This window comes from Gobius niger (assembly GCF_951799975.1).
Source record: "Gobius niger genome assembly, chromosome: 16".
Classification (NCBI taxonomy): domain Eukaryota; kingdom Metazoa; phylum Chordata; class Actinopteri; order Gobiiformes; family Gobiidae; genus Gobius; species Gobius niger.
Window position 1 is genome coordinate 13936587 of NC_136867.1, and position 144179 is coordinate 14080765.

General features: G+C 42.8%; 1 protein-coding gene across 2 annotated transcripts; it reads right to left on the minus strand.

The window, feature by feature from the left end:
* Window positions 1-36991: 36991 nt before the first annotated feature.
* Window positions 36992-97425, minus strand: lrfn5a (leucine rich repeat and fibronectin type III domain containing 5a; the record flags this gene model as incomplete). 2 transcript variants are annotated; one of them, XM_079573024.1, is made up of 9 exons in its annotated part: window positions 97323-97425; window positions 57587-57810; window positions 55606-55734; window positions 54946-55126; window positions 54338-54493; window positions 54006-54265; window positions 51579-52043; window positions 39825-40098; window positions 36992-38298 (listed from the first exon to the last, which is right to left on the minus strand). In XM_079573024.1, the coding sequence occupies exons 2-9, from the start codon at window positions 57781-57783 to the stop codon at window positions 37405-37407; spliced, it is 2556 nt and encodes an 851-aa protein (XP_079429150.1). In that variant the 5' UTR covers window positions 57784-57810; window positions 97323-97425. The 2 variants fall into 2 exon arrangements, with proteins under 2 accessions (XP_079429150.1, XP_079429151.1); XM_079573025.1 differs by lacking the exons at window positions 36992-38298; window positions 39825-40098 and having other exon boundaries at window positions 51575-52043.
* Between the last annotated feature and the right edge of the window lie 46754 nt (window positions 97426-144179).

The following is a 144179-nucleotide window of genomic DNA, read 5'->3' on the forward strand; positions in this document are numbered from 1 at the left end:
GATTAATCGATTAGTCGTTCCAGCCCTACAATGCACCATGTCCTGCTGTAAAGAATACCTCTGTATCACTGGCTGCTATGGGCATAAAAGGAGATAAACTCATGATGTGGACCCCCTCCTCCCCTGACCTCAGCCCTATTGAGAACCTTTGGAGCCTCAACAAAAAAAACGTTTATGAGAGTGGGAGGCAGTTTTCATCCAAACGGCAGCTCTGGGAGGCTATTCTAATATCCTGCAAAGAATCCAAGCAGAAACTGTCCAAAAAAGTGTAATGGATTTAAGAATTTTGAAGCTGCTATCACACAAGGGCTCCTATGTTGAAATATAACTAGACCTGTTAAGATTGTTTTTGATTGAAATAGCTTCTGATTTCATTTGACCATTTTCAGTTAATTACAAGCTTTAAAATGTATTGAAACGATGAGTTGCATAATAACTTGGAACAGTGGATTTTGAGGTTTTTACTATATTTATTTTTGGAAAAAAAATACTGTTATCACTAGGAAATGTTTTCCACCACATTTAAATGATCCTCTACCAGTTAAAGACTTGAAAATTATGCTGACTCTCATTTGAGTTGACAGTTTAGAAAATCTTAGAAAAATGTAATTTGCATAATAATTTGGAACGCAGTGTATTTAAGTACGGTTAGGTGAGTGAAGAGCTTGGTCGCTTCTAACCTCACCCATAGAGGAGAGGAGGAGAGGCTAGTTGCTAACATTATCATTGGTCTTTCTGCATGACTGAGCGCACGCACAAGGTACACATCAACTCGTTTAACCTCAGCCTAAAGCTAACCCTTTAAACTGTGAGTTTTGTCCAGACTAACTTCCTGCGTTCCGAATGCATTTCCAACTTTTCAAAAGAATGAGTCTATAAGCGCTTTTCACAACCTTCAGGTTCACCTTTTGGACAGTCTTTGTTCACAAACCATTGCATATTCAAGAAGGACAAAACAAATATCATTTTACAACTGGTAAAAAACAAAACAGATACAGGGCCTCTGATGAATAATAATCTAAGATAAGATATGATGGGACTTTATTGATCTCACAATGGAGAAATTCACTTGTTTTATCAGCTCTCAAGAAACACTTGGGGTGCAAATAGACAGGAAATGTGCAATCAAGTAATTGTAAGGTATCTTTTATACAATGAATATAAAATCAATATAAAACTTTTTTTAAATTATCAATATGTAAGTAGTCCTCTACGGCTTAAAGAGGAACATTGTTGATCTCCTGGATGTTGTAACCCATTATCCTAGTCTCCAAATGACACACATTCACACACAGAGGGTCCTTAATTGATCAGTTGAACATTTCATAAAATCCTAGATCCTTTTGGTATCCTTGAGATTCAAAGAACCTCTCTCCACCGCCCTTCCTTGTTTGTTTCTGAAGTGACCGTAAGCCGGCTGTTCAAAGCTCTGAGGACATTGTGAAGCCTCTCAAACTCCATATTTATGTCTCTCTCTGTTGTATATGTATTTCCATCATGTAGTGGTCCGGCAGCTGCTGTGCCTGGGCTTGTCACAGAAGCACCTCAAGGCCTTCTCCTCCGGACATGAATATTTAAAGACTCCTGAGAAGAGAAGGGGTGATCCACAACACCGGGCTGTTTATTCTGCCGTCAACTGTGAACTGAGACTGTTTTTATTATGCCCCTGGTGTTTTCATGCAACATAGAGACGGTAATTCAACAAGGCACAATGTTATGTTTGAACAATGAGATATAATTAAAATCTTACAAAAGTCGAATATTTGTGCATCAGTTCCCTCATTCCCTCTGTATATTATAAGCCCTATCTCACAATGGTAGGAATCCAAACCAGTATCATTTCAGAGTTGCCATCAGATTTCATCCTTGCAGACCAATAAAGAAATTCCTACTTTGGCATTATCTTGCAATTGGGATACTTGTTAGGTCTGTGGCCTTATCCTACTTTCTCCTGTACTAAATACTTGCTTATTATTTCCTCCACTGGCTCCCATCTGGCATAGAGCGTTGTACCATTACCCAGTGGTATTTATTTCATTATATCCTTCCTGCAGCGTTTGGACTCTAATAGAAGACTTTCTACTGTAATGACATGACCGCCTGTGTTCCTCTGGACCGGTGTCACCAGATTTCCATTTAAATGGCTCAGATAAAGGCGGAAAAGGCCCGGCACTACACGGACAGCGGGTCAAACGGGTTAGCTGTTGAGGTGATCATTAGAATTTTGTGCTCGCTATCACTTTACTTTCAATCTACGAATGAAAAATGGGAGCACGGTTTCCTTTCCTGATCAGTTTGAGTGCACTCTGGCTGGCTCAGACACAGCAGGCTGCCACATTCAGAGCAGAATTGAAAGGTGAGTCTGTGATTAGAATATAGAAGTAAATTCATGAGGGGAAGATTTACCGGGAAGTGTTGTATTCAGCTTTGGATTCCTTCAGAATTCAAAGGACGGCATTATGGAAACACGTAGGAATGTACAATATATGTATACTAGAGATGCGCAGGTCGGATTTTTTTCTGACCCGCACCAACCCGACCCGCTGTAATTTAAACCTGACCCACCCGACCCGGAGAAAAGCCTTTCAGTTTGCTGACCCGACCCGACATGCGCACATTAAAAAACTGCTGCGTAAGTCACGCTGCAGCTGCTGTCACTCAAACGGGAGCGCGTCACGTGAGTTTACAGGAGAATTAGCACTTGATGCTTTGTTTTGCTACTTACTGCAGCACTGAGGAACCTTTGAAATCACAAATGGACTTATCAGGAAACAAGGAGCAGAAACTATCATGAGGCTTTACTTCAACCACATCATGGCGAGTCTTTCTGTCAAGTAAACGGAGTTTGGACGAAAGTGGAGCAGCTTTACCTACGAAGCTGCTCTCCTCAGGTTAGTAAGACAGAGGCTGTGTCTTTGATTGTAGTTTCACCTTGCTTCTTGTTGATGTATTACTTTCATCGCGTGTCATTATATGCTTGGGCACAGCTATTGTGCTGCATTTGTAGCAGTGATCAAAGTCATACAGAAGCGATAGGCCATACGTTTACCCCATAAAACTAAACATTCAACAAAACACAGTCGACTTTGTGTGGCACTTATGGATAAGAATGCACTGTATGTTGTCATCCAATAATATAAGGCGCTTTGTAACCCGACCCACCCGCACCCGAAGTTTGCCGTAATTTTGAGGTACCCGACCTGACCGAATCCGCGGGTCCCGTAGGTTAACCGCGGGTTTCGGGTCGACCCGCGCATCACTAATGTATATCTCAAGGCTGGATGATATAATGAGAGAAATTGAATCGCCATATGGTCCCTATGACCATCTGCTGTTTTGATGCTATTGGCATAGGATTCATTGCTGTAATGCTTTTCAAAACCTGACACTTTTCCCCAGGAGGACTTAACAAGCAGCGGATAGTTAACGTATAGTTAGTTTACAGCAAAACCCTTATCAGACCTACAAATTTCTTCTTCTGAGACACTGAAGAGGCACCAAGAGCCCTCCCACACCTGCAGCACAGTGGAGGCGTCACAAGAGGCGCTACAGGAAACCAAAAAGGGACAAACAAGGAGTTGTCCGGGCGAGACTCACGTCTAAGCCACACATGCCTTCTATTGTTCTGGCTAATGGGCGTTCACTGGAGAATAAAACAGATGAACTGCTGAACTCTTCCCATAAGATGGTGAAAGACTGTTGTGGAGCGGAGGTCAGTGGAGGTCAGCGGAGGCAGCTGCGCAGAAGGAAGAGGAAGGTGGAGGTGGAGGAGATGACCAGTGCAGAACACCACGCTCTGAAACAGGGACCAACCCAGGAGGCACTGTTTCTGAGGATCAGAGGAGACTGAAGGCAGCCAGCCAGGTTTCCTCTACGTTTTCCTCTACCTCCATGCTGCAAGAACACTATTTCGTTGTACGCTTGTAAAATGAGAAATAAAACACTTACTTACTTACGTACTATTGTACTAGGTATGTGAAACACTGTGATGCTAATGCTGCATGCTCCACTACAACAACCAGCATTGCCACTACATGCATCAGTATAACATACAATACAATTAGAATATTTTAACCAGTAGTTCTACATATGCGTTTAAATACAGTACTGCCATATGCTACTACTTTGCTTGAACCTTCAACCCAATGGCATCATCTCTCTCGCCATCTCACCCTCTCTGAAGTTTATTTAAAGGGAGATCTCACGATATCCATAAACTCTCAGTATCTTAATGTCCTGGCTAGCGTTCACGTTGTCCCTATCTGTCAGAGTCTTGTACATAATTCAAACCCTGGGCCATGAGCTGTACACGGCTGTGATGGAGAGGGTCATCTGCTGCAGGAAGAGGAAATCCATGTCCCCACGTGCTGAAGGGTATAGGTCCACACTCACATGGGACGTCCTGGCACTGAGAGGGGAATGTTAATGGTCACATATGAGGTGCGGGTTCACACAGCGGGCACCGAGCACCAAACTATTGCACCACTTATCACAGTGACTGTTGGATAGATGGTACATGTTTTAAACCAGTATGAGAGGTTGATAGTAGCAAAAGACTTTTACATAAGTAATATCTAAGGCAAACACGCTTGTTATATGGCGAAGAAGGTTGCACATGCACTAGTTTCATAACCTGGCTATGTTTTGCGGTAATACAGCTACTCCAACTAGTGCTGCTTCTGAAATACGCAAAAAACAACTCTCACAAAATGGATCTCCTTGCATCAAAATTGTCCATATTGATAAAACAGCACTTAAGAAACAAGTTTGTTTCCAATCTTTATGTTCTATGTTAGTGCTAATGGGGAGTTTATCTTCGCACATTTGTCCAATTAGCGTCTAGGCATGCTTTTCACAGCTTACTTTGTGTAATAAACACATTATTACAACACGTCAACTGTAGACGTCCATAGATGTTCTAAATATACCCTCAATGCATTTGCGATAATGGGCAAATACGTAAACATGAGATGAGATTTTCTTCAGTTTCGAGGTTAACACGCTCACTGGCTTGCTTTGCAGAAACCTGTAACGCCAACTTATTTTTGGTTGCTGACAGCTATTCATTTTCATCTTGGCACCACTGTTTCCGAGACATCAGCAGTGCGATCTTGAGAACTGCGATGGTTTTTAAGGGAGTCTTGTAATCACAGGCAGTGGCTTGTTGGATGAGCGCAATCTCGGTATCTGACAAAAATGAAACGGCAGTGGCTCCGGGCCAGCGAACACTTGACTGACACGAGACGGCGCTGCGTCAGTCAACAAACTCCACAGCAGAAGGGGAAAATGGAAAGAGAGAGTGTGCCAGATGAAACAAAACACTTCTGGCTCACATCCAAGCAGTAAAATAAGAGCTTTAGCAATGCTATTCCAGCTGAAAATGCTGCTATCGCAATGAGAACACCTGGTCATACAACGAAGGAGATTGTACTTGTTACAATGGGCTGAACCTAATAAAACTGTAACAAATTGTGTCCTGCACTTTTACGTTTAGGTACAAAGTAAATAAGCACAATTACGTGGGCAGAAAGGGTCTCCGAATCGCTCAACTAAAAGTGCTACTTGGTAACTGCAAAGAGAAGTTAATAGAGTGCCTTTACCTTTACTGCACCATTTCAAGAATCAACAGGGCGAGAGACGGGAAACGAGTAAAAACGCAAAACAATATGGCTGTAACTTGGATCCGCGAAGGAAGGAAGGAAGCGTGAAGGGCAGTACCTCCTGGTGAATATTCATTTAATTAATGCTAAATTATGATGACTCTCATTTGCACCCATGGAGAATGGCGCCAGTGTCTTCCGCCCCTCTCCACTGCTCTGCTATGTGTCAACAGCGCCTTGTTTTCTGAAGATACTGATTTTGCTCAGAGGAATAATTACAGCAGATCCCCACATCTATTTCCACCAATAAATTATTCAGATGTGACCGAGGCTCATTGTGTATGCAAATGTCTCCCTGATTTCAAGTAGACCCTGTGTAATATGTTTGGTGATCAGCAACAATAGTGGGATAGCGTCAGTGGTTGGATTTGCCTTTGAGCCCTAGCACCATGTGTTTACCTTCCAGGAGTACAGTAGTTAGTACAGATGATGTTTTGTTGGAGACGCAACAGAACAGCTGTGGGATTTGTTCGTATGTAATGAATAACAAATGTTCGTACAACCAATTCAAACAAAGAAAGTGATACATATGTAGGAGGAGTGCCTTGTTTTTTTAAATTCAATTCTCACACAAGGTTTTGCTCCTTAAACACCAAAGAGCATCTTCATCATTGACCATAATGTCGGGGTTGAATTTTGGGTTAATTCTCCAGCAAGTTGATTCTGACCATGAGCTTAAGATCTCACTATGTCCTGTCATCTTAACCGTAATCTATAATTTGGAACAGTTTCAAATTTAAAATATAGCCATGTGAATAGAGTAGGGGTGTAACAATGCAGCGGACGAAGAAGAGACGATGAAGAGAAGTTACGCCTCTGACAGCAAAAGCGAAAGAAAATAAGGAGAAAGAAGAGGAAGAGGAAGACAGCAGTGAGTGTAATAAGTCACTGTTGCTTCATTTAGCGATGGGACTTATGGCTCTTTGAAGAGAGCCATTCATTCAGGAGCCGTTCACTTGAAAGAGCCGTCAAAAAACTTTTTTTGAACGATTGTTTTTTTGTTTAAAGAAAGTAAATACCCTTCAAACTGACTTTGTTTTAAGAAAAATGTCACTATTTCACACAATAAATCATCAATATTTCCTTCTATGGAGTTTGTTATAACAAAAAACAAGCACAAAGCCGGATTAAGCTTCTTTTGCTCTCATTCACTTAACTTTTTCTCTGCCCCTCTCTCCCTCGCGCAGGAGGGGAGAAAAAAACGTATGAAAGTGAAAGAGAATTGTCTAGCTTCAACGCAATCTCCTCTGTAACCGGAGTTTATGGCTCGTCTGCCCCAAATAGTTGTTTATTATTTCATTAGGACTTTTATTTCTCAAACTCGTTGCTTTGTGCGTGCTCACTTTGAGCTCCTCGTGGAGCTGCAGTATACTGTCAATGGGCTGCAGCAGAGGCGGAGATGATCAGGGCAGACTGAGGAGGAGGCAGTGGGTGGTGATGTCACTGCGGTTCGGAGACGGCCAAGAAGAGCGGAGTAGAGCCACAGTACAGGTGGAACTCCCCCACTCCAGCAGTGAGTTTTGTTTAGCAAAATAAGCATGTACCAGGTCCCTCCCGAGAAGAAATTAAAAAAATAATATTGAAAATAAAAAATGAGCCGACGTCCTCTGTGAACCCGTTCATATCGTTGGGGGGACGGTGCAAGTTTTTGTCTATATTTCTTAATATGTAAGGTCCGGGCGTGTGTCATGTGTGTGTGTGTGCGTGCACCCAAACAGGATGTGTGTCATCATCACTTACTGCTAAACTAAAGGCTGTAGACACTCCAGACCTGCAAAGTTACATCCTCCAAAAACACAAACACACAATCTGCGTGCCTTTAAAATGATTTCTTATGCTGATGATCAGGCTGTGGTAAATGATGCACTGCACAATATCAGAGGTGCAGACAAATGCGTCAGATCCAATCTTGGTCATTGTTTCCAAAAAACTACGAGCGTAATGTTGTCCAGGAACAGCTCAAACACGAGCCTCAAATCAAACATGCTGCTCTGTGTGTGTTTTAGGGGCCGTCTAAAGCCAAACCAAACCACTTAAAAAGCACTTGGCCTACACTGCGCTGCTGCTTCTTTTTTTTCTTTCTATTTTTTAACTTTAAAACACTGCTGTTTTCTTTTTTTTACTGAAAATTTTGAATTGTCCATTGTTCTACTGGGGGACTTCAACGCCCACGTGGGTAATGACAGTGAGACCTGGATGGAGGTGATTGGGAAGAACGGCCTCCCCGATCTGAACCCGAGTGGTGTTCTGTTATTGGACTTCTGTGCTAGTCACGGTTTGTCCATAACGAACACCATGTTCGAGCACAAGGGTGTCCATAAGTGCATGTGGCACCAGGACACCGTCGGCAGGAGGTTGATGATTGACTTTGTAGTTGTGTCATTTGATCTCCGGCCGCGTGTCTCGGACACTCGAGAGGGGCTGAGCTGCAACTGATCACCACCTGGTGGTGAGCTGGATCCGCTGGCAGGGGAGGAAGCCGGTCAGACCTGGCAGGCCCAAGCGTGTTGTGAGGGTCTGCTGGGAACGTCTGGCGGATCCCTCTGTCAGTGGGGTCTTCAACTCAACCTCCGGAAGAGCTTCACCCAGATTCCGAGGGAGGCTGGGGACATGGAGACCGAGCGGACCATGTTCTCCTCCTCCATTGTCGATGCGGCTGCTCGTAGTTGTGGCCGTAAGGTCTCTGGTGCCTGTCACGGTGGCAATCCCCGAATCCGGTGGTGGCGCCCGGAAGTAAGGAATGCCGTCAAGCTGAAGAAGGAGTCCTACCTGGCCTTGTTGGCTTGTGGGACTCCGGAGGCAGCTGAGAGGTACCGGCAGGCTAAGCGTGCTGCAGCTCGTGTGGTCACAGAGGCAAAAAACTCGGGTCTGGGAGGAGTTTGGAGAAGTCATGGAGGAGGACTATCGGTCGGCCACGAAGAGATTCTGGCAAACCATCCGGCGCCTCAGGAGGGGGAAGCGGTGCTTCACCAACACTGTTGGTGGATGAGATTCGTGCTAAGTTCCATAAGTCTCTGGATGTTGTAAATGGTAAATGGTAAATGGTCTCAACTTATATAGCGCTTTTCCACCTACATTAGGCACTCAAAGCGCTTTACAGCAAGGATCCACTCACCCATTCATACTCTCATTCATACACCAATGTACACAGACACTGGGGGCAATGTGGGTGAAGTGTCTTGCCCAAGGACACAACGACAATGTGCACTTTCAGGAGGTGGGATTCGAACCCCCGACCTTCCGATCATGAGACGACCCTCTCTACCATCTGTGCCACTGTCGCACAGAGGAGGACAGTGTCGCCCCCACTGTCCTCCTCTGTAGGACTGTCTTGGTTGACATGTCTCAACATCGCGTTTAGTCTGGGCATCTCTGCTGAGGCTGCTGCCTCTGCGACCCGGCCCCGGAAAAAGCGGATGAAAATGGATGGATGGAAAAATTGCCAAATTTTATTCTATTAGACTATAAACACTGCCTAATGATGAACATTTAGGATATTTTATTTCAAAACCAACTCATTATTTTTATATTGCACCGTATTTCATTTTAAAGCATTCTCACATCCTGTTTTTTTCTTTACACTTTGCAGACCAAACTAGTATTGATTTGTATGACTGAACCTTTATTTTTTAAAAGAGAAAATAAAAAAGTTTTATAATCATCCTTGAGACAATTTCAAAGCGCTCCAAGGCTAAAGATTTTGCTGACGGACTTTCACTTGATACAACACATCACAAAGCTTTAACACCTCAGAGATTGTTGAAAGTGTGTCCTATATTATCACTTCAGGTAACTCTTTGTGACAGTTTGCACAGTTCACTGCACTCCTGGGACCATTAAACTGTTTGTGAGTTAGACAGACCAACTTTGAGTAAAACTAAAGTTAAAAATTTACAGCGGACTTCTAGGACTGACCATCTGTCAGTTGGACATATACTTTTGGGACAATTTAATATATTTGCTTTGCTTTCTAGAATTTTAAGCAGGTGGTGAAACTTGCCGTCTTGTTGTCACACAAGTTGGGAAGTCTCCATGCAAAATTAAAACATTTTCTTCAAAGGATTTGTTCCAGTGTTGATGATATGAATCCAAATTTGAATGAGATGATGCTTATGTGCAAATTCAACCTGGAATACCTACCAGCAAGGTAGAAGATGGCAAATAATTTCTGTCCTCTTACCTTTTCGCTGTGTTTTCAATCATTTAGAGCTGGTTGTTGTTGTTAGCAGTAGCTAACTAAACTGCAGTAGCAGGGTCGGCTGCTACTGCAGTTTGTCACACAATCCCAAACTCCTCTGTCGAGTGGGATGCAAAGTAATGCAGCAATTTTCCAATAGTTAATTAAAAAAGTTCTTCCAATATAAAAATAAAGATTAAAACTTATCCATGGAGCGTTCAAACATGCTCCCAGTGCGTGCCATGGTTTGCCAGTGTTGTACCTGCAGACTGGAGCGGCTGCACATTTGCGACAACAGATACACGACCTGTTCTCCCGGTGAGCATTAAGCACTTTTTACTTGTTTTAATTTGTGGTAAATGAACAAATTAAGCATGAATAAAGTGCAATAAACATGATCGTTTTTAATCCTATATCAAGAGCATAAACTACAATAATACACGGTGTATTTGAAAAGTATTTAAAGTATTCAGAATACAGTACACACTGATTATAACTGTAAAAGCGTTCACGGGCTACGTTTTTATGTAGAGACTGGGTTGCTTTGTAACTAGATTAAGACGTAGGTCAATGGACAGTTTTTTGTTGTACTTTTGTGAGATACAGTTTCTAAACCATTTTCATTTAAAACCTTTGACATGTGACTGCCTTCATGTGGTATCAAAATGATGATGCATACAACTTGCCCAGTTGAAAATGGTCCTCTCCTCTGACAAGTTATTTGAATTAGGCATGTTTATATTTTATCACTATGTTTTTTCTCTGATTTTACATAGAAATGCCGAAGCTTCCTTATGTCACTGCTTTCCATGGTTAATTGTGCTGCAACCACATAAGCAGTTTTAGACCATGTGCTCTTTATTCCCAATTCAGAACTGGAATGTTCATTTTTACCATGGCACAAGAAGGCAGCGCATCCAGCCTATATAACAGGGTCCAAAGCTCAAACATCGACTCTAGCCAACCTTGAGCTTCTTCTTAGACGCAGTCCAACAGGTGTTCTCGTACACACAACATTTCCACCCACTCATCATCAGGAAAGCGTTCGAGAGCTGCTGTTTGTGAAAAAGACAAGTGGGCACTTAGCACCGCGTCTTTACTCAAAGTCTTTGCGGTGGCGCTCGCTAACCTATGAATCATCCAATACTTTAGATACAATCAGTCAGTCCCCAGGATTTGTGCAGCTCTCGGGCTGATGGAGAGAGCGGGTTAGCGGGTGGGGAGGAGTGGGAGGCCAGGTGTCGAGGCTCTGCTGCTGAGCACTAACAGACGGCACACGAGAGGGCAGCACATTGTAATGCCTATACCTATACTGACTCAATCCACCGCGCACGCAAGACAATACCGGCCATGTTTGAAGTGACAAAAGTGCAAGACGGGGTTAGAATTGTGTACAAGTTCAATTAAAGTGACACGTTCGTACAGACGAATATCACTTTAGTGTCTGCCCTGAGAAAGGCTCTTAGTGCTCGCACAATCCAGCCCCCCCATGCGTATCTGATAGGGCCATCGCAGGGTATGACCTGAGCATGGTGGGATTACATCCATGTGTCCAGACAGCTCTCATGAAGCTCTCTTTTAAAGCAAGTTAGAGCAAGAAACAAGTGTGAATGAACACGCGCTCAAGGTTGTTTACACACTGCTGTAGTCATTAAAATAACTTCAAGATTTGAGTGGGTACATTCATGTGTACTATTAAGTCAAATAACGTTACAATAAAAAAAAAAATCATAGTTTGGTATGCTTTGGGGTCATCAAAGCTGCTCTACTTGGGTGGCCGCCACCCCCAGTAAAGGTCTTGCCACCTCCTTGACGTCAGCCAGGTTTTGCCCTTGTCTGGAACTGTCTAAATTCTAGTGCAGTCATCAACCTGGCACTTTATAAATGCATTGTTTCAAGGACTCGTTGCAATCCAGATCTTAAAAGCCTGATTCATTATTAATTATTCATTATTATTCATAGTTTTTTGGTCTGTGTAAACAATGTCTCACATCTGCTCTAGAAGATACTTGGGTGCTTACAGAGGCTCACTCTCTACTACTACTTTTTACAGGAAAAAGAAAAAATATAGCTAAATAAGGAGCCAGGTGCCAACTCCTGTGGCTCCCAAGATGTATTTTTTTTTTACAAAAGTTCACATTTTACCTGAGTTTGAAACCCCATTCTTATATTATGGACAATGCTGTATACTCCTGCTATAAACGTTCACCATTGTGTTGCCACCCCAGAAATGATCCCTGACCCTGCTTGCCACGGCGTGATTTTTTTTCTAGATCCACCCCTGGATGTGCTGGAGAAGGCTTTGTGCAGTGGTCACACTCTCCCATCATGAAGATCTTGCAACTCTGGATATTTTGACAGTTTATTGAAACAATGAAACAGGTGGTCCAACCAAACTTTAGAGCATGTGACCTTTTTTTGTGGAGGCTTTTGTTTCCTGGTCAGGCAGTGTATTTACCCCTGACCCATCAGAAAATGGAGACGTTCCACAGCTTTTTTCTCTCTATTTTTGAAATATTTTTTGTAGATCCCGCTACCTGCATCAGGAATTTCCATAGCATTAAATTCATAACATCCTGCCTCAAACTTTTTAGTTGTTGTTGCTGTTTTTTGTCTTCTATACCAAAAATAAATAGATGAAACGAACAAATGAAAGTATTTATATTGTTCTAGACTTGCAAGACAGGATCAATACCTTCCCTGAGGCTTCGTCTAGGTTCTGTGTAGATCTTTCTTTCATGTTTCCTTGCTGGTTCATATTCTTCGGAGTCTTGGTTGCCTGTTTTGTCCTTTCAGCCCATTTCAGCATTTCTCCGCCCTAACTGAGGAGTGAGTTGTCAGGGCTGCAGGACTGGCCAGCCGGTGTGTGACTCTTTGATTAGTTGATTAGAGCGTTTGAGCGTGAATCAATGCCAGACGTGACATCGATAGAATAGGAGGCCAGCACGTGCGCACGCCCTCTGCCTTTCTCTGGGCTCCCTCAGTGACTCCTTTAATTACTGCCTCTAATGAACCTACATGGGGGGGGGGGGGGGGGGGGGGCTGCACTTTAATATGAGGAGACGAGAGCTCACTGATTCACACGTGGCAATCTTAGGGAATCTCATTTTGATGGAAACAATTATTTTTAATTTGTTGTTTTAAATTGTACAATAGCTACTTCTGTAAAAAAAAAAAAAGAAAAGGAAAAAAAAAAGAAAAGAAACTTAAACAGCGGATTTCATTTAATGTGAATAATTGTTGCTCAGTCGTTTATAAAACACTGTATCACATCTCATTGCTTGCATTTGTTGCTGCACTAACACGTTCCAAATCCGTTCATTTAACCTATTCTCAGAGTTATTGGACTGTACATAATGTTATTAGCCAAATGCACATTCCCACCCCTGCCATTTGCTCAGTGAGATGTGTGCATTATAGTCCACTGAGACTGAAACGCCATCATCTGTGAACTTTGCTGTAGGTTGCATTTAGAGTCACTTAGCTTTCTAACATATTCAGAGCATAGTTAGAACTGGCTCTCTGTGCTGTTCATTTCTTTCTCATTAGGAATCATCGCTAACCAAGACTTTCCAAGTAACGACAAGCTTTAGGCGGACTGCTAGAATACTGTATGTCTCAACAGGACAATGCTCCCTCTTAAATGACTTCATAGAATATTTACCAATTCTCTAAACCCTTGCATGTTTTTGGTAAAGTTGGACGGCACAGTAAGAAACGAACCATTACATAGAGGATTAAACCTTTATTTACAACTGCGTCACTGTAGCACAGTATGTAATTTTTCAGGGGTTAAAGACAGCTGCTTAGTTGGACAATCTTTATGGTCATATACTGTATTTTTTCAATATATGCACCACACTGTGAACAGCAGAAGCACCTTGGTAACAGCTTGTCTCTAATAACTCCCCGTCTTACGTTCTTACAATCTTCAGAATTTGATACTGAGTAACCATTATTCTCCCCCATATACTTAAGTCGCAAATTATGTGCTCCTTTGTTCAAATATGAGGTTCCCTACATCTATACATGGACTGTAATCATCACACGGCTCTCTCTGGCTGCGTTTTGCTTTGTCACTGTCACGGCCCTGGTTAAGATTCTGCTCAGGTGCGCGATGGAAGGGAAAAGGCACTAAACGAACAGACAGACTGTTAATGCCCCTCTTCTGGCACGGCCTGCAAGTCGGATTCTGCCGAGGACAGAACGTTATTCTCTGACTTTTACTAGCTTCTTCATCGCATATTTCTTTTCCACACCATTTAACGTATCTCGGGCAAAATTGTCGGTTTGTTTTGCCGACCGGCTTTGGTGTTCATTTCTTTAGTTTTAAAATGTATGACTGCACTTGAAAATGACACAATCAGACACGTCATCGCATCTAATTCTAATGCACGGGATAAATACTACACCGGCTCATACATTTGAAAATAAAAAAAATAAAAATAACATAGCTGCTGAACATCACCTTCATCTGTCATTTTCTCTGGGTGTGAGAAAACCGGGCTGAACTCGGAGGATGTAGAGAAAGCACATTCGTGGTGACCATCTGCCACATTCACAAGTGAGAGCGAGGCCTGTACTCCCAGAGAGCTTCACCCAGGTCACAGCCGTGATGAGAGAGAACAGATATCGTCGGACAGACATATTGTCCATCATCACGGGGAATTTTCAAGACGATATGTTGTCGGTGATGGTGGCCTCTTTGCGGTAATACTACAAATAAGTATAATAGTTATAAGTGTAGACTAATAGTGTTTCCATCATCTGGAAGAGGACTGTGAAGTCTCTGAGCAGGTCCAGTAGATGATCTTTGGCGTTTTGGAGTGATTCATTAATGTTTCGTTGTATTCATATGCTATGCTGTGTAATGTGGGGCAAACAAGAAGCTGTGTGTGCTCTTACATCATGTTCATTGTAAATAACCCTTCCTGACAGTGTGTCAAAATAAACAATAACAATGCCATTTTTTTTTCACTTCTGTTGCAATGCTTTTGTTATCCTGTAACAGAACGGATTCATCAACTGCACTTGGACCCGTGAACAGCTAATTATTAACAGTTTCAGCATGCTCTGTGCTATTGCAAGGAAAGGATATAATGCTTGAACTAAATATAAGACTGTACGGATTTAGAAGCAGCTCTTGGGATACTTCTTGCTAGTTGTCATTCACCGCAGCCGCTTATTATATTTCTGACATTTTACATTTTTATCTTCGGTTCATACACTTCCACCAACTTCCTGTACAGCATTAGCATGTCACCCAGACGCTGTTATCTGCTTGAGACAGCTGAAGTGAGGCCGCGCGTTATCACAGGTGACCAATGAGCGCAACTCCAAATGTCACAGCCCTCCTTCAGTCAGTTACATCCGCATCGCCGTGCCGACAACCCGCCACTTTCTTTAATTCTTCACCTCGGGACATTTTGATTTGTCTCTTAATGTCTCCGTATTGGTGGGGTGTCTGAAGCTTTTAGATGTGAAGAGGAAACTCAAGCCTAATTATGCTCTAACTGTTGTTTTATGTGCCCAAATCCCCCCCACCCCTTCCAGAGCACTCCCAAATGTTTTCCCACCTTTTCGGTTATTAAAAGTCATCCCGCTGCGCAGGTTAGAGTGGCCAGTCTGTTTAGAGTGTTCATTTAGTCTAATTATACAGCATGAAAACAGCTAAAAGTGATTGGCACTGTATCCAATTTGGTTTTAACTGGTCACTTAGGCTTCAGTATTTGGACATGTTCTGCAGTCTATTCGGATGATAACCTGCTCTAGTCCAAATTTGAAACAGATATCTAATAGATAGATATGGGACATTGTGCAACAAACATTGGCAACAATGTTGTTCCTTCATCAAAAAAGTGCTTTACATGTATGTTGCAAACAAAGGTTAAAGCAAAACTGGGCTTTTTGTACCAAAATCATTCAACCTTCACATCCTAAACATGTTATTGAAGATATTGTTCATCCTGTTTGACAATATGGGCCAGCTTGTGAAGGAACTGGACACACTTCATTCTGAAATTCGTTCTGTTACAAATGCAGGACTAGGGCTTGGCAATTAATCCAATTTTTATCTATTCGCAATTTTAATAAAGGTCGATCACGATAATCGTGTGGTGTGTTTTTTTCGAGGAGAATTGGCCAGTCCTGTCACATTCTGGAAAAAATCCCAGGGAGACACTCGGCCCAAACAAACAGGAAGCACGGATGATACATGCGCCAGCGTGAGGAGAGGACTAGGGTTGGGCGATGTTCCCTTAATTGGTCGTTGACGATGTTTACAGTGAAATCCCTGCAAAGTTTGTAGGTTTACAAGGCCCACAGAAGACCAGTGCGTGTTTCTGACAGGAGGGGGCGTGGCATCACGATGGTGGCTCTCCATCGTGATGTTGCTCATCCATCACGATGGACGATGTTATCGTCCATCGGCACAGCCCTAGAGAGGACCTATTTTAAGCGTAAAATCAGCTACATAGCCAAAGCTAACTCATGAAATGGGCAAAACAGAAACCCACGAGGAGCCGTCAGAGGGACAGCAGGACACGCGATCACGGATGAAAAGAAGGGGAAAACTACTGAACTACTGGACTATTTTTGATGCTGCAGCCGTGGACTCAGTGAATTGTAAGTTTGATCTTCTTTTATAAATGCGCTGTTTACGACGAGTATTCCTTTATGTACATAGTCAGTTGTTTGCGCTCCGTAAGTCTTGGCCTTGTGATATTCTGAAGCCAAGCCATGCGCCAACTCTCGCTTCTGACATTCTTCAAACATTTATACTTCGTCTCCTTTGCAGATGTTTGTGTGTGTTGCGCGGGCACTGGGCAGGTGAGGGAATGTTGTACTGTGAGGCTAAAAGTGTGGAGCTTGTTTTTGCTGATGAGTTAGCTGCAGTTTTCAGTTTGGCCACTGCCTCTGTTTACTTGTATGTCCAGGAAAGAACACATTTATTGTTTGTTTTTCTTTAAGACAAAAATAATCGAATCGAAAATCGAGATTGATCAATATTTATTTAATTATTTTTCAAAATTGCCCAGCCCTATGCAGGACACATCACTGTTCACTTTACTCTCAGGGATCTGGCCATCACAGAGAGATCGTCACAGCTTATAAAGTTTCCAAAACCAAGTCTTTCTTTGGCCTCATGTCCTTCCGCTCTGCTGCTGCTAATGATTGGATTTCTGGCCCACACAAAAGCTGGAATGACTGATCTTACTCTCTGCTTTTGAACACAGGCTAAAGCACATTTTTTAACAAGTCATGAACATGTTTTACTAATAAATGATTTGAATTCCCTGCATTTACTGTATTTGTTGTAATATGTGTGTTCCCCTCCACCTTCCCTGTCCCTTTTAAGTGCACTTCAAGCAACATTGTAATTAAGAATGTGTTCTTCATGTTTCGCTTGATGGGAAATAAATGAGTAATATAGGTAAGCAAAGTTGTGTTTTGAGCCATTTGCACATGTTGGGTAATCTTGATGGGTAATTTTTGAATCTTCCTTTGCTACCACCGCACCCCCCTCCCATAATACACACAATGTCCAAACCCCGGCAACAAACATGGACTCCCACTGCGTCTAACTGTTTACTCAGCCTGGAGAGCCCTTCAGCTTTCCTCCTTGCGCTTTATGTTTCGAACGCAATTTCAAAGTGGGACTAACAGGTGCAGAGTAAACCAATCAGAGGAATGTGTGTGGTGCCTTTCTCCTTCTAAATCTAGTAGCGTGGGAAATGAATGTCTTTCTAATGTAATTAAACAACCTTCTGAGTGCTGTTGTTTTAAAAGTACATCCTTCAGAACAAAAGCACAGTGGTAGAAACACTTTGAAATCCTAGCATCCTGCACTGGCACCGATGCCTAAATCACTGCCGGAGATTGCGATGAGCATGTTTGTCCGTTTTCCCAACAATGCCTTCCCAGTTCCTATATTTATCGCTAGTGGTTTTTTCTCGTAAGTCGGGCAGCTCAGGATTCTCCCAGATAGGCCAATTATGCTGTGTTAAATCGCAGCTTGTCACCGCCCCTCTTGGATTAGTGACCTGTCAATCACCTTTGGCACTAATCCAGATAAGAGTCACATGGGACTGGCAGATAGACTGACGGGGCTCGATGGGTCCCTTGAAGCAACACATGACTTGACCCTATCTCCAAGCTCTCCATTCGATTTCATACTATTTAGGTTAATCTCAATCTCGGCAGCTTCGAATTTCTAAACAATTGCCATGAATCCATCTTTTTTTTGGCTTGTCTTTAATGAATGTATTTATTGTGGTTGTCCTTAGACCTACCAGGGCTTTCAAGAGCATCTTTAAGTGGTGTTAGTGCTTGTGTGGGCACTTGGTAGTAGCTAGTTTATATCATCATTTTCCATTCCTTTGAAACGCCTACACATTTTAAAACACGGATATAGTAGCTATTTACCGTATTAAGAACCAGTTTACAAATGTGCAAACTCTATGCACACTCAGAAAATGCAGTAAGCAAACACATTATAGATCCCTGTGGAAGAGCATGGTCGCTTCCAACTTCATCCCCATTTGGAGCTACAGGAATATGCTGGGAGAGGCCAAATGCTAACAACATCTTTGGTCTATTTGCGTGACTGAGCGGATGCACAAAGACCAGACAGGTACGCATCAACTCGTCTAAGCTCAGGTAAGAACATATCTCAGTATGTAAAAACGGTGGCCTGTTCCTTCAAAGTATCATATAGACTTTTATTGCCACTTTGATGTTGAGGTAGTCTTTGTAGGATGCACTCGTTAAGAATAACAGTTATTATTGAACTTGAGTTGACTTACATGTGGACACGAGCACCGGTTTCACTTCATAGACAGTGTTTGCAAGTCCACCCTATAGTAGAAAGGCGTATTTCTATGGTGCTTACATCGCTTAAACTCAAACTCAGACTCAAACTCAGTCAAAATAATATTGGTTTGTTGTTGAATGTTGGAGATTGGAGTCTTTAAAAATGTATATGTGTGAGTTTGTGAATTCTTCTTGCAGCCCAAGGTTACATCTCCTCCCCCCCGTGACAGGATTAGCCCTTGGACTGCTCATCTAAAGCCCCTGGTTCACCTATAAGCATTAGCACTGCCGTTTTGATTCAGCTGGTTGATACAAATGAGACTTTTGGTGATTTTTAATAACGGGGTTTGGATAAAGGTGAATCAAAGAGAAGAACAGCAACTTAGATAAGCAGAGCAGATAGGTCAGTGCCTTCTGAATCCCATGTGAATCCATGCCGGATATAAATCAAAGGTGTATTGATCTACAAAGGTAAACATCACAACAAACTGTGATTCATGATACCAGCAGTACTGCAATAACAAAGGTGTTTCAGTTTGGAAGAGCAATTAAATCAATTATTGAAAATATTTTGTAGTGTGGATTCGGTCCGAAAAACAGTAACAATTCCACCTCAGTCACATTGATACACATCCCTGTAGATAAAGATTACTGCAACAAAGAACTTTATTGAGTTTGCCTAAACCGCCTCGGAAAATGTAGAAGAGACTTTTCTTTGACAGTGGAGCCATATTAATTTATTTTGTAGTGTAAAGTGTCCAATTTCTCAAAATAAATTATTGGCTGAATGGGAGAGTTAATGGTGATTTTAAAAGCCATAAGATCTGTGCCAATAATTGCCTTTCTATTACTTCAAAGCGCAGTGGCCGTTGAGTTTAAAGTCTTTAGGGTTAGAAATCCATTACAGACCATTTTGCATAGTGTGCGCTGCCTCAGCACTGTCGAACTAATGTAATGAGTGTGTTTGATGACAGCCAATGGAGTGGAATAGTAGATCCACCTTTGTCTCCCCCTTTCTCGTCTTCACCATTTCTGCCCTAAAGATTCACTGCTCAGGTGACAAGCAGCAGCTTCAAAGGGATGTGTTAGACGTTGTTGTGTTTGCTTTGTTTTCTCACATACCGGGTGGATGCATGTTGTCCGTGATTTGGGCTTGAAAGTAGCATCTTTGACTGTTTTCAGGAAGCTATTGGGGTATTTCTCAAGGAGTACTGAGGTTTAGGTGTCGTGGTCCTAAATGAAAAACGTGGTTGTGTTTGGTGCAATCAATCCAAAATGTATGTTCTACCCCTTTTCTGATTGACTTTAATTTTTATGATAATCCTGCCCAATAACAGCAACAACATTACAAGATAAATGGTATTATTGAAAGAGAGACTTTTGAATGTGCTGCCACTCCAAACTAAAGCTCACAGGAGCACGTGATGAAGAACCTTCCTCTCTGTGTCAGGTCAGGTCAGTGGAGACATGGTCAGATCAGTGGAGACGTGGGTCAAACAGATGAACTGTGAATAACAAAAATGCACCGCTAAAGTCGACTCATACGACTGCAAACGTGGGTGAAGACCAAAGAGTGAAACAGTTGGTGTTGATGTCTCACTGAACAGCAAAAGAACAGACCTTGAAAATGACACATTTACATATATATTTACACTGGCCTTTGTAGCTATTCCAAAGCGCAGCAAAACCCTCATTACGGACAACCTAACATTTGCCAAGTCACTTTCCACAAGATTCACTGGAAGAAATCATGATTGATACTTAAAGGGCCAACATGTGTGTATATGTATGGAGTGCACTTTACATATGATTATTGTATATATATATATATTTTTTTTTTTTCATTTTCCCATTCACTTGTGTAAGTGCAAACACCTCACCAGAGCTCAGCTCTCGCGAACCTCATTCAGCAGTTCATCTTCGTCTTAAAGCCTTAACCTCTCTTTCTTTTTTCTCAACATGGTGGTCTCAGATTTCATTTTTCTCCAGTGCACTGTAGCCTCCGTTACCCCACACTATGGTATGAGTGATCAGGCTAAATGGGGTCATACTGAAACTACTGCCAGCATTCATTAGTGCTGCAGATGCAGCCTCTTGGATGAGAGACGAAATGTCCAACACAGAGTAGTAACAGTAATCTTGCACCGCTGGCACATTCTTGACATGTTAGTATATTCTTATGATTAGAGTTTATAGAGTGTGTTTTGTGTTTTTTCAGCTATATTCCAAATACAGTATGAACCTCATGCATAGTTGCACTCTTGTTGAGAGCTCAGAGTTCTTCTGATGCTGATCAGTTACCACTTTGAGAGTTTATGGTACATTTTGTTCCCTCTGTTTGGGAAATGAGTCCACCTAACTGTTTTTCAACATCTAGAACTATTTTCGTGGTCAAGAGCCCCTAACTGAATATTAGACTATTAGACATTACAGCAATGTGTAGTGCAACACGTTTTAGAGTGTCCAGTGACACAAACGGGACTTCTTGCTGAAAATGCAAACCCCAAAAAAGGTGACCGACAACAAGAAATAATGTGAAATGAGCCAAAGACGCGGCTCTGAGAGACTCTGAAATAAAGCTGCATCTGATTTGTTATTGCCGCCTCGCCAGGGTCACTGCTCGCGTTTGATTGGCTGCCAATGTTGTAATTTAGAGGAAGTGGAATGTTGCCATGCCGACGCCCGCCAAGGCCACAGACAGGGGGAGAGTGATGTGTGACCGCTATTGATTCTGTGTGTTTCTCCTTTGGACAGTCGGAGCTTTGTGATGAAGGTGATGAGGCACTTACTGTAGAACTTAACACCGACGCTGCAGCTAATTCAAGTGCATACGTAAATCCAAGAGCCACACACGTCTGGTTAAAGGTGAATGATGCCAGAATGCAGGGAACCTTAACATATCCAGATTGAATAAACCTGGGCTATATCTGCTCTGCTCCAGGCTCATTTGCACTGCATAACCAGGTTTCATGGGCTCGTATGTATTTACTGCCCCGGGCTGCTCTCATCCGTGGGGCCAGACCTGAATACTCCACAAGGTCATAAACATATTCTTATGCAGTAGAAAGCCACAAAAAGCCCATTGGAACATGTGTGGCTCCAGAGTCTGAATGATAATGTGGTTGAATTTATTCTGCAAGTGCTTTTGTGGCTGTTAACTTAACCTTAACCATACGTTATATCCTCTTCTCACAAACAAAACCCAGAATATAATCAGTGAATACATAATAATCATGTTAATAATGAATGATCAAATTAATAATCATGATCCTTTTGTGATGGCTCTTTTCTTTGGCCTCTGTTCGTCAGCAGGTAAAAAAAAAGTTCTACCTGATCATTATTGTTTATCAAGCTACAAAATGCTAATTACAAATAGGTGACAGATCATTTTTGTCTCATTCTTTCCTAGGGGGCATATGAAAATATCAACCTTGTGTCTTTTTAATGAATTTAACTGGCAGCGATGGCTTCATTTAATTCAAAGTGCAGTTTTGGGAATAGTCACTCTTTGGCACAGCCGCTAATGTATTTAAACTGACACAGTATACTCTGGCATTTATTTGGGAAACTGAGTAGTATAATTTAATTTCTGTTTTCTTGCTTATTAACAAACCAATCAAACACAACAGGAATATACGTATATGAAAAAAAGAAATAGTAAGCTATCACTCAATTATTTATTTTTGTTGTTTCTTATTATAAAGCAATGCTTTTTAAGAAATAATCTGCAGCGTAATAATCATATTTACGGTAATCCTTCATTTTTAGCAGGGTAATCCGAGCTCACGCTGGCCTCTCATTCTGACTTAAGCTGGCAATGAGCAGACTGCAAACATACAAGACAAACACTTTATTTATACCACACACAGCAAATACACAGGGCAATAAGGAATGTTGTTTACGCTTAGATATGCCTGCACGATGAGACAAAGAGGAGCACCTGTGAATGTTTACAGAACTCGTGCCCGTCAATGCTCTGCCCATTCCAGCTTTATGAAATCTGTACATCTGTATGTCCTCCATCTCCTCTCCTGCCCAGACAATGTCCCCATGCAAGATAAGTGTTCTGACCAGAGCCACCGGATGGACTGACTGTACAAAATGTGGTGTGAAAAGAGAGTGCTGCAGAGGTCAAAGTTCTCTGGTGCTGGTGTTTTATTCACTGCACATGGCTCCCCTCATCCAGGCCACCACTGCAGGATGTCTCACCCCAGGGCATACATACTCAATCTAATGCTCACTTCCATTCTACAGGAAAACCTCTGCACACTGTGTACTGTGAGTCTCTTATTTACTGTGGTCGAGGAGGATGTGATGGAAGAATGAAACAGAGTTGTACTGTTTCTTTTCTCTTTGTTTTGTGTTTCTTTTTTTTCTGTTGAATTTTTATTTTTTCTATTTAGCTGGACAGCATAAGAGTAAAAGAGGGTGAAGAGCTGGGATATACGATGCTGAGCACAGAACAGTGTTCCACCATAAGTGCAGCTTTGGGGAAAACAAGTCCTCCAAATCCATACGACACAAGTGGTCGTTTGTCTTATCCCTGAATTACGACCATATAAGAGGGTATGTACATTACATTTAACCCAATTCAGAAACGACTTTATTTTACGTAGTGTTTATGACCAACTTTGACGACGATTCCAAAAGTCAAACGCAAATAAATAAATCACAAACTTGCAAAATTAGCTAGTTAGGACAAATAGCCGTCTTCAGCCGTGCCACACCTGTGGAGGAACTGAACGTCCAGAGGTGCCAAAGGCCCTCCGAGCGCGCTCTGCGCCATTACGCATCACACCTCCCCAACCGCTGGAGCGGCTACAATTTACCGCTCTCATTATATTACATTATATGAGTAAGCTAAGTTATCGCCATTTTACTCACAACAACAGCAATACCAAAGCATTACTTACCAGTGATGTCTTCGTGAGTCCTTCTTCTCCTCCATATGCGTCACTGCCAACTCCATAAGCTCTCCTGTCACTTCCATCTCTGTCGTCAAACGTCCTCGTGTTGTCAGACTCCGTGTCACCCGTACGTCCGGTTGTCCGGTGACCGCTGCGAGCCTCGGATCCGCGCCGGGTTCCAGTGCATATGATGCGCTTAAACTCCTCTCGTCATCCCGGCAAAGTCCGCTTGCAGATTTACTCAGTAAAAGAACTACACACTCAAGAGTACAGATGCTTCAAAATAATATCACTACTCATCTCGAGTAACAGTAAAATTACAAATCCCAGGAAGAATAATTATTGCTGCGGTGAATACATACATAAATAAATAAAAAATAGATAATAAAGCATTTATAATTGAATAAATAGAATCAAATACATAAACCTTTTTCTTTTTTCCTTTTTTGTCTTTCCATCACTAAACTCTACCATATACCTTTCGCTATATTTTATTATTTTTTCCTACAAGAATTCTGCTTTAGTCTATAAATCACAGGCATCAGAAGAAATGCTCTACTGCAGTTTATTTCAGATTGTTTATAATATAATCATGATAATTATTAAGACATACAGTACTACTGGATATGACATTATGATGTAGCTGACCCTTCAGCCAATCAGAGCGCAGGCTCACCTGCCCAAACGCCCTCTGTCTGATTCACGTGTTTTGATTGGACGGAGCGAGTTTCCGTCAAATCTAGTTAAAAAACCCGCGAGCTAAACACAGCTGTAATGTTTTATATATTGACGAAACTGCGGAGAAATGAACGACATCTGTTTCATCACGGACATTTGGCAGCATGTTCTTAAGAGGAACTCTGAAAGAGACGCAGGACTTTGTGGAGATTGCAGCGGAGCCGAGGCTCGACTTTGCGCGCTTGGAGAGCCTTTGGCACAGCTGGACGTTCAGTTCCTCACAGGTGTGGCACGGCTGAACATCTGGGACTGCTTTTTGCACTAACATATATTGCAATTGGGGCTAATTTAGCAAGTTTGTGATTCATTTCACACTATGTAAAATAAAGTTGTTTCTGAATTGGGTTAAATGTAATGTACATACCTCAATGGGAGCTTGGGGGCGCTGTTTTAGTAGACGTCTTATATGGTCGTAATTCAGGGATAAGACAAACGACCACTTGTGTCGTTTTCTATCGGAGGACAGTCTCATATTACTCTGTATATAGAATGTGGATGTATTTTCTACCCAATAAAGATACAGAGTCATGGAGAAGGACTGAGTTGTTTAACAGCCCAAATTTGTCCATACAACAGGGAATGCTGACCATAGTAATGTTAGCCGATTTGAAGTTATTGTTCTGATTCTGTGACAAGGATATTGTTAAATTTAGCCACACATTTGCATGCACCATACCTTTAACTTTTTAACAGCCACGCTGAGATTTCAGAATCTCTTTTTTTTAGGGGTCTTGGTCCCAGTAGATACAAAATTGTACATGGTTTAGTGGTGGGGCAAAGTGGAGGAAACCTACACACACACACACACACACACACACATGGAGAACACACAAACTCCACACATATAGCATCAAACCTGAGACCTTTCTTTACTGTTGATCCATTGTCCAAAATTCCACTGTGAATTCTTCCTTTCAATGGCTGTTTATGGCTTGAACACATGGAAGGGGAAATAATGTAACACAATCTGACCAGAGCTTCATTAACGGTCCAAACACGATGTTAATTCTGTTTGCTTTACTTTTGCCAAGACATAGCTACCTTATTCACCCCCCTCTCTCTCTCTTTGTTCATTTAGTGCAACCATCCTTTTACTGTGAGCTCACCCTCCTCTGTTCATTTGCCAAAGCTTGTTATTAATGCCCCTCTCTACTTGCTCACATCCAGGCTATTAAAACAGCACAAATATGCAAAACAAAAAGGTGGGTTGATTTCAAATTGCTCACCAACTGGCGCAAGGCTATTTGAGGATACATCAACTTCTCCCACAGTCTACCACTCCTATGGCCGGGGATTACAGAGCTACCACTTCCCCTTCACATCTTATCAGGTGTGGGATGATGTATAGGGGGAGATGCTGGTAGTGTGATATTAAAGTCACGATGAGGAGGGAAGTTCAGGATTCGGTAGCATTTACAACTCGGAGATTCAGTTATCTGGTCAGCCTTGATGGATTACGTTTGTCATGAGTCGGAACTGAGCGTCCTTGAGTTGTTTGTGCGAGAAATAATAGAGGCACATACGCAAAGGAAATGTGTGATGCTGTCCTCAAAATTACGAACACACATTTTACGGGGATTGGGAAAGGGATGTTTGAGGTTTTTGTTTTCAGCACAACTGAAAGTCAGACAGAAGGGCAACTGCAAGGTGAAAGGAAAAGGCAGGAAGAAGAATGTTCCATGCACTGTATGATGAGTATGGTAAGGTATGGGTCCCGTACTTTCAATGCATTCAAAACCCGTGTGGTGATCTAAACGGTGTTCTTATTTTTGGTTGCACTCACTTTTGACAAGCAAGGCAAGGCAACATTATTTATACCGCGCATTTCGTACACAAGGAAACTCAGTGCGCCGTTCAAAAGAAGATATGGAAATCCACAGTATACGAGGTCACGTACGGAATGTTTTCTTTGTGACAGGGAGGTGTTGAGGCAGATGTTGAACGAGGGGGGCGTGGTTAGGGAGGGGTATGTGTGTGCAGTTGTTTACAATCCTGAAAATCTGTGTTATGCAAAATATGAGACGAAAGAGCTCAGTCCGTATCTGGTTCAGCCACGTGGCTTGGCCTTGAAGGGAAAGTGTTGACGGCGTAGGAGAGATAAGGTCCAGCTGCTTCAAATCTCCTCTCACAGTAATAGTTCCTACATTTATAATTGATCAGCTTTTACTTGGTCTCAGCATTAGTGCAGTAATCCAGAGCAGGTAGTTCCAGCACAGTAAAATCATTGTAATATAAAATTATGGAAAGTATGTGGAAACAAGGCACACATTTTATTAATTTAATTGTATAAAGTATTTCTTCATTTGATTGATTTGACTTTTTGATTTGCATTTTCTCAATTTAGTGTGTTTTTGACAATTGAGTGTTGTTTCTTTGGAAGTGTTAATCCTCTTACTTCAAAGATGAGTCCAATATTTATGTGTAAAGATGTTTCCTTTGGCCTCATGTTGGCCCTAATGCCTCAAAGCTATCATTACAGACACAAACATAACACAAATCGCTTCTTTGATCCTGAGTTTCCTCCACACTCCCTTTCGGAAATATCGGATTCGGAATGATAAAAGTAAACAGCCGAAAGAAGACACTTTGATCTTTGGAGACCCCTTTTTCCTGTTTTTTTATTTATTTATTTATTTATTTTTCAAAATTCTGCGCTTTTCCTTCCTGCTCTGCTCTCTCTGCTCTCTCCCTATATTGTCTGCATAATCCGTCTTCCCGTCAGCTTTCTTATTCTGGTACCATCTCTGCCTTTTGTGCCCTCATGTGTACTAACCCACTCACTCCTCTCAACCCAGTATTAGAACAATGCACCTCTGCTTGCTTATGTAGGACTGTGAAAATCTGTACGAGTCTTATCATTTAAGTTGCCGCCACAAGCCCATCCACATAATAAAGAGATGAATCGCCAGGCTCTGCACAGTGGGAGGTTGGGATTGTGATTTGCCTCCCAGAATCAATGGGATTAACGGCTGCACTGAGAGCAGCAGGTGGCACCGCGGATCTTCTACATCTTTAAAGTCAGAATCACATCTAATGAGTGATATACAGTGTGAATGGGAATGCAACATATAGGAAATTCCTTACTGGTCTGAAAAAGCTGCTGCCCATAGATGTGCACCAATAGAAGACACTTAGTTAGACAGAAGTTATATAGTTCCAAATGCAGTGTAGTTCGTATCAGTAATCTATTTCATGTAATTTGACAAACACTGGAATATTACTGATTTAATGACCCAGTTTTTAATTTATCTTTTCACCGCTTCTCGGAGTAATTACAAGCCTCATTTCCTTTTAATATATCGATGGCTTATTTGGCAGTGTATCAGCATATCAACGTCGAACTAACTACCAAAGCAATAAGACAACATCAAACGCAGTTATCCATTTGCATAATTCCTTTAGATGTTAGATCTAAATTCCAGTCAGTGTTTTTGGGACTGAAACTATAAATATTTCCATTTCTATACCATGTCTCGGCAGCTTCTCATGTCTGCCGCACCCTCTGCGGAGCTGTCAGCCGTGTAGGTACAAATGCTGCCACTTCACAAAGACACAAAACACAAATGTCTTTCTTGCTTTTCATATCCTTTCAACCTCCCACACCTCCCTTGACAGACCCACCTCACCGAGAATTCGCGCAACAAGTCGAATCAAAAAGCGTCGTCCCATCGCCCTTTCAAACACGCCCACCAGCTCAACAACGCTTAAGAAAATATATACATTCCCAAATGATTTTTCCTCTGCAGTGATTTGGTCCACCCAGGCTTCCGTCTCTCTGTCTCAATAACACCAGTGATTGCGGTCCACACAGAAGGACTGGATGTGTGGTCTTGATTTGCTGTTGAGAAAATTGCCAATCTTCACAACCAAGGTGTTCATTTGGGTCTACAGTCGCTATTCAAATAGATTTTATTTGGAATAAAGTATATCCTTTGTTGCAGGCTTGTTTTGTAAACATTATTATCATGGAATGAGTTTGAACCTCAGCTTAACTTGCTCCCCTTTTACGAAACTGTTGAAATGAAGGTTTGGGCCTTTCAGTGCAGATTTCATTATGGATTCCTTCATGTTGTTTGGCTTCTTGATATTCCTAAACACAAGCTCTTACAAACTAATAGCTGAAAGAGGTGTATGGGGAAGAGTGAGTTGCACGGTTCCCTCCCATCGAGGAAATCATATGTTTGATCTGAGCTTAATACTGTATCCCACAGTTGAGGGGGAAAAAAAATATTGACCACATGGATCCTCCAGTCAACATGCCTAAGAGATGTTGCAAATGCATCTATTTTCACAACATTTTTTATGAGGAAACAGTGTTTATAGATCTAGTTTTGAGAGCACTGTTGTTATGAAGTCAAGCCTGTTGTTGGCTGTCGTAGCATCTCTTTTGGTTCTCAGCTGTGAATCAGATGAGCTGCAAGAGGAATTGGCCTCTTTCACACTTTGCGCAAGCTGAATATATTTGGATGTGAACTTGTTTACGGGAGATGCGGCTTTAATGTGCTCCAGGTTTCCAGCTATTAATGTCAGCCAAGTCAGTCTTATTACTTTTAACAGTGAAATCCATCTCGTTCCATCTAGTCTTGTCCTTGGAAAAGAAAACAATTTCTCTTTGGATTGAAGAAATATAACCACGAGAGCCGTCCAGATGAAAATGCTGGAGTCTGTGATCAAGGGCTGAACATGATCAGAGGGAAACTGTTTATATAGTCGGCATATACAGTAATGTTGCATATCATTAAAGCAATAGGCTGCTTTTACATTTGTCACAACAAGTACAACTTTACTGCTTACTAGTTTTGGCAGTCTGGAAAATACTTTGTGAGCCTGGCTTTTTCCCAATACAACACAGCAAGTTCAAGTTATCTTTATTGTCTATCTCACCACATATAAAATACATAGAGTAGATTGAAATAACGTTACTCTCAAGCCTTTGGTGCAAACAGCATATATCGAAAAGTAATTCAACGTGGATAGACTCAAACTGACAAAAGCAGCGAATAGGAAGATTTATTAAGAGGTGGAGATGGGGCGGAGGTGGGTTGAAGTGCAGCTGGGAAGCAAACGGTCCATGATTGGTGGAGGCTTAAAAGTGGGACCGAGGTCATTGATTGGCTGCTATGGAGGTACGGCTCTTTTTGCTGATGGCTGAGGTGGAGGTGTCACCCTCACGGAAGCGATCATTGGCTGTAGGTAGGTGATCCTGAAATTAGTCTCCCAGGTTGAATTAACGCCTAGGCTTCATTATCCAAAGATATGTACAAAGTATATTTTTGTGGTGGTGGGGGGTGGACTTAAGTTCAGAGAAAGGAAGGCAGCCCCCCAACAGCCTGATGGATGAAGCTTGCTCTAGTAATCCAAACATTAGAACTAAACGACAGTTTAGTCTAGGCGACAGTGGCGCAGATGGCAGAGCGGGTCGTCTCATGATCGGAAGGTCGGGGGTTCGAATCCCACCTCCTGAAAGTGCACATTGTCGTTGTGTCCTTGGGCAAGACACTTCACCCACACTGTCCCCAGTGTCTGCGTACATTGGTGTATGAATGAGAGAATGAATGGGTGAGTGGATCCTTGCTGTAAAGCGCTTTGAGTGCCTAATGTAGGTGGAAAAGTGCTATATAAGTTGAGACCATTTACCATTTACCAAACTATTTCTGTCCAAATGATATATTTAGAATACACACCTGAACTGCACTGTATCACAACATTTCAAGTGATTGTCAACCAATCAGTCTGTCTGGACAATGGACTTGATCACATGTGTCAAGGCCCTTAATGTGGCCCTTTGTAGAGCATGGATTTCTGAGAATGTAAGAAAAAGAAAAAGTAAGTCTCTTGCCCATTCCTGTACAGAGTTATGGGTTTTTAAAGAAATAACCAGAATGCTCACTCCAGCCAATAAGGGGCAGCTTGAATACAAAAAAAAAGAAAGAATTACATGTGTGTCCAGCAGAGGACACTGACATAATCAGAGATCAGGATATAAACAGCACATTATAGCCACGTGGTAAATGGTTAGTCTGTTGCGCGGGCTCTGTGGCTACAATAGTAATGTACTGCCATAGACAGTGAATTAATAATGACTTTATGTAGCACTTTGAGAAACGTGTGACACAGGCTGATAAAGCACAATAAGTGTAAGCCGTCCTTCACAATATGCGGCCCGCGACCCGCCTTTGGGGCAACCCTGGTGTAGATCATCAATGCAAGTCTTACACTCCATTCACAATAATACTATGTAAGTACATGTCCACAATGAGAAAACCAACAACCTTGATTCAGAGAAGAACCTTAATAATAAATGCATTTCCAAACATTTTAAAATAGACAAGGAAACAAAAACTAGCCGTGTACAATATCCACATAGCGAATATTTGATATCCATAAATGCTGACCTTGCAGTGTTTGAATCTACTGAAAACAGGCTCGTCTTCATGACCAACTATTTACTCCATTCTTTGATAGGCATTCGCTGTATATTCTATTTCCTCTGCACTTTGCATAATTTTGTCTTTGATAAAAATGAACTCTTGTGTGACTGCTAACATGCACGCACACACAAATTGTTTGAAAAACCTTGAGAATAAAATGCTGTTGAACCCATTTACCTGGGTGTTTATGTAAGCTCATATCAAGGACTCACATTGATAAGGATTATGTTGTCACTGCTACTACTGAACATTTCCAAAACATGTGTCCACAATCGCAGGAAGTTTTTTTTGCAAATGAACTTCATCTGACTACAGCTAAGTTTCTCAACAGCTTTACCCTCTAACATATTGTCGAGACAAAATGTATAGGGCTCATTTGTCCACCACACGCTCCATTTCCCTAATACGAAACAACAGCGCCGACTTGACTCTCATGACTTTGCACTTATTTAATGGGATGCCGTTCATAACATAAAGCAGGCTATTTTGTTTTGTGTTTTTGTTGTTTTTTTGGTGCAGGTTTAATGCTGAGGCGGTTTGTTTTGTCCGCCCATAGCACACAGCCGGGTGGAAACAGTTGTTGCGTTTTGTGCTGTGCTGACGACGGCTTTCTGCACAGTTGGTAGGCACACACTGACACGCTCATTAAGCATTCCTTCTGGCTCCACGAGCAAACAGACACGCACACTCACTTTTCAGTTATTCTAGCCCACAGAACAATCCCTTTGCCATCCGATCCTATACAAGTAAAAGACATCCAATACAGTAGAATAATTAGATATATGTGCATGATCCAGCACAGCCACCCCCAAAGGCTTGGGCAGCTTACAAAGCAGTCCCACTGGATATTGTCTGAGTGCACAATGCCCACACCTCCCCAGACTCTCAGATGAACATATGGGTGGTATTCAAGTGGGAGGTGGGGGGGTAAGTGATACTGTGGTCCAGAATATCCCACATCCAATTTCAAGACAGCTTTTAAAGCCATGAGAAAATATTGATGTGTTTTCTAATGGATGAAATGCGTATGGCTGCATCATACTCGCAACAACATGCAAATGATTTGCCTTAATTGATTGCTATAATTTGAGTGACGACGTTTAATTGCAAGTTGTTCTCTAATCCACAGTTGATGTAACTGAGGCAACCTGTCAGGACGATGTCAGGAGGGCTTTTGCTTCAGGGCAAGTGTAGCCCACCTTACAGGATTAGTCTTGAGCATGCTCTAGACGTCTAGGCACCTGAGAGAGAAAACACTGTAACAACACAGAATTGTGGCCATTTTTTTTTTTTTACTTCCCTGAACTACCTTGGCCTCCAGGGAGCTGTGTGACTACATTCTGAATTTTAGACGTACAGATGATGGAAGCTGGTTTTTGAAGCATTTCTACACACTTCCATAGCAGACACATTTTATTGCATGCATGTAGACAATCGTCTTTTGCTTTTGACATTTGGGGTTGTTGTTGTGAGGCCAATTTTCACAAAAAAAGACTGATAGCACGGGTGAGATTTGCAGAAACCCAACATGACTTTTCTCCGATTGGCCATGATCTAGCCATGTGAGAGTCTAACCTAGCCTGGCCTTAGCCATCCATAAACTCAATTATAATTATAATTTCCCTTCATGTACGTCTGGGTGTGATCTCAGTGGCTGCGTTCCATCGGTTGAATTTCAACCTACCATTCAGCGAGCAGGGGAGGTGCGTGTTGTAGGCGACGTCAAGCATTTGCTGGTTGTAGTCTGGTCATGGCGGCGGATACGAAAGTAATGGAAGCTCTTCAATCCGTTCTGGCTCGGCTCCCAAATATCCAGAAATTAAAATTAAAGCCGTGCAATGTGCAAGGAATGCTCCCAAGAGTAATGGTAGCTGCTTATACGTCAAAACCAAACAAGACCAAACGCTAGCGAAAATCAGATCCAATCGTTTCGAAGGAGTTCACCCCTCCCACCTGATAACGGAGCTCAATTGTGAAGGTCCAGACCCTTGTACGAAACGCAATGAGTACGAGGGTATGGTAAGACCAGGCTAGTCTAACCTGACCTGTCTAATAAAACCTATGAACCAAAAGACCTAAAACCTAAAAAAGTGATGCTTCACGCGATGATAACTTCCCTGGAAGGATTCTGCTCACTCCAAGTCACATTCACACTGCAAATGTATTTTTAAAAAGTGTGATTAAGGTGCTTCTGGGCTGCAGCCTCCGTCTGATCACACAGTTTGTGCAACCAAATGGCGTTTTTTTTAGTCATGTGTAATAATTTTGACACGTCGACTATCATCTGACTTGTTCATCATGATCAGTTGAAAAGCATGTCCGGACGTGGCGCCTTCCTCTCTGTCTGTTGTGTCTGTGCTGCGCTGAAACTCCAGCCAAACTCTGACAAACTGCCGGAGCAACAGATGGAGCCTTCACCTGGTCACGCGGAGCAGCCAATAGCAGATGGACACATCATTTCCGAGTACCAAGCGCTGTCACACTTCATTCACTCTCATAATTGGGCATTATAGTCTTGAACCCTGTTTCAGATCTCTAGACTAACACTGTGATTGACATTTTAGTCACAATTATTGGCACTTTATTGAAAATGTTTTTGGTCCATAATGAGACATGGTTGTGATTGATATTATCTCTTTTTGTCTCCCAGGTTCTGCCACTACTTAGCTCCACCAGATGACGCCATGATCTCCACTGGGCCCAGTCAGATGGCCCGTCTGCAAGTGAGTTGCCAGGTACCACTCATTCCCGATGCATCGTCTGAGTCTTCACTAACGCTTTCGTAATTAGTTTTGCATCTAATTTGGGAAGTGTTGTGTTGAGGCTTTCTTCTCGCCTCTTTGTAATTTTTAAGCGGCTGCACATTTTCACGGAACTTCAACATCCCATCAGCGCCCCAAAGAGAACTGATAACTCTGCCCAGTATATGATGCGGATGAAAAGGCAGCTGTTAAATGGTGGGAGGGAGACAGAGAAAGGAGTTGGGCCTCGAGGGAGTGAAAACCAGGATATGCAGAGCGGGATATTCTACTCCAAAGCTGCTTAACATTAAGCATTTACAGCTTAAGGTTGGGGAGGCAGGATGAACCAAAGTTGTCCTGGCACACTTTTCCTGTTTCAAAAGAGTTGACACAATAAATAAAAGGAAGGGTACTGGATGGCGGGAGCACATCTCAAAGAAAATGTTGAAAAGCCTGCACTGAAAGGTTTGGAACAGCTCTGTTTGTTGGAATAATAATGATAATGTAAAAAAATAACATATTAGTTAAAATATATACTGGCATTATCAATCGCTATCTTTTGTGTCTGTCACATGCTCGGATCCTATACCTGAATAAACCTGATTAGAGGCACCCAGGCATAGCGAGCAGCCTCACTCCCTTGACTCTTGTCACACAGCAAAAATTTGTCTATTTTTTAATCAATTCGCCAGGTTTTGTGCCGATGTCAAGTGGCCATTGGGCTGGAAACTGTGAGCTCCATCTGGCAACACCGGACATGTCAAACACAAGGCCCAGAATGATTTATAATTTATATAAACCCTTTTTTTCTTTTTTTGGCGACATCTGTGTAGTGAGATTCTGCTAGCTTTTCACTCAAATGAAACCAGGAGTACTGTGGTAAAGTAATTTGGTTTCATCTTGTGTGGCTCTCCGGTATCCGTCGTTCCTGTTTAAACATTCACCTGATGTCTGCTGGCGTCATGTATTGAAACTCTACACCCACCCCTGAACCACCGTAATGAGGCTTTGCTGTGCTGGCTAATTCTCGCTTTAATTCCCAAAGTGAGCCGCCACACGCCTTCTATCTACACACTGTATTTTTAATTAAATAAGTTACGTTTGCGGGGGAGGCCATTACTTTTACAGTAAAAATGTGAATAGACGTGTATGGGTCTCTGATCGGCCTAGTCCACTTAGTTCATGAAAGCACCAGTGTGTGATAATTGAAGAGAGAACATTCATCCATCCGTAGGCTGTCAGAAATGTTTCATGTCAAACTGTTTTCAGTAATTCAATTGCAAAATGAATCAATTCCCTACGTTGATGCTAACTGAGAGTGACTGAAGCAGCACTGACAGTGGCTCCGGGTCACCTCTCGATACTATTATCGTGTATGGGACTTAATATAAAGCAAGTGCTTACAGTATGGGCTGGGGAAAAGATATACACTCAATGGGCAAATAATGGGGATTTCAATGCAAACAATTCAAGAATCTAGGACTGAATAATAAATAGTCGCTTAACAATTATGTGCATTATTCATTCACACCATACTTAAAGGGTCCATTTAGATATGTCCAATCTATTTTGGGATTGTGGATTGTGACACATTCATAATCATAGAGATTTTACATAAAGCAAGTGTACGCTATAGTGTGTTAGCTGTATTTACCTGTAGCAACCCATCCTGCCTATTTTTTCTTTATTATATTTAGTTAATAGTCTGTTAGCAATGTGCTGAAATGTCACATAATCTTGTGCAAAAGCTAAATGATTGTACATTAATTGTTGGTGAATGAACATTGTTATATAAACTGTGCCTCGCCCAGAGGCGCTAATGTGTGAACATGAAAGGGGTGTTTAAGATGCATACTGCTTTCAGATTGCATCTCCGCAGTTCAAAGCATTTGGGGCTATGTGCCACCGCGAGTAACAACACCTGGTGGCTCAAGTCACTAAAAACAAGCTCACAACGATCCGAGCATGCCTAGCCCTGCCAGGCAGACCACACATATTTCCTATTCTTTACAAAGTTATCTGTGAGTTCTGACAGGCGTTATTGACCGACGGATCAACCAGAGACATGCTGGTTTACCTGTACCAAGTAGGGATGGGACGATAATGAAATTTGGGGTCACGATTATGGCCACTTGGCCAAAGTAATTGCAATTAACGATATTATCACGATATTCACCTATGGTTTAAAAAAAACACTGAAACTGCAGAAATGATGGGCATAGGGCAATTATTAGCGATTATCTTCTAGCACAATAATCAAAAAATGTGACGATCGATAAATTGCCGCATTTTTTGTCGTGATTAACAATATTATTGTTTATCGTCCCATCCCTATTACCAAGACATTAAAAATTACAATAAAAGCTGCTCAAAAGACTAAGAAACAGTGCCATCTTCCGCCAAATGAACAGCTCACACCTTTTAATTAGAGATGTTTGTTCTGAAAAATATGAGATTTGAGTAAATCTTTGTGACATTTGTGATATGTTACAAATCTGCATCTGTGATGAATTAATGAGTTCCAGATGCTCCTACTTTTCCAACAGAAAGTAGGGAGTGGCTGGCTGGCCAAGTTAGAACATACTTATTGTGGATCTTGACTTTACACTCTTTATGTTCACTACGTCCTACTCCAGCAGTCCACTCTGTTATAATCATTATGACTTACAATCCATCCATCCATCCAGCCCCCACTTTCCGTTTCTGGATCATGGGGGCAGCTGTTGGAGCTGCCCATATCACATTGCATCAGCCCCTATGGCTGCTCCTGCAGGTGGTGGGTCCACAGAAGGATGGCCTCAAGGTTCTAACTGGGCCTGTTGGTCTCTCATAAGGACTTCTGAACCGCTCCTGGTCTGACCCGTCATCTAGAGACCCTACCAGGGGCACGAAGCCCCAGACAACAGAGCTCCAGGATCATCCGGGTGCTCAAACCCCTCCACCATGTTAAGGTGGCGGTTCTAGGGGGGGGGGACTTACAATTCTCTTCTATAAAATACGGAAGGGCCTGATGTTAATCACAATCACTACACAATGCATAGAAACACACACATTTTGTTTTTATCCATTTTTATTTTACACAACATAACAACACAGTACATGTTGTCTTTTCTGTACAGAGGCTTCTCCAGAGCTTGTGACCAACACAGGCTGTAGTAAACCCAGTCAGGAAGCAGCCCATAAGGTTTTTTTTGTTGTTTTTTTTCACTTCCCTTTAAAAAATATCAATTTCATAAGAGTTTTTTTTTTTTTTTAGTCCATTTTCACCATCGTTTGCACATTGAAATGTCCGTGTTCCTTTGTAAGTAAAAAGGCTATGTGTGAAATCTTGACTCCTTTCTTTGTCCCCTCTGTTCTAACCCCTCACATATGGAGCTGCGAAGTCTACAAAATCCAGTTCTCTAGTCTATCAGAGGGAGTTATTAGTGCAAAAGAAGGCACCGACTGCTATCCTCTTGCCGTTGTACAACACTCTTCTGTGGCGATTGAACAGTGTGCTTGTCAGTCCCATGTCGATTTATTTAACTTTTATTTTGTTCCTTCCTGTAATAGTAAATCGCTGTTCGGAAAAAAGGTGGTTGTGTATGACGTGGCAAGCCCATTGTCTTGTTTTTCATTTGTGCTATAAAGTGGTACCAACGAGACAAGGCAGAGTATGGACTCACTATAAGACCGATTTCAAACTAAAAACAGTGATAAATGTAAACTGAATACAAAGAGTTGTGGACACAAAAGTTCGGAAAAGCATTTAAAAAAAAAGAATGTTCTCAGGACACGCACACTTTTTTTTTTTAGCACACACCCATTCCCTCACACGTCTAAAATCATAAACACTCTAAACGGCAAGAAACCACTTGGACACCTGAAAACCAAAACACACGTCATACAAAAAAAAAAGGGCGTTAACCAGTTGGTGGTCGCCATTTTGTTGCTTGTAGTTCAAACTGTGCTCTCTAAGATCCAGTCTGAATCGCAGCGGCCTTTTTCAGAGTCCTCGGCCTCTTTAGCGAGTAGCATTGCACTCATTGATTGGCTCCTCTTGTTCCGCATGATACGTCCTAGCTTCGGAGCGCTTACCGCCCCCTGCTGGAGCGTGTTAGTCTTTGAGCCCCCTTCACTGAGGGAGTACCTCCTGCGGGCCCGGCTGCGCCCCCCGTCCTCCACTGGCAGAGTCTGATACTTGGCGGAGCATGAGGAGGCGACGCGAGGGGCCCGGCGCAGGATGGGAGTGTCTCTGAAGCGCGGGCTGGGACTGGACAGTGTGACCGGGCTGAAGGCTGCTGGAGGCGACTGGTTGAGCGAGGTGGAGTTGTTCCGGTTGGTGTTGAGGTTTTCCAGAGGGGTGGAAGGCAGCAGGAGGGCGGAGGAGGCGCTGGAGGAGGCGCTTGAGGAGGGGCGAGGCAGAACTTCAGTCAAGATGGTGGAGGAGGTGGTGTTGGAACAGGAGGAGCCCGGTTTGCTGGGCGCTGGTTTACGTTTTGGTTTAGGCAGTGACCCAGTGGGAGACGAAGAGGAGAGCTGAGCACCAGTCAAAGAGGTCTTCTCATCTATAGCTACTGTTGTTGTGGTGGGGCTCTTGGCGGTCCAGGTCTGTCCCATCCCTGACGTGGAGCAGTCCGGCAGTGGGGAGTCCGAGGACTGAATCACGGTGTCTTTGGCTCCTCCGCGAGCCCTGTTCTTGGAGTCCCCTGAGAGCTCGTCCAGTCCGATGGAGCCGTGTTTGGAGGAGCTGGGGGTGACAGTGCAGCCCTGAGACTGCTGCCCGTTGGTCTGGGAGTGGACGTTGGTCATTGACAGAGAAACTCCTTTGGCTCCGTCGCTAGGGTGACACACCTAAGACAGGCACAAGGCAGAGCATGAACACACACATTCTACACAATTCTATCTACAAAACCTTAAAAAATACTTGAAAACAAGAGAGAGGTGTCAGGTATGTTTTATGTATACCTGTCAGCATGTAATGAGGTTTTATTATACTGAAAATTTTTAATTTATTCATTTTGGCCTTTTATTACTTAATGCAGTGTTATTACAAAATGTAGCTCTACAGTCCTGTTGACTCTAAAGCGAACACTACTATACGTCCCCCATGATTAAAATGTCAACACACAAAAGGCTTTCTTAGAATTTGTTACGGCTCTCATTCATCCAGGGAGTATTCATTGGAGAGACGCTTGAATCGTAAACTGGACTGAGTTTAATTGCCTGAGTCGTGTATAAGACCGCTCGGGATTTTGGGTTTAGTTGTCACAGTTTCTATCCACAAGAGCTAAGAGGAAGCGTCCCTGAATAAAAACCAAATGTCCTAAACTTAACTAAACTCAGTCCAGTCGCCGATTTAAGCTTTACTCTGATTAGGGATGCACCGATACCGCTACCAGTATCGGGCCAATACCACATGCTTGTACTCATACTCTTACTCATTCATCAGGTCCCGATACCAGAAACCGATACCACTTGACGTGTGGTATCGGCGCTCCTACGGGTCGCACCTCTCTGCTGAGGAGAGAAAATAGCAACAAACTGGAGAATTCTTTAGTGGAAATAAAATATTCCACATAGAGCTGACTTTACTGCAGATTACACTCCCTAAATCAGAGTCTGTGCTGGATTTAACCAGAGCTAAATGTAGTTAAAGCTGCAGCTTGGAGTCTGCAGTGTTTACAAGATACAGTCTTATGTTGCTAAACTAGCCGCTAACACGCGGCTAACAGTTCTGGCAGTTCCTATGCCGTTTTATGCCCAGTGGCTTATTCATCTGAAAATCTAACCCAGCGACTAAAAGGTACTCAAGAAATCCAAAATAAAGACCATATTGGTCATTATAATGTCCATATTGAGCGAAAATGAGCTGCAGCAAAGCAATCAAAATGCTGTAGCTACTGGCTAAGTTGCTATAAACACACGAGAAAGAGACCATTTAGCTTCAGTAATAAGTAACCATCTCAATACTATTGTTAAATAAAAATAGATAAATGAATAAAGCACAGGCATTGAGGAGCTTTTGGACATGAGCTGTTCTGTCTATGATGGACAGTGCAATAAAAATAATCAATAAAAATAATATTGAATAAAGAATAAAATAAAATGGCATTCGTTCATTTCTGATATAACGTTTCTTAAAAGTGTAGCCTACTTTACACAAGGAAATGTACATGAGTAAATTAAGTAATTAAGAACCAATCTGCTGTGAAAAAGTCAGTCTATAAACCGTCAATTTACTTCAAAAAGTATGTTGAAGAAAATGCCTTGTACTTGTATCGGTTTTAGAAAAAGTGGTATCGGTGCATCCCTAGCTCCCTAACTCTAATGTCGAATTTATGCTGCAGTGATGGTATAGGTGAGCGAGCGAGCCCCACCTTGTATCGTATCATGAGGATGATGATGAAGACCAGCACAGAGGCCACAATGATCCCTCCGATGATAATGATCATCGTGCCGCCGAGGAACTGCGACTGCATGAACTGACACCTCATGTACTCGGACTCTGTGGTGAACTGCACACAGCCCACCACCCGCGTTGCCGTCAGGGAGGTGATGATGTCATCATAAATGGCCAGAACGCACAGGTCATACTGTGTACCCGCTGCCAGGTTGTTCACAAGGAAGTTCTTGCTTGATGGTGGGATCATCCTGTGAAGGCAATGACAAAGACAAAGACGGTTAACAAAGTATTACTGTGGAAAGCAGCTGCAGTCTTTCGAATATACCAGAAGATTAAACCTGCCTAATGGAATATACATTTTAGAACATAACTATGATGCTTGCATGTTGGAGAAGAGAGTATTGTACAGCCTGTTTGACAACACAGGACGTGATATCGTTTTTCCAAGGTTCTAGCCACAAAACCGACTAAAGAAAGAAAGAAAGTGGGAAGGAAGTTGCACTGACGAATCTCCAGACTCAGCTCCACTGTGTATAAGTGCTGCTGAATCCTCCAAAACAACAACCCAAAAGTCATCAGTAGGACAGCACTCTAATCAAATGATTTATTATTGTGCAAATCTTGGTAGCAGATGCCCTCCCTGAGTTTAATTGTCCTGATCTCGCAGTGGAGCTCACTTTGGGGAGCATTCTGGGGCACTGTAAAACAGGCCAGGTCTGATTTGAGTCTTGTCGACGGTAGTCTGAGCCTAAGCCACTCGTCTCTCTCTTCTCCAGATCCTTGTCATATTTGTGGCAGGGTGTGCGCATTTGTCCTCCAGTTTCGGCTGTCAGCTTTTCCCGGATTGGCTCATTAAAATGCTAATGTAATTCCTCATTAAAACCCCCCCCAAAAAAAGGCTGGCGAGTTCACAGGATCCTCGCCCCGGGTGCACTGAGGTAGAGCCAAGGTGCATTTGGCCAGGTTAAAGCATTGAGTTTTTCCGTTAAATTAAGGTTAAGGGAAGAGCTTAAGCTGGTATTAGCAACTGGAGAGTGAATATACAGCTATTCATGAGATCACTCCTAGACATTTAAATGTAATTTTGAGGATTTTTGGCCATTCCTCAAGGAAAAAAAAAAAAAAAAAAAATCATATTGGTACCGCAATATTCAAAAATAGTCATCTTGTGCAGCTGTTGGCAATCCCTCCATCTGACTGTGGGAGGGCATCCTATGTACCTTTTGATGATTCCATACATGCTCTGGGAAACCTTGGCCACCTAAACACCCTTACCCCAGCTAACACGGTCATTAATTCTGCAAGAAGACAGAAAGTCACACTGTGGGGTTTGCAGATTAATTAGAGGAGCAAATGTCATAAGCACCTACAAGTTTGGAAACAGGTCAATTTGCATACACAGATACAAGAGACAGATTCATATGGCTATTATTGTCTCTGGCCTTTCGCCTCGACAAAATTATGCATAGGGAAGATCATGTCTGTCTATCTGCGAAGAATTCTACACTTTTTACTGTTCGTCACTTTGATGCAGAGTATAACAATGTCACAAGCAAAAATAGAAAGCATTGTTTACCAGGTTATAAATAATGCATGGCTCAGAGAAATACATTTAGATGTGCTTTGTACAGAGTAGGCAACAACCAATAACCTATATGTCCAGAGCTTGGAATAAACATGCATAAGAGTCCTCTACTTTCCACAAATGTGTGAAATGAATTTTGTGAATATTTACTTTGTTTTGATTCTGTATGTCAGCCACTAAGTGGAAACTGTTTTAAAAGCTTTAAGGAACTCCAAGTAAAAGCATTTGTGTGTTTTAAACATATTAGTACTGCTGACAAATGAAAAATATATTGAATATATCCCAATCAAGAATAGGTATTCTAGATGATTCTAGATGATAGATAGGATTACAGGCATATTCAGACATTGATTGACAGTGTGCTGCGGTGTAGTGAACTATATGCTCTGCCACATACTGAGTCCGCTAAATGCATTCTAATGCAAATCAGATGAGCTTTTTGTCCTGCATATAATTATTTCCTATGTATTGGACCTGTCACCATTGTGAAGCCATCCAAACGGAGTCATTCATTGTGGTTCATTTTGTTGTGCACGGCGGGATCTTGCTGCCAGTGTTTCAAGGCCTACAGTGGGCAGATGATTGCCTTGGCAGAGACTATTACACTAATCTATCTGCTGAGTAGTGCCAAGCCCTCAGCCCTGGACGGCTGTGTGTGGACACATGTGGAAATGTTTCATATCTCATTCAATGTACTGTATACTATGAGAGACCTCGACTACAGTCATCTCCACAGGCATTGATGACTGTGCCTGAACACAGGCAATACACTGACTCAAAAAAACAAAACAAAACAAAACAAAACAAATATATATATATATACACTACCATTCCAAAATTTTGGGGTCGCCCAGGCCGGTTCTATAGCTTCTCTAATCAGCAGTTTTCAGCAGTGCTAGCATAATTGCACGTGGGTTTTCGAATAATCAATTACCATCTAACGAATAGCTAACACAACGTACCATTAGAACGCAGGAGCGATGTTTTTTTTTTACCTGGATCATTAAACCAGACTGAAACCCAAAGATAAACCTGCCCAAGAGCTCATATTTATGATCGCAACAGCACCAACCTCAATTTAGTCTGAACAAAGGCACCAATCGTTTCTCCAATGGCTTCCAGCTTTTGTTGTTACACAAATGCAAGCTTCATGATCAGCAATGTACTACGACACCAGACCACTATTTCAGCCCATTTCATTTGATTACATATCAAAGAACGCCTTCAGACCACAAGCATGTAATTCAGGCAAAATAAAGTGCCTGGGATTCCGAATGGTAGAGCTTGGCAGGTCAAGCTGGACCAGTGTGATAAGGGGCTCCAACAATATCTACTTTGTGACGGCATGTTTGTCATGCCTAAATCATAAAAAGATCTCCAGTTGTTCGGATTAATCTTTACATGAGATAATTCAACTATAGATTATATATAAAATAAGATTATATTATTATATCAAGGAGGAAGAGGAAGGAGGAGGTTGAGGAGCAGACCAGTGCAGGACACCACGCTATGAAACAGGATAAACACAGGAGGCAAGAGGAGCACTGAAGGCCGTCAGCCAGGTTTCCTCTGGGTGATATGGTTTTTCTACCTCCAAACACATGCTGGTCAGATTGGCCCACAGTGGTGGCGCGGCTCAGTCGCAGCGACTCAGGACTAACACCTGAACACTATTTCCTTGTACGGACAAAGAAAGCACTTATTTACTTACTTACTTACTTACTTACTTACTTACTTACTATATATATATATATATATATATATATATATATATATATATACTATATATATATATATATATATATATATATATATATATATATATATATATATATATACATATATATACATTTTTTTGGAGACTACAATAGATTTGAATATATATATATATATATATATATATATATATATATATATATATATATATATATATATATATATATTCAAATCTATTGTAGTCTCCAAAAAAATGTGGGTCACAGATTTAGAAAAAGTAGGTTGTCCAATTATTTTTGAAAATGATATTCAGTGCTGCTGGCAATCGCTAACTCTGCTTCTGCTGTGCTTGCGTCAAAGTTAAATAGCCCTAACTACATAATACTTTTTAGATGTGCAAAAACAAAGTTGTGTGATTTTTTAAAAAAACACACACAATTTACCATGTCTGCTTCTTTTTATATTACATCAAATATTATTTTTTATTGTTATAGCCTTCAGCCAAATCTGTAGCCAAAATTGCTGCCGAACTACGTCAGGGTTTGGGATCAGCAGTTTGTCCCAAACAGTATCTTCTCACTTATAGACAACTTGCAGTTTGACACTCGCTCTCACCAGTTGCGTTTGCCGGTTTGGAAGTTGAAAATGAAGAGGATTAATGGCAGTTCAGCTTCTGCCCCATTACCACTGACCCCAGAGCTAATGTCACTTACGCAGCAGATGGCACTGTGCCATGCTAATAGGCTAATAGTACTCCTGTATGACTCTCCCAGGCAGGCCCAAAACATTGCACTGTGAGCTTCTTATCTCCGCAGGGGTCACTATGCCAAAATGCTCCTGATGCCACAGCCCACCGGATAACAGGCACCCATACACCTGCAAGTCGAACAGAGATCTGTGTCGTTACTGCCAGGTGGGCTGTAACATCAATTTTAAATCATTAAAACGTTCTGGAATAGTAAATAATAGTTTGCCAATTAGCCGATTAGCCTGGCAGTAACATAGCAGAGACACACACGGGGAGGAATTCGCTCCTCAATTAAAGCTATAATTATAATTTAGTTCCTTATGAAACAAGTATCCTTAGAGAGCAGCAGCGTCAAGTAAAAACTATAATTATCTCATTCCTTTGATTCAGCCTCCTCATCAGGCCCGTGCTGTATGCTCTTCTAGTCTACCTCCAAAAACCTCCAGCGTTCCCTTTCAGAAGAGCTGTAATGAAAACTGATCTGAGAACAGTTGTTTTCTCCCAGGATCCAAACCGGAGGCGGCGTGAGGTTAATGAGTAAACATAAGGCCCGCATTTGGAGTGCTGAGTGAGACAGTGGACGTCATAGAGGCTCCACAGAAGCAGCTGGACAGGAAACAGGAAGCTCTCCATCCCAGTGTGGACCTCCTCTGCTTACCTCAGCTCTGCTTCTTTTCTGCTGAATCACCTGCTCCGAACGCTGCAGGGGGTCAGGCAGGGCCTTTGTTTGTTTGTGAACTCGATATATACCTGCTTGTGCTCGCATCAAAGCAGCAATGTTCTCTCGCAATCTTGATGAAAATGGTGATAACGCTGTATTGTGGTTTTTGCAGACTTTCTGACCCCGAGACTAAAATTACTTCTGCAGCTCTCACACAGTGGTTCTGGGAGATTTTGGGGCCACTGCAATAACACACTACCCACGACATATTTATATATGATGAAACATTTATCTTATCTGATTTACTTCTTATTTATTTACATGCGTAGCTTACAATGCCAAGGTCTTTTGTATTTTTCTAAAGTTGTATAAACTGTGTTCAATCTCATTACGTCCTTTGCGAGCCAGGTTTAGCCTTGGACTCATGTTTAAAAACCCCATAGACCACTTAGAACAAAAGTACGTTGCATTAGGTTTGTGTTTGTAGGGCCATAAAAAGTGAATTGGATCATTAGACTTGGGTAAGAAATGTTTTTCGCTCTTTGCGCTGCCTTCATGTGCTCTGGTAAAGATGATCCTTTCCAGTTGTGAAGTGGACATTACGAGTGCATTGTGTTCAAGTGCTTTAGTGTCTTAACAAAGTGACACACAATACACACCAATACACTATAAACAAATGAATTCACGTGAGCAAGTCGTCCACAAACCGCTGAACTACTGCTTTGTATCGACTTGATACAATGTAAGTTTGGCTTTTTTTCCAAGTGTGGAAAAAGAGATGATATTAAAATTGAGTGGCTATTGAGCTATTTACCATAATTACGAGACCACATGAAGGCAGCATTACTAAGGCGTTAGGCCTTGGCACAAGAGGGACTGCTGGGATGGAAAGACCTTTCCTGCATGTGAGGGAAAGAAATGTATCCATTGTTACAGGTTGAACTAACTGGTTATGCCAAAGTACAATCAACTACTCCAAACACACAGAACACCAATATAGAAAACAACGACATGGCTGAACTATCAACCATTTATACATGCGTTTCCAATGACATCACTCATAGTTCTGACGGCCATTTTGAATAACAATATCTCTACTCAGGATGAAAAAGAAAGACAACTGATTGACAGTGGCATTTTTATTTACTCGTAATCATCACTCGTAGAAGATAGGAGTAAAATCACGGCCCCAGAGTTTATGTGATATACCCAGCAAATAGGGCACAGACGTAGCAGTGCTGTTCGTCAAGCTACAGCAGGATTTACTAAAGATCTGCTTCACTCCTCAGACTAAATTAACCCATAAAAGAGGAAACAGAAAACCTTTATCTGTGATTTTTACAGTTTGTCATGTCAACAGTCTCTGAGTCAGTGTTTAAGCTGCTCAAGACATTAGCATGCTACCGGTTAGCAACTGTCAGCCATTGACAGTTGATTGATCTTCAACATGATAAACACATGTGTGGCTCACATCTATGAACACTGAGAAAACACTACAGTAACAGCTCAGCTCTGACCTCTGTCACATGTTGTATCTAAGGCTAGATGTTTGTGGTTCAGGGCTTTCTCTTGGAGAGGTCGGAGCTGAGCTGTTGAAGCTAGATGCTAACCGGTAGCATGCTAGCATCTTGAGCAGCTTAAACCCTGACTCATTGGTCTCTTCACATAAACGTGCGCTCTCTGGGGCTGTGTTTTACTGTTACCTTCTTGAGCAATGACTACAAGTACATAAAAATGCAACTGTCAATTAGTTATCTTTCATCTTCATCCTGAGTAGAGATATTGTCACATGTAGTACTACATAATTCTACTTCGGTTTTCAAAATGGCCACCAAAACAACAAAAGTCACATGACTGAAAGGCATGTATAAATACAGTCAGCGCAACTATCAACGCAATTATCACGGTTCTTACATGATTTTTTTTCTTTTTCCAAACCTTTTCCTCTCCTCAAGCCCCAAATCACTCCTCTATATTTCATTCTGCCCTGCTCAGACTATACAGAGTTTAAAAATGGCTATAAAAACTTGCATCTAGCCCCTTTAACAAAGAACTTATCACTTTAAAATCTTTATTATGGCCTTCTATAACCACAAAATGTGCACAATACTCAGCTCCTTATGTGTGCGCTTACTTCCTTGTGCTGAGCGGTTTAGTGGCAGTTTGACGGTCACACTGCATGCTGGATCGTCACTGGTGAATTGAGCCGTAAAAGCAGCGAGGTGTAAAGGCCAAAGAGTGTTTTGGTAGCCCCGGTGTCAGCAGTGGTCAAATGTAAAAGGTCTGCGTAATATTGCTTACAACTGAGTCCAGCCTTGGCCTGACCCCGTGATAGGAGAGAGGGCGGGAACCGCTGAGGTGCAAATAATCCCAGTGTCAATGGGGCAATAAAAAAGATCATTCCGCTTTTTCCCCTCCTGTATGGCATTTTAGAATTGTATTATTATATTGATTTGACATAAAACCATGCTATAACAGTTAACTTTGAATGCATAGTCATTTTAGTCAAACCAGCAAATAGCTTCTAAAAACATAAGCTGTATACATTAATTTATTCCTTAATTCCCCCTCTGTTTTCAATAACATCCCACACATACACCACTTTGTATTGCTTTGCATTTATTAGTTTTCCACAGACTCCACAGACAGAGATAAGAGGGCACATGTAACCCAGCTTTGCACTTTGTAATTCTATATAACTGACATCAGCCTATTTGATTGCTTTTCCTTACTTGCTGCAGTAGCACAATGTACCCCCACTAATCTAATCTTCAGTCACATTTTGGCCATTTTTGGTTGGGTTTTAGCACCGTACAATTATTCACTTTTTCCTTTCTCAGATTTGCAAACTTTCACTGTTACCCTGTTACCATTTCCCCAAACCAGTGCTTATTCTTTTTCCTTTAGCACGAATTGCATCAAGAAAATATCAATTTGCATGTTGTTCAAGCAAGCCTTTTTCAAAAATTGCTTTATTTATTGGCTGAAACAAAACTGTGTGAATTTGTTTTATTGCTTTTGTGTCAATGCTATGAAAGCCTTTTTCTGGGTCTCCGTTCAGAGTTGTTTTTGATGCTCCTGTACTGAAAGTCAATACTTAAGTAGTAGCGCTGGTGTTAAAACAGCAGCATGCGTCAGTCTGCAGGTCTCAAGTGTCCCAGCACTGGACATTAAATCCATGTTTGTCGGAGAGCTGCTCCGTTCATGACTGTGACCTTACCACTGGAGTTATTGGTGCATAGGCCTTTTCTGCAGCGATCGATGCAGAATCAACCATTACACAGATTACATTTCACATATGCAATGTATTACATGTCCAGGAAGTTAAGAAAAGCGGGTGGGGGGGCCTGAAGAGGCATTAAACTGTCATTCATTTATCGTCGTGTTTATGCAAAGAGCAGACTGCCAGTATGTGCCCCCATTTCCACTTCCAGACAGGAACATTAAGATAAAAGTGTTCCACACCAGTGTCAATCAATAGACCCTTCTACTGAGATCTGGGCAACATTGAAGACTGTGCAATATTCACAAACATGTTCAAACTAGAGCTTGGTATTGTTAAACGATACCTCATCACAGAAATGCCATATAATATTGTGTTTGGTTCATGAAAGTTACATGGCAATCTGTCATTGAGTTTCTGAAAGTAAGCATATCCCTTATGATGATACTTTCAATAAGGAGAATATTCAGAAATATATCTATTTTTTCTCCTATTCATTACCTCCTATACAGTCACCTTTTCAAGTCATTATTCCTCAACATTCTACTCATTTTTCTTTGTCCATTGTGGCTTCCCTTTTCCACTTTCTGTTGTGTTTAGGTAATGAAAAAAACGGGATCAATGGTGAGCTGCTTTGTGCCAGCCGAGGTGTTGAATGGAAATCAATTGTCTATCTAAAGGCAGGAGGAGGCTGGTAGAATAACACTGAACAACACACTGCGGATTGAAAGCAAAACTCGGGAACAGCGACAACAAAAAGGAACAGAGATGGGGGGAGAGGGCTGTGAGTGGTGTGAAAAGGGATGATTTTGGGTGCTGGATGGCTGTCCAATCACCCGTCCACACAGAGCACCCATAGGAGCCTGTTTGTCATGCTCGCTCCAGCCAAGGCTTTGAAGATGCGGTTTCTTCAGTGTTTGGGTGAACATGTTCACATCCAATTCCCCCCCAAAAAGTTGAAATTTGTAACACACTGAGAATGTATTGTTTTGCTCACAATACACCTGATTTTGGACATTAATATGAATAATTTAACTTCAGGTTCAGGTGTACTTTAATAACCTGATCATTTCAATTGAAAGAGTGCAGAGATCCATTGGCCTGGGGAAATCAGGGGCCCTTCTCCAGGTTTTGAGCTAAGTCTGATTAGGAGTACCTAGCTTTAGATTTTAGCCTTTGGTTAATTGGGGAAATCGGAGCTTGGAGAAGAATCTTAAAATATGAGAAATTATAAGTTGACTCTAAGTAAATGTAAAACACCATTAACTCCAATTACTATCAAATATACCACTACTGGTGCTGCTGCTTTTTCTGATCCTTATTCACCAAAAATATACATATACACAGTATATATATATATATATATATATATATATATATATATATATATATATATATATATATATATATATATATATATATATATATATATATATATATATATATATCTATTATAGAAAACGCTAACTCAATGGCCGCCGCCTGGCCGCCGCCATGTTTGTTTCCCATACCGACTTTGAAGCTAAGCAGGGACGGGCCTGGTTAGGACTGGGATGGGAGACCGTTTGGGAATACCAGAAAGCCGCGGTGCTGCTGTCCGAGGACAACCCACCGTCACAAAAACGCGAGTGCACGAGATCTGACTGCCGTGCGTGTGCGCGCATTCAACCAGGGCGCTGTGTGTGTGCGCGCGCGTTTGTGTGTGTGCGCGTGTGAGCGTCCGTGCGTGTATGTGTGCGCGCGTGCATCCAAATAGGCCTGTGTGCGCGTGTGTGCGCGTGTGCGTGTGTGTGTGTGTGTGTGCGCGTGCGTGCGCAGGCGTGTATGTGTGTGCGCGCGCGCGCGCATCCAAACAGGCCGCTGTGTGCCATCGTCACTCACCCTAAACTGCAGCTGTAGACGCTCCGCACAGGTACAGGTACATCCTCCAAAACACATCTGCGTGTCTTTGTTTAAGTCTCTCCTGCCCAAAACCTGCTCCAACACGAGCCTCTAATCAAACGCGCTGCTCCGACTGATTTATCCTCCGTGTGAGTGAAAGCGAAAATGAAACTACAACTTAACGAGCGCATGGCCTGCACTGCGTAGTTTTTTTCTTTTTTTTTCCTTTGCTGCTGTACCATTTGTTTTCTATTTTGCTTTCACGTATTGTGAGCCCAGAGGTACATTTTATTCTACAGCAGCTTTGAAAGCATTGCCAATTACATTGTAAAGTTATAAATACTGTCTAACAACGATCATTAGGCTATTTCAGTTCAAAACCTACTTATTATTTGTTTTATTGTACACTACCGTGATGCACCAAACCTCGGGTCCTGCACCGTGACCCAAACCGTTAGAGCTCAACCCCTCATATTTATCCATAATTATTCCACTATCTCTTGAATTCTATTCCCTGAGTTTAGCATATAACATAGCATATTGTCGTTGTAGTTAATAAGAAAGGAGCACGGGTGCATCAAACTCTCCAATTGCTGTTTGTTTGAAATTATTTTTTGCCTTCATTATTTTAAACATTTGTCGTGGCCATAGTTTTTGGAATGGATTGGGAACCACTGTTCTACAGCTGAACTGTGTGACGGGTTTGACTTTTCTTTGTAATCACTCATAATCTCAGAATATCAAATGTGGAGACTAGCGAGGCCCGGCCGAAGGCCGGGTCTCAGCTAGTATATATATATTTCATTACTTGATCTAACAACACTGCATGATAATATCTGCAAATCGCAGACACTATCTTGCATTTATCTTCATAGACAGAAAGCTCCAAATCGTATTGGTGCTGAGCGCTAATGATACATTCTTTCTTTGAGGCTAAGAGGCTAATAAATGATGTTCTGAGATTAGGAATCGAGATTAGGAATAATATGGTGTGCTGATAGCATCAGATAATTTCTTCTCTGCTATGATCCATCTTTGTAGCTTTTGTCCTGGAACCAACACACTTCAACAAACCAAGATCCAGCAAAGACTATATAAATTACCACTCAGGCCCTGGCAGTTTCATAAACTCCCACCTTATGTCCATAATAATGTACACTGGTGAATGAGGATTAGGCTTGATATTTAAAGCAATAGCCTAGGGCTACGCATTCAATGCTATATTTGCTAATTCTTTCTTGCTCATCTCCAGGGTAAATATTTAGCTCAAACAGTCATTCCCTGGGAGCTAGCTTTAGTCTGTGTAATCCAAAGCAAACAAGAATAAGTGAAGAAGCGGACGCCCTGTCAATGCCAAATGCAAAGCTAGCTTCACCGCAGCCTAACCGTTTTATACTTGAAGGTCGGACTGAATTAGTATGCCGTTCCGGACATTTTTTACAATCCGTTAGCTTCTCCATCGATTTTGCAATAAACAGCCCATTTGCTTTATAGTTTAATTCAGCTCACTTTGGTTGCCTGCTCAGTTTTTATTTGGGCCGATCACACTTTGCTAACGGGATCATTAGCGTCTAGTCAAACGTAATCCAATCTTAGCATCTCAGACTGGTGTAACTCTGTCCCACTGTGGTTGGACATATCATTGTTCAGTTTCCATTGTGCCAGAGGCGAAACAAATGTCTCTCAAAATACTGTTATTAATACCACAATGGATATTACTACTTTATCTGTTACTTATAGCACTAATATAGTATGCAACAGTCCTTGAGTAGTTCCTTAAGGTACACAACAACAACAACAACAACAACAACAACAACAACAAAAATCAGTGCTAAAAATACTAAAAGAAACAACTGTTATGGTCACTGACACCACAACGATGACCACAAATAGGCCACATACAGCGTCACTTACCGATAAACCAGTGAGTCGTCCTGGCTCCCGTTGTACTGTATCTGGAACATGCGTATTCCCGGGATAGTCCTTTGAAAGTTGAACTTAATCAGCGCAGTTGAGGATGTCGCCTCCGCCGTCACAACGCGCTTATCCACTCCCTTCACGTCCCCCGTCACGTTACTGCCATTAGCCCCTCCCCTCGTGGACGTCGAGATGTCCGAAGATCCCGGGTCTGGCTCTTGAATGTTGTTTGTGTTGTTGGAGATGTGTGGGAGTTTGATAATGACTAGATCCACAGTCTGATGCGCTTCGCCGGCTGGATTTGATGAGATACACATGAAAGAGCCAGTGTCTTTGACTGTACTGATGAGGATGTCCAGCGTCCCATTGGAGTAGACCAGAGTCCGGGACGAGTTGGAGACCAGCTTGCCCTCGGGGGAGATCCAGTGGATGGCCGGTTCTGGGTCACCTCGCGCCTTACACCTTTGAGCAGAGGGGAGCATCCAAGTGGAACATATTAGCAAGTGGACAGAATGAGGTCAACCGTACAGTAAAACAGCCATACGCAGCAGATTGGAGGAACCTTCCACTTTCCCCCCGGGACTCAAACAGGAGGGGAAAAAAGCAAAACATAGCTTCCCTGTGACTTATTCAGTTATTTTCTGTACTACATTGCGCAAACAACACTTTGGATTATAAATAACTGGGTAGCGTTATGACAAATGAGGCTGGTGTGGAAATGAAAGAACATGATTCCAAATAAGCTACAACAAATGCCTACAATCAATGTTTGTCCCTGCAAATGAAAATAAAAAAAATGGCAAAAGAAGGCCACAGCATAAGCAATGAATGTCCCTAAGTGAATGCTGGGGTTATACAGAAAAGTGCTCTGGAATATTGAAAGTGACAGGCTGTAAACAATGGAAAAGCAATCAAGTTACAGCATGAAATGAATGTTTATGTATGTGGCTGTCTTTCACTTACCATGAATGCCTGCCACTCTGAAGGTTAGACCATTGCTTTGTTTCAATTGAACATTTTACTCAGTGGTACAGTATAGAGCAGTTCTGTGTGGTTTTATTTACAGCATACGCTCAAACAACCTTATATAAGATCTTTTTGTGAGCGTATACTCTAAATATAACCATACAGAAGCAACTGCAAAAAGCACTTAACCAGATTAGTTTAAATGTCTCATTGTGAGCATAATAATAACATTTTTGAGTTATTTTGTCTAGTTAAGATGTAATTGGGCATTATTTCACTTGTTCTGAGATATTTCTGACTCGATTCAATACCTTTCGTCTTTATTTCAAGTAATTTTCTTTGCCAATGGGGGAAGAACATTGGTCTTATCCCACAGGCAGTTTTACTTTCTTATTTCCAGCAAGATTACCTTAGAACCAATCTGAAATATCATCGAACAAGTAAAACAAAGTAAACTTGGTCAGATCAGGAAAACCATCTAAATGTTTGATATTTCCTTTTTGTAGTGTATACTGTTGATTGACTGAACCAAATAGATAAATGAAGAATATAAACACAAGTAAATGGTAAATGGACTCAACTTATATGCACTTTTCTACCCTTTTCAGGCCTAAAATGCTTTACAGTAAGGAACCAGTCACCCATGCCCTCTCTCATTCATACAGCAATCTACACAGACACTGGAGGCAAGTACGGTGAAGTGTCTTGCCCAAGGACACGACGACAGTGTGCATTTGCGGGAGCTGGGATTCGAACCCATGATCAAGACGTCAAGACAACCCACTCTACTACCTGCACCACCGTTGCCCCAAGTACCAAGTGCATAGTCAATTAAAGCAAGATTGAGACACTGTTTTAAAAGCAACAAAATCAAAACTTCATTTGTTGGAACTAATAACGCAATAAATGATTGTTGCTAATTGAAAATGAACAACAGCAGCTTGTTGCTCTCATGATTGAGAAAATGATTGCGTTTTATAAAAATAAATAAAAATAAGGCGTAAAGTTCCCCCATATTTCCCATATGTTCAACTTATTAAGAGCAGATATATTGGGTGGACTGACCTGTCTGATCTCCTCATACTAGACATATATGAAAACAGATGTCCGGTGCAATAAGCGCAACACAATAATAATCCCGCTGACTTCGTCCCTCTGCCTTTCTCATTTCTGGGGATATCATATTTGAAAACATAACATCTATCATGATTGGGAGCGTGTGACCAATATATATGCAAATGAAGTCATCACCACGCCTCAGTTTCATTGTTGTTTTGATTTAGTTCTGTCCCCCTCTTAAAATTTTACTGTGATGTCCCTGTTAAGCGCTCCAATGAGCTGTTGGGCATTTGCAGCCGCTTGTAAACATTACTGTGATTTTATAATGTGTAACGCCTTATCTCGTAGCAAAATATTGAGGAAAAAAAAGGGGAGAAAAAGTGTATTCATTTTTCATACCTGAGTGCCACCCTCTGCCCTTCCAACACCCTCATCTCTTGGGAATATCTGGTGATTAGGGGTGGTTCACACAAAAACTCTTCTTCAGAGATGGACCAGAAGTATCGGCCTGACAGGTGCTGTGGCGTGGCACAAGTCTCCAAATCATCCTCTCGGTTTAGGCGTCTTAGCCAAAGCAACTCACAATTGCAGTGGAGAGGGTTGCCACCAAATGACAGTTGAAAAGCAGAAGGTGCTAGCACACCTGAAGTGGCCAGGACCTGCAATGAAGGAAGAACATTAGCAGAAGTTGTTTTTGTTAATTTTGGTGTCCACAAAAAAGGGAAACTTACTTGTGCCCGTTGAAAGAGTGGATCTGGGGGCAACTTTTGAAGTTTGTTGGAGGTGACGTCTAATCGGTTGAGTTTTTGTAGCAGCGAAAATGTTCCCTCCGGAATAAAGTCCAGCATGTTGTGGTCTAAACTCAAGGTGTGAAGGCTTATCATTCTCTGTAGGGAGAAGCACAGAAAGCACTGACTGAGACACAGGTGCATGCTTTACTACAGACTGTTATTGGTAAGTTCTGTCAATGTTCCATAATTCAGATCATGTTTTGTAGGCCAAGACCATAGGGGGCAATTTATGTTCATCCCAGTGGGTGCCCAGTAAAAAAAAAAGGATTGATGTCACAAACTCGTGATTATGGGCCTGGTGATCTACCTAAAGAGCTACACACCACCGCACATTCGTTATTGTTATTAACGGTCCCAAAAATTAGCCCCCCAAAAATCATAGTACATACAATTATTTCAGTTCAATCCAACACTTTCAATGTTTTACATAGTAAATCTCGTCTTTGTAAAAGCACTTGTGTATGAACAGCGCTTTATACATAAAGTTTTGATTTATTTATTGATTTTGAAACAAAACTAATATCTTGAAGCAAAAAAAAAGAGCAAACCTGGATGGCCTCCCAAGGAATTGAGTCCAGGTTATTGTAACTCAAGTCCAGTTCCTCCAGTGCGAGCAGGTCATTGAACGCTCCCTGGTGAATGAGGACCAGCTGGTTGTTGTTGAGGATTAGATGATGGAGCTTGGACATCCCGCTAAATGTGTCGTTGCCTATCCTTGTCAGTCGATTACTGTCCCAAAAAAAAAAGAAAGAAATACTGTAAAACCACACATTCTTCCTTTTTTTGTTTTAGGATTTTCATGTTTCCATGAAGGCCTTGGGTTGTCACAGGCTACATACATTGCAGCATTCAAGCCGGGCAGAGTTTATGAGCAGAGGGCTATATTCTTCACAAGTTTGATATATGACGATTGTACGTCACATGATGCTTGAAGAGAAACTTTCTTTTGTCTTAACTGCTTTCTACTACCCTATTGTTTGCCCAGGTAACACAGGATTGCGAAATGTTATCAGCTTTCTGTATAGTACCTCGTTTGAATTACAATAGGGAGAACAATTAGTAGCTGTATTATTTGCCTGCCTTTCATCAGTTTTCAATTTAAACCTGCTAGAAAGACAACCAGCTGCAGAGTCGTTGATTGGAGAGATGCGGTATTAGCCTCAAATGAAAGCACCCCTTCATTGTTTTTATTATTGGCAAGTTCATACCTGTTGAGGTGCAGGGCTCTGAGATTCTCCAGATCAGTGAAGGCATAAGGTGTGATGTAGGAGATGGTGTTTCTGGATAGCGTTAGATCCACTAGCCGAGTCATGTTTGCGAAGTCTTTCCTCTTCACGCTGCAAACAGTAAACAGCATAAATATAAATTCATGATTCCCAACAAAATTCCTCAAACAGAATTATTGTAGAAAATGTTCTTACAGAATATAAAACTGAATACTGAATCCGTGTTTTTTGTTGACACTACATGTCTTCTCATAGTCATCACATGCGTGGTTTGGAAACTTTAAAGGGTACTTAAAGTAGAAACTCCCACTCAATGTTTCAGTCTAATTCATAGAAAATCCCACTGTAAACTGAGATTTCAAAAATCAGGACCTAAACAAGGCTCAGATTCAACTTGGGACATCAGACTAAAACAAAAATGAATTTTAATCACTTCAGTGACTTTGTGATACATTGTGGCTTATATGGATATTGTGTTATCTATTACTCTGATAACTATAATTTGGTGACATAATGTGTACCCCTAATATGATGATCAAGTAACAGTCCAAGCACCTAAACTTGTAACCAGAGCATTGGCCCAAACAGCTCAACTACCGTAAAGACTTTCATCTTGTTCCCTCTTACACACTAGGGACTAGGGTGATGTCTCATCATCACCAGAGTTGCCTGCGTTTATTGAACACCATCTATGACTGGTGTTGTTTTCAGCAACTGTTTTCCCCTAATTTCTCCATTTGCTAATTTAATTAGGATTGGGTATTCCAATGTATGGCTGAAACAATATTTATGGTATGTTATAGAGCCAAAACGTCAGTAGATATATCCTAGTGATAGTGTTGTTGCTGTGAAAACACTTCTTCTATGTGATGTTTCCAGCTAGAGCAGAAAACATCCTGCAACAAGTTGTTGGCAATGAATCTCACTTCCTGCATGAGTAGCTGTCCTTTCGACTCTCCCTGAGCCTAACCTGGGGAACTGGATGCAGATCTGAAATCTGTCCAAGTGCCAGGTTTCTGCTTTTGGCCTGAGCTGACAGGATTTAGGAACTCAATTTACTGATACTTCAATACAGAACGTGTAGCCTGCTGCTAGGGCCAGTCAGATTTATGTGTCCCACAGTTCAGTCCAGTGATTAAAGATCAAAACATCATTCTGAGCAAATATTGGCCTTTTACAGCCATGCTCAGCCACCGTTCACTGTATTTTATGCCTATTGATGGCAATCCCCCTGAAATATGACCTACTGTATTGGTGGTGGCAGTAGAGAAATCATTTGTATTGGTATAATTAGCTAGATTAATCACTGTAACACAGCATTAGATCTCAAATTGCGTGGTGTTCAATTTTGTGTTTGGATAAGCCGGCTAAGCAGATGGCTGGCCAAGTCTAGACATCAGAATTATGATTGCAATCGCTGCAATTGATTAAAGGTTTACTGTGCCATGCTTTATTCAGGCTTTTAAAATACTTCCCAATACATTACTCGTGGTATTTGATATAATGAAGTATAACTAAAGTCGGGTGTATGCTGCACAATTTTGGCCATCTGTGATGAATGGTTGTAGCTCAAAATCGCAGGTCGTAGGTCGTAGAGTCAGACAGGGACATCAAGCAGTGTCTGATGTTTTGGAAGGCTAGTCATAAGCAACAGAGGGAGGACAGGCATGAGCGGGTCCGACTCCGCATTTTACTTGACTTTCCCTGCACTTTTCCACGGATATAAGCCCCACTAGCATGCGGCACATGCCTCAGCTAAACACACGGCATCTGTAGCTGGATATTCGTTACAATAAAGTTTGGTTGTGGCTACGATTCTCTCTTTGAACCATTGCACAGTAGAGACGAGTGCAGCTCACAATTTTACAATCCCCACGTCGTGCAATGTGACATCAAAAAATATTATACTGTAAATCATAGAAAATAAGGCTATGACGTCACCAGCAGAGGGCAAACAGTTTACCTTGTTACAAAGTTGTCAGCCAGCCTCAGCTCCACTGTATGCCTGTCGATGTTGGGGGGTACAAACAGCAGGCCTTTCTTGGCGCACAGGGTTGCCAGGTTGGGTGACAGGGCCTGACAGAGGCAGCGCTTGGGGCAAATCTGTGCCCGTACTGCCATGGCGACCACCAACATCATGCAGAGCAACAACCTCTCCATGGTTACCACCCCGCTTGGATGCAACACCTGGAAAAGAAGTGGAAAGGATTATGTTTTTATGTTGTTTATTCTTCTTGTCAGCTAATCAAATGCCACCTAACACCCCAAACAACATTCTGAACAGCCAATTTGTTTATGCCACTCTTCAAGGTACAAACAAACTTCCCAACAATATCACTAAAGGGTTCCAACTAGTCTCCAAGCCGGTGATGTTGCTTGGAGACTAGTTGGAGAGTCAAGTTGCCATTGGTCACAGAGATGGAGATTAGATTAGGCGAGTCTCCAGGTAGGGTCGGAGAAAACAGACATGTTCGATTTCAGCGGAGACTGTATGGAGTCTCCATGTGGTCTCGGAGACCTCTCAGAGACCACATGGAGACGAGAGGTATCCGCGGTCTCAAGCAGTTGTGCTGTGAACACAATTTGTTGTCCTCAACCTGTGTGACATTTCTGTGACGTCGCTGCAATACCAAGGAAATCTCAAACACACTCCATATGACTCTTTGAGATCTCCTTGGTACTACGGTGTCCAACAGGTTTCAGAGACATTGCGGGGACATTACAGAAATGTCTCACAGGTTGCGGACAACAAATAGTGTTTTTATTGTAACATTGCTACAGCTGCTTGAGACTGCGTAGACGTCTCAGAGACCTCTCGGAGACCATGCTTATACTGATGAAATCAAACCCTTTCACCGAGACTCGCCCTATTGCCAGAGAATGTCTCTGAGGCGTCTCCTTGACTAGCGGCAAATCTAGTCTCCAACTTGTCTCCAACTAATATCTAGGCCAGTGAGATGGTCTGTTTCGGCAACGTCTCTGCAACTCTCTCTGGTGAGATAGGCCCCAATAACCCCTTGGAAATTGATCTAGAAACTTGATATTTTCTTTCTCAAATTGTGTCTCAAGGGAGAGTTCCTCGCATGTCTATTCCAGCCATAGGGCTGTTGTTCTGTACATGGAAACCAACTTGGTCTCATCTCATCTCATCCCAAACAAGCAGGAAATGTTTTGGAGACAAAGTTATGGTGAATTGAATTAGAACACCCTAACTCGACACCGGTAAATCGCTAATCAAACTTGAAGTAATGTTTGCACTGAATCTCTTTGAGCACATCAAGACACACTCACACACACATACACGGATCGGCGCCTCATTTGCAGACTGCAGAGTTTGTGGTTAATTATGAAAGGTTTAGACAGAGAGGAGGAGAAGGGCACTGCGGAGAGGGGAGAAATGCTCATTAATGACAACCTTGATTGGGGTTTGAAGGACATGGGTGAAGCAGGATTAAAAGATGATGCACACCAATAGACACATACAGAGCCTTGGATGTAAAGGTGGTGCCTCCGTGCTACTTCTCATGAATCCTAACAAGAAACACAGCACTTTTAACGGACTGGTGGCTTTATAGATTGTAATTAGCTGCAACAGATAATCAGAGTAAACTAGAAAAGACAGTACCGAGATCTCATTCACTCTGTCGAACAGTTGGGGAAAATTACATATAAGAAAAGACACGAGGCATTGGCGCTCACACCAGACTATGATGGTTTGGACACTGCAGCCAGGGGGACCAAAAATAATATTCATGGATGTAGAAAAGTACAAGCTGCAGATGATTCAAAATGACAAATGGGGCCAGTCAGAAGCAAAAGAAAAAGATGACCCGTTATTTAAATCGTTCATAATGTGAGCCTAACAAAAGAGGACTGGGAGCATGCCGTTTTGGTCTTGTCTTATGATTGTGCCGTTGACCCTGAGCCGTTCTCAGCTGTCTGCAGCGGCCACATTATCCTGTCACAGTGATGCTCTGAAATGTTTTCGGCTAGAGTATATTTTCCTCCTTTTTTTCGAGAGTTGCCATTGTGCACTCAAGTTTGGAGTGCTGTCTAAATCAAATCGACACAACCCTGTACTTTTGAGGACTTGAACTCCCATCTGCAGGAAGGGCAACGTCCATATTTTGTGCCCATTATTGTGATCACTTAAGAAAATAAAGCAATGCACTTTCTTGAACATTTCAGACATTGTGCTACACAGATTTGACCCTGTGTTGTGGCCTTACATGGATTTGCTAGGGATAAAGAAACAACACCGACTCCAAATTTAATTCAACAAAGCAGGGTTTATATTGTAACCACAAGAGAAAAAAAATATTGAATTAACCAACCAATTATGACGGAAGCTAATACAAATACAAAACTTGATAGACTAAATTTAACTAACCCAAAATAGCTCCTTTAGCAAAATGGGAAATTAAACTGTTAAGGAACTAACAACCAAAACTGTGTCAGTGTCTCAACAAAAAACAACTGAAATGAACGGGTGGCGAGCTGGTCCCAGCGTGATTCCAGGCACTTTTACTGGGCCATGTGAATCATATAACATAGCACACTTTATTCTGTCTTTTGACTGACCTGCTCTCTCTCTTCTCACTGTACGGTCTTGTCCCGATGTATCTAGGCCTTTCTATCTGCTGTAATTACTGGTCTGAAATGAGCCAGCGTGTCGGAGGTCAGACTATGCCTGTTCCACATGTCTGTCTGTTTCAGCGCTGGGCTGGAGAGAAAGCGCTGGATGACTCACGCAGCCCTGAGACAGACAGTGAAGAGGGGAGAGGCTCGTGACCCCCGCCACACCAAAGCACATATCAGCTCATTAATTACACCAAGAAGAGAGTGGAGCGAGAGCGCATGGGGGTGCGAGATGGAGGAATAGAAAGCTTTATCCGAGAGGGAGTGAGGAGAGCGATCAGAGGCAGCTAATTAAAATGAGTGCTGAGGTGTGAAAGCAGAAGAGGGCTACAGTTTCTTATACAGGGGCAAGGATTTGATACTCTACTACTTAAAACGTGACATGCACACTGTATACAGGGGCTAAGTGGGCCACTGCAAAGCATACGGGGATGGGGCCTGCCTCTGCAAATTTAAGCTGGTTAGTTTCTCAAACAGTGGTCTGACTAGTGCTTAATTTGATCCACACATCCCACCGGTTTTTCAGGGTTAAAGGGGCTAGATGCAAGTTCGCCATTTTATACTCACTACTGCCACCTCAGGTCATACGTGTAATTGCACCTTCTATATTAAGCTCGTGCATGACGGTAATTCGGACCCGAAGTAACATGTTTTTGAGTGACAGTGCAGGATTTTAGAGGCAGTTGTGGTGAACAGGTCTGGGCTCATTCTACACATTAGGGCATTGTTGGAACATGTAGGGGGAGGAAAATACATTTTAACATTTTTAAGTCCCTTTAAGCATCCAGGAAATATTTGGGAGGATCGGGCAAAGATCTGAGGCTATGAAATGATTTTTAATGAGAGTGTTCCAGCAACTGTTTTTGGCCTGTTCCCTGAATCCATCACATCAGTTCAAAAGTGTTCCTGAAACTACTAGTTTACAATTAACACATTGAGTGCCAAAAAGTTGCTGTTTTTATTTATTTATTACAAACTAGACACTCTAATACACTCTAAGACATTTCATCTGGGCATTTAATCACAACGTGGCAGAAATGACCATGCCGCTCATTAGTTCATTGTGTGTTTTCAATGCCCCGCCCATCGGTCCTGAAGCAGCGCTTAGAGAAAGGAGGATCTTCACACCTAGTGCTTCAGATCGTTCTTTATTTTTCGGCCTCATAATCGCAGACCAATGAGGTCAACAAGCGGACAGTTTTAAAAATAAACCTTGTGTCAGACAAGAGCGCCATTTACTCCGGGTCACCGTCACAGCCTCGCGACGTATTTTTGTCACAATATTTCAGCTCTATGTTCTCTTAAAAGAATGTGAAACTCATGCCTAGACATTCTCAATCGTCGATGTTCTTTTCTTAAGCCCCAGTTTTCAGCCAAAGCCCAGTGAAGAGAGTGAAATGAGGGAGACAGTTGCGTTTCATAAAACACGTGATATCTCTGTTTCTAGGGGGGAAAACAGTGATTTTGATCAAAACTAGTCTCTGTTTAGCTTAGGATTTCTCAGGAACCGAGGCACGTAGAATTAAACGGTTTTCACCTACGGAGAGCTTAGAGTCCCACCTTTCAAGTGAGCCATAGCCATGACATAGAATACACTATGATGCTACAAATATCATGAAAAATGGTCTGGATTGTTGGCACTCTTCAGCTAAATCCCCAAAACAGTGCGGCACTCACAATGTGTTTAGCACTGAGTACAAAGGTGGTGCTCAAGATCCGCTGCTGGAGGTGATTTAGTCACATTTTCTATCTCCTACGAGCTAGTTCTGACCAGGTTCAGTCCTGTCATAGTCCCTGTATTGTCCACTGATTCTCAAAGATACTCGAGGAAGATGCTTTTAATTGCCATTCTGGATATCAATTCAAGCATCAAGTATTATTTCTGCCAATACTTACTAGACCAACAAGTGTTTTTTTGTTTTGTTTTTGATGCTATTCCATGCCACTTCTGGATGTTAGCATCTCCTCCATCAGTTTTATCGATGGTGACTAATGATCCTTGGCAGTAGAAGACGGCAACTTCTGCAGCACAAAAAGCCTGAAAATGGCTACATTGATGCGAGAAGCTTCAAGTAGTAGTAGTTGTTGTTGTTGTTGTTGTTGTTGTTGTAGCATTAGTTGTAATACTTGTACTCATGTAAACTATGACTCGGTAAGTGTTGCAGTTTTTAATTCTTCATTCCCTGGCTTAGAAAATTGGGCGAACCATGCCACTGCCACATGTCAGCTGTTACACTGGCTAAAAATATCAAACCATAGCAAAGCCTGTTTCACATGTACTCCCTCTTGTACATATAATATTGCACACCCAGACCCCCTATAGCCCGGGATCACGGTGAAATGGTGAATTATCCAGAAGGATTATGGGTAAGAGACAAATTAGATTGCGTTGGTAGCGCTGTAAATGCGATTGGCTTTCACACATCTCGAGCTCCCTTGGGTCACCACCATCTGTGAGCGCGTCTTCCTCACTTCCTCGTGGCTTTCTAGTGAGACATGAATGGTCCACGCGCTCCTTAAAGTGAAAAGAGATTCAGTGTCGTGCGCAAATCTCCCCGGGCTGAGCGGTGGAACGACTTGGCAGTTAAAAGCAACGCCCTGGCACCAAGCACACTGTACAGTCTTTAAAAGCTGCCAAAGCACGGTGATTGAAGAGTGCTCCACACTTTTGTAGCTTCTCTCGTCAGCGCTTTTACACTTAAATACGAAAAAAAAAAAAAAAGGTGATTAAGAAATGTTACAATAGAGGTTGAGTGTTCTGGCTTTCACAAGTTGTTCTATCTAACCTGTAACAAATGCATGGCTGATGGCATATTTGCCTAAGTCATATTTTAAGGCTAATTGCAAAATCAGAATCCTCATAATGAATTAATCAATTAGTCTGGAATAAGCCCTGTGATTGGTTAATGTAATTGCCAGCGTTTGGAGAACGTAATGAACATCATACCTTTAACCCCTTAAAGCAGTACAAAGTAACTCTTGCCCCTAGTGTTGTAGCATGCTGCATATTTTTACTCATTAATTGTGTGTGAGAGTAAATGCTACGCTGACAGAAAAGGCGAAGGGAGAGAGGAATATTGTACATCCAGTTACACAATGGAGATCATTTTTTTCACTCAAACTTGGCAGTAAATATTGTTTAAAGTGGCGCTAGCCCGCTAACATTAGCCTCTTAGCTTCTTCCTAGTGATTCTGTTAGTGTGTATTGGTTGCTCCGGTCCGGTGGCAGTCAAGTTGCAATTGTGGTTTTCTGGCCAGAGACACCAGGGGGAGATGAAAGACCCTCCAATCATCCCATTAACACTTGTACTACCCCCAGAGGGACTACGGAAAGCATTTATTAAGGTACACAAGTTACTTTAACCTCCGCCTTAACCAAGCACATTTTGTCCAGTTTTACCCAAATCTAAAAGCTTTTCAACTGCAGCTTGCAGCCTATAGGCTAATGCCTCATTTGAAAGCTAAGACCTACAAAACTTCTCTCAGCTTCTTCCTTGTTTTTGTTATCATGTTTTGGTCGTTTTTGTTGCATTTTTAATCACGTTTTTGTAGCTTATTTTGTCACGTTTTTGTGCTGTTTTCATTGCTTTTGTGATGCGTCTTTGCCGTGTTTAATTTGATGAACTTTGGGGCAATTTTTCTAGCATTGAGTGACCCTGCAACCCTGCCAACAAACTTGTTCCTGTGACAAATTTGGATGCTACAAATATGTTTGGAAAGTTAAGAATGAGTTTGGAGCATCACTAACATTGTAATTTATTGGCTTCCTCTTTCACTGTAATTTTAAAAAGAATCTTGAATAGAGCCTTTAAGCTGTTATCTGTGCTCGCCTCTTATTAAGAAGCTTCATCAGCGACTAATGATTTTTTTGTTGGCAACATGCCGAGTACACAGCGCACCAGTCCAGCTGAAAAAGAAAGTGTAATCTTACCACCCATCTAAGAAGTTACTTTCAACTTGCAAACTTAACTAAATTACCTTGTAGAACTTTCACCCTTAGTTTCCTTAAAACATTGTTGAAGCATCTAAATTTTACACCCTAATTCAACTTTTCTGCTGTGTTTCCTCTTCTTTTTGTGTATGTTTTTGCTCACTGCAAGTGAATTTCCTCTCAATGACAATCAATGACTTTTCTACCTAGCTACCTACATGCACTACTTACTCCTGCTGACTGGCTTGTTGTCTGCAACGTCGCCCTGTGACATACAAGTGCTGTGTTTGGGAAGCACTCGGCCACACTAAAGCCTCATCCAGCTGTGTGCAGGGCTCTTTACTTAGACCTGTCAGCCGCTCACTCTGGCCCTGTGGTGTTCAGATACATTAGTCACGTCGGAGTCAGGAAAACACTTGAATTGTGAAGTGTTGAACAGAATCAAAAGCAGTTTCTCACCGAAGAAAGCCACATTGCACACGGCAAAAAAAACACATAACAGCCATGAAATGATCACGGCCAAACTTGGATCATTCCAGAGATGCAGTTGCGTATTAGTCCTAAAGCATTTTCAGTCTGTGATAGTTGGGAGCAGAAAGTGAGGCCTTGCACATTTCCCATTCATTTGTCTGATTCCTGCTGGCTGCAGCACAATGGAGTCATCCACAGATTATCTAACACACATCTCACTCATTCCATTTGACACGCCGCATTTGCTCCTCTGGGTTGTGGATGGCTCTAAATCTGCTGAGAACTGTATTATTATCGCAATATAAAGGATCTATTTCATCCCATTCATACCGCACAATCTCATTACCAATACAATATCATCCTACACAGTAATCAGGAGCCAATTCAGAATACAGCACCTCAACAACCAAGGTTAAACCAAGGTTAAAACTTAAGCAAATTAACTAAATAAATAAAAAGCGCTAATACAAAACAAGGTTATGCACAATATAACCTGTTACATTTCCAATATCCAGCAACAGTATCTTCAGTTTTGCAGAAAGTGTCCAAGATCTACCCCTAGAGCGACATATATGGTATAATGCAGTTATACAACTTGCCAGCAGAGGGAGCAATGTTGATTCTATCTATTGCAGTGAAAAGGTAGAAGGTTCAAACCATAGATATAATATACGAGAGATAACCAGTGTTCCATTCAGCCCCATTCATAGTAATAATCCCGAGTGGTCTGTGAAATGAACATGGCTGCTCAATCTCCTCCTATGAAACCTGTTCCTCTTTTAAGAAACAGGCTTTGCGGGAAGCACCGCCTTCGCAGGGCGGGTGGACCAGCCACGAGCCTCCACAGAGCTCCAGAGCCTGTCAATCCTAGACTTAGGTTTCCCCTTTTTAATGCTGATGTTAAAAATATGACACCACTTCAGCGTTGTCACATGGGTCATAGCATTTTTAAGCAGTGCTAGGGAGATGTGAAGTCACCATTAGAATCTTGTTTACATAGTGTCTTTTGGAGTCGCCCCTGGCCACCAGGGTGAGGTATTACAGCAAAGCGCTTTCCTCGTCCAGTGGTTCAAAGTGAGACACTATGAACAGGATTAGAACAAGTTTCTAGGTTTTAAAGAAAAGACAGAAACGTCATACTGTACAAGACGCCCTGTGACGTACATTGGAGTGTGGGTTGGCATTTTGAGGTAGGAGATGAACTAAATATGTAGGATTACTCGATTGTGAATGAAAAACACTCCAGGTTTGTTAGCAGTGAGATTCTAATATTATAATACGGCTAAAAGCTCAGAAAGAGTGATTTTGCATGATATAACCTTGAACTTTACATTTCACATTATTGCAACCCTCAATAGTCCAATAGCTGGCCTCTGGAGACCAGAAAAAGTCTACTTTCACAATTATACAGTCATTTTTTACTATTCAACAATGCAGAAAAGTTCTGGAGTTTGACATCGCAGTTGTAAAAACTGTTTATAAAGCATTACTCAAATGTTTAACTTTCCATTTACTTATAAAAAGCCCTGCGTGTGCACCAGTGCTCTTTTTAATTTACCGCATAACAATAACGCACCGAATGCCCAGGGCCCTTAACCACGCTGCCTTCCCGCGCTCTCTCTCTTTTGTGTAGTGCTCTGTCCACTGGAGTAAACCTTCTGCTTAGGCTAATGGCTTTACCCACTCAAACAACGGGGGTCAGCAGCTGCCTAAATACATCACAATTACCATTTATTCAATTAGTGCACGTTGGGAGTATACTGCAAATGCTGAGCCAGGCCATGCACTCAATACACCAACACGAGCTATAGTCGCTCCCTCCCTCTCTGTCTCTCTCTCATAACCAAATCTAAAAAGACAAAACAAACAAAATCCCACCCACGCCTACCCCTACTTTGCATGCAAGACGCAGGCCAAACACAATCTGCATAACATCAAGCCGATAAACAGCAGCAAGATTCATGCCGACACAGACTGAACAAAACCTCCATCCTACTAATTCCAATCAATCCACTTTGCCCGTATTGACTTGCAAATTATATTTATGTTATTATGAATGTTTTTATTGTGTCAGCACCGGCAAATCCTTCTTTAACCCGGCCACCCGCCCTCCTGGCAATCATGGTTTCCCGAATTAGATTTAATGGGTGAAATCAAACCAATCACGGGCAGATACAGGCGCGCTAGATGATTTATAGAAGTACACGGCCTGTCAGGAATACGAGAGGATGAGCGCCCAAGGTCGGTCTGATAACGCGCAAATGGAGAGGAATGGCCAAGCGGCACTCGATGCAAATGCACGGGCATACATGAGATATACCATGTCAGGGGGTACATATAGGGCCACGGCATATTGATTTTCAGGTCCCGTTATAAACACACTTCATGACTGGAAGACAAGAGGGGGGAAATCGAGCAAGCGCAAGGCGGCGTAATAGGAGACATAACCACCCCGGTGTCTAAGTGCCTGATTCATAGCGGTGCTGTTTAATATCTGGTCTGTGGACGCTTTCTACAATTTTTCAGGACGTAGCCGGGGACCATCGATCACCACTTATCAGATGATATCGTGTTCACTAGACAATCGCCATGCCATAACATTCATATTGTTGTCCTCCAGTGAGGGCATGTATGTGTGCGTATCCATCGGTAACGCCAAGAAGAAAATGGCCTGCTCTTTTATGCCGGGGCTCTCGGCGTGCATCTGCAAATGTAACAATAGGATGGAGAAAAATCGGTTGCAGTGACATGACATCATGAGCTCAATATGTTTCCTGAAGCTTAAATTTGGTTCTTTATCTTGATCGAAACACCCATAGAGACAAAAGCCTCATCTATTTAACCTCTTAACCCCCGCCTTAACAGAGTGCATTTTCTCCAGTTCAGCTTAACCCAAATCCATAAGGTCACAGGCTATAGGCCACTTTCATGCCTCATTTGAAAGCTAAGACCTACAATGTAAATGGAGCTTTTTCCCACTTTTTTGGCATTTCTTCCATAGCTTTATGGTTGGGTTTCCGCCACATTATCATGCTTTTTGTCACTTTTTTGTGGCTTTTTTGATCACTTTTTTGTCACTTTAATGTTGCTCTGTTGCTGCAAGTGTGGTTTTCTGCCCGGAGACACAGGGGGAGATGAAAGACCCCCCAATCATCCCATTCACGCTTGTATTACCCACAGAGGGACTACGGAAAGGATTTATTAAGGTTTAACAAGTTACTTTGTACTGCTTTAATATACGGTTGTTAATTGACAATGTCATCAGTCCACTTCCGGGTCCACTTAAGCCCAATTCACTATAATGGGATTTTGCTGATTTTAACCTGCTATAGAGCTGATTACAAGGCTCTTTGTAAAAATCTGATTGCAAAGAAATATTACATTAATGTTTTCTGAGTATTTTTTTTCCATACACAATGAAGACTTATTTTAAATATTACAATATCTTCATCTGCCTGGAGAAATTGTGAGCTTTTGGCCTTTTATATGGCCAAAAGCCATACACACACATTTCGTACACAATTTCAGATAAAGTTGTGTTTTTGTGTGTTTTTTTTCTTTGTGGCTTTTTTGATCACTTTTTTGTTACTTTTATGTTGCTCTGTTTTGGCTTTTTTTTGTGTGTGTTTTCATCTCACACTTTTGTCACTTTTCAGTCACGTTACTGTTGCTCTTGTTGGTGTTAGGTGGAGTTTTCATCACTTTTTTTCCCACATTTTCATCACTTTTTTTTGCCACATTTTCATCACTTTTTTGTCACTTTCCTGTCGCTCTTTTCTTGAATTTTCATCCTCGTTTTCGTCCCATTTTCATCGTTATTTTGACACTTCAAGAAGCTTTTAGATTTGGGTACAGCCAAACTGGAGAAAATGTGCTCAATTTGGGTGGGGCTTAGGTTAATGGCACAAAATTCTAAGAGAGGAGTATGTGCATGAAATAATTTAATAATAATTCAATAATTCAATTTTAGGTTCAACACGCGTCTCAGCCTGGTCACTGGTTATGCCCCTTTATGCGTGAAAAAAACAATCAGCACCGCAGGTCAATTTTCTAATGCTTGAGTCGGTCAATACAGGCAGTAAAATGGCGAGGCGCTGGTTAGCTCCATGGTACTTAAATGCGCACAACTATTGAGTGTTTAATGCATAGCTTCTAAGCACTCGCCATTATTTACCACCATGAAAAGAGCTCTAGGGTAGAGAGCGCTGATCCTTGGTTAGGCTCTCTTTGGGGTTAACTGGCTGTGCGCATAGGCTTTAGCTTTAGCGGTGTGACACGGGCGAAACGCACAAAGGAAGACAGATTTAAAGGCATGTATTAAAATTGAATCCCTTTTGAAAGCGGCAGTCTCTCAATAAAAGAAGCAATGCGGGTCTGGGAGTTGGCATTTTAGCATTAGCTTCAAAACACACCGCTGCCGGAATGCGTCTCAGGCACATAAGATGCAAATAACTGGGGAGTGCTTTTGATATGAGGCTCAGTGAGGTTGATGTCTTTCCACTGAATGTGCTTTGACGGTGCAAATAACTATTTAGTTCAAATAAGTCAGGAACGCATGGACTCAACAAGCAGACAAACAAATTACAGAACAAAACTACTTCTACTTTATTGTTGGGAGCTCATTTATATTAACTGTTTCATGTATAACCGTTAAACTCTTTCCCACACTCATGGATTACTTTCATCCACATCAGAAATATACACTCCCTTTTCAATTTATTTGCAATAAAATACTGATAACTTTCTCTTCTCTGAAATCAACAACTCCATGCTATAGCAGCCAGCAGACGAGGTGTGAAACCCTCTCAAAAGGTGTTGGTTGTTCTGTTAACACAACCACAGGCGACCGACAAGGAGTCTACTCATCGCACAGATAGGAAGCAGACTATATTTGTGATATCGCAAGACCCAGGCTTCCTCTCTAAAGCTGATGCCTGGTTCTCTTAACAAACAATGAAACAGGCTGTATAAAAAGCTGAAACTGTAAATTGTGGTCCAAACTCATTCTTAACTATTCCAACATATCTATAGCATCCATATTAGAGTTTTAACGTCAAAGTAATGTTAACAACAACAATTAGGCCACTGTACAATCAGATGCATGCTGCATAGTGGATTTACTTTCACAAATATCTGCTTTAAAACAGTATTAAGTATCTCGTGTCCCTAGAGGCCACAAGCGCTACTGCAGGTGTCGTGCATGTTACGTTTTTTTTACTTCTTCTTATTATTATTAATTGTCTGTGAGAGTAAATACTACGCTGACAGAAAGGACAAATTGAGAGAGGGATATTGTACATCCTATTACACAATGGGGATAATTTTGTTCACTTAAACTTGGCTAAATACTGCTAAAGTGGCGCAAGCCCACGGTTAGCTTTGCCCGTTAGCCTGTTACCTTCTTCTTCGTGATTATTAGTTTGTATTGGGGCCTCTGGGTCGGTACAGGAAAGCTGCAAGTGTAGTTTTCTGGCCAGAGACACCAGGGGAGATGAAGGACCCCCCAATCATCCCATTAACACTTGTATTACTACGGAGGGACAACGGAAAGTATTTATTAAGGTAAACAAGTTACTTAGTACTGCTTTAATATATGGTTGTTAATTGACGATGTCATCAGTCCACTACCGGGTCCAACAGAACTTTTGCCCTATTCACTATAATGGGATTTTACATTCACGCTGGATTTTCCTCAGTCATGCTTTCTGACATAAATTATCAACATATTTTTTCCATACACAATGAAGATATGATATTCATTTTGCCTGGAGAAATGGCAAGCTTGTGGCCTTTTATATGTTGCTATTTCAGCAGGAGATTCAGATAAATTGTGTTTTTTGCTGTGTTTATCTAGGGAACTCTCAACAGTTTAGACCCGGAAGGATCTGAACTGTTGGATATTATTGTGTGTGATGTCACACTTAACAAACGTTAACGAAAGATAAACACATTTCATTCCAATTCTCGAATAAAATTGCCTTTAATAGAACCAAAGACAATACCGATGCTGTTCATAATATCAGATTATAGTGCATTTCTTTGAGCTAAACATGTCTCGGAATACAATGGGAATCACCGGAGGCGCCTTTTAATGTAAACTCTTTCTTTCCTGGCCGGGGATGAAACCCGGGACCCTGTTGCTCTGATGCAGGAGTGCTTATCTGATGTGCCACAGCACCACCCTTCATGCTGCAAAGAGACCTCGATACTGCAAACTCCATTAGCATGTAGATACGGGAGCTTGATACAACTTGCCATTTCTGTGCGGAGAGAAAGCATCTGCTCTAACTCAACGTCTTCATCGCTGCAGACTTCACCACCGGGGACTGGATTGAGCGAGTCTGATATTTTAATACACTTGCACACGCGCGGAGGGAAGTTGATGCGTGCAGACAACAGAATGATTTCTAAAGGCCAACTGAGACAAAATCTTCCCCAAACACGCCCTGAACTCATCCGTATGCTGAACCACAGTCACATCCTGCAAGCAATTTGCAAAAGGAAGAGCCCGGATTTAAATTGATTTGAGGCCTTGTGCGCAGCGTGTGCAGGTGAAAGCTCAACGTGCGCCATGTGTGATTCAACAACACTCAGAGCTGCCAATCGTGCGACCAACGTTTACTTTCGAACATACTTTGAAAGGCATGTAAATATACGTGCAAAAGCATTTCACCTTGGGAGTGTAGCAGTAGTTTTGTAGAAGTGAGAAATTGCAATAGTAGAATGTAAAGTGGTGATTGTAGTAATAGTGGTGGAAGTAATCGTTGTAATTAGCATTATTAGTTGTCAGCTTTTGGGCTTCTTAAGTATCCAGCGGGTCTTAAGTGTCCGTGCTGGGCTGCGGTACTTTCGGGCTGTCAGAATAAGATAGTAATTAATTAATAACAGACTCCCAAAGTTGCACTGCAGGCCTGAAGTCTTTAGCCTGGGCTGCTGTTCGAGATGAATTAAGTTTACATAAGCATTTTGTGTCATGTAAATCAATCAAGTAATGGCTGATGCATCAAAATCAGAAAGAACTTTCGCATCGCATTTTGCCATCCATTGTGGGAGGGAGACACCATTTGACGCTGAACTAACTAACTAGGGGTGTTTAAGCGGAACACCCCTCCGCTTTAGTTCAACATCACATGGTATCTCCCTCCCACAATGAAGAAGTGAAGGAGGGAAGAGGAAAAAGGCAGGTGAAAGGCATTAGCGTTCAAAGTAGAAAGGGTGGATGAATAATATATGTTTCATCTCCATAACTCGGTGCTGACAGTGGAGATGTATCAGGCTCAGACTGTGTGCGCAGCGGCCCATGTGAAAAGAGAAAGTGTCACGAGCAGGAACCGATCCTACAATCTGCGAGTTATAAAGCTGACGCCCTACGCATTGAGCTAAAACTCTGGGGGCATGCACACCGGTTTAAATCATTAACCTCCAGGGCTGATATTAGGTCCCGGCGCGCCCCTGGACCTGACAATCTGCTGCTGCCAAGAGAACAAGAGCGTTGTAGTAAAATAGCTACGTTTTTAAATCCTGACTTGCATAAATGACATATCTGTAAGTAATGATTATGTGGTCCAGACAAGGACACATAAATACATATCTTTATTCATATGTTTTATTTTAGAATAATGCGATAACAAATATCTAATAAATAAAAAGCTGAGATTGGGCCAAAAGAGAGAAGGGGGAAAAAAAGCGAAAAATAATTAAAAGACTGATAGGGAAGAAAGACTTCATAATGGGCTCTCTGGGGTGAGGGAGATATTAATCATGAATTGAGAAGGGCCGCTGAATATTTTATTTAAAGCAATCCAAATTGGGTCAGACTGCTTTATATTAAAAGTCTAAAGCAGGCGCAGAGTGACAGTAATGGACGCTAACACAATGGTAGAGGAGAGCGGAGCGGAGACACAGATGACGCAGGCTCAATCTAAGTGTCCGCAAGACTCGCGTCAAACTTTTGAAATGTCAAGAAAGCCAATTTTATATGTATAAAGTTAAACTCTTTCTACATCTTAACTTTAAGTATTACTTAAGTATAAGTAAGCATGAATTCAAAACATTAGTAATATAATTTTTGGCTCATTTGGTTTCACAATACCAACAATTTTGCAAAAACTCTTAAAAAGTTTCTTCCATGCTGTCTTTGTGTAATGAATGTGTAGCTCTAATGATGCCTAAATTCAGATTATTGTACACCATCTGGCCGGTGCTAACAGACCCACAAGCATGCAAAGAAAAAAGAAAAAAACACTTTAATGGATTTAAAAGTTTTCCAGAGTCGTACAACTTCACACATTTTTCACAGCTTTGCCGATGAACCTTGTAACTCCGAAAACAAAATGAATGAGTCCAGCTGCTGTTTTTTTTTTGTACTTTTTTTATCAGACATTGATTCTTTTCTTTTTTGCGCTCGACGGTCTCCGGACAATTTTCTGCCTATAAGCACATCTCGTGTACCTGTTACGCTTCACGTTCAAGTGTTCAAAGCGACCCCATCAAGCTTCGTCTTTTCTAAGAATGTGGAGGAGAACTGCCGTGGGTTTTTCACCACACAATAACAGGAGTTTAACTGCTTTAGTGTTGTTGAATTCTCGGAGAAGATTCATGGTGGTATTACGACCTAGGTGTTTTATTCAAGTCAAAATACCTTGTTTAACTGAAGTCTTTCTCTGCCTTTTATTTTCTATCTTTATGTTGGTTCACAAACAATGAAAGGGGGAGTAAAGTGGTCTAAACTCATGACTCGGCCTTTAAGGGGATATTGCGTTCAGAGCTATGGTGCTCAGTTGGTGAAGCTCCGAGACCCACCTTCAACCTATAGCCCTGAGCTAAAGAAAAGTCTTCATTTCAATTCAAAACAAAGCAATTTTAGAGTTTTGCCTGTGGTAGTGCTCACTCACCTCCTCCTGTAATGTGCAACGCTTCAGCATTAAACTCAGTGCATTATCGTCAATTCAACCCTAAAATTGGTATTTAATTAGCTGTTTTTGAAGTGAAAAAAAAAAAAAAAGCGCCTGCCTCGATGCGGCTTGGTTGCGTTTGATTTTTAGTGAAGAAAAAAGTCGGAGCAGGGAAAAGAGCAGGAGAAATGGTGGGAGGATGACAAACAGTTTCCACGATCCTGGAGGCAAAAGAGGAGGCTGCGATGCTTACATAAGAACACGACCAAATCACGGCAAATCCTATATGCAGTCCACGCATGCCATCACGGACGCCGTATGGAGGTTTGTCAATGGGCGAAGTGGGAGACGGCGCTAAAAGACATCAGGAATATAAAGCGTTGAAACTGCTGTGCTGAAATGCGAAGACTTTTAGTATTCGGTATTCTCAAGCGCGATTGCACAGATTAAAATCTACGACAAAGAGCCTCTTCGATCATGCACACGCTGGAGAGCAGAGCAGAAATGTTTTAAACCGAGAGGGCAAACTGGTATAAAATATTCCTCACACTTGCACTGGGGCTTGTGGGAACTCGGTATCATCCAAATGTTTCTCAATCCTTTTGCCAGGCACACACAGCTCAACTATTGACTTTTCTATGTTGGTGCAGCAGCGATCAAACAGATACATGCACATGAGACAGAATGTAACAACCCCCTGTGATGCCAGTATACAGCCGAGGGTTCAGACGGAAGAAAATATGCGAAAGGGATGGAGAGTCGATTTTTTATTTTATTTTTTCTCGAGCGAATCAAGCGTGCAACAAAGCATGTGAAAGTATGACTGAATACTTAGCGATTTCGTGATTATCTGCCTTCCAACAGTGAGGCCCTACAGATTCTTTAAAGGCCAGTGACCATAGCAACACACTGTAAACGTTAGCCACGGAACCGGTAGAAATGATCTATACAGACGCCGTCTCTGGAATCGCCCATATTGTCATTTTTGAAGCAGTTGAGGGGGAAATAAAGTTTGACTCCTAAACTACATTAAAGGGATATTTCAGGATTTTTGTCAGAGGGCCTCATTTCCAAGTTATCCAGAGTGCCTAAATTCAGATTATTGTACACCATCTGGCCGGTGCTAACAGACCCACAAGCATGCAAAGAAAAAAGAAAAAAACACTTTAATGGATTTAAAAGTTTTCCAGAGTCGTACAACTTCACACATTTTTCACAGCTTTGCCGATGAACCTTGTAACTCCGAAAACAAAATGAATGAGTCCAGCTGCTGTTTTTTTTTTGTACTTTTTTTATCAGACATTGATTCTTTTCTTTTTTGCGCTCGACGGTCTCCGGACAATTTTCTGCCTATAAGCACATCTCGTGTACCTGTTACGCTTCACGTTCAAGTGTTCAAAGCGACCCCATCAAGCTTCGTCTTTTCTAAGAATGTGGAGGAGAACTGCCGTGGGTTTTTCACCACACAATAACAGGAGTTTAACTGCTTTAGTGTTGTTGAATTCTCGGAGAAGATTCATGGTGGTATTACGACCTAGGTGTTTTATTCAAGTCAAAATACCTTGTTTAACTGAAGTCTTTCTCTGCCTTTTATTTTCTATCTTTATGTTGGTTCACAAACAATGAAAGGGGGAGTAAAGTGGTCTAAACTCATGACTCGGCCTTTAAGGGGATATTGCGTTCAGAGCTATGGTGCTCAGTTGGTGAAGCTCCGAGACCCACCTTCAACCTATAGCCCTGAGCTAAAGAAAAGTCTTCATTTCAATTCAAAACAAAGCAATTTTAGAGTTTTGCCTGTGGTAGTGCTCACTCACCTCCTCCTGTAATGTGCAACGCTTCAGCATTAAACTCAGTGCATTATCGTCAATTCAACCCTAAAATTGGTATTTAATTAGCTGTTTTTGAAGTGAAAAAAAAAAAAAAAGCGCCTGCCTCGATGCGGCTTGGTTGCGTTTGATTTTTAGTGAAGAAAAAAGTCGGAGCAGGGAAAAGAGCAGGAGAAATGGTGGGAGGATGACAAACAGTTTCCACGATCCTGGAGGCAAAAGAGGAGGCTGCGATGCTTACATAAGAACACGACCAAATCACGGCAAATCCTATATGCAGTCCACGCATGCCATCACGGACGCCGTATGGAGGTTTGTCAATGGGCGAAGTGGGAGACGGCGCTAAAAGACATCAGGAATATAAAGCGTTGAAACTGCTGTGCTGAAATGCGAAGACTTTTAGTATTCGGTATTCTCAAGCGCGATTGCACAGATTAAAATCTACGACAAAGAGCCTCTTCGATCATGCACACGCTGGAGAGCAGAGCAGAAATGTTTTAAACCGAGAGGGCAAACTGGTATAAAATATTCCTCACACTTGCACTGGGGCTTGTGGGAACTCGGTATCATCCAAATGTTTCTCAATCCTTTTGCCAGGCACACACAGCTCAACTATTGACTTTTCTATGTTGGTGCAGCAGCGATCAAACAGATACATGCACATGAGACAGAATGTAACAACCCCCTGTGATGCCAGTATACAGCCGAGGGTTCAGACGGAAGAAAATATGCGAAAGGGATGGAGAGTCGATTTTTTATTTTATTTTTTCTCGAGCGAATCAAGCGTGCAACAAAGCATGTGAAAGTATGACTGAATACTTAGCGATTTCGTGATTATCTGCCTTCCAACAGTGAGGCCCTACAGATTCTTTAAAGGCCAGTGACCATAGCAACACACTGTAAACGTTAGCCACGGAACCGGTAGAAATGATCTATACAGACGCCGTCTCTGGAATCGCCCATATTGTCATTTTTGAAGCAGTTGAGGGGGAAATAAAGTTTGACTCCTAAACTACATTAAAGGGATATTTCAGGATTTTTGTCAGAGGGCCTCATTTCCAAGTTATCCAGAGTGTTGTTGATTGCTGGAGATATATATTTTTTTTTTATTCATGCAGTCCTTATATTTGAAGAGATCCGGTAACCTAGCAGATCACTCCACCGCTGCGTAGCTTACAACCAGGAAGGTGATGCTGCTCAAATATAAGTTATTTTACATGCAAAATGGTTATATTTAAAAACATTATTAAGTCAACACAGACATTTATATCGGTAGTCTGGTGTTCTAAGTGATTTGCCTCAGGTGCACTGTGCTTGGGTCAGACTGTTTTTAATACAGGCTACTAGTTACCATAGACATGTGCTAGCCTAGCACTAGCCTAGCACTAGTCTAGCACCACTAAACTCTTCAAATATAAGGACTGCATGAATTAAAAATATATATATATATATCTCCAGAAATCAACAACACTCTGGATAACTAGGAAATTAGGCCCTATGTCAAAAATCCTGAAACATCCCTTTAACAAATGCTGAATTATGAATGTAGCTTTCTACTAAATAAAGATCCAAAGACATGGAGGGGAACAAAGTAGTATGGAACAGTCCATAAAGACATATATAATGGAGAATGCTAACATAATGCTTCATTTTAGCATCATGCTACATGCTAGTGCTATCTACGACATCCATATGCTCCCAATTTAGTATTTGAGTGTGATAAATAAGTTTATATTCCGCCTTGCCGGAAAATGCCTTGCCATGCCCCTATTGTTTGGCGCAATGCCGACTGTATTGACTGAATGTTATCTGAAAACAGTCTTTAAGATATTTACTTGTACTGCTAGATTTGCTCCAAGTCAAAATAAACGTTCATATTATTGTTATGCTGAGAACTAGTGTTTATTTATTTGATGGGACAGAGAGCTTTAGAGCTTTCATTGCAGAGATTGTAGTAACTTAATGTTTCAACTGAAAACACAACTTTCACATGACATTTTAAGCTTGATTATAATGATTTTGTAATGAATCACGTAAATAATATTTCATCCTGTACATTGGTCATCATCAGGCAATTGCTCAATAATAGGCATTTATTTCCTTAAAATTTATCAGACTTAGTTTATTGCATCTTGGACAGGCGAGCACCACTGAGAGCTTCTGTGCACATTACTGCTGATTATATTGCTATTCCCTCGTGTCCTGTTCCACATACTTAGCAAAAGGATCTTTATTTAATCTTATGCAGACCGCAAATGAATGAAGCTACTGTGCTTTTATTCTCTTTTAAGTTAAACATGACTTTTCAATCACAACAATGACAGCAGTGTGTAAAGTGACATGAAGAGATTACATATTTAATGTAAGTAATTCCTATACCACCGCGATGGCCTCAGGATTACATGTACTTGTTTGCCCGACAGAGCTTTGTCCGTCACGTGAGGAGATGGACACTGACAGGTCGCTGCCAGTGGATCTTCGCGATGACAGTCTGTATCAATCCCCCGCTCCGTAATTAAAGCTACTTTATGCTAACGCGATTTAATGAATGATCTCAGCATCTGTTGACATTGGGACTACAGGGGTTTTTCACATGCAATGTCAACGTGGCTCTGCGCCATCGCTTGCAGCATGGCGGGTTTTGAAGTGGACATAATTGTGGCTTATAAACCTGCTTTTGGGCATCTCAGCAAATACATTTTGTGTTCTATTTTTTTCCCAAATTGAAATGTCTGTGCATAAAAAAAAGAAACTTGGTGAGTTATGACAGTTTTTAGTAATCCCTTTTCATGTTGGTCATACTGTTCAGAGGCACTTGTTAAAGGAGGACTGCAGTGGGCGAGCAAGAGGGGAGCGTTGGGGTGGAACAGCACTCACAACATCATCATCATAGTGCACAAGAAAGTTTCACGCCGCGATTGGGGTGCGAGCTTCTCTACAGAGCAGTGAGTGCAAAAGACACGCTCGCCTGATGCTGTCCGGATCGGTTCAACTATGCTGAATGTTCGCACTTCCTCCTCCCGGGTAAGTGGTTTGGGGTAGAGGTATGATCATGTTCACCTCAAAAGTGCTAGTCACACTGCACTGCAATGGCAAAAGCTGGACAATACTCCTCGGATGCCACATATATACGGTTAATCAGTAGAGAGAACAAAAAAAGTTAGGTATTTTGAGTTTAAGGGAGAAGAAGAACTCCTTTTTTCCAAGCCCAATTAGCATAAGAGCTGTGGCAGAATGAAAATGTAATGTGACTCTGTATCCACTGCAGCGAAAGGCCTAAAATATGGATGAAAACGCTGAGCCAAAAACAACAGTCGCCTCTTAAGTAAGTGACTCTTCCCTGGGACCTGCTCTACCAAAACTTACTGTCAATGCCACTTATTTCCTCCCATTTGCTTCCAGCGGTTATCATTTTAAAAGCCCATTCTCGTTTCCAAACATTACTGCAGAGGTTCACGTCTTGCCAAAGTCGAATCTTAACCGTGTCTCTTTAATAAGAGATGATTTAGTGAGCCGGAGAGGACGGGGCAGACGGACAGAAAAGGGGCAGGTAGCGTGCCAGCGCTGTGTGGCGGGAGATGCTCTGTTTGTGCGTACGTGAAGGGCCCGCTTCAATTATTCAGTCTCATCCAATCATGAGCACACTGCTGTTGTATTATTTACATATACCACTTTCAACACAGGCAAAAAAAAAAGTCTTGTATGTCACCAAAAAAAGGCAGTTTAATAAGGCTGTGCAAGTATGTCAAAGAATTAGACAATGGATTTGGGAATGGCAATAAAAGTTTCATAAAGGTTGCTCAGGACAGACTGTGTTCCCGATCTCCTTCGTGTCTCATTGTGTTGCTGAGACAAAAATAGAACCCTTTACCTTAGAGGAGCTTGTTTTCTACAGAAATACAGAAACGTGTGGAATACTGAATGCAAGTGCTTTGGATCATCTTCCAGTCGTGGTAAACAAAACGAGTAGATGTGTTTGTGTGCGTATCAGGCGTAACATTAGGAATTATTTTTGTGTATAACTCTTATTTAAGATTTAATTCTCTACTTTGCTCTTCTGTGCATCATTGTACATCACATCACAGCAACGTTCACCCCAGATCTCAGTGAAGTCTATCCAAGGCGAGGGATAATTAAACGCTGGGTGATTCCGGAGACTTGGCAGATGCGGGGACAGGTTTCTTTGTCCCTCTGTTTTGTTTAAATATCACAAGCATGTCATGTGAGAGCCCTGTCAATAGCCAGCGAGCTGATCATCTAGGTTAAATACAGATCACCAGTGCCAGCGTGTGTGAGCACGGGACAGGAATAAACCGCCACACACCGTCCCGTGAGCGGGATGACGACGGCCTACGTGCATGTGCGTTTAGTCCTTTTGTCGAACCGCCTCCTGAGAGCGAGTGTGACTAATCGTAGCGTAGCCATCAAATGCTACATGACACTTCAATCCCAGTCACCCACCAGCTACCTACATTCAAGTCTCTATGGGGTCTTGTTATGCAGGGAGCCAGACATGTTCGGAAAAATGCATGATTCTTGTTAGCATGTTTTTATAGCCTCAGAGTAAAGCGAAATTCACCAATGAGGTAAAAGTGCAACATTTTAACATGCAAGTTTGGTTAGGTATTTTAAAGTGGTTAGCATCAATTGGTTAAAAAAAAAAAGAATGCAAAAAGGACAAAAAATAAATAATGGACGATTTAAAAATAATATTCTACTTATCAAGCACTCGCCACTAACACTGGCCTCTGTTGATGAATTACAAAGAAGCTGAATCCAGCCATACTAATGTAAAATTCAAAGTGGCCTCTGACTCCGTGGACATAGCTCATCATTTTACCATATTAAACAGCTCATCTGTGCGATTTTTACCTGATTATCATATAAACGACTGAGGTTCTGGACAGAATGGTGCCAGATGAGGTCGCGGTAAACTCGACCGTGTCACTTCTGCATTCTAATCAGATCTAAATTGGCCGCGCATGTCTCAATCATATGCACGCAGATGTCTCAGAATGCACCGGTGCAGCTTCTTATACTCTACTTATCCATATGTGCTAATGAGATACACTGTAGGTTACACAAGCTTATATACTATATGTACATTCAGCATGTTCCTCTCTCAGCTTTCTGTCATTTAAACAACTGATCTCGAGCTAACACGTTATGAGAACTCACAGCAGAGGAATATCTTGTTAAGAGACTCCTAATACATATTCAAGTGCAGCAAATAATCAAGTGTGTATGCAAAACCAAAGACATCCAGGCTCTTGACTTAGGCCCTACATAAGGGGATGCACATAACAATCAATGATATTGGCCATTCCGTCTGAAAGCAACATTTTTCACCTTATATCCTGTTCATAGCTGCTCTGACACTTGGAAATGCACCAAATGCATTTACTGGACATGAGGTCACTCCCTGGAGATTTGTACCCTGCAAAGTGGTCCACGTTTGAATTGCTGTGTGCCGCGCGCGTGTGTGTGAGAGTGTGTTTCACAACCGAAGCTTGAAAGTTGGTCTCAGAGGAGCCTCCCCGATGCTGCAGCCTGGTAACTGGATTTTATCTCCTCAGAAAGTGGCGAATAAATACACTTAAATGGTCAATAGAAATGTGACCAATCCACTCATCTGACTGCGTTATCGGGAATCTAATTTGATCTGGGACTCGGCAGCGGACCCCTCTCTCCATGCTGTGCCACGGAGCAGGTGTGGCCTAGATACAGAAAAAAAAGCTGTAATCATTAAGGTGTAAGATGCCATTATTATAATTATTATTAATGAGAAAGACACTCGGACAAAGGAGGGAGCATTGAAACTGATATGAAAGAAAGAAGGAAAGAAAGAAAGAAGAAGGAAAGAAGAAGAAAAGAAGGATGGAAAGGAAGGAAGGAAGGAAGGAAGGAAGGAAGGAAGGAAGGAAGGAGAGAGAGGGAGGGAGGGAGGGAGGGAGGAGGAAAAGGAGGAGGGAACGACAGAAAGAAAGAAAGAAAGAAAGAAAGAAAGAAAGAAAGAAAGAAAGAAAGAAAGAAAGAAAGAAAGGAAGGAAGGAAGGAAGGAAGGAAGGAAGGAAGGAAGGAAGGAAGGAAGGAAGGAAAGAAAGAGAGAGGGAGGGAGGGAGGAAGGAAGGAGGAAAAGGAGGAGGGAACGAAAGAAAGAAAGAAAGAAAGAAAGAAAGACAGAAAGAAAGAAAGAAAGAAAGAAAGAAAGAAAGAAAGAAAGAAAGACAGAAAGACAGAAAGGAAAGAGAGAGAGGGAGGGAGGGAGGGAGGGAGGAGGAAACAAGGAAGGAAAGAAGGAAACAAGGAAGGAAACAAGGAGGAAAAGGAGGAGGGAACGAAAGAAAGAAAGAAAGAAAGGAAAGAGAGAGAGGGAGGGAGGGAGGAATGACAGAAAGAAAGAAAGAAAGAAAGACAGAAAGGAAAGAGAGAGAGGGAGGGAGGGAGGGAGAAGGAAACAAGGAAGGAAAGAAGGAAACAAGGAAGGAAACAAGGAAAGAAAGAAAGAAAGACAGAAAGGAAAGAGAGAGAGGGTGGGAGGGAGGGAGGAGGAAACAAGGAAGGAAAGAAGGAAACAAGGAAGGAAACAAGGAGGAAAAGGAGGAGGGAACGAAAGAAAGAAAGAAAGAAAGAAAGGAAAGAGAGAGAGGGAGGGAGGGAGGGAGGGAGGGAGGGAGGGAGGAATGACAGAAGAAAGAAAGAAAGAAAGAAAGAAAGAAAGAAAGAAAGAAAGAAAGAAAGAAAGAAAGAAAGAAAGAAAGAAAGAAAGAAAGAAAGGAAAGAGAGGGAGGGAGGGAGGGAGGGGGAAACAAGGAAGGAAAGAAGGAAACAAGGAAGGAAAGAAGGAAACAAGGAAGGAAAGAAGGAAGGAAAGAAGGAAGGAAAGAAGGAGGAAAAGGAGGAGGGAACGAAAGAAAGAAAGAAAGAAAGAAAGAAAGACAGAAAGGAAAGAGAGAGAGGGAGGGAGGGAGGGAGGGAGGGAGAAGGAAACAAGGAAGGAAAGAAGGAAACAAGGAAGGAAACAAGGAGGAAAAGGAGGAGGAAACGAAAGAAAGAAAGAAAGAAAGAAAGAAAGAAAGGAAAGAGAGGGAGGGAGGGAGGGAGGGAGGGAGGGAGGGAGGGAGGGAGGGAGAGAAAGAAAGAAAGAAAGAAAGAAAGAAAGAGGAAACCCTCATCCCTAAGTCGTCTTTACATAAAAAATAAAAAATCTAATCTAATCTAAAATATAAAATTATCATTTATTTAACTTGTACAAAAAATACACTGTTTTCATAATATATAATCACTTTTCTCCCAAATGTAATAATGTTAATTATTTTACAAATAATTATTCTCCTAACGACATGGGAGCTCTCCGTGGTGCTGAAACGCACACAGCCAAATATAGGAAGTTGTTGAAATGTCAGCCTTTTGATGAGCCATGCTAGTTGTATTTTTGCCAATAAACAAAAACAGAGATTTGTTGGCCAGCAAAGGTGCAATGGCCCGAAGGAGTCTTTTTTCTTTTCTTTTTTTTCCAGTCCCTTATTCAGTGCTAGCTTGAGCTGCTGGTCAAAGGCGTGGCAGTATCTTTGCAAATATTCTGCTCCATTGGAAGCACATCTAAAAAGAATATTCTCATATATATTGCATTTAGCCTGTGGAACATTCCGAGATTGGACGTGTCTTCTGCTGCACATTTAACAGGGGATCAAAGGAAATGTTGGTGGTGCAAATATAACCCAGGGGTCCGAGCTCAAGCGGCCCCCCCACCGACCACTGTGGTTGCTGCAGGCGCTTGTGCTCAGCCCCAGAGCTGCGCGCAGTACAAGAGACGGAATCCAAAATGGCAGGGAAATAAAACGTGTGTCCCTGCCAGCGTCTATTTCTACCTCATTGAGATTTTGCATAGCTTCACACTTGGAGGAGGCGGGGGGTCAGTTGAATGTGGTGAGTAAATGATGAATGGCGGTGGTCGGTGGGGCTGTTCAGGCGCATGTTGGCGGTCAATTAATCTAGCGGCTGCATACATGGAAAATCTTTGAAAATAACATAATCCAATAACATGAACCCAGCGACGTGCTCATCACAATGGGCAAAAACACAGCTTCATCAATCAGCGAAGAAAATTCAGTAATATGTTGTCATCGAGCCAACTTCTTCTCATTAAGTATATTCCTCTTATTACCAGCGAGTGTTGACATAGGGCACTCACAACACCCACCATAGTGTTGCTTATGTGTAAAGCAGAGAGACAGGAAGCGGCGTGAGAGGCATAAACACAATCACTAACAAACGATTAGGAAAGCGTAGGGTGCTTTTTTATTTTCTACTCAGGGAGTTAACAAGAAATTCCTCAGAAGAAGAGTACAGTCATTAGCGCTCGAATGTATCCGCAGTCGCTTCCTCTTCAAATGTTCCACATGCATCAGCACTTATGAAAGGCCACAAGACAAAGGGAAGATAAACAAACACAAGGTGTAAAAAAAATAAAAAATAATAAAAATAATGTTTTGCGATCAGTAGAAAAATCTCAATAATTATTCACATTATTCACTCTTGTGCAGTACTTGTTACCGGAATTGTTCGTCAGAGTGTGCAGGCTTCTTAGAAATGTTTCCGTACTGTCCCATTTCACACGGAGTGCACATGCTTTAGTGCTTCAAATAAATCATTAAAAAGAAAAGCACAAAAAAATACATGTTCCAGCAATGTCCTAATGTGTAGAATGAGCCCAGACCTATTCCCCACGACTGCCTCTGAAATCCTCCACTCAAAAAGTTGCTACTTCGGGTCCGAATTGCCGTCATGCACGAGCTTAATATAGAAGGTGCAGTTACATGTATGACTTGAGGTGGCAGTAGTGAGTATAAAATGGCAAAATTGCATCTCGCCCCTTTAATTAACACAGTGACCTGCCCACAACCTAATGATTCAATATGACACATTTTACTAGTATGTCCGCTACATGTAGTAAGATTGTGGAATGAATCTGTCAAATACTTGAAGAAGGAAACAAGAACACACTCATTTTGAAGGCTCTCTAAAAGAGACAGGAAGCTGGAGACGGGTGGTGTCCAGGAGCGAGTTGCAGGGCAGATCCCCATGGGTAAAAACAAGAGAGCGTTTCAGGGGACACAACCAAAAAATAATATGAAGCAAAAATGGCCGACTTGTGTTTGGCTTTAGGGATGGAAGCATAGCATCTGTCTGCCTAAAAAAAAACACCCCATGCTTTTAAAATGGGAGCGACTGAGGGAACGGCACAGTGCAGAACATTACATGCATCATCTCGAGACGGCTGCATTAAAAGCCTAATAGGAAAGACACACCAACGCATTTGTAATCAGATCTGGCCTCACTGTGCGTAGATGTTGTCAACATTTTTTTTTTGTACAAGCCAAGAAATGCATCTGGCTCTCACAGCAAAAAAAAATAGCGCATCACCTTCTCACATGCCTGCAAAACGCTCACACAACTGCAATGTGAAATCCAAAGCTCAAGAAATGTGCACATAACATGACATCATTTGTTTCAGGGTACCAATATGAGCCAACAGTTTTAAATTTAGCTGACTGTCATGATGAAGCAGACGGAGCTCTCCAAGGTGCTGAAACGCGGTGTTTGATGTGTGTTGGTGTTGGGGGACTCTGATGTGATTTACAGATTTGGTATAGACTCTGCGTGTATCTCTTTCTAGAGACAAACACAGTCTACCTTTACATTCGCATCAATTCAAAACCATCCTGACTTTACAGCAGCTCCGAGCGCATGCCAGTCTCCATTAAAAAAAAAAAAAAAAAAACTACCCAGGCCGGATTACTCATTGTTTGTCCCAGACTTGTCCTCACGTTACCCTCGCAGACTGTGTGGCGTCGCCGCGCTCTTTAAAAATGAGGCGCCCTCGTTTGTGACAAGTTCCCTTTCTGATGGACAATGTAAAAAAAATATTTTAAAAAAGGTGCCGGGCCGATGACACACAAATGCGTGAAATCCAAATGAGCGTGGGTGGTTTATGGCGATGCGTGGCGGTGCATCCAGATGATTTAGAGCACCAGCTGCTCTCAGCGGGTGCACGGGCCTCTGGGTGTGATAAAGACGTGCTCACTTCACTGTCACAGGTGAAGGCAGCACAGATGGAGACGGCAGACGGACGTGACACAAACAGCGACTGAGATATAAAGGGAGAATCGCACAAATGAAGAGGAATAACAAGTGAAAGCGGGCTATGAATAGACATACAGTAGCTTTTGTATGGAAGAGATAGAATGATTTGCAAAAAGAAAATGTTTTGGGTTCATGGAAGAAAATGGAGCACTCAGAGGAGCAAAACCCCTGGAATGCTCATATTCAAAGCATTAAAGAGAGAGTTGTTTTGAGAAGAGAAGAGGTTACTGTTTAGACATACAGTATAAATGCCATGTATAAGTTCCGCGGTGAAGAAATCACGGTTGTGTATCATTTCCAATCCCCCGCATTAGGTTCTGTTTACATTTCTGTCCATCCCCAACTGCTGTGGGAAATGTGTTTGCGTTTATTGAAATCCAAGTCATCTTTTCACGCAGCTGTCAGCCCCTTGCTTATTACCGAGTGATTCTGTGTGATTCAGAATGTCAGAGTTGACGTAAAGCAGCCCGTGTCCGTCCCCGCGCCTGTGGGCTGTGCAATAAAACAAGTACGGCTGCCCTCGCGTTCCTGTTTCTCCATTTCCTGCCGCCTGCGGTGAGAGAAGAAATCGCCATTTTCTACAGCGGAAGTCACAAATAATGGAACTTTTTCTGTGGGATGGGAGAGGAAATTTGGTGCATATCCAAAAGAGTAGCGGCATAAAGGGATGAGATATGGCAGCCCAAGCTGCAAGACAAGAAGAAATGGCCTCATACAGCAGGAAACACTACTTTTGATGTATTACAGCTATTTATTTAAGTATTCCAGAACAATGGCTCTCCTCAGTCTCGGGCGTTAATAAATCACAGCCGCAGTCAATGAGATATGAGCTGTCGCCTCTTTAAACAAACAAAGCAAGGTCAAAGTGGCTATCAGCACTTATCGCAGGGCTTCACTTGTTTGTTGTTAGCCAGGTGATGCCATGATAGCATTGACTTTATTGTTTATATGGTTACCGTGGAAATAAGTTTTGTTCACTTGGTTATTGTATCGTTATCCCATACATTTCATTACATGAGGCCTTTCTTGAAATTGTGTTGTTATATCATTTGTAATGTCTAGAGATGCACAGATCCAGCTTTTTTGCTTCTGATACTGACACTGATACTGGGGGATTAATAATTATATCTTAGAAATACCTAATACTACTTTAGGTATTTCTATCCACAACCCTGCAACGGAAAAGTGGAAGAAAATGGATGGATGGATGGATGGATGGATGGATGGATGGATGGATGGATGGATGGATGGATGGATGGATGGATGGCATTAGGCTACTTTGGGTATTTCTATCTTGGTTTCTGACCCAGCCTTGATTAGTTCTCGTTAGCATTAGCATGCTGCCACTAGCTTTAGCATGCTACTTCTAGCCCCGGCATTTTGCGCGGTGATCAAATAATGACATGCAACATGTCCATATTCACTTCGATTTAGTTGGTGAAAGTTGTGTTTTTAAGGCGATGAGAGCCAAACTGGTATCAGTTCAGTATCAGATAGTTGTAGCCGCAGTCAATGAGATATGAGCTGTCGCCTCTTTAAACAAACAAAGCAAGGTCAAAGTGGCTATCAGCACTTATCGCAGGGCTTCACTTGTTTGTTGTTAGCCAGGTGATGCCATGATAGCATTGACTTTATTGTTTATATGGTTACCGTGGAAATAAGTTTTGTTCACTTGGTTATTGTATCGTTATCCCATACATTTCATTACATGAGGCCTTTCTTGAAATTGTGTTGTTATATCATTTGTAATGTCTAGAGATGCACAGATCCAGCTTTTTTGCTTCTGATACTGACACTGATACTGGGGGATTAATAATTATATCTTAGAAATACCTAATACTACTTTAGGTATTTCTATCCACAACCCTGCAACGGAAAAGTGGAAGAAAATGGATGGATGGATGGATGGATGGATGGATGGATGGATGGATGGATGGATGGATGGATGGCATTAGGCTACTTTGGGTATTTCTATCTTGGTTTCTGACCCAGCCTTGATTAGTTCTCGTTAGCATTAGCATGCTGCCACTAGCTTTAGCATGCTACTTCTAGCCCCGGCATTTTGCGCGGTGATCAAATAATGACATGCAACATGTCCATATTCACTTCGATTTAGTTGGTGAAAGTTGTGTTTTTAAGGCGATGAGAGCCAAACTGGTATCAGTTCAGTATCAGATAGTTGTAGCCGATATTGTTTCATTTTTTTCCTGTATTGGCTCCAATATTTGATATCAGTATCAGATCAGTGCAGCCATAATAATGTCTATATTATTATTTTCCATGTTGAGGGATCAGCCTTTTCTTCTTTCTGCGCCAAGCTCTTTGTCAGTGTATTTGCCCTTGCATTTTCACACGCATTCAGCTCTTTTCTGCCAAAGACAACGTGAAATAGTTTGTTTACAATAAGCTTCTGTATCAATTGCCGGCATAATATACTGTGTTGTATGTTCTTTATCCGCGAGCCTCTATCTGCTTATTATTCCCTCCACTGTGCCTTTTCAGGTTTCTGATACTGCAGCTCAGTAAGTAATGAAAACAGAATACTACAAAGCCACTAGCCTTTACAGATACAACTCTTTCCACTGGGCTTTGGCTTCTGCTATATTTACATTTCTCTTTTGTACGATGTGTTCGCATTTCCTCCCCTTTTCATCCTCTCCTCTCACCTTTTTCCCGCCGTGCCAATGTGGTTTAAGCATTATTCCCTCAGATTCAAAAGCCGGCCGGCCACTGCCTCTTGGAATTGGAATTACCCCCCCCCCCACCACACTGTCCCCCGCCTCAGCCAGCTCCATCCTCCCCCCCAAAGGGATCCGTGCCTTTCAACTGTACAGGAAAAGCGCACGCGTGTCCCCGGGGAGATCACAGCTCCCGCACCCCTTTTTGCTGCCAGTGATCGAGTTAAGGAGGAGGTTAATGGTAGACGGCAGGGGCTGGGAAAGAGCTAAGATGGGAAGCAGCGGGAACGATTATTGTGAGGAAAGCGTGATTATTTCTGTAAGAAGGGGGGAAGTATAATTTGAGTTTTAATAGCCGGGGGAGAAATGCGCTAAATGGAGCAAATGGATGCCTTGTGGGGCCGGACGTCGAAGGGTGACACAAAGTTCAAAGCCCATTTGTGTATAAATGACGGTACATTTTCCTTCACCTGCTTTCACTGCTGTCACAGTCACTCGTCTATCTGTGAGTGAGTTGGGGACAGTGCCTTCTAAGCTGAACGTGAAAAAAAAAGTTGCAGTTCTTTTTTCCCCGTGTTTATTTGAAAGGACGGCGGTAACAATTACGGCTCTTGGTTCTACTCCTCTGTGGCCTCTGACTGAACCGTAAAGCAGTGCCACGTATAGCAAAAGCGGACCGTTGTTTGATCTGCCCCTCAGACTGTTATCAAGTCTTCTCCCCAAAGCAGTGAGAGAAATTGCAGTCTATCCAGCTTCCACCTGGGCCCCCGTGTCTTTTCTGTACCTTCACACTTACAGATGATTGACAGCGGCTGGATCGACAGGTGGGAGATGAAACACCACCACCTGTGCTCTCTATATATAATGGGTACAAACAGAAAGCATAGGCTCCCCGTGCTCGTCTGTCATATAATATACTGTATGCTCCTCAAAATCCGAGGACAAGTGAGGACATGCCAGGGGGAAAGCACTTCGTTTTCGTCTGAAATGCTGAATGTTGCTGCTCTAATATAGACTTGGTCTGACCTTTTCCCTTTTTTCTTTTCCATCCTAGCCAAATTGAAGCACCAGGTGTATGTAGGCCATTGCTTTTTTTTTTTACAGCCAGTGTTTGCATGCGAGTAAGGTATTATTAGGTTCTTATATATGTATGTTAGGACCACAATTTAAAGCTGCACAATGTAACTTTTAATGTGAAAAAAAAAATATATTTGTACGTATTTTACCTTGTAGTCACTCAGTGGAGATATAGGTGCAGCTTGGCACCTTTGCTTTCCCACACAGTGGCCTCCATGATGCTCCAGAATCAAATGGAGATAAGTATTTATATTTATCTAGGTTCGAGAGCCGGACCACACCTCCTATACGCCTCTTCCGCCCGCCGGCCTATTTAAGCCCCCCGACTACTAACCTCGTCCTCTCGTTCGGAGTTTCCGGCCGTCTAGCTTCCGTCCCGTCTCTGTTCCGTTTCCGGTTTGAGTCCCAGGTGCTGTCCCCTCCGCACGGTATGGATCTACTCTCCCTCAACCCGTCGGACGACGAATTCTTACAGCCAGTCCCGGATACCCAGTTTTCCCCCGTGGGGAGCGCCGCTTCGGACTCGGTCCCGCCGACACCGGTTACCGGCAGGCGTCGTCCTGCCCGGAGGAGTCGTTTCTGTCCTTCTCCACCTCGGCGTGGCTCGTCGCCCCGCCGCGTCGCAATCCGTTCATCCCAGGTCTCCCGCACGTTCTCCCCGCCGCACTCATCCAGGCCAGCATGACGGCTCCCCTCCTTCTAGCGCAAGCTCCAGGGTTAGCTCCGGGGCTAGCCGCCAGCTTAGCCCTCGCTCTCCGCCGACTCGGAGCTCTCCTCGTACTCTGTCAAAAGCGCCATGCGCCTAGACCACGGTGGCGGGATCGCAGAGAGCGCTGCGGACCGCCTCGCGCTGTTTCGGTTGTTGTTTGGCTCCAGCAAGCAGCCTCCTCGCGTTCACCGCTCCCGAGCTTCCACTTCCGGGTAGACCTCTCTCCAGGTCGCAGCCTCCCTCCGGGAGCCACGTCAACAGCGCCCCTGGCGCTGCAACTACAGGCCGCGTGTTGCCAGATATCTCTCCACCTATTCCTTTCACCAAGGATTTGCCTATGGTTTCACAGCTTGTTTTCACTTTCGGCCCTCGTGCCTCGTCACCTGGCACTGCGTCGGGCTCTATTCCTCTTGCATCTACCTCAGGCACCGGGTTGCCCTCTTCTTCATTCTATTTCTCAAGGTTGGGCTCTGCTGGGTCCACCTTCTGCACTTTTCGGCCATTCTAGGGGGCGCAGGCTTTAGCCTGCCCCGGGTTTGCCAGATACCTCGGCTAATTTCCAGCCCGCTTTACCGACAGGCCTCAGGCCTTCGGTTTCCTTTCTCGGCACCGGGTTGCCGCGTCAGTCAGTTGCATCTAAGGCTCATGCTGCCCCCGCCGGTTCATCCAGTGGTTCTCCAAGCTGGCTACCGGTTGGAACCGCTTCTCTGGACTTGACTTCGTACTCAACAGTCCTGGCCTCGTCAGCCCCGCCTCCAGTCGCTTGGGCTCCGCCCATTTTAGCGGCAGCCACTCCACTGCTGTTTTAGCCCCGCCCCGGCCTAGTCAGCCTCATCGGCCCCGTCTCCGCCCTCATCGCCCCCGGCCTCGTCAGCCTCATCGGCCCCGTCTCCGCCCTCATCGCCTCCGGCCTCGTCGGCCCCGCCTCCAGCCACTTGGGCTCCGCCCCCGGCCTCGTCGGCCCCGCCCCCGGCCTCGTCGGCCCTGCCTCCGGCCCCGTCGGCCCTCCCTCCGGCCTCGTCGGCCCCGCCTCCAGTCACTTGGGCTCCGGCCTCGTCGGCCCCGCCTCCAGTCACTTGGACTCCGCCCCCGGCCTCGTCTGCCCCACCTCCAGTCACTTGGACTCCGCCCCCGGCCTCGTCTGCCCCACCTCCAGTCACTTGGGCCCCGCCCCCGGCCTCGTCGGCCCCGCCTCCAATCACTTGGTCTCCGCCGTTTCAGCGGAAGCCTTGTCGGCCCTGCCTCCGGCCCTTGTCGGCTCCGCCTCCAGTCACTTGGGCTCCGCCCTCGGCCCCGCCCCCGGCCTCGTCGGCCCCGCCTCCAGTCATTTGGGCTCCGCCCCGGCCTCGTCGGCCCCGCCTCCTGCCTCGTCGGCCCCGCCTCCTGTTACTTGGGCTCTGCCTCCGGCCTCGTCGGCCCCGCCTCCGGCCTCGTCGGCCCCGCCTCCTGTTACTTGGGCTCCGCCGTTTCGGCGGAAGCCTCATCGGCCCCGGCCTCGTCAGCCCCGCCTCCAGTCGCTTGGGCCCCGGCCTCGTCGGCCCCGCCTCCGGCCTCGTCGGCCACGCCTCCAATCACTTCGGCTCCGCCCCCGGCTTCGTCTCCAGTCACTTCGGCTCCGCCCCGGGCCTCGTCGGCCCCGCCTCCGGCCTCGTCGGCCCCGCCTCCGGCCTCGTCGGCCACGCCTCCAGTCACTTCGGCTCCGCCCCCGGCTTCGTCTCCAGTCACTTCGGCCCCGGCCTCGTCGGCCCCGCCTCCGGCCTCGTCGGCCACGCCTCCAGTCACTTCGGCTCCGCCCCCGGCTTTGCCTCCAGTCACTTGGGCTCCGCCCCGGGCCTCGTCGGCCCCGCCCCCGGCCTCGTCGGCCCCGCCCCCGGCCTCGTCGGCCCCGCCCCCGGCCTCGTCGGCCCCGCCCCCGGCCTCGTCGGCCCCGCCCCCGGCCTCGTCGGCCACGCCTCCAGTCACTTGGGCTCCGCCCCGGGCCTCGTCGGCCCTGCCTCCAGTCACTTGGGCTCCGCCCCGGGCCTCGTCGGCCCTGCCTCCAGTCACTTCGGCTCCGCCCCCGGCTTCGCCTCCAGTCACTTCGGCTCCGCCCGGGCCTCGTCGGCCCCGGCCTCGTCGGCCTCGTCGGCCTCGTCGGCCCCGTCGGCCTCGTCGGCCCCGGCCTCGTCGGCCCCTGCCTCCGGCCTCGTCGGCCCCTGCCTCCGGCCTCGTCGGCCCCTGCCTCCGGCCTCGTCGGCCCCTGCCTCCGGCCTCGTCGCCCCTGCCTCCGGCCTCGTCGCCCCTGCCTCCGGCCTCGTCGCCCCTGCCTCCAGTCACTTGGGCTCCGCCCCGGGCCTCGTCGGCCCCGCCTCCGGCCTCGTCGGCCCTGCCTCCAGTCACTTCGGCTCCGCCCCCGGCTTCGCCTCCAGTCACTTCGGCTCCGCCCGGGCCTCGTCGGCCCCGGCCTCGCCGGCCTCGTCGGCCCCGGCCTCGTCGGCCTCGTCGGCCCCGGCCTCGTCGCCCCTGCCTCCGGCCTCGTCGCCCCTGCCTCCGGCCTCGTCGCCCCTGCCTCCGGCCTCGTCGGCCCTGCCTCCAGTCACTTGGGCTCCGCCCCGGGCCTCGTCGGCCCTGCCTCCGGCCTCGTCGGCCCTGCCTCCGGCCTCGTCGGCCCTGCCTCCAGTCACTTCGGCTCCGCCCCCGGCTTCGCCTCCAGTCACTTGGGCTCCGCCCGGGCCTCGTCGGCCCCGGCCTCGTCGCCCCTGCCTCCGGCCTCGTCGCCCCTGCCTCCGGCCTCGTCGGCCCTGCCTCCAGTCACTTCGGCCCTGCCTCCGGCCTCGTCGGCCCCGCCTCCGGTCACTTGGGCTCCGCCCCCGGCCTCGTCGTCCCCGCCTCCGGCCTCGTCGGCCCCGCCTCCAGTCGCAGGGCTCCGCCGTTTCAGCGGAAGCCTCGTCGGCCCCGCCTCCGCCCTCGTCGGCCCCGCCTCCGCCCTCGTCAGCCCCGCCTCTGGCCTCGTCGGCCCCGCCTCTAGTCGCTTGGGGCCCGCCCGTCTTAGCGGAAGCCCCCCCCGCCTCAGGTTTCGGCCGCGGTTCCAGCGGTCCAGCCGGACATCTCAACTGCAGCTGCCACCGCGCTGCCACCGTCCCTTCTCGCCACAGCGTAGGCCCTGCCCCTCGGCTCTGGGTTGCAGGCCCCGCCCCCTTTTTCACACTGCGCAGGCTTGGCCTGCCGGATGCCGGCTCTGCCTCCAGGACGCGGCGTGGGTCTCTTAGGGCCCTCTCCCGTTTTGCCAGGGTTCCCCTACACCGCGCTAGCTGGCGCCTCTTTCCTCGGAGGCTGCGGGATACCGGCTCTCTCCGGTTCGTCCAGTTACCAGTCCTTTCCTTCCAAGTCCTACGCCGCGGCTGCCCCGCCCCCGGGGTATGCCGGGTTCCCAGACGCTGCCTCCCTCGCCTCAGTTGTCCCAGATGTTGCCTTCTTCGCCTCGGTCGTCTCAGACCTTTGGCTGCAGAAGCAGCCCCAAGCTGTTCGACTGCCTGTCTGAGGCGCTTTGCTGGATCCTTCTTAACAAGCACCGGGTTCCCTTCTTGGTTCACCTCTTGGACGATTTCCTGCTCGCCTCGCCCAGCTCTTCCCCCCTGGCCCGAGACCTGGCCGCGTGTTCGCCTCGCTCGGCGTCCATCTTTCGGAGGAGAAGACGCTGGGTCCTTCCACCTCCTTGGAGTTCCTGGGCATTACCCTCTATGCCGTTGCGTTCCAGGCTTCGCTTCCGACCGAGGACCGGGATCGCATCGCGCTCCTGCAGTGTTAATTCCTCGTCGCCCCTCGTGTTCTAAGCGGCAGCTTTTGTCCCTTTTAGGTCACTTGAATTCGCCATAAGGATTATTCCCCAGGGTCACGCTTTCGTTTCGTATCTCCTGGTCCTTGCCGCGTCGTCTCCCTCACTCCACAGGACATGATATCCGTCCCGCCGACGTCCCGGTTGTATACCGACGCTGCCCCTTCAGCCGGTTTTGGGGGTTTCTACCGGGGCAGATGGTTCGCAGCTCCATGGCCTAGCGAATCATGCCGTTCTTGTGTCACTTAGTTTGGCACTCCATATCTAACCAGTTTATCCTTAGAGCCAAGCACGTTCCGGGTCACCACAACAGCATAGCTGACTCCCTCTCTCGTTTTGCATTTCCGACCTTCAGGATGCTGGCCCCCTATGCAGAGCCTCTTCCGACTCCTGTGCCACAATTCTTAGCTACGATCCTCGTCTTGTGACCAGCCCTAGCCGACCTTCTGCGGATTTCCCAGTCCGCCATCCTAGATAGTCTGGCACCCCGGACTCAGGCAGCTTATCGAACCGCCAGGGTTAAATTTCGCTCCTTCCATGAGCACTATGGGTTGCCGTTCCCCTCCTAGACGTCCTCACTCTAACAAGTTTCGTCTCCCACGCTTTTGCTCATCAATCACTCTCCATTGGCACGATTAAGGCATACCTTAGTGGAATCGGCTTCTTCGCTAAAGCACTAACTGGCATGCCTCTTTCGGCATCTATCCTCTACCAGGTGAGTCAGGTCCTTAAAGGCTTACAGCGGCAAGCTCCACAAGCTACCCGCCGCCAACTCCCTCTCACGTCGGACCTGCTTGGGCGATGCTTAGCTTCTATCCGCTCTAACGTGCTGCCCCCGCACATATCGCGCACGCTCGAGTCCATGTTCTTGCTGGCTTTCTTCGGCTTTCTTCGTTGCTCCGAGTTTGCCCCGCCTTCCCTCGTGCACAGATCGGCTAGGCTTCCTCACGTGGGTGCCAGCCGAGGCGTGCCCGACCGCCTAATCAAGATCTTAGTCCGTTGGTCATCCACAGCATACGAGGTCTACACACGCCACAACCTTGGCGATCTACAGGAAGCTCATTCCACGCTTCTCTCTTAGACTTCTTTGGGGATGAGAGCCCGTGAGCTTCCCTATCTGAAGCCCCAAAACGACAACGCCAACGTTCTAAAATAAACATCTTTTCATACATCATACCTGAGGTTGTGGTTCTTGTGAGCGAAATGGAGATAAGTATTTATATTTATCTAGGTTCGAGAGCCGGACCACACCTCCTATACGCCTCTTCCGCCCGCCGGCCTATTTAAGCCCCCCGACTACTAACCTCGTCCTCTCGTTCGGAGTTTCCGGCCCCACCCTCCCTCCCTTCTTCTAATATTTTCTGCTATTTCTACAGATAGGGGATGAGAGCCCGTGAGCTTCCCTATCTGAAGCCCCAAAACGACAACGCCAACGTTCTAAAATAAACATCTTTTCATACATCATACCTGAGGTTGTGGTTCTTGTGAGCGAATTGTTTTTGGGTTTCTCGCTAATTTCTGGTACGAACCCCAAAAAACGATTGATCCTGAAGCGTCATAAAGTTCACTGTGAGGGAAAGCAAAGGTGCTAAGCTGCACCCTTGATGCCACTGAGTCACTAAAAGGTCAAATGTCCACAAATATGAGAGAATATAGAAGATGTGTTTTTTTTTTCACTTCAAAAGTTGCATAGTGCAACTTTAAGATTTCAAGGAAATGAAACTGCCACAGAAAATGAATGTAGTCAATAAATCACAGGGGCAAGCAGGGTTCAAAGCTAAGTTAAATAAAGAGCTTCTATAAGAGTGAGCCAAACCATATGGATGGCTTGCAAAGAAGACCTGGAGGGATATGATTATATCTTGGTACACAGCCTTTATGTGCATGTACAGGATTTGTTACGGTCCGAGCTGATTTCTCCACTGCCTGCGGTCATGTCACGGATGTTCACTCAATTATACACCCTGAGCACACATGTATGCACACAAGCTTGCTTCCACTGATCCCTCCATATTGACTTTGGCTGAATAAGTATAAACAAATACACGGCAAGACTAGAAAATGAACTGATGATCTTCAAAGCTAACGTGTCTTTCTGAATCCAGGTATGAAGCAACATTGCGGGCAGTAGAAAAAGATATAGATGTTTGGATCCCAATGGAAGAGAGGTCAGTGTGATTAAAAGCGTACCACATTCAATTGGATGAAAAGGTCTGGTTCAGTTACACTGGCGAACAGATGGCATCCTGCTTTCTTAAGCCTGAACTGGATAGCCTGGTTTCCATTCCCATTTCCATAGCAAACTCACAGGCAGGTAAAGTGGCTCTATCCGGGTTTCTGTGAAGATTTGGCTTCTTGAGGGCCTAATCAAGTTCTTGTGTTTCTAACTCCAGGTCAGCTCAGGTAAAAGCGACAATGAGGCCAATCATGGATGTTCATTACATTCCTTTCTCCGAAGTTAACTCAATTGCCTTAATGTTAGAATGTGGTAAATGAAGCAGCGGTGGCGAAAAGTGATGTTCAGATTTAGACGCTGCGACAATCGAAAGAACAATAGCAAATCCCTATTACAGTAATTTACCAAAAGCAGAATTACTGTTCATTTATAAGCGCACAATGGAACTTCTTATATAATTGGATTATCATAATTGCCTTTGTGCTGAGTTCTTGGACAATTCAATGCTAAATTAGCAGCTACTCGCACACTTGTTATCAACTTCACAAATAGATTTCTGTGTACTCCTTTTTAGAAATGGTATTATGCTAAATTGTTGTAATGTTATCCAAACGGTGACAAATTCATGGCAAAGGAAAGCAGAGCAACCATGATACTAAGTTCATGGTTGTTCAGTTGAGCTGGTGTGAAAGTATGATAGAAATTGCACTTTCAGGATAAGATGGAGTCTGACTCCAAAAGTTGTTGTAGAAGCTTATTGTTCTGGTTGTTTTATGAGAGTATGGATGAAATGTACGCCACAGTCTGGTTGTTTTGAGCAGTTAACTCATCGTCAGTACAGGAGCCAGAGATAACACTCATTGGCAGACATTTAATCTCATCCAAATGTATTTTGTTTACAAATGAACTTTGCTGGAGTGAAATGAAAACACAACATATTTGCTCGGAGCAGTGCGTCTTGCCCTCAGCACATCTCCGGTAGAAGGGCAGGGGAACGTTGCCTTGGCATATTTTACAGATCATTGTCTGGGTATGTGAAGGCCTTGGTTCACAACTGCTTCCTTTGTCGGGATATATCGACAAACAAGGTGGAACTGGAGGTGACCTTGTGCAGTGCGAAGAATGGCTTATTCCCTCTCACTTATGTTGAGCTTATCTGGTGGTGCATGGGTGTGTCAAACCAAACATTTGCAAGCAATAATTATGTGTTTCACGATATGCACAGGTCCTGCATTTGGTCACAACATCAGGTATCGCAATTCAATCTCATCAGTGCTCCTTACTGATCAACGTGTGATTAAAGAAGACAAAACTCATCATCATCTAGAGTCCGTCATACCTTTGGAGATGCAGTGATAGCCCCGTGCTTCAGTATTCACATGATACCATGGCTATATCATCATGGACAGGCATGGAGTTGTGGAACCAGGTCTCTGTCTTCACTGCAAAAAAGAGCAAAACAAATACAGATTATTCACTTCATTTACAAGGACACACTGTACACCATCGGGTAGGTCTCCACTCTCTTCTCTTTGGGTTCTCGTATGACACTGAAGACTTGGTTTAAATGTTCGGGCTGATCAATACAAAGCATGGTTGACCTTCGGCTAGAACAACAGTCATTGCCGCAGTAAACAAGTTGAAGTGTGCTTGGTTAAGACTCTCTCCCATGCACAGGAAGTATGTTACTGGATATCAATGACTGCAACAACCCCGCGCATTGATCCGCAGATTCGCCCTTCCTTGATTCCTAATCCCTCTCTCCTCCTTTCCTCTCCTTCCTATTATTTCCCAATGCGGCTTCACCCCCCCCCTTCCTCTGTCCTGTGTCTTCTGCGTGGCTCCTACCGCCCTTTCCAGCTCGCCTCCATCAAAGGCGAGAAACAAAGGCGGCTTCTGTACCAGCTGAGGCAGCAGGATGGCGGGTGAGGGAGGAAGCGTGGGTGGCGAAGGGATCAAAACGAGGCACTGTGAGAACCGAGGGCCGGGAAGGGTTAAAAACGCCGGCGCGAACGCAGGGAATGCAGATTGGGGGAAGAGATACAGAGCCGCATGCATGCAGGGAGTAGAGATTTACACACTGTTTGCACATCAATAGTGCGGGCTATTTGGGTGTCTGGTATCAGCAAGATCGGGGCATGCACACAAAGACTTATTGCATGCAGCCAATGAGGAGAAAGTGCCTCGAGCAGCACAAATGGTTTCCGCAAATGCACGGAACGTTTCCACACACAGAATGTGCACCTCTGCAGAATATGGAGATGCAGATTGGGGACTAAAACCATAATAATAATTAAACTAGTCTATTGTGTGGCATGTGCAATAAGTGTTCTCAAGTGAATGGAGGTCAGGATAAGGGATCACATGACACTGAGGTGGGAGTTGCGATGTCTAATAATTGACTTCGCAACATTGTTTGGTTAAATCTGGTCTAAACTTGTTCCACACCAGTCGGGCTTTAACTGGAACTTCTGGCGGATGTTGATCAAGTAAAGAACGTCTGAAATGTGCAATTGATTTTTTTTTTTTTCAATAAGACACTGCATTGTCCTGAAAAGCATAGCAAAGCAATGTCTCATATAGTCCACACGCGTACTCTGCCTGCATGTTCGACGTAAGAAAATCCCTGTGCACATTTATAATTCATACCCTCTATGGCAGTCCTGTACTCCTGTCCATGTTATCATATACATGTATGACCAGATACGCAGTCGACCGACTTCCTCACGTTGTTCAGTGCTGCATTGACGAAAGAGCACAGTTTAAAATATACGATTCCTGGACAATTTGTTTTATCCCTGGAACTAACGTTATATTCTGCTCTGAGCTAGAAAATGTTGAGAAAAATGTACTTAAGAATATTCTCAAATGGCTTTCACAGCATATATGATTAAATATTAGCACTATACCAACTTTTAAGTGAAAAGCCTTTAGCAGGGAAAGTATCAAAAACACTGAATTCCCGGTGCTGCCAGTGACCTTGTGGAAACACAAAGACCGTCGCCACAGGTTTACTGCAGTAGAATGGAGTCTTTGTCAGCAGATCTGCCAGTCGCCCGAGTGAAAAGATTGAGTGATGTTAATATGCAGGACCACACCCTTTACACTTGACAAGGACACCGAGCATCTGCAGCCAGCCATCGTCAAGACCGAGACCGCATGCTTCGCCCAAAGCTAACTTTCCATGTGCCTTACCAAGTGACTTATTTAAAGCCTTTTGATCTTTCATGGGGGGAAACACAGGAAAGTGTATTTGTGTGATGAGCTGCAATAGAATTCGGCAACATCTGAGCCAGAATGAAGGCGGTGAGTTGATACATTATTTGTTAGAAATTCACAGGGAAGAACCCTCGAGATCCGCATACACTTCCTTCTAATACAATCTATACACTTTCAGAGATTTTGTATCAAATTTTTTCCTTTTAAGTTGTCATCTGTCAAAAAACTGCAAGTCCAGTTGTTCACAATATACTTTAATATACTCATCAATATGCTGTATACTTTGTGAGACTTTCATTTGGTTTAAAAGACTGAAAGCAAGTGGCTCTTTTGATGTTTTGAAGATTGCAGACCCCTTCCTTAGCATGCATGTTTTTACCTCTTAACCCCCACCTGAACCCAGCACTTAAAAGCTTAAAAAAAAAAAAAAATGCCTACAAAAGTGACGAGGATGAAAACGCGACAAAAGTGTGACAAAAAAGCGATAAAAACATGATGAAAACACGGCAGAAAAGCGATAAAAACATGACAAAAAGAGACCTAAACACTTAAAAAATGTGACAAAAACGCAGTGACCATTTGACAAAAAGTTACAATCACTTTTGTAGGTTTTAGGTTTCAAATGAGGCGTTACACTGTTGGTCTCCAGTCGAGAAGCTTTGACATGTAGGTAAAGTCAATCTGGAGAAAATGCGCTCGGTTCTGGCAATTGACTCTGTGCATAACTTCAAAACCGCAGCCCAAGAAGTGACTTCCTGTTTCGATCCAGCACACCAAAATAAAAGCACACAGTTCGTCTCATTGATTAGTTCAGCAGGTACTTGCAACATTACAAGAATATAATTAAATACACACATTTTAAGTGTTTGGTCTGTTAATAGTTAGGCAAAAAGAAAGTTGAACTAGTAAACTGCTGAACTAATAAATAAGATGCTTTTATTTTGGTGTGCTGGATCAAAACAGGAAGTCACTTCTTGGGCAGCGTTGTTATGATTTGAAGTTAAGCACAGAGTCCAAGATGTTTTGTCTCGAAACAAGGTTCGAGGTTTTTGAACAACCTTTGACTATAATTCTTGTACAACTGACATATTTAAAAACGTTGAAATTCGCCCTGAGTCAGACATACCACCACGAGCCCATCTTCTATCTAAACCAAAGCTGTTATGTAACATCTTTATTTTTTCATATTTGTGCACAGCCAGAACTATCAATGCATTTATTCAGGATCTCACTTCACGCAAAGGGGTTCAGGGACTTGGCCTGTCAACGTTATTTCAAAACAACATGATATTTGCTACATCATCAAGCTTCTCCCATTAAACTTTGATGCACTCCAGAGGCACTGCAGCAGACAATAGCCTTATAGTATGAACTGTAGGTCAATAGTTTCCCAAAGTAAAACCAACCGGTGCAGGCTAATGAGTCGGCGTCCCGCGGGTGGGGATGCGTTTACTTGGGCTTATTTTTGCTGTTTGCCCTGCGTGCTTATAGTTTTAATGAGGCTGGGGTACCCGGGGTGAAAACGCCATAACAAGTTCGCTCAACATTTCGCTTCTCTGATGAGCTTGGGATGAAGGAGAAAAAAAAAGAAAGAAAAGAAAAAGGCTTTGAAGATTCCCCACCACCTGCAACAACAATATTCCATCCACGGAAAAACGTCTCCTAAAAATAATTACTTTCAATTATTCAATGCCTTATGTAACTCCCAACTCCATAACTAGGCCGGGGAGGGAATTCTGATGCGTGTTTGTTCTTTGTTTTAGAGTGCACGTCGTGAGGAGTATGCACAAGTTCCCCTGACATTGCACCAGACAGGAAGTAGATCAGTCAAGTCTCTAATGTGATAAGTAATTTAGTTTCAAACTCAGTGGAAAGATGCAAGATGGCAGATTGTCGGGGTGTACAGTTGGGGAGGGTTTCGTCCTGCCGCCGCTTATTTTGTATTACAAAAGTAACGAGTTACAAAAATACATTACGTTTTTCAGCAGGCTAACTAAGGAATATAACATATTACTTGGACAAAATACAAGAATATATTAGTCAGTACATTTCAAGTAACTCAAGAGCATACAAGAGCATTTAAATGGTTTGTATTGATGTATGAAAGAAAAAATGACAAAATCCCCCCCAAATAAAATGCAACACAAAATCAAGTTGGACACTGTCAGTTTATATTTTGCCAAAAGTAACTCAAAGTATTGTAACTCAGCTACATTTTTTAAACAGTAATGTGTAATACAAACATGTGCAGCTTATCAAGACGGTTGTGGGTTAGATTCCCAAATAAATATCAATCATTCCAACTAAATTCATATTATGTAACTAACATGCTGTGTAGTTTGAATTAAAATAAATACTACAGGCCATCATGAATCGAGCCACACCTTCAAATGAAGAAGAAAAAGAAAAGAAATACCAATTTGGACAACTCCACAGGAATCAGCATTAACCAGACGTGTAGCCATGTTAGCTGAATGAAGCTACTTTTCCTCCTTCGCCACTGAAAAGTGAAAAGGAAAGGCCAAAACAGACAAAAAACGGCATAAAAAAATCTCAAGTCTCATGTCATGTCTCATTGTGAGAAGTTGTCACAGATGTTACCACAGTAATAATTCTCATTTAAAAAAAAGTAAATGCTTATTAGAGGAATGTGCTTATGAGCCAGTACTCCTGCGCTGCAGCTGTGTGGTTGTTTCATCTCAGCGTGAACCAGCCTAATACAAAGACTCTGCAAGCCTTTATTGTTCCACCACTGCAAAGCTTTGAAGCATTTTCACAACTCATTGAACTCAAGGAAAGTTTTGTTTTGCCTGTTGTCTGCGCCTTGTATGTTTCTTTGTTTCTGCATCAAGTGAAGGACGCGGCAAACATGTTTGTATTTGTCACTGTTAATGTTGTAGGGAACTTTTTCCTCTGTGTTAGTCCTATCCTTCAAAAAGTGCCTTAGGGAAACCAGTCAGAATCAAGACCCATCTCTAAGTCCAGGATCATTTTGGAGGATTAGCCAACTGTGCATACTTTTGGGGTCGATGGGACACTATAATGATGTAAGAAAAGGGACAACATATTGAATATTACAAGCATTTGGTCACGACAGTTGAAGAATGTTGCAGGAGATATTACACCTACAGGAGAAACAAGTTGCACATCCTCATCGCTATGAACCCAGATCCCACCGCTGTACAGATCATAAGTCAATTGTCCCATTTGCATTAGATATAAGGGCTTATGCAAATGTGCCCGATCCGCACAGAGACCAGGCTCACTGAATGACACTAAATGCCCAGTATCCCTCTGTAAGTCTAATCTGCTCAGCCTCTGCAGCTTCGCTTCGTAATAATATACAGTGTTGCCTTATGCCGGCTATGTGGGTGTGTTTGCGTGGAACACTTGACAGAGCCCATTGCGTTCCAGCGGGCAAGTCGCTCGTTTGAATTATTGAAGCAGGTCAGTGGAAAGAGAGCACCATCTGAGAGCCATTCTGCTGATTTGGATTTCTGCTCTCGTAAGATCTTTTTTATCATTATTTACAAGCTTTGTCAGTATTCTTTTGCAAAATGGAGACACATACACACAGTTATTACCAATCTATTATCAATGGATTTCAATGGATTAAGACCGTTACCACTGTAATCCCCAATTCAAAACCAATATTTGATCTTTGGAATGGTCGAAACTCCACAAAATGGCGTCCATAAAAGGGAAAAAGTAATGTGACTGGAATCTATGTATAGTCCGAAATACACGATGACATAATACTGTAATTTCCGGACACTACTTTCACACGCTTTGAACCTTGCAGCCTATACAAGGATGTGAATAATTAACAGATTTTTACCCTCGCTAATGGCCTCCAGGTAGAGTTTAGATCTTATGCCTGAGCCTGTTAATTAGTTAGATGTACTTTCAACTAGCATATGGGCTATATTTAGGGATGCACCGATCCAATACTGGTAGCCTATCGGATATTGGAGCCGATACTGGAAAAAATATGATATCTGGTATCGGCTACAAATATCTGATACTGAACCAATTCCAGTTTTGGCTCTCAGCACCTTAAAAACACAACTTTTATCACCTAAATCTAAGTGAATATGGGCATTATATCATTTTAAAAGGGAGAACCAGGGGAATTCAACCACTGCAAAAGTACATGGTTAGCATCAGTATGCTAAAGCTAGCGGGAGATAACGCTGATGTTAACGAAAACTAATCAAGGCTGGGTCAGAAACTATGATAGAAATACCTAAAGTAGACTAATAAAGAAATCTAACATAACTCTAACTCTAACATGTTTGTAATGATCAGATCACTTTATGTGAGTTGTTTATATTAATGTAGCCTAAGGCCTGTCATATACCCAAAGATATTTAGTGTAGAAAAGTCCACTGATCCTTGTTAAATTTATTGAGTTTATTAATAGATATTATTGATTATTGATCTGTATTATCAAGACAATAAAATATAACTTTATTGATCTTAAAATGGAGAAAAGAGTCAATTAAATTCTTCACTCAGAGAAAGACATTTTTTTCGAAAGTCTCTTGGTAAATATCGAATATCGGCAGATACTCACATTCCAGTATCGGTAGCAAAAAAGCTGGATCGATGCTATATTCATGGAAAAAAAAACCTGAACCATGACCGTAAGACTAAAACATTAACACTCAAGCAGTGGCTCAAATCGGCCCAAAGGCGTTCACATGTGTAAAATGTGCCTTATCTAGTTTAATAATCTGTGTTATTGTAACCTTGTTGCATAGTAAATGAATGTATCTATATCTTAAGTACAAAAGGGGATAGGCGCTTACAAGCTTAAGCTTCTGCCTACTCCTTTTGAGCATCATATCCACGTTATCTATTTATCTATTTAGCTTTTCACCTACTCGTGTATCTGTGCTGAACTCTGTTCCAATGTATAACTTTGTGGAACTCAGATGCTCAAATAAAAAAGATGAATTGAATTGAATTTAAAAGATGATCAACAAAACTCTGATTTCTTGGTATTAAGTTGTGTGTCGTGTTCAAGGCTGTAACAAACACTCTTAAATGCAAATCTTTTATAGGAAAATATCAATAAAAAATTCACCTTGTGTTTAGTCTTTGATACCTAAAAGCCCCCTATGGACATGTGCTATAACACTTTAAACAATGCATCAACAATGCATAAATGAAGTGAAACACAAACCAAAATGCCATTGTCAAACTCTGAACAATCTTCACAATGGACAAATTACTCCATAAACTTTAAGACAAAATGTCCCCATGTCCTGCAAGTAATCCTACTCACTACACCATTATGAAGTTTTGTGAGCATGCAATGCCTGAACTCAACTGAAGCATCTGAACACATTACTTAAAGCTCCAATGACTTGGATGGGAATAACACATGGGGCCGTCAACAGCAGTCGTTCTGAGAGTCCAGGATCCATGGGCTGTCTGAAGTTGAGACAGAGATATATGTGCAGTGCTGTAGCCGGACAGCAGGTGTTTTATCAAAGCACAGCCGGAGCGGAGCCCATCACTCTCCCTCGAACGTGGATGCAAGTTTTTCCACATGGTTGACATACTCCTGATTTAGAAATTCTCCTCCGAGCGCGCAAGAAGTTTGACATACTTCTGGCTCCTGTGCTGCCCCTTGTGACTTTCAACGTGCTCCTCGTCTCCCTCAGATTCTCGTATTCTAGAGTGTGATACGCTTTATATGCAGGTTCCCCGCTCTGCATTCCTCAACTGAACGTAAAGAGGACAGTGCTTCAAAGTGGTACCGTTGGAGCATATGGTGAAGAGGCAGATGAGTAAGGCTAATTAGCAACACGAGCCTCTCCGACTCAAACCCACACTGTAGTAACACAACACAATATGGTCACTCCCACACAGTCACTGGCAATAGCTCTGCGTTGCATAACCGAGGTGTGGTCAGTGGCTGCTATAGTCGCAGGATATACTACAAGCAGACACAGATTTTTTCACTGACGGGCTCAAAACTGCATGAAAGCGTCATGTGTTCCTTTCATTTTAAATACACTATTACTATATGAAGGTGTCAAGCCAGTCAAGCTTCTTGACTGGCGCTTACAGCCTATTTGCCAGGTTAATGCCTGATTTGAAAGCTAAGACCTACAAAACTGATGTACGATTTTCATAGTATTTTTGACATTTTTCGTTGCTTTTTTGTCATGTTTTTGTCACTTTTTGTGTTGCTTTTTTGCAATTATTTGGTCATTTTTGTGACTTTTTAGCTGCTTTTATCTCATTTTTGTGTAATTTTTTAATCACACTTTATCCTTGTTTTCTAGCTATTTTTATGCTTTTTTTTAAGTTTTTAGATTTGGTTTAGGCCAAACTGGAGAATGTGCTCGGATCAGGTGGGGGTTAAGAGGTTACCTGGGCTGCAGCCAGAGTCTGGGCTGCTGTTCGAGATGTAAATAAACAAACACAAGCGTTTTTTGTTGTTGTTGTTTTTTTTTTTTTTGTCATGTAAATCAAAGAAATAAAAAAAATACTGATGGAAATCAGAAAGAACTTTTGCATCACACTTTTCATTCATTGTGGCAGGGAGATACCAGCTGATGTTGAACTAAATCAGAGGGGTTTCAGGTGCGGTCCAATTGAGCGGAGACAGAAAAGGGAACGTGCCGCAAAAAATGAGAAAGGCATTAGCGTTGAGAGAAAGTGTCATGAGCAGGAACCGATCCTACAATCTTTGACTAATAAAGCTAGCGCCCTACGAGTTGAGCTAAAACTCAGTAGGGGGCCGGTCTAAATCATTGAACTCCTGGTCCGAAATTAGGTCCCAGCACAGAGAGGTGAACCATTTCCATCCAAAACATCCAAGTGCGGGTGACTACTTCTCCAAACCTTCTGCTGCAGTGGAAGCGTTTGGCCCAACCGCCCAGTCCATCAGAGCACTAGCACTCGACCTCCCCCACTGTCCACCCCCTTCCCCTACCCCACCTCCCCTTAATGTGTTTCATTACAGCCTCCAGCAGCTGGGGAAGTGGATGTGATGCAAATAAAGCACCAGCCTGCAGAACAAACACAGAGGAGTACACCAGAAACACTGATATCACAGTAGACACCAAAACAAACACCAGCTGTGGCCCGCTTCCACTGCTCCCCACTCCGCATGCATCTGAGAAGTGGCGCCGCGTGCACCGTCAACATCAAAACAGGTTTGCAAAGCTGAAATGTTTTTTTTACTCGTCAGCATTAGCCAAAATCCCCTTCTGTTCACCAATAACTAGTATTGATGATAATTTGGCAGGAATCGACTTCATTATTTCAGCAACACCGTGAGTAAAGAGTTTGGGTGTCATCTTGATTGTACCATATGCTGTTTTACTAAAGAGCTTGCAAAAAGCTACCAGCATGGGTGATATCAAAACAGTATTCAGCTCACAATGTTTTGGTTTCTTTTGTTCCCTCACAATTGCCCAGGGATATTTTTACGCTTTTGACACTAGTTGAAAACATTATGCTCTTGTAAAAGTACGACGACAGCCTGTTTGAACAATAATAAATTATGAGTATTTTCTAAATTTGCTCAATGTTAATCCAAGCCACAGTTTAAAAAGTTAAAATGTGTTTGCATAATTTTGATAAGTTAAAAGAAAACTTCATGCCCAGAACAAGTGTGCCATACTTAAACTTTCTTATTCACCTTATTCCGCCCCGCCCATTTTTGCCACTTTTTGCGTTGTCTCGGCACTTCCGTTGTACAGACACTTCCGGTCGAGCGCGAAGCCCGTTCATTTAAATGGAGAACGAGGGAAAATATTCTCCGCTCAAATCTGGTGTTTAGTAGATTGATGGCCAATGTTCATTAGCACCAACATGTCAACACTGCACCGTTTTTCAGCGCAGCCAAAATCGGCTTTGTTTTTGTGTAGTAACTGATTTTATGTGGACTTTTCCAGTCCCATGTTAACAGATAGGAGAAAAGGGGCACAATTAATGGCGGCGCCCACGCGAGCTTTGGAATGAGGTGAATATGCAAAATCATATCAAATCATTGCGGATAAAGAGAGTGAAAGAGTTATAAGCCAAAATAGAAATCTGCCAGTGCTTGGCAAGTTGGCTAATGTGAATGTCAAACCCTTATTGAAGTTAAGGTAGCAACCGACAGCCAGGTTTGGCCCTGACTTACTGAAGGATTAGCCTTTTGTGCATGTTTCAGATAGATGGGAGAAAGCAGAAGAGGAACCCCACCCAGACACAGGGAGAGTATGCACATTCCAGACAGAAAGAAGATGAATTGACCTTTTATGATGAGGCAACAGTGCTGACCGCTCAGCCACAGATGCCACCATATATGATTATCAATACCCCTATAATAAGCACGGTAATATAACTGAATCAGACATGGAAAGGTGACAGGTCAGGACCCACACGCTCACACATTTTCCCCAGTGTCTGCACATGTGAGCAGCAGATGCCGCGTCCTTGTTGCGTCTGTCTGCGTGTGTGCGTATGTGTTAAACGGAGGTGAGGGGTGTCTCCAGCTGGACCATCTTTCATCTGTGCATCTGTCAACCCAGCGTCAGTGTCTCGCTCCTCGCACATTCATCTCCGCACCCACCTCTCCCTTCCCATCATGCATCTGGCTCGGCCCACCTCCTGAGCCGCGCCGTCATTGAAGAAAATCCTCACACGGAGAAATCTGTCTCCAAATGCGACAGCTTCACTTTGGAAAGACGTTTTATTCTCTGAGTTTCTCCGCGTAGTGCACTGTAAGTAAGGGGTGTGATTGTTTCAAATGCAAAAACCAAAAAAGTCCTTGGAGAAAAATATGCATAAGCTAAACGCATTGTGTGGTTGCATATTGCATTCAGATCCATATTTCAATACCATCTGTAGCTGTCTCATTTAGAAACTATATACGTATGTCAGACTTCAAGGTATGAATTTAGGGAGCTATATGAACATAAACAGGACAGTGAATTAGGGTAATGTTTCTACAGTGACTTTGGACCTTGAGGTGAACTGAGATATCCCGGTGGCCTCTTAATCTCATAATCCCACCTCATATGTGAGATGAGGGGAGTGTGCTGCAGCCCTGAGCCCCCTGCACAGAGCTGCTTAAGGTGGCTTAATCTTAAACTTAAATGGTCATGACTGCAGGGACCTGCACCTTGGCTTTTGTCTTCTAAAGTGTTGCAGCTCTGTTGCAACGTTTCCCATAAAGGATCTTCAAACACAAAAACGTGGCCACTATAGATCAAGTGTAAATATGGTCGGTCGGTCGGTCGGTCGGTCGGTCGGTCGGTTGGTGGGTGGGTGGTTGGTTGGTTGGTTGGTTGACCAGTGGCATAAATGCATTTGAAATATATGTCAACATCTCACCATAATGTAAGACTACAATGAGCGTAAACCATATAGGTAATCTAGTAATTTATATTTCATGACCTTCAGCATGTTACAAGGGGCGAAGAGCAACATGCTTAAGAGTGGAAGAGTAGCAGGTGGTCGGGGCCTGAACCACCATGGATTTAGGCTAAGTCAGTAGCGATCAGCGCTGCAAAAAGAACAAAGGATGAGGCTTGCTTTAAAGATAGAGGAAAAAGTAGCATGCACACGTCCTGTTTCAAAAATAAAAGCATGCCAGGTTGCCTTAACTCATCAGAAATTTAGCTCAATTGCAAATTGATTTTACCCATACAGTATCAGGCCAACCAAGGCATGGGACTCAGTGAGCTTTCTGATTGGATGATTGACAAAAAAAGAAGTTTATGAATAAATTGTGACTGCATTACGAACTGTTCACTTATCGATGTGAAAAAAAGGAAGAAAATAAAACATGTATTATGCATTAACATGTGAATAAACATCACAATGTCCAAATCCTAACATGGATGATTTCACTTAAGCTCCTTACAACAACAAAATGTAATTCTGGAAAAGCCTATCTGAAGTATTTGATGACTCGACACTTTGCCTCTTGTTCAAATGGCACCAGTGATGCAACATATGAGTGTGTAGTTGTTTTAATCCAGGTCTGCTCTACAAGGTCTGTTTTTGACTCCCAGAAGAATAGGGATTTCTATTGTACTTTGTGCAGTGGATTTTATGCAATCTCTCTGTTTGGAGAGCTCAGATATATTTAGGTTTGTCAGTACAGTGCCTCATAGGTTGGAGTGCAGACCTCCCTAAACATGCGTGACTATGAATGATGTTGTTGGACTGAAGTTTGTACTGTATTTTCCTTGCAGTTTTAGGGTCTTAATGGAAGTTGTGACTAGCTTTGAGAGTTGTAGAACAGCATTCGTGGGAGGCGGTAGATCTCCAGGCCAGTGTGCTCTATTATTACCTGTGTGTAGCTGTGGAACTCAGCAGCATATGTTGATTTTTATGGTGAGCAAGTAAAATGCTTATCCCTAAAGTGGTGCGCTTCCAACAAGAAGAACGAGTATATTAAAAAAAACTTAGATGGATGTGATTATTCAGAGATGCAATAAATCAGAGTTCAAGAGTAAGAATTCCAAATTGGCTAAACAAACGGGAGTTATTTGCAAAAACCTTGTCTTTGCTTTGCAGGTAATATTAGAGAAACTAATGATTAATGGATTTGTTATTTTTCTATTGCAGTGAAACAGATTTTTCTGCTGAAGATACAGCTATTCTCAGATCATTTATGACAGGGCAGGGTGTGTAGTGTCAGGATTGTGGCAGGATATGGTACCTATGCTCATAACAAGGGGATTCCACTTAAAGAACTTGTAATATCGAATATCTTCCCAATGTTGTTGGAAGTTTAAACAAACACTTTGGACATTTCATTGGAATTATGCCACAGTTGCTATGACTATGACTTTGATCCTTCGTGACTAAATAAGCTGATATTATTTATGTTATAGGGGATTCAAATCCTTCTACTGTATCTGTATCGCCTTCTACTTCCGCCAATAAGACTAGCTTCACTTATCGTACAGAAAATAATCTCTCTCCCTCAGTCTATTCTCCAGGACGTTGAGGTTAAAGTGTTGCCACCTATACAGTTTATCTGTCAGACTCCTTGTGCATGGAGCTGCAAAAACTCTCTTTTATATCCTTTACAAAGAGCCAGTTATCAGTGCTACTCAAATTGATGTGGAGCTTCGGATGAATCACCAAGGAAGCAATTGTAGCCAGCAATTTGATTCTGGGCCAGAAGAACCCTCCTTTTTTTTACCCGCAAGTCTGAGAATTGACCAGGCTCTGAAGAGGTTATCTAGGCAGGGACATCCCCTTCGAAGCTAAAAACACCGGGCTGCCTGTAGTCCAAGCAGCTGTTAAAGTAGTTAATCTTGCGCTACAAATGTGATCTTTATATTTATTTTACCTTTTTCTTTTTTCATTTCGGATTCATTTTGATTTGGGGCGAAACAGATGGCCCCCCAGCATGCAGATGTGTGGTCCACTCAGTGTAAGCCTGTTATTTGTTCCAGATTGTTTAATCCACAGAGTTGTGTGTCGGTGTCATGTCACAACGAATCGGGTATTTGCGGCGGTACGGCGCGACCAGATGGTTTCGGCAGCACAGACAAAAAGCGGGGAAAAGTGGGTACAACGCTGGAACTGAAATGAAGTGAGTTTATGTAACATCCAATAGGGTTCACTCCCACTAAGTCGGGCCAATGATTCACAGGCTTGCGACGACAAAGGGCAACAAATGCAACACAGCAGTCTGACATGACCTCTGTGCGGCTGAGACTTCTTCTTCAATTGCACACGGATTGCAGCTAATATGTCAGCATTAAAGGATAAGACGCTTACAATTTCATGAAGCTATAACACAGGCTGGGGCATCAATGAATTTGTATGTCCTTAAGTCAGAACTATGCAGTCGGGGGTGTTTCTAAATGCAGACCAAACACATCCACAGGCCCCCACATGTCACTATAGTATACCCGAATGTACATTCTCCATGGTTCATTTTAAGTCTCCATATTTGCCCAAAGTACATGCTAACATTTAGTTTTGTATTGTTTTTCTTCCTGATTTATGTACAGTATGTGAGGACGACACTAAATCGCATCTTAACCTCTGAACCTGAGCACATTTTCTCCTGTTTGACATTACCCGAATCTAAAAGCTTCTTTAAAAATCAAAATAGCAACAAGAATGGGACAAAAACGAAGAGGAAAATGCAGCAAATTGAGCGACAAAAACGTGTCCCAAAAACTGTGATGAAAAAGCCACAAAAAAGTGACAAAAAAGTGATGAAAATATGGGGGGAAAAGTGACAAAAACGCAAATAAATGTCAACATGAGGCAAAAGATCCGCTCAGTCCGCTTTCAAATGAGGCGTGACACTGGCCTATTAGGCTGTAACCTTTTAGATTTGGGTCAAGCTGAACTGGAGAAAATGAACTTGGTTAAGTTTCCAGAAATGGTCCAGACTACTGCACGGAAATACTAAAAAAAACGTATATCGCGAATACAACCTAAATGCACAAGAACAAGGATTTTGCATTACATAATTACATCATTAATTTCCATGTAGGTTTGTATTGTAGAATGTTTGCCAAAAGCACTTCGGGAGACTTGGAATTGATTTTAGGTTCAACACTCAAATTTGCTCCATCCACTTTGGAATTAACTGTGCTTGCAATGTTTGAGACTTCATCATTTTGTCCTACTTTGCTGTGTTGACCGTTTTTTGCTTCTTTTTCCTTGAGCAAGTCAAGCTGAATCAATTCAAAAAGTGCTAAAGTAGCTCGGGAAGAAATGCACCGGAGAACTCATGCACATTGGCACAACTTTGATCTCCGGCCTCGTGTAAACCAGCCTTGATGCAAACGTGCGCGAGCTCACACACGCGCGCACGGGCAAGTGTGTGATAATGTCTGTGGACTTCAAAGCACCTCAGACCGCGGCTAACGCTCCACTGTTTATCCCATTATATTGAGAATCAGGCCAGACTACACTCCGTGCTGAGATATCTGGGGCAATGTCTGTTTCTTGTAAAGTTTGCCGCTTTGACCGCAAGGAGTTGAGCTTTTCAGGGAGGATGTAAGGCAAAGATGTATGTGAATAAACTAGTGACATTTATAAATTAGTCCTTAACCAAATGGCACGGAGGTTAAAATTTCTCGGCTCACACTATGACGTTCCCGTTCTCCCATTTCCCCTGGCTCCAATTAACATGAGCATGATGTCAAATTAGCAGAGCTTACCCTTATTTTATCTCACCAAGCAATGTTTGATGTAAAATGACCAAAAAAACATTTAAGTAAAACTGTTGGGGATTACTCTAAATACTACAGAAAGTACTTTTATTGAAGCTTCCCCTATTTGAAGAGAAGACAGATGTACGTACTCATTCTAGTAGTTCATGAAGTCGCTCTTAACGCTAATGTCTACAACCCGTTTCGCAAACCACTGGATAAACGGTTGGAAAGGCAGAAGTCGTAATATGCTAACAGCTTGGTATTTCACGCAAATAGCGCTTGTTATGCCACACAGTTGAATCAACAATATAAAAGCTTTACAAATGACTAAACAGAGCATTGTTTCCACTGTAGACTTAATGTGCTTCTAACTGCTGGTGTGCACAGCGCTTCACTTTCCACATATTGACTCATTATGCCCATACAGACTCTCGGTGAGGACGCAGCCGAGCACATCTGCACTATATTGACATTACTTACAGCATCAACACATTTCTATAAGGGAAAGATTGCGTCTCATTTGGATATTGTGCTCACTGTAGCTCAGATTTTCATTTTCAAAAACAACATGTAACAATAACTAGAATATTGTGATAATGATATTAATGTCACCAAACCATAACAACAAAGTATGCTCCATGATGAAACAAAATTGTAAGTAATTTGTTTTTGTTTTATTTTGGCAAGTGACTATTTTTGGTAATTTCCGCACACTTTACATATGGCCTCCCTGCTGCACATCAGTCAGGCAAAGAAGCATGTGGTCCTCACTCCTCACACCATTCAGAAGAGATTACCCTACATCACAGATCCCACCTCTGTGGCATTTGACCAATCAGCAGAGACTGGTCACGCCCTCAACTTCCTGAAGAAGACCCAAGTCTGGCTAACTTTATCATACTTTTTTTTTGTAAGTTGACGAAACTAACACATTTTATTGGTGAATGATTGTGCTAAGTGATGATATATGTGTTGGTTTTGGAGGATGTAGAGAAATTTGTGAAATTACTGAATGAAAAAGGCAGGCACCATATTTGATCATACGCCCTGTTCACTGAAACCTAAAGTTAATTTGTTTTGTCCATTTTTAGGCATGCCCATAGCACCTATTATTCATACTTACAGTATTTTCTTGGCAAAAGGACCAATGTTTTTTAGGACTATGTTTCTATGTTGCCAAAGGTTATTTTTAGTACATTTTTTGGCAAACAATATTGGAGGTGACTGACCCCGCCCACTGCACGTCAATCACAATCACATTAGAAAAACTCTTGCCTATGACAGGTGTGATCATTCAAACACCACGTCTCCTGAATACCAGAACCCCCCCGAGACCTGAAAGTACTTAGTAAAAATGTTAAAACAGAAATAAACTTGTGTTATGTCCCCCAATAACAGTCTTAAGTTGAAATTATTTATATCAAAGTATTTCAATGAGTGCCCTGTAACACACTAAATCAGAGCCAAAACAATGTTTAAATGGTAGATTCCGCTGTAGATTTGGATCAATTAACACCACTTTTACCCAACTTTTGCTGTGATCTGTAAATATTTATGTTGCTTTCATGATACAGTCAGCCGTTACAGAGAGATTGATTCCAAGGCTATGTGCTAAGAAGTAATCCAATCGTTCATGCTGAGTGGGTGGCCTTGCTGATAATTAAGCTCCCCTCGTGTGTGGTTACATTCACTGCAGTATGAGAAAACTGCAACTTAGTCCTGGGTCATTGGTTTGGGTTCCTATGTGGAGTAAATTGTGGCATTTTCTGCTTATCCCTTGCATAATTAATTGGCTGTAGTTACAGGAGTTGACCGTTTACAGGGATGTGCAGAAAAGGCATGTCTCTGAAGAGTTCTAAGCTTGCATGTTGATGTAGGATACACTCTGTGGAGCTGTTGTACTGCATTCAACTGGCTGCTTATAGTACATTTCTGCATTATGGATGGGGATATTGTGTAAAAATAGCATCAGCCTGAGCTTGTCTAATGCTTTGTTTGGGTTTGAAAGAGTTTGTTTTAAAAGCTGGGACAATGGAAACAAAAATGTGGTAGCACAAACAACAGCTTTTGTACTCTTCTGACGTAATAGTTTAAGTATTATAACTTGCCCTAATTTATGTATATGGAGTAGAGACTTCATCTGAGTTGGTTTGTGTTTCAAAGTTTGGTTAGTGCGCCCCCCACTGGCAGCAGGGGATAATAAGCACACTAAAAAACAATATGTGAGTGTCCATTTTTAGGGCATGCTTACAAAGCCATGGCACCGTGACCATATTTTGAGACAGAACTGCTTCGGTGATGTTTTATGCACATACTATCCATGACATTCACCAGCAAATACAGATTGGTGCGCTTCTGCAGTAAAAGAGGAAACTGCCAAAGTAAAGAGAGCTACTCTAAACTGTGTAAAACAAGCAGGCATGTCGACACTTTAAAATAGTTTTGTCACATCAAACCTCAAACACACTCATGTCTTCTATTAGCAAAAACGGTTCATTGCACTAAACATCTGCATTGACATTATATCACGGTGCGCCATTATAAACAAACAACTGCTGCAACAGCTGGGCTCATGATGCTTTCAACTCTTTAAGTACGATTCCTATTTAATAAGTAAAAATACAACAGCAATTGAATATCCATCAGTGAAAATCAACATTGAATCTAGCAGTGCATGCAGACCGAATAACCTCCCACCTAATATCAGTGAGGTGAATGAGCACAGTGTAATTCCTATAATAGCCAAGCAGATTTGTGTGCTGATTGCGTGCCGAACCATTCGTCGATATGTTTGATCCCCTGATGATATGACAATTGTGCACGCAGCTCAGAGCCTATATACCTAAGCCCGCCTGTGACACATTCCCTCTCAGATTACTCCTTAATCCACATGCTATTGTTGCATTATAAAACGGCTCTATGTATGTGGCTACATAAAGCCGCGTTACAGGCAGCCGCCATCTGGTCTCGGTGAAGCTACTGACCCTTTTCTACGAATGAGGTCTCACCCATTTTCCAGTTTTAAAACGTGTTTGTATTTGCAAGGGTGGGTGGTTGGGTGGGTGGGAATTGCTTGTAATCTGTAAAGCACTTTGCACCACAAGTTTGTATGAATAGTGTTCTTGATTTGATGGGAAAAATTAGAAGTGCAGTACAATTTGGAAGTAATTTATTCATTTATTTGATGGGGATGTTAATGAGCAGACGTGATAAAACATGCTGGATTGTGGCTGAAGACTAATTTCCATCCGTCCCATGTGCTCGGGTCATACAGGGGTCACAATACGTCACAGAAAGTAAAATCACATGAAACATATAGTCATGAATACCCCATTTCCAGTTTCCTTATCCACACTCGTCAACTGATAAATCTATAAACACACCCACTTCTATTCTACCTTGATCATCTGCACAATCTTATATAATGTACACAACACTGCATATTCACACTTGATCAGTGGCAGCTCCATGTCCACACTCCAGATCTACTGCACTACAGTATATTCAAACATACAGTTTACAAATAGATACCAGTGGCAATTTGTTTAATCATCTATGCTGTATCACTAAAGTCATTATTGTACAATACATAACCACGAATGTGTGTCAGTTTCAATTGCGCTTCACCCTTTATAGGGCACTCATTGAAATACTTTGAAATACATAATTTCAACTTAAGAGTGCTGTGGGGGGACATGACACAAGTGTTATTTATGTTGCAACATTTTTCAAAAGTTTTCATTATCATGCAGACAATCAAAGTGAGCCCTTGCCCTGTAAGGGGTAAACAAATAAATACAACAGTTTATATACAAAATATACAAAAAGGACTTTCAGGTCTCGGAGGGTGCTGGTATTTTGGAGGTGTTGTGTGATATTGATGTTTGAATAATCACACCTGTCATAGGCAAGAGTTTTTGTAATGTGATTGTGCTTTACAGCACTCAGGCACCGCCAATATTGCCTAAAAAAATTCTAGTTCTAGGGTTTATTGGTGCAACGGGCATGTCCAAATATGGACAAAACTAATTAACTTTAGGTTTAAGTGATCAGGGCGTATGATCAAATATGGTGCCTGCCTTTTTGCATGCTGTAATTTCACTTATTTCTTATTTCCTCCAAAACCAACACATATATCATAACTTAGCACAATTATTCACCAATAAAATGCGAGAACATGAATTGAGCCAGACTTAGGTCTTTTTCAGACAGAGAGAAAACAGGAAGTTGAGAGTGCAACCGGTCTCTGCTGATTGGTCAAATGCCACAGTAGTGGGATCGGTGATGTGGGGTGATTTCTTTTTGGTTTCTTTTTGGTAATTTTTGCACACTTTACATATGGCCTCCCTGCCATATGTAAAGTGTGCAAAAATTACCAAAAATAGTCACTTGCCCTATAAAGGGATAAAATGTTGTTTTCACAATCCAGCATCGTTAGAGTATGAGCTATCTGAACTAGTAAATTCTTGACTAATATGAGTGTTTTCTATTCATATTACTTTGTGAACCACCAAATATGCAGCTGTTTTAGTTGCCAAAGTCAGACCACTCCGTGCATGTATAAAACTTGGTTGGAATATTAACTTTTAGCATGCGAGTGGGTGTAGGGTGTACAGTGATTGGCAGCTCGAAACTGAAGTGTGTCCTCTCCACACATCGGTAAGTAGAAATGGATGATGCAACGTGCTACCGTTAGTTTCCGCTTCTGCCGCGGTAAGCAGAAAGTAAAGCCACCACCCCCACAGAATACCATCTCCTCGAGCGTGCAATCCATCTTTTTGGCGCACACATTTTGTAGCTGTAAAGTGAGGCTGACTGATGTAAGAGTGGCACATATCCTCGCGAGTCTTACGAACACATTTTAAGGAATTACTTTGGGACAGCAAAAAAAAAAAAAAAAAAATGTCACTTGCTTGCATTAGTATTAGCGAATGTGTGCACACAACCACACTTTCGCTGCGGCTGAAATCCCAATTACAAGTAGGCAGATTTATGACTCATAACTCTGGTCACGGATCAAGAATGAGTTCAGAAAGTTTGTATCCGGAACAAACAATTACATAATTTAGTTGCTTCATTTTTTCCCCCTGCATGAAATCCTCATTTAGATTTAGTGTGACATACTTGACTTACAATACAGCAGAGAAATAAGATGATAAGGCCATAATAACTGCTTTAAGGAAGAGTCTCTGCCCTTCTATCATAAAACCCGCAGGTACGAACAGTAGGAAGTCTTGTCAAACGCGGTGCCGTCTCCCGTAAAGCTTTCTGCCTTTGACCGTGAAGCTCACTTTAGATTGGGTTAGGCAGTGCTGGACCGGGCAGGCCGCCAGACGCTGATGTAATTACACTGTTAACAGTCATAGTGTCAGCCAGCGAGAGCCGTGCAGGGGTCAGAACCTTTACCCCGCTCGCTTTCAGATATGACATTACCACATCCTGCGCCGTCTACAGCCAAATCTCAGCGGCATACGAGGACGGGTGTTTGCTCTCAGTCGTGCAGGAGTTGCTTCAATGTAGACAAACGTTTTTCGGCCGACATCTGCACTTGGAAGCTCAAGCGTTGGATATTGTGCAAACATCGAACACTGCCAAGTACAGATGAAAGTTTAAAACAGTATTAAGTAACTCTTGCCCCTAGAGGCCATGAGCGCAACTGCAGGTGTCGTAGCAAGTTACGATTTTTTAACTTATTAATTGTCTTGGAGAGTAAATACTACGCTGACAGGAAAGGCGAAGGGAGAGAGGGATATTGTACATCCAATTATACAATGGAGATCATTTTTTTCACTCAAACTTGGTGGTAAATACTGTTTAAAGTGACGTTAGCCCGCAGTTAGCTTTGCCAGTTAGCATGTTAGCTTCTTCTTCGTGATTCCATTAGTGTGTATTGCTTGCTCCGGCCCGGTGGCAGTCAAGTTGCAAACATGGTTTTCTGGCCAGAGACACCAGGGGGAGATGAAAGACCCTCCAATCATCCCATAAACACTTGTATTACCCCCACAGGGACGACGGAAAGGAATTATTAAGGTAAACACGTTACTTAGTACTGCTTTAAAGGAATTGATCACCGTTTTTCCACACTGAGATATGCTCTTACCTGAGCTTAGACGAGTTGATACGTACCTGTCTGGTCTTTTTGCGTGCACTCAGTCAAACACAACGACCCGAGCTGTTGTTAGCATTTCCCTCTCCCAGCATATTCCTATAGCCCCAAATGGAGGTGAAGTTTGGAAGCTACCACTCTCTTTCACGGGCTCGCACAAACACCAGACAGGTACGCATCAAACTCGTCTAAGCTCAGGTAAGAACATATCTCAGTATGGAAAAACGGTGGCCTGTTCCTTTAAGAATCTTTGTCTAAGATATATAACAATGTAAAAGGTTATAGTATAGATAGATGTAATTTCTCTGACAGGTAGTGTGATATTAACCGCTTAACCTCAACATGAACAGAGCACATTTTCCTCAGTTTGGTTTTACCCAAATCGAAAAGCAAAATAGTGGCAAAAGTACACGACTAAAGAGTGATGGGAAAAAACATGACAAAAATGAGATGACAAAAAAATGACTTCCAAAATGAGCAGCGGAAAAGCAACAATAACAAAACAAAAAAAGATTCAAAACATGACTATAGAGTGTCACGAAAGAGCAACAAAAATGCGATGAAAAGTGACCTAAACACACCAAAAAGTTACCATCACTTTTGTAGGTCTTAGCTTTCAAATGAGGCGTTGCACTGGCCTTTAGGCTGCAAGCTCCAGTCGCAAAGCATTTAGATTTGTGTAAAGATGAACTGGAGAACTGGTGCATACTGTTACTCTAATCATTCCTACAATAATCAGTTGCATTTAGCACATGTTTGTTGAGATGTAAATGAGAGATTGTTGAGGTTGTATAATCATTTCAATTAAGATTATGCTGGTTTTTGCAGTCCCACAACACTCATACTAAAAGAATAAACACAATGGCCAAAATCTAGTGGAACGGACTTCAGAACAGTACGATGAACCTCGTGCTGTAGGTCAAATGAAAGCTGAAGAGCGAATAACAAACAGTTTGGGGAAGGAAGTGAGTGGGTTGGTGCATATTGAGTTTGAAATCAGACCTTGGAATCGAGCCAACGTACAAATAAAAGAAACATGCAGCTTCATTATAGAGTTTTCACAAGTTCATTGTGAAAACTTTTGTGAGTGCAACTGCTTTCCGGTTTCTCATCCTTGATTCAGAATTCACACAAAGGTGAAATGACAGTTTGTGGGATTTGATTCTCAGACCTCGTGGCTCGTCTCTGTGTCGTCCGTGTGAGTTTTCTATTGGTCCTTCAACAAGATCAACCACGCACATATGGCTTTAGAAGCGTGGGTGGAATTCATGGAAAATAATGGATAATCGTCCTTTTTTTTTTTCTTTACCGTTGTAACTTTTCACTTTTCTTTTCAGCGTCTGCACCGGGGATGCAAGCGGACGCTGGGAAGCTTTGATAGCGAGGTCCTCAAAGAAAGACGCTGTGACATTCTTGTTTTTCTGATCTATGACTCTGCATCCTAAGTGTGACAGGCAGCCACTCCTCGGGAAGGCCTCGCTCTCACAGATGAAAATAAAAAATTGATGCTATTCACCGAAGGGTTATCTCGCTCTAACATTCCGAGCGTTCAGCCGGGGCGACGTCCCCTAAAGCAGCAGGTTTTTTTGATCATTAGCAACCTTAAAATCCCATTCTGGCATTCTGCTATTGTTGCAGCCTCCCTCTTTACTCAGAGGAACTTCAGTGGAGGCCATTTCCCAGAATTACTTACCAGTGAGCATGGGTTAAATTGCTCATCATGCAATTTCTCTGAAAGCTCTTTGGGAAAAAAAGAAATGCTGGGCGTCTTAATATTCAGCATCTTTTGCTAATGGATTACTGCCCTCTCCTTCATTGACCTTTCTGATAAATGACGCAAATGGTAAATTCATTTTCTCCCAGCTAAAAGATTTACGCATTTAATAGATTTTTTTCCCCCTTCCTTTTGAACATACTAAATGTGAGATACTATTGTCAGCGAAGTTTAAACAGTGGTCAATTTTATGATTAAAGTTTGTGAATTTGTGGCTCACAGGTTGGAATCTACCACTTTATTGACGCTCATTCCCTTCTTTGTTCGAACGCTTTTCTTTGCATTTCATTGTCTATATCGCCCTTGCATCATTTACCATTTTTTAAACATGAATGTCCCACAGAGATTCAAATCATCATCAACAAATTCTAACATCAATTCTCAGCTTCACTTTCATGTGAATCCATCAACCTTTTAGGATGTTATGATCTCACATCAACGCAATCTCTGACGTCAGCATGTGCAGGCAACAAACACAGTCATACAAAGTCACCTCCAGCAAAGACTCCTCGACCCTCACCTCGCACTGTATATATGTTTAGCTATTGTTTGGTGCTTGTATGTGTGTGTGGGGGGTGATTAATCGCTGTTATCTTTAGCTCCGTCAGCCCACACATGATTTATGACAACACTAAAGCAAAAACATACACACTACTGTACACAGGGAGGCCAGCGTGACACACTTTCTGCACCTGCACCTGCATGTTAGATAACACATGAGGACTTCTAAAGGCGAGTTCATAATAAGAGCATGGCTAATTGCTATTTCGAGCACACTCCAACGGAACACAATGCGCTCTTAAACCCGGTAGGTCTAACATAACAGCTGATAGTTCATGTTTCGTTTTTAAATACATTTTTTTGCAAAAGCGTAATTACATATCATTTCATAATCACCCGGCTTTCGCCAAAGTAATTGTGCAGCTGACACAGGCCCAGAGTATCTGGCGGCACCTCGTTTCTCAGGAACAATGGCGCCTTTGTCTGTGGTTTGACTAAGTGTTTTCGGTATGCCGCGAGGCGCTTGGGCGCAGAGCACAAACTCGGGTGCATTCAACTCAGTGACCTTTTAAGTGGAGTCCGGACTCCACCAGGGACGACAGAATCTGACGAGGTGCAAGTGAAGTACCACTTGTGTTTCGTTATTAGGCTTAGAAGAATCTCTTATTCTGCACAGCAATCTACACTTTTAAATGGAAATATTCCTCATCTCATGTGAAGATTCCAGGAAGTGTACCCAGATTTCTCGAACTCATTAGAAGAATAGGATTAGCCTTCTTCTCAACATGGGGAGGCTTGATCTTTAACTATACATGTTTCTCAATGTTTTAAATTTCAAAGAATGAATAAATATAATCGTGATATTATCAAAATGCACTGTTTCCCTCAATTTGTTTGTTTGTATTTTATTGTCCCCGTAGGGAAATTTGTCCTCTGCATGGACTCGTCCAGGTAGGAATCGAGCCCAGGACCTTCTAGCTGTGAAGTGGAGGCGCCAACCGCTGTGCTACCGTGCCGCCTATTTTCAAACCAAGTGCTCTGAGTCCAAGAAAATAAATAATTTACCTAGTTTAAAGTAAATTGCCTTTAAAAGTCAACTTCTTACAGAGCTTGCTCGCTTCTTTGTATTTTGTGTTTCTCTGTATCAGAACAACTCCAGACATCATGGTAAAATTTCAAGGAGTTTTTAAGGTCAGTAAGAGGACAAGAAACAAAAATAAAACATTGGTTCTTCTCTGACAGAACCTTGAACATTTATTTGGAGTGGTTTCTGCACTATTCTTCCTAACACAGAGTTCAAGGCCGTTTCCTTATCTGACTATCTGACTCACGTAAGGTTTAGGTCGATGGCTACATTTTTGCTCACTTCTGCACTTTTTTTTTTTTTTACATTGTGAAATTTCTTTAATCATCTTTAATCATCTCAACTTATATAGCGCTTTTCTACCTACTATAGGCACTCACTTTACAGCAAGGAACCATTCACATTCTCATTCACACACCAGTGTACACATAGGCAAGGAGGGTGAAGAGTCTTGCCCAAGGACACAACGACAGTGTGCACCTTCAGGAGGCGGGATTCGAACCCCCGACTGATCATGAGACGACCCGCTCCACCATCTGACAATCATAGCTATTAAAACTGGCCTCAGCCCGCGATGACGACACAGTATGCTTATCTCTACTCAACCTGCTCCCAGCAAGTTTGTCAGAATTTAACTATATCTGACGCTTCAGTATAGCTCCCGATAAAACATCAAAGTTTTTTTTTTTTTCCCAGATAAACACTTTTTTTTTCCCTATGTCACTCACTCTGCACGCATCCTTTGACACACCTCCAGATCTGATCACAAAACTGTATTCCCATTGGCTCTTCAATCTGCATGTCTTTTCACAGCGTGAGAGGAATAAGAGTGCCCTGCTAAGATGTGCTAAAAGCCTCTAATGCAACACTGACAGCTTGTGCAGCTCAGTTTGTGTTGCGTGTGCGTGTGTGTGTGTGCGTGTGCGTGTGCGTGTGTGTGTGTGTCTTGTTATTGCCCACCAAAGCTCTGCCACAAGTCACGATCATTTTCCACTTGAGTCACCAGCCACTATTCCGAACACAAAACCCTTCAAATGCCTCCTTTAAAGACACGGGTAAAAAAACAAAACAATGATGAGTAAGATTCCAAACAATCACGACACATCTCACGAGGCGGGAACAGTTGCTCAAGTAGATAGATGTATCTTTTCTGCATGGTGTTCCCCCGTTTCAAATAGTGTGCTAGGCCTGCTGAACGCTAACAAAAGCAGTCGTTGGCAGATGTTCGTAATCAGTGAACAAATGGCCGGACTGCGCGGTGTATGAGGTCACACAGGGAGGTTACAGCACAGGAAGGACGAGACAGTCTCTCTGCACCGAGTCATTACAGTGTCATTACGGCTCTAATGGCCGCGTAACGACGACACCTGTCAACTTCACACACAAACTTTAAAGCCGAGCTCAATGCCGCCGTCTAAGGGGAGTCGGCGAGAAGGGACCGAGAAGCGTAAAGTAGTGAGATTAAGAACTATCTGGCGCGTAAGACTGTATAACACAATTAAGCCTGTTTTCTCCCCCACGAGAGGGAAAACGCTCTGGCGTCGCCGGTGACTCGTTTACGGAAATGGTTCTTCTGTGTGCCGTAACAGAGTTTGTCATGAGCAAATAAAACGGTCGCATGTGCGTTTTAATTATGCGTTTTTATTGTTCCGCTGGCAAATGCCGTCATCCCGCCTTTTATTCTTCACCCAACAAAGGGGGACGAAAAATAGCAATAATATGGGGGGGAAAAAAAGGCTGTTTATAGCTTAGGCTGTAAGCTCCAGTCGAAGAGCTTTTAGATTTGGGTAAAGCCGAAGTGGAGAAAAAGTGCTTGGTAAAGGCGGGGGTAAAAACTATCATTCCCACAATAATAAAAAGAAAAATGTTTTTGAGGTTCTAGTTGTGTAGAATTATAAAACGTGTGGTTAAAAAGTACTATCCATCGTAATGTGTGCCAATTCAACAAGAAGCGGGGGGGGGGGGGGGGACAAAAATGTATCAGAGGGCCACACTTTGGGCACGCTTGCTATAAAGATCTTTTGTTGCTTTTTTTGGGTCATTTTGCTGTTGCTTTTTTGAATAATTTTCATAGTTTTTTGGCACTTTTTGAATCAAATTTTTCCTGTGCATTTTTGACGCTCTTTCGCCACTTTTTACAGAAGATGTGCTTGTTTGAGGCAGGGGAATAAGACAACACAATTATCATCAGTAGGTGCATGTTTATCCTGCTGCCATTGGTTGTGTCTTGTAACAGTATAGCCTACTCTCATCCATGATTGTATCAAAAATGTGATTATTGTTTTTAGATTGTGGCGGCGTCGTCAGAGTCGGCGCACAGCACTCGCTCACTCCAAACTTCGGGACGTCCCTTTATCTAATTGTGGAGAAGAAAACCTGCCCAAACATCCCCACTCCCGAGAGGTGGCCGTGACAGAACTGAATTATGAGGTCAGAGCAAGTGTGTGAGCAGGCGACTGTGTGGAGTGAGAAACCAGAGTGAGGCACGACCACAAACACAAACTGGGGGAGGAGAACTACTCGGATTTTATGGTTATTCAACTTGAGCTTAGAGACGATAAGTTATGCACAGTGACTTTCCATTTGTATAGTCGACGTGTGAAACAAATGGACTATGCAAGTGTACAAACAAATGTATGCTTCAAACATAATTCATTTCGTTATGCCAAGCCAAAGCCTGAACATAATAATAATATTTTCAATTCAGGATCAAAACGAGTCGCAGTGCTTTTTTTTCCCACAGAGATTGGTTGATTCGAGCAATGAGCATGACTATTAAAAAAAAAAAAATCAAGCGTTGAACACGTCCATTTGGTGTCCTGTGGGTGAAAGCCTTTGTGAACATGGCTGCTGAGGTGCATGTATGTGACGGGGCGGGTCTGTTATTTGCATGCACTCGTCTGTGCCGCTTCTCGTGTCGAAACATCTCAATTATGCCTCCCTAACTGGTGCGCGCTCCCCTGGGTGCTCACGGATCCATTCGGCTGCTGGTTTTATCGTGGAACACACAGCGAGACGGGGGGCGCGGTGCCAACTTCCAAATCCCTTCCATTACATGTGCGCGTGATGTATCCAGCGTGCGCCGGGGGAATTGTCAAAACGCAATTTGTTTGTTCTATCAAATCTTTACCCCCCCCCACCACCCCTAAAACTGAATGGAATTACCAGGCGGGGGCTCGGTTAATAATTTATACAGACAACAGAGGAAACAAATTGCACTGTGAGTATTTAGCAACTAAGCAACTCCGCAGTTCACCCTTGGGTGCTTATTGGCTTTGTCTTGTCTTTTGTGACACGGCGGATCACGCTTGGACCGACGACACCGCAGTCGACTTCTGCTTTTGCCCCGTCCACCCCGTCAAAAACCCCAGACCAGAGAGGCATCATTGGTGCCGTTTCCCGACCCAGCGCATAAGCAAGTAGCACTCGCAGCGGGGGGTGGGTGGCGGTGGGAGGGGGTTCCGGGGGGGGGGGGGTGGTGCTGGTGAAATTGGCTGTGAAGCTGTTCTCTGCTGGCCCACTGCGAGCTGAATTGGCCCGTGTGAATGGCATTTTAACGGACACGTGCGGCAGTGCTCGCGCGATCAACGCTCCTCCGAGTGAGACAAATATGAAATCAAAGACACAAATGAAAAGCGGAAAGGGAGATCAGGAGGAAATAATTGAAAGGAGGGGGAGGAGGAAAAAAAAACAAAAAAAAGGCCCGGCATGTTTTTGTCATGTTGAAGAGCGATTTAATAGGCAAGATGGAATAAACAAAGCATCAATAATGGTTTTCAAGTCGGTACAAGTGACTGTGGTGAACCACAAAGGAAGCAAACATGAAGGGCCTTTGTCATTTCAAACTGAGACATTAATGTGAACTGAGCCCAAATATGCAGCCTTGACTGAAAATTCAATTCAGAACTTGCAGGTTTTTTTTAATGTGTTTTTTTTTAGGTGAACAAGAAAGGAAAATATGATCTTTTGCTCTGTCACATGTTTTAGATCACAAAGGCGCTTTATCAAAGACAATCTAACTCATGATTTGGTAAACAAACAATCTTTCACTATCTTTATGACTTCAGAATGAATAGCCATGGGAAGGTATTGCAGTAAAGTTTGTGAAGACTGTTCAATCACATCCCTGAAACCTCCCTCCGCCATGAAAGCCCTGTGGCATTCCCCTCAAAATCTACCATACCATCATGTTCGATGACTGAAAATGTCCACATCGCTCAGTCCTCACAAATGTACGGCCACATACCAATAAAAGTGCAGCTTCAGCGTTTCTTCTCCATCCAGCGCCAGTTATGTTGCTCAGGTCTGCCAGACGAGCTTTCTCTCTGTTTGATCTGATCTAAAGTGATGGTGTTCTAATGTCACCTCTACAGTACTGCCCAGCACTTCAAACACTTCCTGAGTGGCCATCCTGTCCTATGCTGCCAGTTTGTGACTTCCACTGTGTGCTGTTTGTTTTCTTATTTCCTTAACCACTTCCAAAGCCTGCTGTATCAAATATTCAGTCTCTTTAAAACACTGTAGATTAGGTTTTTATAACTTCAATGAAAAGCTTAAGGACAACACCATCTGGCCTGATGAGAACTAAAACAAAAACTGCTATTGAAGTTGTTAAGACGCAGTTAAGGCAAAGTGAGTGCTGACACTATCACAAGGAGCACATCGTGGAGAAGGAGGGCAGCGCCTCATGACATTGGCTGGTGTAATCGTTGACTGGTGTATATTACTGAAACTTATAGATGCAACATAACTCTGGTAATGTTTCAGAATAGGAAATGATATCATTAGGACCTTATTTTTAGGGGCTTATTTGGTTGTCAATTCTCTCCCTCGGCTGCCTAGTCTGGAACACATCTGGCAGGCTGGCCGCGGTAAGACAGAGAGCCCAGGTGTTTTTTTTGCTGCTGTTGTGTTGTGTGCTACAGTCTTCTTGTCATTGTGAATGGAACAGATGCTCACAGATAATAAGTGGCTGGCGTCCCCCCACAGCTCCACAGACAAATTAGAAAGGCAGTCACATTATTCTGGCAGGACCTTTGCTGCGTCACCCTGCACTCCACAGAAACAAAAGGCCACTGTCAAAGAAGTATCACTAACAAGCTCAATCAGCCCGTTCAGAAATCACTTTGCGGAGTTAATTGGCCGAGCGCATTTTATTGGTCAATTTAAGTTTGACAACACTAGATTTAAAAGATATGCCAACTGGTGGAGCTTTGGGCCTCGCCTTCAAGCGATCTGGTAACATGTTGTAATAACAATTCATTAGTTAAGTATGAGTAACACTTAACCCTTTACAGGGCAAAGGACTATTTTTGATTTCCAGCCTCCCTCCCTGCTGCACATCAGTAAGGTAATGAAGCATGAACCTCACTCAGCCAATCAGAAGAGATCACCCTACATCACAGATCCCACTGCTGTGACATTTGACCAATCAGCAGAGACCAGTCTGACTCTGGTCTGAAAAACAATGGTGAACAATGGTGCCAAGAGATGATATATGTGTTGGTTTTGGAGGAAATAACAAATAAGTGAAATTATAGCATGAAAAAGGCAGGCCCCATATTTGATCATACATACTCACTTAAACCTAAAGTTTTTTCCATTTGGACATGAAGTATTATTCATACTTCATACTTTGTATTTTCTTGACAAATGAATCAATAAACCCTAGGACTATGTTTTATGTTGCGAAAGGTTAATTTTCATAACGTTTTTAGGCAAACAATACTGGAGGTGACTGACCCCGCCCACCGCACGTAAAGCACATTCACATTACAAAAGCTCTTGCCTATGACAGGTGTGATCATTCAAACATCAATATCACAAAACACAACGCCTTCTGAGCACCAGCACCCCCGAGACCTGAAAGTACTTTTTGTATATTTTATATATAAACCTTTGTATTTTTTTTACCCCTTAAAGGACAAACATGTGTCATGTCCCCCAATAACACTCTAAAGTTGAAATTATTTATTTTAAAGTATTTCCATGGGTGCCCTAAAAAGGTTAATAACTACTTAACGATGAGGTGAAGTATGTGAAGAACTATTCATTTTAAGTTAGGCATTAACTGCAGTATAAGTGTTAGTCACACTAAACTAATGAATCTTTCGAAACACAACACAACTCTCACAGAGTCATTAATCATAAGGCTGACTGTGGGAAATAAGAAAACAACTAGCAGAACAACTGAACAACATTCAATCATTCAAGACTCAAGATCCACTGAAAAAAATTACTCTGGAACCTGGAATTGTGGGTGATGACCCGCTTATTGGAGAACCACCTCTATATGCTACTGTTAAGCCCACAGTAACAATTTGCTATAACAGCCTCCATTTGCCATAACAGCCCCCGACCACCACCAAGCACTCATTTATGCACTACATTAACACAGGTGAGGCGGATGAACTGTCATTTTGCCCATCATGATATAATGTCATGAGGTTTGGAGCGGCACCAAACCGTTGTACCACCTAGCTCAGTGTGACGTGTAACATACAGCAGCGGCTCATCACTGCTAACTTCACAGCCACCTCACTCTACTTTGTGCCATCCGAAAATACACCTAAAACAATCGGATGTCAAAAGTATTTTCTCTTCAGCACAATAACCGCTGCCATGTTGGTCTCGCTAAGACGGCTGTGATTTGTAACTCTCTGTACAGAATCATTTATGTCCAGGACAGTTAAACGTAGAAGTAGAAGTGATAATCTTTCTTTGCAGCGCTCGGGGCAATGTTTTTAATTCGATCCTGTTTCTATCTGACACATAATAATGTCTTTAGCACAAATACGCGGCGTTATCTGAAATGATAAAACCAAGTGCCTGTGGCTGACAACTCAAGGTTAGACAATACAAGAGCTTCAGAAACATCCAGCGCATCCATTTAACTCAAGCAAAGACGGTCCTGCTCTCCTGTCTCTCGCACTTGACACTGAAATGCCTCTAAGAACTGTCCAATTTGCTGCTGTCCCTCCAGACTTGAACGACACAAATGGGCCGCAATTGATGCAGATGCCCTCCCCGTGACGTCTGTCTGAGAGCTCGCAGCCCGCTCCGGAGCTGCTGGCTGTAGAATGAAATGAGAAAGAAGATTAAGAAACTGGATATTCCACTCCTTACAGGGTCTTTCAAAGCTTCTTAGGCCCTTTCACTCTGTCTACCTCCTCCCTGTCTCGGACTATTGAATAAATGATGAAATTCAACCCGACAGTACGATCACTCCACTCCTTTGTATCCCTTTGCTATTTCTGCCACTGCACCGTCTTTGGCTCTTGTCTCCGTAATGGCAAACAGGCTCCTTCTGTGGCTTTAGTTGTTTGTCCCTGGATCTTCCTCATTTGATTTTGTGCCTTCTTCTCAGTAATTGCTAAAAGTGTAAGACACAGCTGTAGTTTCCTTTTATAGCCTCACACCAGCTGGCTGTAACACACAGGTTTAGACACAAAGAAGTTCCACTCACACCTGCACAATTCAATCACTGTCGAGGTAAAGTGGAGGGGCAGACTGTGATCTAAAACAGGTATAAGCCACTTCAAAGTATGTTCTTAAGTGAATGTATTCTTTCATATAAATAAAAGTATGCTTGACTAAGAGTCTTATAATATGATTGCTTTATTTATTTAATATGATCTTTGAAAGAAATGTGTAATTTTGACAATCGCATCAACGGAGAACAGAAGGGTCTTTATCGTTTTCTGTTAGTTTGTAGGATACATTTACACACAATCATCACAAAGTAAATAATGTATTATTCTATGCCAATAAGATGTGCATACATTTGTGTTTCAAAGTGAAACCGCTATTGTAATAATAGCAGCTATGGCTTGGCTCTGCGCATCAAGGGACTGCTCATAAAACCAACACAAGAAGTGAGGTCTCTCTGGGAATTCAGCTTTCTTTGAAATAGAGACTTACGTGTGCCTCATTAATTCATGCCCAATGACTGACCCACAGCTGTGTATGTTGCAAAGGAGCTGAGTAAACATTAGCATGACAGCTACATACTGGATACAGCTAAAATGGAAGCTTAGCTTGTTTACACTGCGCCCTGATAGCACTGGATGAAACCAATGATTTTTGTTTTAAACTCAAACCAGGTAATGCTACGGTTATATTGTAATATTGATAGAACTGTGACTCATATAAAATACAACAATGCTTGTTTACCTTGAAGAAGAGAAGTACTTAAGTAAGTGAATAGAAAAGAAAATATGAGATTAACCCCTTAACCCCTGCCGTAACTGAGTGCATTTTCTCCAGTTCAGCTTAACTCAAGTCTACGAGAATCATCTAAACAGATCACTGTCCTTGCGTTTTCGTCCCTTTAAAAAAAAAAAAATCAAATTCATTGCTTTTCTAATGCATTTTTGTCACATTTTGTTCACTTTACTGTTTCTCTTTAGTGGCGTTTTTGTCACACATTCTTGTCACTTTTTTGTCACATTTTTCTTTTTTCAAGAAGCTTTTAGATTTGGGTTATAGCGAAGTGGACAAAATGTGCTCAGGTCAGGCGGGGGTTAAGAGGTTAAAGCCGTACTAAGTAACTCATGCCCCTAGAGGCCATAAGCACCACTGCAGGTGTCGTAGCATGTGACAGTTTTTTACTCATTAATTGTCCGTGAGAGTAAATACTTTAGTTTATTGGTTTATTTGGTAGGGACAGTGCAAGTTAATGAACAAGCCACAACGGATTGTAGCTTTGGGCTAATTTCCATCCGTCCTCCCCCATGCACACTCTCAAACACACTCTCATACATCCTGGCCTATTGTACATGTTTTTAATGGTAGAGGAAACCGGAGTACCCGGAGGAAACCTACGCAGACACGTGGAGAACAGGCAAACTCCTCACAGAAAGGCCCCGTTAGCTTCTCCTTCATGATTCCATTTGTGTGTATTGGTGGCTCCAACCCGGAGAGAAGGGAAGTTGCAATTGTGGTTTTCTGGCCAGAGAGGCCAGGGGGAGATGAAAGACCCCCCCCAATCATCCTATTAACACTTGTAAGGATTTATTGCGGTAAACAAGTGATATTTTGGTAGGAATCTGGCCGCCACTCTCTGCATTATCTGTCTCATCTCAGCTCTGTCCTCGCGCCTAATCGTCCGAAGCCTTCATTCCCAACTCAGTCGCAGTGTTTTACAACAGTGCAGACTCGCCGATGTTCAGCAGCCGATAAAGTGTGCAGCAAAGAAGTTCAGCACAGCCTCTCTGCAGTCTCTCCACTATTCCACATGCACTGCAGCCTGCTCAAATCTCACACTTCCGTCTATTTGATAAAGTATGGGGAATGTCTGGTGCCTCTGAATACAGCAGTGTTTGGAGCGCTGCCAGTGGAATACAAAGGAGCCTTGTATCAGATAAAGCAGATCTGACTGGAGAAGAAGGGGCTCAGAGGCTGGTGCTAAGCTACTGCCTTCTGCATGTGGATTTACACCGGATTTCCTTCAGGTGACAAAAACGCAAGACTTTCTTTTTTCTTTTTCTTTTTTTTCGCACCTTGATCCTGATAAGCAACATCTTGACAGCAGATTGTGTGTGTGTTCAAACTTGTTAGACTGGCTCTGCAGTTGTCAGACTCTGGAGCATGTGCCACTGGTGGTACTCGAGTTCTTCACGTTTTCTTCAGATTCATTAGCTGCATGACCTTTATGTTTAGACCATATGAAACAACCAAAGTGAACAGGGTCACTCAGAACTGTGTGAGTGAAGGGAAATACTACGCTCATGGTGTCATTTTGAGGAGGGGATGGTATAACATGGTTAAAAGCAAATTTTGCAGACCGCAGAATTTGAGGCATCTGTTGTTCCCTCTTATCGGGGATCATATGGAGACCTTTCCTATCTCTATGTAAGAACAATCCCCTCTGTCCTTGTCAATCCATCTGTCCTGTGCTCTTTGGATAAGGCGCACTCCATCTCCGTCTCTGCGTCTGTCTGTGTGCCGGTGAATTATTCATGCCTAGTCTTCAAGGAGCCTCTTTGTTCGTTCCTTGAAGCACTCGGGGTAACGTGTGCACGCGTATAGAGGAGGTACGAGGTGCATGTGCCGCCCTGTGCCGCTGAAGTCAACTCCAGGTTGAACCCTAGGATGCAAGCACATTCGGGATAATGCACCAAACAATGTTTCTAAGGTCCTTTCATTTAAATCTGGCCTATCCAAAAATCCCTCAGCATCACTCATTGCTTTAGGGAGGAGACTGCGGAGTCTCTAAGCTGAGGCCAGTTGACCGAAGGACAGCTTATTCCACCAGGAAGCTGAACTCTCACCTTCATTGCTCTCACTGCACTACAATTCACTGACTTTGATCTCATACATTCATTCATTTTCCAATTTCCAACGGTATAGTGAACATACCGTATCATGCATATGGGGCTTAAAATGGACAGCATGCTGTATAATTTGAAATCATTTCTATAAGAATTTAAAAAATAACAATGAAATGCAGGCGTTAGAACTGGTGAAGACTTTTACTGGGGCTCCTCCTGTTCACAGCAGTAGGAATAACTGTAAAGAAAAATATAAACAAAACTGTCTTTCAGTTTTGATTCACGGTGTGGTGAGCAGCTTCATGTACAGCATGATAAACACTTATAGAACGGATACAAAGACGTACAGAACGAAGCACTGACACCGTAGAAGAAGAAACTGCAAATTGAAAAAGATTACCTGAGGATTGCTCAATATTGCATGAATGTAGTGAAATACTACTCCAGGTATGTCTTTGGAGAGGGAGCAATGTTCCAAAAAAGTTTAAAGTGCAGAAAAGTTGATTTTGCATGGCATGTCCACTTACAAGGATTTGGTCTATCCTGTAAAAAACACCAATCATATATTTTACAATATTATAGCTCTGTGTCTTCTACATAATTCTATTATCACATTTTCTCGTCTTCCACATTCCTCATTTATCAAGTGTGTCCATCAAGTAGACAAAGGCAAATGCGGTAATACACATGTATAATAGAGTTAGCTCTACAAGTGCCCACAGCAGCCAAGTGTCCTGGTCCCCCCACACAAAATGTTGACTTCATCCTTGTACCCCTGATTAGAATCACAGCCACTTCACCCGTCGACGGCCTGGAGGCAAAATGAATATTCAAACCAGTTTAGACTCAGCTCATGAATATTCATAGCGGTTAACACCACATATGCAAATGGACTAGCCAACCCAGATGGCTCCCGATCACGACATAATGATAGCACATACACACACACGGGCGCACCGCAATGCTCCTCTCGCACGGGGACAAACGCGACATGTCTGGAGACCGGGAGACAAAGCAGCACAAGAGGCATCAGAAGTGGACATACAAATGAGCCAACTGAAAAAGGATTACACGCGCGACCAGAAGAGAATGGCTAAAAAGTGCCATGAGAGAGGGGTTGTTGACACAGCGAGCAGGGACGCGCCAATGCCGAGGCAGATAGAGGAGGAAATACTATGCACTCAAGGTAATGTGATTGCCAGGAGACAGCTATGATGTCTGCAGCCAGAACGGGATGTACAAAGTTTGTGCTTTGTGTTGGGATAATAGATCCTATACAGAGCTGAACACAGACACATCAGGAGACAGGATGGTGTTCCGACACATGTGCAGCAGACTTAACTAGACTTTCAGCTGCCCCGCCCCGTACCCATTTTTTTGGGCCGTTATTTTGTCCGACTTTGTCAAAAAGAGTATTTTTGCGGAGTATTTTTCCTCTCCCTACTGCCACAAGGAGCTCTTATCCGGGTTAGTTTGACACTTGAAACTGATATTTGCATTCAGATCCCACCTCTTTCAACCCAGCGGCAGCAGCAGAGACATACTGGCTCGAAGCTCCACCGTGCACATGAGCACATATTTCCTTTGAACTTAAGCCTTGTTAGGCTTATCGGCCCCTAGTGCTGCAGAGTAGCAAACGTGCCACATATGACACGGCTAACACAAACTGCAGCGGGATTAGGAGCAGCCTTTTGTCTGTAAGCCTTCACCTACAACTGCTGCATCACATGGGCCATTCACTTGGTTTTATTATGTCCATAAGATTGTACTCATAAAACCATTCTTGTAAGCCTTTATAGCATTTATTGCCCAACTTCTTCTTTTTTTTTTCCTTTTTTTTTTTTGTGTCTGCTTCATCACCAGACGCTAATCAGGTTGAGTTTCCTGATAACCTCTTGGCTGAAATTGTCCTTTAGTTAGTTAGATCTGCGGGACTGTCAAGATTGAAGATGAAAAAAAAATGTTGTAAGACGCACAGCCCTTGAAACAATAAATGAATTTCAGTACAATCAATTCCATTCAAACTCACCCACATGAGTAGGAGTTATAGGACGCCCAAGGATGTTGTGCATTTGTGTTGTGTCAGCCCAAAGTGGGTGCAGGAGCCTGGCATTAGTTTAAGTGTGCAGTCAGAATGAGGTCAGGCAGAGGCACGCAGCTCAACTAGGTCATAGCCTGTGAGTCATTGTATACTGCAGCCTACCTGGACGGTTACCCACCAGCACTGGACAACAGCAACACTCAAGCACCAAGACGAAGACACAGTACATCCGCAATCTCTATCAACACTCCTCTCTGCCGTTTGTAAAGTCAATGAACAAGCTAAAAACACTATCGAGGTCTTCATTGTCAGCACTTTCTAACAATTAAATGAAAAGGTACAGTGAAGATGCCAAACCTGTTACTTTGTCTGATCCAAAACTCAAACAAGACAAAACACAAGTGAATGTACACAGATGGCAATCACAACTGGCAAACCTTTCTGAATATCATTTAGCTCATTTAACTCTTTACTGTATATAATGGATGCCCATGTGGCTCACTTGCTGTTAGTTAAAAATGTAACCTGATTGCATGCCAGCTTCAGATAAAGCATTTGCTCTCTGAGTTTGGCAAAAAGTGTCTTTTTCAGTATCCACCTGACTTGTGAATGTGCTGACTCACGGTGCAGCTCTGATAAAGAGTCGAGTCAGTCCTTTCTTTATCTCCGAGAGCGCGGCTGTGGTTTGGGTCTGCGTCCGTCTACCTTCCGGCCTGCATGTGTGTGATTGCAGGCGATTGGTTACGTAAGTTCTGTTGATACATTATTATGTCTGCTGTTGGGAGGCTTGCTCTTTTACAAGTCCACACCCGACTGCTCTCTCGGTCTCTGGGCATTATGCATTAATCATAGTGTGTTCATCTTAGTACCATCGTTATAAGCCGCGGTGAACTGATACAGATGGATAAACAGAGGAAGGTCAGGTCTGATTTTTGTGATGCAAATACACAACTATACCCTTGATTTATCAAACACGTCAATAGGCATTTCAACAAGTGCTTGCCATAATAATATGTTAACCCAGCAAATTGCAACAAATGAACACGTCTTTCTAATCCCGAAAAGCTGATTAAAAATAAAGTACAACATTGATAATCATGATAAAGCCAACAGTTCCTCGTTGAAATTCAAATTGTTCATTTGTATTGATAACTACAGGCAAATACAGCAGTTCAATTGGCATCTAATATTAGGTAGTCGGAGCTGTCCGTGGTGCTGATTCACTCTGCAGATCGGTGTTTACACAGCGCTGTCCTTGGTGCTGAAATGCCAAATTTCACAAGAGGCTTTGAAGAGTTGCAACTGCAAGTGGAGGAAAATGAGGAGAATAAATAGCATGTCTTTGTCTAAAATAAAGATTTGAATGTGTTTTTTTTATCTGGGGTAAAAGAAGGTTTTGTGATTTATTTATTTGTTTTCTTTGGACATAGTTAAGTGAATCCTAACACAGTAAGGAGCTGGTCACTTTCTCAGCCTCTCTTTGTTGGGTTTTCTAATAATCCTGACCTTAGCTGGTAATAGACTCCATATTCCATCCATTAGATTGGTCTCGCTGCCTTCATTATTTCCAATTTTTAAATGTCACTGCACACCTATTATATCCGCCATTGTATTTCTGTGCAGCAGCCTAATTGCTAATTTAGAGAAATGCACCCTTCTAAACCCCCTCCATTATTAATACCAATGCCATGATGGAGTGCAAAGTGGAACCATGGGAGAATAAAATAAAAAATCCCCTTCCCTCTGTCTCTCAGCATTTAAGTCTATATAAGCAATGTCCATTCTCATGCAAATAAATCTATATTGCCATTACAGGTCTCACAGATAAGGTTTTTACCAAGAACTAATTTCACTAAAGTCTCCTCTTAATCACTTTATACCTCGCTGTAAATCCCCAGTAGCAGTATGTGTTTCTTATAATCAGCTTGGCAACTTCAAATGACTGCCGCCCATGTAGCAAGAACTCAAAAATACACCCAATAGGATTATCATGCCATGTTTCAAGGAACCTGGCCAAATGATGTAGTAGTGCGTCTAAACATGACTAACTCGAGTTTTACAAATGAGTGTTAAAGTCAATTTCTGGATCTTAGTTTTGTTGCCAGAATACCAAATAAAATGGGAAAACAAATCGACTTGGCGGTAGCTTGTGTGGCGCCGTGCTAATAGCCAAAACAAATGCTCAACAAATCTCCTCTTACTGACACACTCGGGCTTCTGGGAAATAATGAGATCCACTCACAGTGAGAAGGGTGGGTTTTTGCCTCGCCTCATGTAGCCACAGTGTTTTACATTTATCCATTCTCAATCTAAGAAGGTGTCTATCCAAATAAATACATAAGAACAAACAACTTGGTGTATATATTTTTAAATGAATTGAACTAAACACCACATACATTCCTTATTTTGACTTGACCTGGATCTAAAAATAATGAGGTTCCCCAAAAGGTGCCTCTGTCGAACTAAAGTATACTCCACTCTTAGCCGAAGCCTGCTGTTTAGCGCTAATCTGTGTGTGAACAGATGGCACTCGCTAACAAGCTAGGCTAAATGTAGCTACTGTTGGCATGAGCCGAGACTGATCTCTGACTTTCTGATCCCAGGCCTCTTAATTAAATGTACCATTTAATCTACTCAGTTGCGAGTCCCTCTGGTGCTCCAAAAAACAACATTGGCGCGTTACTAATAAACATGTCCTGTCTACCAGGGAGCTCTTTGGGCAAGTGCTTGAAAGTGATGCAACCTGACATCTACAGGTTGTGGCTTGACTCATTTATGTATATCACTTGTTGACAAAAAATAAATCTGCCACAGACATGAATCACTGCATAATTCGAGGATGTTGTGATGATCAACCTACACAGGAAAGACTGTTGTAAATGTATTGATTTTGTATTTGTTTGTGTGTTTTCTGCTTTCTTATTTTGAAAGTTTTACTTCAAATGTAAATAGCCATACAAGAAAGAAGTCAAGCTTCAGCTGAAACCCCCTCTGTTTTTGTTGCTGTCCATGGTGCTGAAAGACATGAGGCTCATGCAGAGTAAGAGTCGAAATCACATGCACATATCTGCTCTGCCGATGGTAGAAATGATACAAACTCATGAAAAACCAGTGGTTCACAAACTATGATGCTTGGACTTCTTCAGGTGGTTTCAGAGTCATTTTAATTTATGACAATTTCATTGATGTTTTAGCAATGCTTTCACGTGAAGAGTTTTTACACATAGGTTTAGTGGTGGTAGTTGGAAGGTCAACTATTTTATTAGGTGACACTTGAAAGGTTGAATATTTTACAAGGTCGTACTTGATGTGAAAGTTTAAGAAGCACTGCTCTAAATGAAATACATGTACTTCAAATGTTTTGCTATTGACTTGATATATACCCTTAACATTGAAAATGCTCTGCGCCCCTGGTATGATCTGACTCCATCTCTCGACAAAGTGGTTCTCATAATATTCTCAAAGGGCATAACTACAAAGGGCTTTTGAGTTTGTAAAGTGGCACTGATGTATCACATCATGCTGAGGATTTCCTCTGAGGATGTGTGTTTGATTGTGGAGTGTTTCATGTAACGTGGGTCAGTTTCTAAGTAGTATACGCTTGCTGGAATACCCCGGTGACAGGTTGGCCACTGTACAATTACTGCCAATATACACAAAGGATGCATGACAATCTGAGGATCTATAATAATAATGATACTGTTATATCTGATTGGTGTAGTTTATTAAGCCGTAATTGCAGTATCTTTACTCATTTTCAGTTTGACTTATGTAAATGCACTGGTTTGCACCTCATTAGTACAGCAGGCACACCAGTCACCGCTTGCAAACACCGCCATGACACATAGAGGTTATTGGCCCCATATGTTTCAGTCTGTTTTACTTACACATGCACAAGGAAACTTGGAGAGCACAAGAGCATCATTTCTGTAAAAAATGTTTTAATGCAAATATTAATATTTTCCTCTTGTCTCTGAACACTAAATAAACAACTATGGGCCTGTAGTCGGGTACAAAAATACTCCCCGACCAGGGATATGGACATGCTTGGAGAGGTGGTACTCAAAAGGCAGCATATCATAAATCCGGGTTGCAATAGAGATAAAAACTCACTGAAGTACAGCTAAGATGTGTTGAGCTTTTCTCAACTTGTGGGAGCCATTGGGAACCAATGCAGAACCACTTTTAGTGGGTCACGAACCTTTCCCAGCGGATATTTATTTCAATATTTATCAGCTGAAAACCACAGAAAACATTTGGGTTATCGTGATTGTGATTTCAGCTTCATGGGATTATTCATTTAATTGAATTAACAATAATATTCAAAATACAATACAATTTTAATGCAGCAGTAGATTTCCAGTTGAGAACCACTGCAAATATCCCGGTTGCAAATATATATATTTTTTAACCTTGTAAACTACTACTACTACTACTACTACTACTACTACTACTTCTACATTTTCTGCTACCACAATGAATTCCCAATTTACACAAACATGAAGCACTTAAATAAACGTAAGATTGGTGCACAAATGAAGAAAAGCGTATATAACTGTAGCCCAGCACTAATTAGATCAATATTAATTTGTTTTGGTTATTGCTGAATTTCCACAAAATGTCACAGAAACAGTGCACACGACAACAACAACAACAACATGCAACAGCTATTCTAATGTAATTAAAGAGTCAGTAATGGATTTTAAGCAGGAACTTAACTGGAGCCAGCAGCCAGCCAAACACTAATCCTGCCTTGGCAAAGACAGGCAATTTATTTAGAGTTACTGTGTTTTCCCAGCAGTGCCGCTGAGGCCCGGGTGCACTCGCTTCTGTATGTAACGGTATTAACAAGACAATGCAGCAATAGGAATGAATTATAATGGTCAATAAAGATTTATTGTTAACAAGATGCATTATGTCCTGGTACTTAGTAGTTAACTAATATGTTTTGACATTGTAAATGAGTGAGTCAGATACCATCAGTATTTTGCTAAGCAGTATACAGAATATTAATAAGTGTACATGAGTACTATTTCACTTTGTCTTGTTGCCCTTATGGCTGCAACAAAAACAGATAATGCACTATTTACGCCTGTGATTGAACACATGCTCCGCTGAATCCTTGTCACCAGTCAGATCAATCCAGATGTGACGAATGTCTGTTTGAGTCAGCCTGCCTCTTTTAATGGGAAAAGTCTTTAACATCTGTGCGCCCTCTCTCTTTCTCTCAGTGAGAAGTAGTATAAATTGAATTAGAGCCTTTTGACCCACTCAGCAGGATCCCGCTACGCTCTGTCAGATAGGAGTCCCGCATGTCACAGACACAGGGTTAGTAAGATGAACATGGAGCAAAAACTACACAAAAAACAGAGGTATCCAAGTGGCCCAACTTCCATATAAAAAATAAATACATTTTCTGCATTTTGGCGCAATTCCAACATATTCACAGTGCTTTGTGTAGCAGTGTGTCAGAGGTGCCGTGACCATCACTTGCCGATGTAGGATCGAATGAAAACATGACTCTGTCCAATGGTGCTAGCGAGCTAAACTAAAAAAACAGAAGGCTTAGCGTTGGACTGACTGATAGATATCAACAGGACTGTGCGTTTCCCTGCCTTTATCATTACAAAGGGCCAAACCAGTGAGTTCAAGGTAATGGAAAGCAGTGGTGGATGTGTTTGCAACACGGATGACGAAGCCGATGGTGCAAGTGTTGGGAAATTGCACCGGCTAACAATTGGCCCCCGAGCTCCTCTCATACTTCCCCATATCTGCACCCAAACTTAACTAAATATCTGACTAATCAATTATTTTACGTGAGCAGTTATTTGCTTCCTTTGCCCTTTGACTTCATCCATATTTGTGGGAAATGGGAACACACTTGTGCTGAGACGCTTGGTTTGGGATTGTAGAAATGAATGGGTAAAAGAGTGGCTGAAGATGAAAACATATAAATGAGCATGCCATACTCATTCTCTCACTAATTCACTCACTAATTCACAGCAAGTTTTTCATAAAGGGTCAGGTCTGGATTGGAGTACAGCGGCTCCACAGACAGATGCTTGGTTTTACGTTACCAGAAGCCAGTGTACTTTGAATATGTTGTCCATAGTAGTTCTACTCCAGGAGTCTGTCCCGCCCCCAGGCCAAGTCCTTGCAAAAAATGTGGCTCTCCATAAAGAAAATTACAAGACCCCTCCTAAACACTCCTTGTTCCACTTTAAACATGACAACATTCCTGATTAGGGAATGTGCATTAAACCTCAAATATATTGGCTATTAATATAGAAAGGGCAGAGAGGTATGTTTTAATACTGCATCTACTTCTCAATATGGGCAAATATGAACAGAAGGTCAGTCAAAAAGACTGAATATTTGAAGCAGTAAGGCACAGTGTATAGGGTGATTTAGCTAGTTTCTTCCATTATACTACCCAGGCTGGCCATAACCACTTCTCATCACAATTCATTCTGTGCCTAATGACATGGCAAACCAGTCCTTTGAGTCATAAATAGGATTCTAAACAAGTAAAATGGAGTGGAAATCACCAGTTTCTCTCCCTGCTCATTCACCCACATTGCTTTGCAAGAGCTCAGGATCATTTGCATAATGCCTCTGCATCCAAAGGCCCATTAGCAGCGGCATGAGTGGTCTGTGTGCATACATTTGTTGGCTTGATTATCTGATGCAAGTCGCTGCATAGGCCAAACCATCCGAAATTCCAGTTCTAGCCAAAATTGAGGAATCACGCTCACATACAGTATGGATGATATGCAGCATGAGTACTGAAAAATGATTGTAGCAATTTGTAAAAATAAATAAATAAATGAAAGTTCTCTTGAACTTTATTTCATTGTATTCTTTTTTAATCAATTTTAAAGATGCATTATGGAAAAACTCTATTTTAACACTGAAAGGTAAATCATTTCAACTGGACATTTTTGTACGTAGTTGCCCGCCTTCTTCAAAAGGGCCAAAGATGCAAAGTCTCATCAGACGGTAGATTGGGTGATAACATACTCCAAGCGCACAGGTTTTGCAGTTTGCACAGTCACCAGGCAACACTTGCCAAACGAAGATTGTTACCATCCAGGCAGATTGTTTTAACATAGAAAGTTCCATAATGCACCTTTAAGGTTAATGCATTTCACTGTCCCCATAAAATGTATCCTGTCGATTTGGTCCACCCTTCAACAAGGGGCAACCACAAGTAGGGGGTGGTCGAAGTGCAGCACCCAGGTAACCATCTCCAGATCTTAAGCTCGGATCAGTGGTCAGGACTACCTGCCTGGATGATTTATGTTTTGTGTTGATGTAAAGAGACACAGGTATAGCATACAACCTCCACACACACACACACACACACACACACAATAAACGATATTGGGAGTCAAACCTGGAACTTTCTTGCTGTTAACAAAACAAAGCAAAAATGCCAGAGACGATACTGAGTCGTTTGGGAGTGATGTCAACATTCATCAGCGATATCAAAGTCATATTTTGAGAGCTGTTCCTTTTCACTCATTATATTCTTGGCAATTCCTTCGTCATGCCCATTAACACTACAGATTGCAGATGGCATTACGCACACAGCAGTTCACACCTTCATTAGCACACCTCAGTGCCAGGAAGGTATAGGGTTCATTTGCGCACGCGCAACAATGCCAACAAGACGCACTCACACTGATGCTGCGTCTCATTTTCTCCGAGGACTCGGTTTTCTGCCTAACACGCAGTGGGAGAAGCCACATGACACTGCACTGCTATCTCTTACGCAAAAAAAAAAAAAAGTCAGGTGCGAAAGCCAGGGTGCACAAGAGCTGATTTTGGATGGTGTGAGCGCCTGACAAATGTTCTCAAAGGCGCCTATGTGAAGCACTATAGTGACACATCCACCAGGCATTCGCTTATGGCTGCCAGATATAAAATGCTCCTGGAAAAGTTGTTTTACGCATACACTCAAATAGCCATAATCTACCCATTGCGCCGGGCGACTCGGGCTTTACGCACGGGCAATCGCTGACCTCGCCATGCGCTACAACACCAAATCCCGCCCGTCTGCACTATCTCGCTTGCACATCAACGCAGGTTTTAACAATTAGCGTTAGATTTGCCCTCCTCTTTTCTTTTTTTTTTTTTTTTTTTATCCGAAACAGACTCACACGCTGTCTCCCAAATAACCTGATCCACCGAGAACACAAAAACAAGCCGTCACAAAAAATATGAACAAAGTACTTTACCTTTTTGCCAAACGTGAAGTTGTGTGAAGCGTCAAAGCGCGATTCCGTTTCCAAACGCCATAATTAGAAGGCAACACTCCAGATGGATTAGCTCCACGTTTATGAGAATCCCCCCATATGTGTTTGTTTGTGTGGGAAGCGATTCGGTTATCCTTTTTTTTCTTCTTCTTTTTTTTGTTGCGTTGGTCGCGTTAATTCCGTTTTGTTCAATTTTAATCCTTGATGTTTCCCGTTGGGGTGAGACGGTTTGGCATTCTGACGGCGCCCGACGACTCCATCCCGCTCTAGCCGTGTGTGCGCGCGCCTTTCACTCCAGGTCTCATTCCTCCATCCGCGGGGTAATTGAAGAATCCCATCCGACACGAGCTGAAACGATCCCCCCCTAAAAACCCAAGGCTCCTTTTTGTTTTGTTTTTTTGTTTTTTGGCCGGCACTGTCTCCGATTTTTCTTCCACTTCTTGTCGCAGGTGGAGAAATTTGGAATTCCACAGCAAAGCGGCGAAATATCCCAAGCTCGAGGGTGGTAAAAGTCTGGTTATTCCCGTACAGATCCAGTAAACGAGGTGGAGTGAAGTAACGGCAAAGTATCGGCGTGAAATCCCACGTTTGAGTTCTGCAGCCGTAGTTCGATCATTTCCTGGCAGCTTTTCTTTTGGGGGGGTATCACTTCACATCGCGCTTCAGTTCTCTCCTCTGTGGGAGTCTGTCAGTGTTAACGGCGCTCACTTTGCGTTAAATCCTCTCCGTGGGTCTCATCTGCAGTGAGGAACACGATAGAAGAGTACGGAGGGGGAAAAAAATAAAGAAAAGAAGAAGAAGCCCAGGGGGAAACGGGAGAGAGCCTGGCGCGCTGGGCTGTGGTCCCGGAGAAGAAGGCGTCCTGCGGTCACTCACAGCGACAGATTAACAGTGGAGTCCCGCTGATCCTCCGTTGTGCCGCCGCTCGCCTCTCCCACACCGTTAATCCACGCAGAGTCGTCCAGCGCCAAACAACACAATGCGGCTTCCTTTGAAACCTTTCAAATTAAAACAGAAAGCGTGTCATTGTGTTGGATCGAGGCTGTTATGTTCTCCCATAATCCCGTGTGCAGTGATATGAGGTCACTGTTAGGCTTCCGCTACACTTTTAATATCCATTTATGAATGATTTAAGTCGACATGTTGTTGCACTGGCAAAAATCCACTGAAGAAAGAAAATAATCTGTGGCGGCCCATCTATCTAGCCGTCAATAATGCCCAATAGTCCCTACGCTATCTAGTAGAGTTTGTGTGTTTAATACAAATCCAGGAAGACTAGAAAGTCTTTAACTATTTCACTTTAACGCCAGCCCCATGACATAGTTTGTGATTTTAGTATCACGTGTGGTTTGAGCTGTCCAGAGCTTTATTGTGTCGCAATAAAAAGCAACTTCCGGAGTTCGCCGTGCTCACGTCGTTGCACTTGACGCACCTCACGTTCTGCTGCATGAAGTTGTTGAAGCCGTGTCGCGCGCCCTGGAAGCATACACCCCACGAGCTTCTCCGGACAGTGCGCGCGACGCAACAATGCGCGTCTCGTGTGGTTTAATAAACTGTATATGTTGTCTTTGTCCCTGACTCAAATGATTTGTATTTCAGTAAACCATGTGTTCAAATGCATTGATTGCTGTTCATTATGTCACATGATACATTATTAATCCACCATAAATATTAGAACATGTGTTTTTTACAGTGACCAAACCTTTTTCGGCAGATGCAGGTTTGTGAAGCTACTGCACCGTTGCTTTGTACACATGTGACAGCCATATTATTTCATCACAATCCAGTTCA